Source organism: Mauremys reevesii, linkage group 11 (assembly GCF_016161935.1).
Source record: "Mauremys reevesii isolate NIE-2019 linkage group 11, ASM1616193v1, whole genome shotgun sequence".
NCBI lineage: Eukaryota > Metazoa > Chordata > Testudines > Geoemydidae > Mauremys > Mauremys reevesii.
In genome coordinates this window covers 4,846,647-4,968,542 of record NC_052633.1, presented here as the reverse complement: position 1 = coordinate 4,968,542, position 121,896 = coordinate 4,846,647, and the positions used below count along the sequence as shown (strand labels likewise).

Below are 121,896 nucleotides of genomic sequence, written 5' to 3'. Positions count from 1 at the left end.
TGGTCGGGGGGCGGGGGGGAGGTATGCAGCAGCTGGGGGAAGCCGGGCAGGCCAAGCTTCAGAGCAGAGCATGGGCCCTGCCCCTGGTGCCATGGTAACCCCGCCTAAGGTGCAGCTTTTTTGAAAATGTGCTGAGGGGAAGGAGCTGCTTCCCCTGCACCCCACTAGCTACGTTACTGCTGAAGACCCAGTCGTACAGTCCTTACACTGACAAAACTCCCCCAGACTTCAGTGGAGCTTTGAGTAATGATGTTAGGACTGGCCCAAATGGGATTATAGATATTAGCACAAGAATGATACTGAGAGTTTTTTAATGGTATGGAATATATCCTTGGGTCTGCAGCATTCCCGTTCTTCCTTTTAGAATGGCAGCAATGTGGCTATGCCATAAACCATTAGCCAACATAAATACAAGATATATTGGGGGAGGGGGGTGGCAAAATATTTTGAAATAGAACTAAATTATGTTTTGATGCAGATCAGGATTTTTCTGCAGGCACAACAATAGTTGAAAAGAAGACATGACCCCAAGGCGATGTGTTTCAGCAACTCACTAGTTATGCTAAGGATCAACCGAAATTGACATTCTGAGATCCCTCCCCCTCTGGAGTTGGGCAGCTCCTGCTACTGACATTTCCTCCTCATCTTAACTCCCTCTCCCGTGCCTTCTTCCACAGAAACTCAGGGACAGAGTAGAAAATTAGAAAAAATTCCCAACTAAGATAAAAATTCCTTGCTGCCGCTCCTGGCCTCTGTCTCCTTCAGTTTCTCCCTCCCGTCCTTTCCATAAGTAATAAATGGTAAATCTGAAACTAGCAAGATGAAGTTAGCAAACTTTTTGTTCACTTTCTTGCTTCAAGTCTGTTTCCTATGGAGCGGGGCACTGGCTCAACAGACAGAAATAGTCAACAGAGTTGAAACCTTTCAAGGTAAGAATGTCACTTTGTGGTGTATTTTCTTTTCCTTTCCTGTGCGGATAGTTTCCTAGAATGTTAAAGGCGAGATCTGCCTTCAGATCTGTATGCCTTATACTGCTGAACAGATGTCTTGAGTTGTTTATACTGTTGTAACTTGAGGTTTGCCTGAACATTTAAAAAAAGATATATTTCAAATGTCTCTTGATTCCTTACACGTGTATTGAATATCTACCTGCTCCCTTTACCCACCTACACAGTTTATCCTGAAGCAATTTTTTCCCAGTTATCTTCACCTCTGTCCCATCTCATATGCTATCATTTTTGGTTGGTATTTAGCAAAGAAAGAGACTGAACACAACTAACATAGAGGATAATATTCTGGAATACTTCACAAATATTTGATGAGAATTTTATCAAAATCTGTAAAAATAATTTCTAGTTTTTTTCCTTTATTTGCAATAATCTTGTGTTCCTGTTGCAAAGAAAATTCCTTTGTCATAGGGACTTTTTAAAATTACTAGTCTTTAAATGGAAAATGTATACAAGATAAAATGTACCACTACATCTGGACATTATTTTAAATAGTATCTGTCTGATATTTCATTGTAATGAATTAATTCATTTCTAAATAGATATAGAGCTTAGAAGCCTGGGAAAACAATCTCTCCTTTTTAAAATCACAATACATGTAAAGATAAATACCAAGGTTTTTTTTATTGAATATATGTATATTTTCAATCCAACCTAGCACAAATTCCATGCAAGTATGAGTGTGTGTATATATTTATAATTCTGACACACTGAATTATTATTTGCAAGGTGTAAACTTTAACTTAGTGTAAAAATTTAACAGTGTAATAGAGATATAGACTGCACATGTACTGTAGAAAATGCATTGGCTGTATCTCTTGAATACACATGCTTCACCATGATGCATGGAAGACCCAATCCACCATGAAATATCTTGTAGCATAACTGGAAGATGCAGTAACACAGTGTTTAAAACCTGCTGTCTCTGTTTTTGAACAGATTGCCCCGTTGATCTGTTTTTCGTTCTGGATACATCAGAAAGTGTTGCTTTAAGGGTAAAGCCATTTGGAGACTTAGTTGCACAGGTGAAAACATTTACCAACCGGTTCATTGACAAGCTAACAGACAGGTAAATGTATTGGAAGCTTTTCATTTTTTCTGCACTGCTTATTTTATTTACTTTTCCACGGGTGTTCACCAGAATAGAAAAAGTGACACCAGTAAGATTGGGACGCTGCTTGGGAATTTGTATTTGTTTTGCATTCAGGCTGTCAGCTGGTGATCACGGTGTGCATAAGAGAAATGTTATGTTTATGGCTACATAACAAATGAAAAGAAAATGTCTGTAGCAATGAAGAGTTTAATGATTTCATTCTGGGACCATTGGCTGGAGTTGCTAAATTGAGTGTTCTCCTGTCTGTAATGGGAGTTTTCTGCACTTCTCCATCCCTATCTGCAGGTGGCAGTATTCCTTCAACAATGCTTAGTGTAGCCCGGGTTTGCTGCCGGTGTGATTTGCTTTACGTTTTCCCGGGGATGGAGGCCTGTGGCGGGGACGGTCCTGTGGCTCTGCTGTCGTGTTTCACGGGCAGAATGATCATCTAGGATCATTTAAAAAAAAACCAACAACAGGGCTTAATCTGAGTGGTTGAAGTAACTGAGGCCTGTTCTTCAAATCAAAGCAGGGCCCTGGCCTATTCTCCGCCTTTGGTTTCACGCGCAGCCGCTTGCACCCTGCAGCGCCCGGTGATCGCACACCCTGCGAGGGGAGCGTGTGTGCGTGCTGGGCCCTCTCCGCAGGACGGGGGCAGCGCTGCCTCCCCAGCAGGTGCAGGGCTTCGGCACAGCACCGTGCACACGCCCAGCAAGGTGTGCAGCCCGGCTCCGCTGCAGGGAACGCCGGAGTGGGCTGGGGGTGAGCCTGGGATGGGCAGGCGCGGTCCCGCTCCCCCGACAGCATGTTGCTGGATGGGGCTGGCAGGAGCAGCTTGGTAACGGAGCCGCCTGTGGGGCCCATGGAGGAGAATCCCTATTAAACAGAGGCTTTTGCTAGCACGTTTCCTTGCAAAGCTTTTCCTCGTATCCCACAAACCAGCACAGCCCCTCGCTCTCATGGCGAGGGACACTGCAGCAAGCGGGGAGCTCCCAGGCTGCAGATCTGCTTGCCTCAGCCGTGGCCGCTGCTGCAAGCATAACTCCCATCCACCACCAGTGCGTGGAGAGCATGGCACAGCGGCCCCGCCCTGCCGCACCCTGGCAGCCTCTCCAGCACTTCTCAAGGGGGAGGAGCACAGGACGGAGGGCCCAGATGCTGCAAGTCATGTCTCTTCCCACTGGGGCGTGTCTGCCAAGCCCAAGACTAAGGTTTGAGGTGCTGGAACTGGGTGGAGGCCTGGCCTCCCACTTGGCCTCTTACTCCGGCCAGCGAGGACCTGCCTTCCTCACCCAACCCACCACGCCAGCTCGAGGAGACCTGCTGCAGTCAGGGGAAACCCTGTCACCCCAGAACCAAAGGGGATCCACTCCCGCCCCCATCCCAATAGCCCTACGTGGGAAAGGACCTGCTGCCCCCTTGCTCAGAAGCCCACAGGCCCAGGCTGCCCTGCTGGGGACAGGTCTGTGCCGGGAATTGTTAGAAACGTGTTAGCTCCCATCCCATTAAACACACATGGTACCTGGCGTGGGCGGACAGTGCTCACGAATAACACGGGCACTCCCTGGGGAGAACGGGGCCAGCATGTCCGGACACAGCACTTAGCAGTGACTCCAGGAGGGGTCGACTGGGACCGAGGCCCAGCGAGCCTCGATGAAGTGCTGGGGGTGAGGAATCTGGGTGGGGCGCGGTGGAGGGACTGACGGACTGGAGCGGGGAAGAATATGGACTGGATGGATTGTGGGGGGCGGGGAGGAGGTTTTGGGGACAGGGAATGTTACCTATGTTAGTGACTGCTGGAAAATATTCAAGGGAGCCCTTGTCTCAAAGCTGGCTCCCCAAATGGGGGCCTGAGGGCTGCCACATTGTTCGCTCCTTCCCACCTCATCCGCAGAGGTCCCCAGCACTGGGGAGAGCGGGTTCCCCTGTGTGTTCCCAGCCATCGTCCTCTGAAGGTCTGAGAGCCCCAGTTTCCATCCCCGTCTCCTTGGCAATCTCCGTACCTAAAGCCATGAGCAGGCTGGTGTCTGTAGCTGTGCTCCCACACCAGCCCACGGGCTCCGCGTTCCTCGCACTCCCTTGGGTGGCAGGAGGCCGGTGCAGCGTGGAGGGAAGAGGGCAGGAGAGGCAGTTTGGTTACAGGCTTTGCAAATGGCTGGGCTTGGATACAGGGCTGTCCCTGCAGCCTCCTTGTCCAGCTCTTTCTGGTGTAATGACTCTGCCTGATCAAAGGCTTCTCCTATTCTTGAGATGGGAGATCTCTCTCTGGGTCCTGGAAAGGGAGCCCCCAAGCTAAGGGTCCCCACTAAAACATAGGGCTGAAGGTCCCCACTAGATTAACCCTTGAGGCTCTGGTCCTGGGCGTATGGCAGTCCGATTTCCTCTCCCACAGGCCGTTCCCAGGGAGCATGAAGATGTTCAGCCAGTGCTGTGCATGACAATGCCCTGGTCGGAGAGAGTCCAGTGGAGGGCAACAAAAATGATTAGGGGGCTGGAGCACATGATTTACAAGCAGAGGCTGAGGGAACTGGGATTGTTTAGTCTGCAGAAGAGAAGAGTGAGGGGGGATTTGATAGCTGCTTTCAACTACCTGAAAGGGGGTTCCAAAGAGGATGGATCTAGACTGTTTTCAGTGGTGGCAGATGACAGAACAAGGAGCAATGGTCTCAAGTTGCAGTGGGGGAGGTCTAGGTTGGATATTAGGAAACACTATTTCACTAGTAGGGTGATGAAGCACTGGAATGGGTTACCTAGGGAGGTGGTGGAATCTCCTTCCTTAGAGGTTTTTAAGGTCAGGCTTGACAAAGCCCTGGCTGGGATGATTTAGTTGGGTTTGGTCCTGCTTTGAGCAGGGGGTTGGACTAGATGACCTCCTGAGGTCCCTTCCAGCCCTGACATTCTATGATTCTATGGTAGCTATTTGGACTCATTTCTCCCCACACCTGATTGCTCACTGCACCTCTACTGATCGCACACTGCATGGGAATAGGGTATTGTTTCTTTGCTAACCACCTCACCTCCTTTCTTATCTGCTTCCTTCACTGAGTCCTTGCAACCCCTGTAACCGCTTGGCTCCACTTACTGCTCGCTGGGTCACCTGATTCGCTGCACATCTGTTCATTAATGATGACCAGCCGTCCAGGTCTCTGGCCACACCCCTCTGCCATATCCTAGTGTCTGCTCCTCCCCCTACCCCCCTCTCCTTTATCTCTCCATGACCTCCCTCTCCTGGGTCACCACATCTGCCCCCCCACCCCTGTCCCTCCCTCTCAAACCTCACAGCAATCCCCTCCCGCCGCCCTCCACTCCAATTGGAACGCCCACTCCGGCTCCAACAGACCACTGCTGTTCACAGCTCCTTCGTCTCCTGTCTCTGCCCTGGGCCTGGACTGCCCTATGCTGCCCGTGCTGCTGCTCGTCTCCTTCCACGCACCCCTTCAGAGCATCATGGCAGGGGTGTCATGTCTTCTCCTGTCGTGCTTCTCCCACTTCCAATCTCTCCCCTGCTGCTCCTCCCCACTTCTCCTCCCCCTCCAGACTGCACTCTCCAACTCTTCTCTCCTTTCGCCCACCCAGCTCCCCAGCCTGTAGGGGAGGATGTCTGCCTGGCTGAGAGACTGGGCAGAGGTGCTCAGAGACAGACGCAGGGTGGTGCATGTGGATGCTGTGGGTGCACTAGGATGGGCTTTGTGGTGGGGCAGAGGGGCAGAGAAGGGTCCAGGAGCAGGTGGGAAGCTGGCTGGCTGATGCATGAGGGCAGGGGGGGCTGTCCGGAAGATAATGGAGCTTGGTTTAGGATTAGGAGGATCTGGCATTTAGAAGTAGCAGGGGAGGTGGTTGAGAAGTTTGTCCCTGTGGTGATGGGGGTTGATGTTCCTCTCTCTTCTCCTCCTAGACTCCCTTCCCCAGCCTTTCACCAGTGGACTGTTTTTGCCATGGCAGCTGGCCCAATGCAGCACACACTGGCAGCAGAACTGCATGGCGAGACCCTATATAAACAACGACACTCTGATTTCCAGTGACCCGGCCTTTTGCTAGTTCCTCAGCCGATCTCAGTAACAATGGCGTCTGTGTCAATGGGCCAGCACCCCCATCCCTTGTGCTCTGACATGGGCTCTCCCTGGCCACTCCATGTCAGGAGAGCTCTCACTGCATATGGAAAACCGCTTAGCCCCGCGTGCACTGCTTGACATGACAATTGTGATGGGACTTTGCCAGGAACTGCTGCCAGGATGCTGGAGAACTGGGGGTTACTTCAAGAGCCAACTTGGCTTCCAGGGTGCTGGAGGATGAGGACTCCTGCATCCTGCCGTGCATACAGCCAGCCAGTGGTGCGCACTGCCAGCCAATGCACCAAATGGCATGGTGGGCCAGGCACTGACACTCCCTGGCAGAGAGGGAGAGATTGGCCTCGTGGGGGGCAAGTAAAGATGGCCCCTGAAAGAGGGGTTTGCAATAATCAATGCCCAGATAGAGTTTTTCGGGGGAGCGGGTGGAGAGAGGGTGCTAGAGTTACAAAGAGGAAAAATGGAACAGGATGGGGAAACGGGAGAGCATTCAAACGTGACAGGCCATGTCAGCTTCCCGTCTGTGCAACCCCTTCTACTGAGACACACTCCTTGTCAGGCACAGCTGCACCTGTTGCCATAACAAGTGCCAGACGCTTTACGATCGCAGCATTCCCTCGTCCCCATATATTCACACACAACCCCCTATCTTCATACCCATGCATCTACTCTACCCTCTGTTCATACACATCTTCACACCCCTCTATCCACATACCTATGTATCTTCACAGCCATACATCCACACCCCTCTATTCACACACAGTTACATGCACCCGTAACGTCACACCCATGCATTTACGCCCATTTGCACAGAGAATTTTCTTTTCATTTAGAGTTGATACATGAGACACATTCAGCCTTAAAAACGTGCATAAGGAACTGATTCTACGCACAGGTTTATTCACAGATTATGAAGTCAAATGGTACCATTGTGACCATCTAGACATAGGACCTCCCTGAATTAGTTTCTGTTTGAACAACAGCAAATCTCCAACCCCTGATTTTAAAATCGCCAGTGATGGTGAGTGCAGCACATCTCTGAGTAAATTGCTGCAATGGTTAATTATCCTCACTGTTAAAAATTTACACCATGAAAGCCTCCACCTTCAACTTCTAGCCATTGGACCTTGTTGTACCTTTGGCTATGTCTACACTACCCGCCGGATCGGTGGGTAGCGATCTATCCAGCGGGTATGATTTATCATGTCTAGTCTAGACGAAATAAATCGACCCCCGAGCGCTCTCCCGTCAACTCCTGTACTCCAGCGCCGCGAGAGGCACAGGCAGAGTCAACGGGGGAGCGGCAGCAGTGGACTCATCATAGTGAAGACACCGCGGGGAGTAGGTCTAAGTACGTCAACTTCAGCAACGGTATTCATGTAGCTGAAGTTGCGTAACTTAGATCGATCCCCTCCCCCCGCCAGTGTAGACCAAGCCTTAGTCTGCTAGATTGAAGAGACTTCTCTTCTCAAACTTCTATTCGCCATGTTGATACTTATGGACTGTGATAAAGTCACCCTTAGTCTTCTCTTTACACTAAGCAGGTGAGCTCCTGGAGTGTCACCATAAAGCATGTTTTCTTGTCTTTTAATCTTTCATCGCCCCACATTGCACAAGACACAGACCTGAAGGAAAGACTTAGAGAGGCAGGACACTGACTAAGGCAGAGGCTGCACCATTACCAAGAATGTTGTTTGTAAGTCACTAGGATGCTGAAGTCAGGGCAATATTTAGATAGAGCTGAGAGAGCAGAAGGTCTGTACAGGGCCACTCCACTGCAAGAGAGACAAAGCCAGAGATGTGTGGGGATTGGGAGGGGGCCACGGCGGCAGTGAGGGGAGAGTACTGCAGGGGTGGGGGAAGCAGATACTGAAGGTGGGTGTCCCTGTTTGTCTCTCCAGGTATTACCGGTGTGACCGGAACTTGGTGTGGAATGCCGGAGCTCTGCATTACAGCGATGAGGTCGTGCTGATCAAAGGGCTCGACCGAATGCCGGCTGGACGAGATGACTTAAAGAGGAGAGTGTCTGGTGTGGACTACATCGGGAAAGGCACCTATACGGACTGCGCGATCAAGAGAGGGATTGAGGAGCTGCTCATCCGGTGAGTGAGAACAACGCCTCCCACACGGGGTCCAAGGAGCACAGAGGAGAGGGAAGGAGGTGGGCTGGGAGGAGCCTTCTCCTCGTTCTGGGACAGTCATTTTCTGCTGCCGGTTGGCACAGCAGAGCTTGGCAGCTCTGTGCCATGCTGGCACTTTGAAATGTTCTGGAGAGGTGCTATGGTCTGACTTCACCACCTCCACCAGGGCGCTTCCCCCTTCGCTTCTCTGGGCTTTTTGTTTGTGTTTATCTCCAAAACCACTGGTGATCCTCAGCCGGTCGAAATCTCATCAGCACTCTGACAATGGACACCCACTAAGGGTCTGCTCCCCATTACATTTAGCTGCACCTCAGCCTGGCTCCACTGCTTTGAGCATAATTTAGTAACTGCGTCCACAGTGGCCACAATCAGGTGGCTGTAGTTCTAAATGGGTGTAATTACAGGTGCAATTGATTGTGCCTGCAGTTAATTATGTGGAAAAATTGTACCTCTAATATTGACTAGAGCCTCTTTTTGCAAATGTTCATAAGAACGGCCATGCTGGGTCAGACCAATGGTCCAGCTAGCCCAGTATCCTGTCTACCGACAGTGGCCACTGCCAGGTGCTGCAGAGGGAATGAACAGAACAGGGAATCATTAAGTGATCCATCCCCTGTCGCCCGTTTCTAGCTTCTGGCAATTGGAGCTTTAGGGACACCCTGAACATGCAGTTGTGTCCCTGACCGTCTTGGCTAATAGTCTATCCTCCATCAACTTATCTAATTCTTTTTTTGGACCCAATAGTGTGACTGCCCAGATGTAGCCATAAAGGTGTGGCAAAGCTCATCACACAAGGCTCACCTCTCTGAATACTGACTAGAGAGCGAATGGGCCACTTCACCCTGAATGGAGCCTGAAATATGTGTTCACTACTGATGCTAAACAATCTGTTCCGCTTTGTATGTCGCTGTGACACTCTGAGTACCTCTCCCAGACCCTCAGGAGAGCTCTGTGTCAGCTCGAAAGCTTGTCTCTCTCACAAAGAGGAGGTGGTCCAGTAACAGGTATTGCCTCCCCCACCTTGTCTCTCTAGGGAGCTCTCAGCATTTCACACAGGGGATTCCATCTCTGTATGGGACATGCCTCCTCTTGTTATATTTCAGTAGCTCCTGGGGCCTCAGCTGGGATCCATTGCACTAGGTACCCTACAGAAAGACACAGGGTCTTCCCTAGACAGATTGCAATCCACGGCATAGAAAGGGATCTGCACAAGGTGCAAAGTTCGATTTGTACGGACTAACTTGTAGGTTTGGGGCCTAGATCAAGCAAAGACCCAAGAGAGGTAAGAAGCAGTAGGAGGGGAGGGAGGTCTGTTCTAATAAGAATATGCAGTTCTATAGTCCGACAGAGTGCACAGCCTGAGTCTACAAAATTAATCCAAGCCAACTGAATTTACATTTACCTTGCAAATGTCTATTTTTAGACATTTTAAAACTTCTCCATTTTTCTATTTAATTATTTTTATTGAAAAAAACCCTAAATTTGAAGTGAATTGAAAAGTTGAACTAAATTTCCCCAGTTCCTTTCTCCCACTTTTTGAGCTTTTTTGTAGTCCCAGGAGACACTGGTGGGACAGAGAAGGGCAGGGTCAGGGGGCATAGAACAATTACAGAGCAACTCAGTGATTAAAAAAATCCAGATTTCAATAGGTACCACAAGGAGAGCTGGGCAAATAATGGATTTTTCAGCTTGTGAGCAATCCCCCAAAAAGAATTTGCTTCCAGCTGAACCTAAAACGAAATTTTTAAAAAACGTGAAGTGAATTGAAAAGTTGAAAAAAAATGTTGGGGTGAAACAAAATGTGTCATTTCTACATACACCATTGTAGAAGATTTTTGATTGTTTTGGAAAAAAGTTATTTTAAATTGAAAAATCAAAATGTTTTGGGTTTTTTTTTTAATTAATTTCGGGAGGGAGGGGGAGTTCAACCAAAATAATTAGGTGAAATCTACACGAATTCGCTCAACCTTTTGATGTCACTGAATCTGCATTTTTGGCCAAAAATATTTCCCCCAGCACTAGTCCCAGGTCTGTGTTGATGTGTTTCTTGTTGCTGGGAAAGCAGCACAGCTCAGTGCTAAAGTTTGCAGCATAGTTGCTCTGTTGTGGAAGTAAACTGAGATGAATATCTGCTAGTTTTCTCCATTCACATACTGGATTCTTGAGCTAATGGGAGAGGATCCTTCCCTCATGTGGCTCGTGGAAGCACCAACCCCTTTAACTGTCTTACATGGGTCGTGATCAAAATTGTGACACTTGGGTCTCATTCTCTAAGGAGACTGAATCTGCACCAGTCTTAAGAGCACCTCTTAGTGACATGATCTTCAATTGTACGTAGCTTTATATAATGGGAGCAGGCCAGCCGTTCAGAAAACTGCATCTCAGAATGAGAGTGACAGAATTGCTCCAGCTACCCAGACCAGCTGCCCCACTTTGCCCAGGGCACAATCAGGACAGGTGAGGTTGAAGAAGAGTCAGTTTTTGAGACCTAGAGCTTCCTCACCCTCAGAAGAGAATTAGAAATGGGACCTTCCCATAGGAGCAGCAGGTGGGCTGAGTCTGAATGGGGGAAGATATCACTGATTGCCTGGGTAAAGACCTAGGACACTGCAAGTCTGGCAGTGTAAACCCAGAGATGACAAAAGTATATTTTGTAGCGACATTGCTGTTGAGGAAGCCAGCTCTCTGAGCCGAACCAAAGAGAGAGACGGCAGAGAGAATGTTGTCCTTGGCTCTTGGATGAAGCGATTCGCCGCCACCCACTTTCCTGTAATTGGCAGCCTTTCCACAGTGGACTTGACTTGAATCTGAATGGAGAGCAACTCAAAAGTGGCCCTCGCGTGGGATTGTTAAGAATACTGGCAGAGCTAATTGTGGGAAGTAGCTCTGTGCTGAACCCAGGCGTAATACAGGCATCTCACTGCTGATCCTTAATGGATACACCAGGCAATGCTCTGTCACAAATAGAAAGTTGAGGAGGTGTTTGGGGAGGCTCTGGCAACTGGCAAAAGCAATATGTTGTGCAGAAGTGAAGTCCACAGTGTTCTTTTTGTAAAAAAAAAAAAGTATATATGGAGATGTATCTGTTGCAAAGAACTGGAAGGAACCCTGAAAGGTCATGGAGTCCAGCCCCCTGCCTTCACTAGCAGGACCAAATACTGATTTTTGTCCCAGATCCCTAGGTGGCCCCTCTCAAGGATTGAACTTACAATGCTGGGTTGAGTAGGCCAATGCTCAAACCACTGAGCTATCCCTCCCCCTGTCCATTGGGTATGGCAACCGGATAAAAACTGTTGCGTTCAGAGAGCCCCTCCAAGCCTTATCCCACTGAGGCACTGGGGGACACTGCACATCAGTTTGATGTTCAGAAACAGTCAAATAAAATGTGGGGTCATTAGATAGCCGGGGAAGGTACTATGCTGGAGCTGGCGGTGGGTACAACAGCTCTACTAACAGTGAGGACACATGGAGGGAAGGGCTGAGTCAGATATCCTGGCTGGGGCACCCCAGCAAAAGCATAGTTTCCTAAGAGCTAGGTGGGAAGCAGAGGAGCCATTTTCCAGCAACACCCAGCAACCAGGTCTCAGGCTTCCAGTAGCAGAGTCAGTGCATCTCATGGGAATTGTTTAAGGGGAAGCCAAAGTGGACCAGGAAGCTAGTGAATCTCCCTGGTTACCAGTGAATCAGGTTTAGATTAGGATGTGCTGTTTGTAATAGGTGAAGTCAGAGCTTGTGTGTGTCCTTCCTAGTTCTGTATGCTTCTTAGCATGCCGTTTAACCCGTCTTGTCACTCAGGCCTGAGATCTTCATTCCCATAGATGATAACCAGAAGCAGCACCGCTTGTGTTGTGACGAGAAAAGCTCGGCATTATGTCACAGAACCTAATGGACACCGTTACTCCATGTGTGAGTGCACACGGCTTAATGCCCAAGTGCTTAGCTTCAGCTGGGAAGTTGCCTTTCTCCACCAGGCTGACAAAAGCCATCCTGATACTTTTGAAACTTGACTTGAAACTGCAAATGTGGGTTACTGCACTCCCCAGTAAAAGGCGTTGTGTTCTCTGCAGCGATGCGGAATTGCCAGGTGCTCTCTCCAACCCACACTCCCTTCCAGATTGCTTCAAAAGTTAGCTGATCAACTTGGCCTGGGATTGCAAGTACTCCACTCACCTTTCTGCTCTGTGTCCATTCACTGGAAGTGTTTCCTTTTGGAAGTCAAGCTGCTGTCTACACAGATGTTATCTGTGGATCTGAGTTTAGTGATACCGTACTGTGTAGTTAGATAGTCTGGGGATTAAATTATGAGCATTGTGTTTCTTTTTTAAATGCAGCGTATATACACTCTTTGTAAATAATCATTAATAATGTTTATCTTGCTGCTTCTGCTTCCTGCTGCCAAGTGACACGAAAAGGGAAAGATCTGGCTCAGTGTGTTGTTGGTTTAATAATTCGAGTTCTCTGTATAGAAATATCCTTACATGTAATATTAAACCATCGCCCAAGGAAACCTAATTTCATTCCAAATATCCTTTTATTACAATCATGTCGCAGGATAAATAAGGTTCAAGTTAAAGCCATAAAACAACCTTACAAATTACGACAAACTCTTAGCCCAACCCCCACCTCACACTTACTATTTGTACAGTACTGGAGGTTGTTGGGGAGGGGTGGGGGGTGATCCCTGTGTTACTGGAAGTTCATCACTTGGAATGCAGGACTTCACAGGAGTCCAATCTATGATCGAATTTAAAGACATCCATGTTAAATGCTGATAAATTATTATTGTCCTAAAAATGAGGCAAAAAATTTCTCAAGAAAAGAGAACTGCAGGAAAACCCTGAACCGCTCCCTCTGAGTGTCACCATCAGTGTAATCAGGCTGAGATGCCAAGGGTTTGAACTCTGCCTCTTCCAGTGCTGTATACCTGCAGACCATTAATCCTTCTGTCGCGAGTGCAGCAATGTCCCCCAAACAGACATTGCCGTAATGCTGTGCGAAGGTAGGTAGTGTCCGAATAGACGCGGGGGCACTCAGCAAAGCTACCCATTTCCAGCTAACCATTTTGAATTGTTACAGCGGCTCCCATCAGAAGGAGAACAAATACCTGATTGTGGTGACAGACGGACACCCCTTGGAAGGGTACAAAGAGCCATGTGGAGGACTGGAAGATGCTGCCAACGAAGCAAAGCATCTGGGGATCAAAGTGTTCTCCATTGCCATTTCTCCTGACCATCTGGTATGAATTGCTCAAATGTGGCCCTTGTTATAGCCTGGGTATTTCATAATTAGAGTGGAAAGGAATGAAACTAGAAACAGGATATTACTGAGTGGATTCAATTAATCCTCTCTTTGATGCAGAGGGTTCCATGACCTACAGTAATTCCAGGATGGGCAGCCAGTGAGTATAAAGTTTGAAGCTGGGGGAAAAAAATGACAATTAGAAATAAAGTACCAGCGGAGCTATGCCAGTTGACACCAGCTGAGAATCTGGTCCGATGCCTGTAATTAACACAGATGGTCCCCAAACAAATTCCTGGATCTGACACCCACATCTTAACTCTGGGGAAACTTGGATTCAACTCCATAGTTGAATGTTATGATTGATCCTATCTCTACATTCAGCTGAGCAAAAGCATCAGATCCCAGCAGGCCCAGACACTGAGATGAAATTGAGGTATGGCACTTTCTGAAACCATGCTATGCAAGATGGCAGTGTATGCCAGCTGGGCAAGAGAGATGCAGACACAGTGCCCAACCCCAGCGACTTTTAGCATGCTATGCTTGAGGCAAGCTAGTGCGAGTCTGTCTCCCCACGCTGGGAGGCTCATTCCTGGCTGCAGTGTAGATATACCCCAAAAGATTTAAAGCATGTTTGTCTGATGGGTCCTCCTAAAAATAGGAGGAGGTTCACGGCCCAGGGAAAAGTTCAGCTGGCTTCCTGAATGCCAAGAACATGGCACTGCCTCTCTAATTTCTCAGCCCCTTCCCCAAGTACTATCTCAAGCCTGGATAATACTGTCCTATTCCCAGGACAGATGATACAGTTCCTGAGACACTGATTTCTTTGCATGGGCAGGCCACTTCTAGAATGGAGCTTACAAGGCTAGCACATGCAGGGATGCCATCAAGTCATGTTAGTTGAGTTAATCATGGATGGAAGGGTACTTCAGAGGTATCAGAGCTCCTGATCTCCTTTGAGTCCAACCTTGCTGCTTTGTTGTTGTTTTACCCCAGGAACCAAGGCTGAGTGTTATTGCCACGGATAACAGCTATCGTCGCAACTTCACAGCAACCAGCCTTATACAGTCTCCGGTAGATACTGAGAGTACAATAGATACCATCATAGATATGATTGTGAGTATTCCCTTGCTCTTGCCCGCCATTGCTCCTGGCCCCACGTCTCTCCTGTCTATCCCAGCCCACTGCCGCGGGGCATTTGGCCATGCTGGTCTGAAGGAGCTCATCAAATGTTTGTACTGTGTTTGCTATTTCAGAAAAAGAATGTGGAACAAGTGGTGAGTCTTGCGTTCTCCGGGCTTTTCACTTGTACAGCAGGGGCCCACTGCCCTCTCCATCTGAACGTGTTCCCTTCCTAGCCCCCTCTCCCTCGCTGTCTGAGCCAAGCTGACCCTACTGTGAGCCACGCCGAAAGGCAGCGCTTGTTCTCACTTTCTCCTACACAGCAGTGAGCCCAGAGCCAGGGGCATTGGGCTGCCTCCATCTGTAGCCCAGAGGCAGTAAAGAGATGCAGTGTGACTCCTCCCTTCCAGGCAGTAGGGAACAAACTATACCAGGCCTGGAGAGCCACCCCTGAGCCTTTTCTGCTCTCCAGCCCCCCCAGGGGTATGCAGAGCTTTTGCAGCTGAGTGACATGCCTTGAAATCTCCTGCCTATGCACAGTTCAGCTCTGGGGGGAGAGGGTGCACATGTAGCTCCTCTTACTCCTGCTGGCAAAAAGCACAGGATGCCCTCTTAGCTAGCTGCTAGCAAGTACCCAGTGGGGTGGAGCCTGGCCACGCACCCAGATGTACGTTGCTGTGCCCTGTAGGGTCCAGCGAGTGCAGCTGAGCATAGTGAGAGGAGAGACTTTCGGGTTTCTTATTATCACATCAGAATAACCCGGCCTCCCTGTACAGGGAGAGTGGCTCGCCTGCAGACTGTGACACGCCAGGTCTCTTCTTGACCTCATAACAGCGTAAGTTGCCATCGGGTGCCGCCTGTCTGGACACCTACAGTCTGATCCAGCTCGCCCCTTCCTGGGTTTATGGCAGTTTGTGGTGGGACGGCGATAATTCAGTGTTTCAATTTCTGCCCAGGTTAACTGTGGTAGCCCAGCCCCTCCATGTCTCTAACATTGTGCTTTCTTCTTCTCTCTGGACAGTGCTGCTCCTTTGAGTGCCAGGTGAGTGGGGTGCTACCAACCCTCCGTTAGCTCGCGTTGAGTACATCTTTCTGCATGGCTGTGCACATGACCCTGCTCTAATCAGTACACGTTTTTTGCAGCCTTCTAGAGGGCCTCTGGGACCACCTGGGGATGCAGGATATGAGGTTAGTAAATGAACGCACCCAGCAACTGCCCTGCCATGGGAGTGAGGCTGAGATGGGGAGCAGAGATCCCACCGGAGCAGAGATCCCACTGGAGGGACTTGGGGAGGCCACGGGACAGGGATACTCATGGCATAATCACCATCTATCTCCATGTGGTTTGTGCTCTGGCCTGCGGCCTTCCAGAGAGAGGCTGCCTGAGTCAAGAAAATATAGATTAAGGATCGAGCAGAAGTCAGACTTACTGACCAGTCATTGCCAGGAACCCGTTCCAATGCCTGTGGGAAAGTCAGCGCCATGTTTGCTTTTCTCCAATCCCCTTCTAGGCTGGGGTGGGAGATGACAGATGAGATTGGGAAATAAGGAACTAGCCACGGGGAGAACAGCAAAATCCTTCGAGCCCATTGGCTACAATTTCCAATTTGCTCAGTGGAGCGCACTGCTCTCTCTCATTAGCTCTAGAGATGTAGTGAGCTGGCCTGCCGGAGGTGCTGCTGTTTATGAATCAGGAAGCGCCTTGTTGGTGAGCACCTTGTCACAGACCCAAAGCAAATGAAGTCATTTGGTCCTAGACAATAAGACTAGACACATATCCAGCTGATCAGAAACATTAAGCTAATGACAATGAGCATGCCTGGGGCCACTTGTTCTTGGGGGAGAGTCACTCCAGGGAGTGATGCTGGGGATGAAATTGAATCACTTGATAAAGCTACATATAAATAGAGATTGTGTCCTACATTGATAAATATTTTGTGTTTCAGGGTGAAAGAGGAAAGCCAGGTCTTCCCGGTGAGAAAGGAGTTGCTGGAGACCCGGTAAGTAGGGAAAGACTCACGGGGCTTTGATGGCGGAGATTGCACCGGAGGCTATGCTTTGACCCTTAATGGCTCGTGTGAAACACTCTAGAGCCCCTGGGACAGCACTCCTTTGTGGGTGGCTCTGCACGCTCACCTCCTTCTGGGCTAACTCCATTGTAGGATAGTGCTGCATGCTCACCTTGTTCTGGTAATGACAGGCCTTCCCACGGCCAGTGGGTCAATCAAGAAAACCCAAGATGGTGAGGAGTCTGAATCCCTGACTGGCCCGAGTCTGAGGAGAGATGAGCTCCAAAGATGAAGCAGCATTTCAGTAGTAGCTGGCCTGGAGTTTGCCTTCACTTCAGCTTCTTTTAAGGGTCGGAGGGGTTCTATAGGCAGCTCTAAGTTTGGTTCCCACACGGGAACAGTTCAGTGCAGAGGGAAAGGGTATCTGGTAGCGACATTTGATTGGTTACAACAGAATAGTAGACCGGCCAATGAGAGCTCCCTCCCTGCCCCCACTCCCAGTCAGGGCCACAGTGTTTCTGTGGGACACCCTGGCAATGGTGCTGAGAGTGATGACAATGGTCTGAGGATGACTCAGATGAAGAGCCCTTCATCTGCTCACTGCAAACTTGTAGCCACCAGGCCTCGTGCCAAACCCAAAATAACCAGTTTTCCTACAGGGTATTTCTCTGACTCACCCATCCCACGGATGCCCGCCTCACTTTGGCACCAGTGCGCCTTTCCCACTATAGACAGGGCAGTGTTACTGGGAGGTGTTTAATCTGCTAACAAGAGGAGGAAAACATCATTTTTCCTCCTCCCCTTTTTATTAGGTAGATTTATTTTTGTAGGTGCATTTCTCCCACACCCATCAGTGCACAGTCAGCTTGTGTGTTTTCAGCTTGGAAAACATGTGACTATATATTTTCTTCTTTGTAGTTTTTTTCCTAGACTTAACTTTCATCCCAAATGACACCTCTTGCAGCTCTCAGTTTCCCCAGCCCTGGATTTTCAGATATTCATATCGAGAGCTTTAAGGGGATGAATGCTTCCTTACTTCCTTCCTTCCCAAGGAGGCAATTGTTTCCTTTAACTTCCTGAGATGGTTAGATGCTTACAACATAAATGTTAATGAGCACTCTCTGTGTATTGGTATGTGAAGAGGAATCGCTCTGTATGACCCACGGGCAAAGTTTGGATTTGAAACCCAGCAGCAAAATTTGCACTGAAATACCCAGTGTAGATTTGTCAGAAATAAATCAATTTGTTTTCATGTTCCTTTGTATTTGTTGATAAGATTGGAGCCCAGGTGTAGGGAAGTGGGTGTCATGCAGATGATGAAAAGTGCAGCTCAGTTGAATGAAGTTCTGAAGTGGACAGAGATATTTCAGGAATATGATTTTTGGCATGTGGGTTTTTGTTGAATTAATTTTAAAACCTAGAAATCCATCATAAATAGAGAGAGCTTGAATACCATCTTCCCCTTATATATACATAGTATGCTGCTGAACAAGAGGGGTTGTGGTTAGTGATTTCCTGCTATAAAGATTCTAATGTGTTGCGGTTTTGTACTCTAGGGCAAGCAAGGTGACCTGGGACCCATTGGCTACCAGGGGATGAAGGTATGTATAATTTCCTTTGCAGTCTATTGGAGGGTGATTAGGATAGTAGCATCGTCATGGCATCTTAGAGCTGTGTTATGTGTTATGATGCACACTTCATTGTCTCAGTTTAATTGTTGTCTGTCTTTTGCTGTTTAGGGAGAAAAAGGCACTCGAGGAGAAAAGGTGAGTGTGGCATGCAGTGTGTAGTCAGTGGCCTTCATCAACCCTGCAGGTTTTGCTAATTTTCTCACACAGTCTCCTGTGACAACCTCCCCCTTTGGCAGCATGACTAGGCTTTCTCCTGGAGACTGTAATGTGGCCTCCTCCACTGCCACTGCCAACACTGTGTCCCGGGGGGATCCATCAACTACGTTTATCTACTTCTGTGCTCCTTTGTCAGCTTAGTGACGCTATGGTTGCTTCTCCCTCACACACAAACACACACTGCTATGGGTGATTGGTTTCCCCTCATGACACTCGCACCAGAAGAGCTTACCTCAGGGGAGTAAAGAGAAGCAGGTTTTTCCTAGGCTCATCAGGACTCTGACCCTGGCTGATTCAGCCCCAGTGGGGTCTGCATCTCCAAACATTGGCAAGTGGAGTGCGGGAGGTCCAGTACGACAACACAGCTGTGCATGTTGTCCTCACATTTCAGCAAGGCAAGGCCAGAGGGACAGGCCCTTTAGGACTCCTCACTGTGGAGTCAGGAGGGACTGGGGCTCAGAGAGCTGTAGTCCAGACTGATGATCCTTTCCATGAACTTTCAAGCCCAGCATGCTGGGCGTTCGCCCACCTGCCAGGTCTGCCCTCTTCTCCAGCGCCCTGCTAGGAGCAGCATGTGATCCAGGCAGTTGAGACAGAGACAAAGTGCTATGGATGGTCGTTGGAATATGCACCAGAGTGAAGTGTTATCTCAAAACACCAGCTACCTGCTGGTGTGAATTTGCCCGGGGCGGGGGGGGGGGGGGGAGCCCTGCCGCCTTTACTGGAGAAGAGGCAGGCCGACTTCGAAGGGGAGCTTGCGTCCCGTGTCTCCCATCCTTCCTGGCCAGCTGGGCCAAGCCGATGCACAGCCCACCCACGGCCGGGAGGTGAACGTGACCTGTCTGCTGTCACTAACCTCTCCTCTCCTTTCCGGACAGGGCTCGCGAGGATCCAAAGGAGCTAAGGTGAGCTGCTGGGACTTTCCTATGACTTGGTGGGCCCTGGTGGGGTGGGGAGCGTGCCAGAAATGGTTTCTACACTGTTCTCTTGTTTCTCTCCTCCCAGGGGGAGAAGGGCAGGCGTGGCATTGACGGCATAGATGGCATGAAGGTGAGTCTCGCGCTTAGGGGCACAGCGTGCTGGGAGTGCTGTCTCTGCACGCTGGTTTCCATAGAGACACCTGTGGGCCAGGAGCCTGATGCTGGAAGGCCAGGAGGCTCTGTTTGACTCCAGGGCATTGGGGCTCCCCATGCCCTCAGGGGTGGGGGTGGGGTCCTGGCACCGAGTGATTGGGGGCTGGGTGCAGGAACAGACACTGATCTAGGGACCTGCAGTAAAGCCATACAGCTACTGGGATGGGAGCAGCCAAGGAAGGTGAGGCAACTGCCCAGGCCTGACCTCCCCCTGGCAGCACAGGTCCCAAAGGAAGAAATCTGGCCTGAATCCAGCTGGGGATCCAACGGAGAGTTAATGCTCCGTGTGCTGAGGGCTCCTTTCTGGATTCCCACTGAGAGGCCTGTCACTAGGACAGGGCCTGGGCTGGGTGTCTCAGCTGTTCCCTGCCCCTCCGCCCCTCTCAGGAACAGAGTGCTCCCTCCCGGCTGTAGTCACTCACTGTGCAGCCCATCCCAGCAGTGTCCTGGCACACCGCATGATGTAAAGCAATTCATCAGCTCAGTGGCATGCGCCCCCTGGCTGGCCCTCAGTCCCAAACTCCCACCCCTGGCCTGGGGATGGAGCCCCTCCTGCTGCCTTCGGGGAGGCAGGAGTTCCCCCAGGACTCCCTCCAGCACCGCTACCGGTAACACCCAGCTTTATCAGCAGCCGGCACTTCCTCCTCTCCAGTGGGCAGAGGGGCTGGCTACTGGGACTCGGGCATGGGACTCCTGCCCAGTCCTCAAGCCAGCCAGCACCTCTCTGTGCGACCACTAATCTGTCAGGGCTCCTCAGGGGGGGCTGCTGAACTGTGCAGGGGGGGTCCGCAGCTAGTACTGCCTTCACATCCCCTGGGCGCTGCCTGCTCACAGCGAATGACAGTCATTGCCAGCCTTTTCCTTTCCTTCCAGGGGGAGAGTGGATTTTCTGGATTGCCAGGCTGCAAGGGATCGCCAGGATTTGATGTACGTACTTGGCTGGTTTGCTTTTCGTTACAATAACGAATGCAGCTTGATGTGGGGAGTGGTAGAGCCTAGGGCTGGAAGTCGGGCAGACTAGCAACCAGTCAAAGAGAATCTCAAAGTGGGGGGCTGCCAGGAGCAGGGCGCGATCCCGGGGAGGATGGGGGGGGCAGCGCGAGGCATGATGGCATTCCTCATCTCCTGCCTAGGCCCTGTGTGTGTTGTCTGGGGTCTTGAGAGAGCAGAAAATGGGCTTTGTTGCCCCTTTAACCTTTGAGTTGTGACTCTAATTGGCTGGGTATGGATGGGTGATTGTTAGCCATATTTGGGTGCTAGCTCTGTATGTTGCATTCAGGGCACTGGTCAAATTGGGCTCGTTTAAGATGATATTTGCTAGAGCGAGCTGAGATTTGTGGCTAGTGTGAAAGCCCAGAAATCACCCTGGTCAGACTACAAAACCTAGCTGCCTGCAATAAAACCTTCTCTAGAGAGAGCAAGGAAGTTTAGCACGGGCCTAGTCTTCAGCTCTCAGTGCAGGAGCAAGGAATGACAGGCAAACGCCTAATGTTTATTGGCACTGCAGCACCAGTCTCTGGCTTTCTCAGAGCACAAGTCAGGTGTCTGAAATTCGGGGAATAGTTTGCAAGACAGCAGAAAATACTCCCTCACCCAAGCAGCTCGGCAGTACACTTCCACTGAAGGGACAGAACCCCTCCCAAGCTTTGTAATGCAGGAAAGGGTTAATGGCCATCATTACAGCTGCTAGAGGTTTGAATTTGCAGGTAATTCACATGACTAATTCCCTCCTATCTGTGGTGTTCTGGATGGTACAGTATTAGTTGTATATGAAATTCTAGGAGTAACAAGGTTTTCTGGGGTGATTTGGCAGCTTTTCACCCAGAGGTCCTTGTTGTGTGGCTTTTGGGTTTTTAAACCATTATATATAGGCAAATCTACAAGCTGCTTTGGGTGAAATCCTGGCAGAACTTCGGTTGGTGGCAAAACTCCCATTTTTGTGAAAATGTAATTTGCTCGTGGTGAGAACCTTGTTATCACAGTGTGGCTTGAAAGAAGTAATGTGGACTGTAAGTTTGTCCGGGACTTTCTATGCCATTCATCACCACGGCGTCCAAGTGGTTGGTCAGCATTTTCAAATGTAAGCCTCAATCAAGATGGGCTGATATTCACAGCTGCTGAGCGTCTGCATCTCCCTTTGATTTTAGCTAGAGTAGTGGAGGCTCAGTGTTTTGATAGCCAGGACACTTTACTGAGATGGCCAAAGGCCTGATTCTGCAAATACCTATGCTTGTGGGTAAAGTTAGTCCCATGTGTGAGCATTCGCAAGACTAGACACTATATACTGATGGATAAAGGTCTCTAACTTTAGGGACTTAACTGAAAATTTTGACCATGGAGTTTAATCAACAGAGAACCCTGACTGCTAAACAGAAATAGCCTAGCTAATCCTTTGATTATAATGGAACCTCCAAAGGAGGCGATTCGGTCTAGCTACACTGTGTATGTGTGAGAGTTTCCTTCCTAGCTGAACACCTTGTTTCAGACAGTTTGAAATTTGCCAAGAAGAGTAATTTTATTAAAACGAAACTTTCAAAACCTAAGGCCTGAATAGTCCGATGTGCAAATCCTGTGCCTTGACTTTTCAGGTTACATCATTCATCACTCAAGGGGTTGTTATTCCACAGCCAGTGGTCTGCTTTTCTAGGAAGGGTGTTTCAGTGTGTGATACATTTTCATTTGCTGTACCTTAAATGGGAGTATTCACCCAGGAGGTGTAGTCCAAAATCAGATCAAACCACTTATTTTTATACATACTCCACTTGGTTGCAATTTATACGAACTGTGGATTGTGCAGTTTCATTGGTGTACAGGCAGATTAAGTAATTAAAGGAAATCGTAAAATCAGAGTGAATTGTTCCACTGACGAATGCTTGGGAAAGGTTCAAGCCAGAAACGGTGTAACTAGGGCAGATCTTGATTCCCTCTTGTGTTTTCAATATGGGTCACCTAAAGATAATTGATCACAAAGGAGTGGGGAGCGTATCCGTTCCATTTGATGGATTAAAGGGGGTCTGGACCCCATTTTTTCTAAAAATCGTAAAATAACCACATTAGTATAGCCTTTGCCTGTTCATTTCTGTGTGCCAAGTTATGTCAGTCTCTTAATTGTTCCATTTGCCAGAGGTTAGATGACCAGTTATTTTCCATCTGTTCATGGCACAGCACATTATGCTTTATTGGCATTAATATAACATTCAAATTTAAACATTATCACTAGAATCCACCAATGAGGCTCAAAAGTGGCTTTGCTTTAATTTATTTTTAATTTCAAAAGCAAGTCAAGATGTACAGCATTTTATAAGAAGACACGGTGTCGGAATGTGCCTCTCACAGCCCCAGAGATACCTAGCTCAAGAATACTTTACACTTCCTCAATCCCTGTGTTTCTGACTAGTTTACTTATTCACCTCTTCATTCCGAGTCCCCAGAATGTGATAGGCTATTTAGTGATGCTTGAAATGTTTGATTTTCTGCATATGTTGACAATAGCCTGGTTTTTAATAGGGATTACAAGGCCCTCCTGGACCTAATGGAGATCTTGGTCAATACGGACCCAAAGGACTGAAGGTAAGTCATGAGTCACACCTGGTATTAAATCAGCCATGATACTTCTCCAGCTTCTGTCAATGCTATGGGGGTTTCAGGGCACTCTGAGCTCTGCCCCTGCTAAATGTTAATGCCAGGAGGATGAAGTGAGAAGCCAGGAGGATACACGTACAATCCAGCACGAGAGAGTTGGAAACCATGCTCCTATTAACAGTAGATGGGCGGTACTGGCCTTGTTCTCTGCCTGCCACGTGGAAAGGGGATTTAGTTGTTTAACAGAGTGTGAGGTTGTTAAAGTTTCCTTGGCAAATCCATGTACCAACATGAATAACGATACTGCAGCTCCTACTTCATTACATTGCACTTGCAGGGCTAACTTGGGGCAAAACCCTGGCTGAAGCCAGTGGAGCTGCAGACTTGTGATACCCAGCACTTTTCTCTCTTCGTGGCTAGCGAAGTCAAATGGTCTCCGTTTTGCTATTGCCCTTCTTTCTTCCATCGATCCCTAAACGTCATTAGCATTAATGGATAAACATAAACACCCTGCCACAGCCCATTTGTATGTCCGCTCAGCGGGGTTGCCTTTGTGGAGTTCTGGAGACCAGTGAATCCAGCAGCTGAATGTTACGCCACCTGGTACTACAATGAGCCACAGCATAAGAGGCTAAGTAGTGCTAAAAAGCACCCTGGTCCTGGCAGCCCTAGGACAGCTAGCAAACAAGGCATTCCTTGGTCGAGCAGCCTTGGAAATGAGGCGTAGGAGCTGCTCAGTCGTTCATCCATCACCAGCGTCCTCATGCTGAAGTGCACAGGTCACTGGCCAATGATAATAGACTTGTGTCTAGATCAGTCATTCAGACTGGTGATGAACACAGTAAAACAGGTATCTGGAGAGCTGCAAAATGGAAAATGTTACCATGGCATTAGTTCTTGTAAGTCTAGGTAACAAAAAAGAATGCTATTGGCTGACACCGGGTGAGTTCTGAAAGGGCTTAAAATGTCAGCTGTTAAACGTAGACTCCCTGGTTCAGACTGTACTGTTTGTAACTCACTTCGGAAAGGCCCAGACTGACACGGACTACTGGGGCCACCAAAAGGTTCTTAGAAGTTTACGGGGCATCATGTTTCCTGTCAGAGGCTTAACTGGGCCACTTTCAGCTCTGTGGCTCATGGCCCTGTGATTTAAAGAACAGAAATGTTTCCCAGCAGATGAATGTGCAGCTGAAAATGTAAGGGGGATGTAATTTTGAAGCCTTGATATCATACTTGTCCCAAGGCTCTCTGTGTTTCTAGATATTTTTCACCAACTGAGCTGTTTGCTGTGCAGCTCTGAGGGTAGTCTCAGAGCTTCCTTTAATGGAATGTCTGCAGGGTGCAAAATGTGCTCGTCTGGTGTGCGGCAGTGTAATGCTGCTGTGCTTTTCGTGAAGGTTAGTCTCCAGACCTTTGTTTCTGGAAGGTTCACATCACGGGGGCCAACCTAAAAGAGAGACTGAATAGTTGTGTGAATGTGGAGTCAACTCCCAACAAGAGACAAGGCATTTTCAGAAGACTGAGATTGATAGTTTGGGGCACAGTAGTCAGAATACATAGGCCACTGTGATGCATCACTTAGAATCATAGAATCTCAGGGTTGGAAGGGACCTCAGGAGGTCATCTAGTCCAACCCCCTGCTCAAAGCAGGACCAACCCCAACTAAATCATCCCAGCCAGGGCTTTGTCAAGCCTGACCTTAAAAACCTCTAAGGAAGGAGATTCCACCACCTCCCAAGGAACCCATTCCAGTTCTTCACCACCCTACTAGTGAAAAAGTTTTTCCTAATGTCCAACCTAAACCTCCCCCACTTCCTCTGTTAGTGTTATCAGTTCCTTCACAGCTTTCCAAGCAACCCGAAATAGTAGCAGAGTGCGCAGAACAGTTCAGAATACACACAAGCAATCCCAGAACGCTTAGGGGCAGAGCAAAATGGATGCAGGGGTGCAGAAGCCTCATAGTTAAATAAAACCATCTCCTCGTCTCTAAGACGCCTTCCTCCTCTGAAACGTATAAACCCGGCCACTTCACAGCCTTGACTGCAGATGGCTCAAAGTGGCAAATTCCCTTTGAGGTCAGCGAAGTCCCTTTGGGTAAATCTGTCGGGCTTAAATCCCTGTCATTGGTGCGGAGAGTGCCCTAATGCTCTGTTACCCAGGGCTGAGCTCTCTGTGGCCAATGACAAAAATTGGTCTGACACTTGAAGGAAAAATGGCTTTTGGTAAGAGCTGGGAGCTGGGTCTGGTTGCTTAAAGTTTGACACAACTAAACTCCAGGGTTCAAGATGGACCAGTGGGAGCTGGGAGTGGTGCTTCGTATTTATAACACCCTTTATCTTTTGTCAAGGGAGAACCTGGGGAAGCTGGGAACCCTGGCAGACCTGGGTATCCAGGAAACAATGGAGACAAGGTAAACCACCTTAGCAACCAGACTGTCCTCTGTCCCTGTGCTCTATCACCTCTGCCCCTGTTACTGCTGGCTAGAGCTGCCATGTAACTTCCAAGAACCTATGCATGGCAAGGGCACTTCTCCGCCTTTGCTCTCTGGTTTCTTCTAAAAATTCAAACTGAAAGTGGGGGATGTAACAGGACGTGCTGGCAGTGCGACCAGTGGGGAAATGTTTGGTTCTTTGTACAGCTCCTCTTTGGGTCCAGTGGTTAGATGGGGTGGGGGGGTCTTATCAGTGGGGCTATATGGCCTGGCCTTCATCCCCAGAATGCTTATGTCACTGTCCTCACCCTCAGGATCCCCATTACACTTGAGTGAGGTTAAGCCCATGCATAGGTATTTACAACAGCAGGACCGTAACCGGGGTGCTGGAACAATTTGTACAGTGGGGGTGCTGAGAGCCATTGGACCAAACTGTAAACCCGGGATATGGTGGAAAGCACTTCAAACCAGGGGGTGCGACAGCACTCCTAGTTCCAGCACCTATGGCCTTAACCCTTTCAGTCTGAAAGAGGAGACTTCAGCCAGCCGTATTGCTTTCTCTGAAGACTAGATCGACTGTGTTACTAGTGCACAGCTAGTTTGTTACTCCAAACCCCTGTGGTTGATCTTGTTTGCTTGTGTCTGATTTGCCTGTCTAGGGACAAGCTGGCAGTCCTGGTGGCCCTGGAGAGAAAGGGGAGTTGGGGGATGAGGTGAGTCACGTGTGCGCCTGCATTTGGCTGATTTGATTTGCTGGCACTTTCGACTGTATTAACACTGTTTTCATGTCTGCCTAGGGAGCTCCAGGCCAAGTTGGCCCACCTGGAGAAAGGGTAAGAGCGCCCTGCTATACTGTACTTGCGGGTCACAAGCCATGGCGGGACAGGGGCCTGGGCATGTCTGGGATTGGCTACCCGTCAGAGGGGCTGAGGTGACTGAGGCGTAACCAGAGACAGGCTGGGACAGGCTGAGAACGGTTGGGGAGCCCTCCCGGCGCATCCTTTCCAGCAGCTCCCTGCACTCAGCCTGCTCCAAGCCCTGGGAGTTCTGCGGCTAAGTCAGGCCGTTCTTTGGGGGGCTCAGGGGCGACCTGGGAGTGTTTGTTTAAAACCCTGCATTCGAATGTGCCCCCAGGTAACACTGATGGAACAGGCTGGAATCTGGCCACACATTCCTCCATTGCCTCATTTAGAAACTTATTCAAACAGAGGTTAACTCTCCCCCTCTCCCTACTGGGAGAGCTGAGCAAAGGGCTGTTTCTAGTTTGTGTATTGCTGTGTTCGTGTGTTGTAATGGTACACATGTGAGTGCATTAATGCAGTTATAACCCTGTGCCCCATGATCCTCAAAGCCGAGGGAGCCTTTGCTACTGCTGTCATCCCAGCGCTGGACAGGCCGCTGTGCAAACAGCCAGGCGTTGCCCTGAGGAATTCGCAGTCTGAAGTGGGGGGTACGGTAGTTGCTCAGAGATGATAGACTAGGAACCAGGGATATATCTGCATAATAAACTGGATTATTTCTCCTGTGGGAGGAGGCTTTGGGGGAGGAAATCTGTGGAGACCCCTCCCCGCCTTGTTGTTCCATCAGAGGATGGTGATTTGGATCCATCTCCAAACCTGGTAGATATCCAGGTATGGGGGACCTTGCCATCCTCACTGGGGCCCTGTGCTCTGCCCCAGCTGTGTCGCCCCCTTGGCAGTCCCTCCAGCTCCTGCTGGCTGCGGTGGCCTCTGTGAGGTGAGGAGAGGGGGGTGTGGTGTTATTCACATGCGGTCGAGGGGCTGGGTGGTCATGGGCCCCTGTGATCACGCTGAGTGATGCAGCGTGTCCAGCGCTGACCCTCGTGCGGAGCAGATTCTGAACCGGCACTCTGTTTCTTTCTAAACAGGGAGGCAACGGAGGACGAGGGCCACTGGGCACCCCCGGTATTCGTGGGCCCAGAGGAGACAAGGTAACTACTCGCGTGCACGCAACTGTGCCTCGCTCCTGGGCTCGCCACACCTGCTTCAGCACAAAGGCACTAACCTGGACAGGAAGGGAGCTGAAATGTGCTCCCAGCCTCCAGTCCCCACCAGACGGCTGGCCCGTCCTGCCGTCCTGTCACATGCCAAGCTCCCGCTGACTCCACTGGGCGTTACGAGAGCCACGAGGCTGCATGCCTGGGGCCCTGCTGCCTGTCACCTACCCAGCTATTCCTGCCGTGACTCTGTCAGCGCCAGCATGCACTGCCATGGCCATCACTTCAGTGGGCTGCAGCGTGAGACTCCAAGGGACAGAACCTGGGTGCGGGGGAGGGAAGGGGCTGTGCAAAGCTGGCTTCATATCCCTTCATTGCTGGGGCGTTCTAGGCTCCCAGCCCTGCCCAGCACAGAGGAGCACAGCTCAGCAGTTCCAAGGGGAATGGGGCTGGGGCAGGCAGAAGAGGAAGGTAGTGATGTGGTAAAATCCCTCCAGCTGCAGAATTGCCTCTGGCTCCTCCGTGGCTACTTATGTGAAGTGAGCTACCTGCGAGCAGCTGGGGCGTAGCTAGCTGGGAGGGAAGGAGGGACACGCCTTACCTGCTAAAAGCCAGGGCTGGGCACAGCTACGCCCATGGCCTGTGGGGCACTGCTGAGGTGTCTGGGTATGTCATGGGTGGCAGCCACGCTGGCCGCTCCAGGAGGCAGGATTCATGGCGCGGGTGACAGGAAACGCTGGCCATGCTCTCTGCTCCTGCCCACCCCGTCTCCGGGAGAGGAGAGCACTGTGGGAAGCTACTGTCGCAAAGGCCCCCGCCATATGCAGAGCAGCCTTCCCTTTCCCACCCTGGGATGGCTCATCTTTGCCATGGTTTGAGGTAGGTAACGCCCAAACCTGTCTCAGGCCCAGCCAACCTGAACCTGACCTGAGAGTGTTGAGTCCTTTCCAGACCTGACCCAGCGCCTCCCCTGCAATCTGTATCAGCGCTGTGCCTCATCCTCAGGGCTTGGCCGGCTGCCGGCTCCCCACTCCCCAAGCCCAATGCCCGTGACCTGTCTCCTGCCCTGGTGGCAGCCGTGTGCCCCACTCCAGCCAGCCACCGCCCCCTGCTGTGCTGTGTGTGCTGCGCAGCGACTCATCAGCACACTCGCTCCACTGCTCCCAGTCGCTCCCACGCCGACCTCACAGACCGGGGAGGGGATCAGAGACGACCTGGGTTGCTTCCCAACATGAGCCCAGCCCAACAGGTGTAGTTGGGCCCGGCTGGGTTTCAAGGCTCTGAATTGAAATCCCTCCCAGCTTGGTAATGGTAGCCTGGGAGGAGGCCGCCGAGAAGCTGCTCTGGCGGGAGGAACTTGTGGCTAAGTGTAGAAAAGTCTCCATTCTACATTGCAGCGAGGGGCCAGGCTGGGGCAGGAATGTTACTGCAACCCACTAAGTAAACAATGACCGTGTGGGAAAGAGCTTCCCGAAAGCAAGGGAAAGGGCGAGAGAGATGAGCCCCAGCCTTGGGCTGACTCTCCATGCCCTGCCCAGGGGGCTGCGGAGCCAGCTCACCGGCTGTGCTCGTGGCAGAGGTGCTAGACAATAAATGGCTTAATGTTTTCTCGCTGTATTAGCAACAATCCGGCACCTTAGCCTCATGAGTTTGCTGCTTCGGAGCTATTTTGAGGGCGAGTCTCTCCTAGCTGTGCCAGTGTGCCGGGGCGCTGCCGTCTCCGGGTACGTGTGACTCAGGAGGCAATGGGTGGAAGGTGGGGTGGGGAGCAGGAAAATGTGTGTGTGGAGGAGAGGGGGAGCTGTCACTCGGCTCCCCTTTAATAAGGGCTTGAGCGCCTTGCGTGGGCTGGGAGCCAGTAGGAAAGTATCCGTGTGTCTGCCACAGGGTGACTCATCCAGCAGGCTCCGTTGTCCAAAACCAACATGCTGCAGACCTGGGTGCTGGCAGGTCATGCCAGGCGGGGGGGAAATGTAGCTGCTTTGAGAGGTGTGGGTGATGAGGAATAGGAACAGCACCAGCAGGACGTACTGCGCTAGCTTACCGCTGATGGATTCCCATCTGTCCAGTCACTCCCTGTTGCCCACAAGACAGCTATGCTACGGGGCAGCCAGAGCTCTAGCTGGACCGTGCTCCCCACACACGCTGAAGAAAGGCTCCAGGAAACCCCCAGCGAAGCGCCGACCCACACGGTGCACAGAGTCAGACCTGCCTTCGGTGGAACCCGCTCACTCTGCCCACGTGGCTGAGCCCCTTTAAAACCCAGGGCAAAGTAACCTGCTCAGGTTTCCCAGCTCCATGCGCACACAGGGGAGCAGTGTCCACACCAGCAAACTGGCCGCCTGTTTTGCACAGTGGATTGCTAGTGTGGTGTTAGACAGGGGAGGAGGGGGGGGGTCTTTCAATCAATCTCCTTTGTTTTGCCCTTATTCCCGATACCCCAGCTCCTTCTGCTGCCCCAAACCCGGCTCTCAACACCAATCCACTTTCAACCGCTGAAGTCACCAAGTGAGTCACTTCCCAAAGGTCCCGTCCATCACCCATAGCTCCCTGTGCTTCTCCTGCTCTGGGGCTCCTGTCCACCCCTTCCTCTCCCATGTCATCTGCCAGCGCTGCTGCGCACACCTCGGCCCTCCACCTTGCAGCAGTAGGAAGTACTCAGCAAGTGTAGGAACAGCCCCACAAAGCCACGGGGAGAGCCAAGAATTCCAATGTTAAGCTGCTGCACCTGGTCAATATGGTTTGCTATATTGGACATGGGGATCATCCATCCACGCAGCAAAGAGCTGAGCAACTCCCTATGGACTGGGCAAGCCATTGCCCATGGTTCTGGCTGGCAGAGCATCCCAGCCAGGAGAATCTCCCAAAGCCTGAGCAGATTTGCCAGCATCTTAGGGCCATCTCTTTCCCTCTGCCGTACGGCAGGGAGGACAGCACGTGTGTCCTGAGGCTGGACGGAGGAGGGAGGCCAAGGCTGCTAAAGGCTATGTGTGCCCCCACATGGAGCCACTCCCAGCCCCTCTGGGAGACTCCAGGTGATTCTGAATGTGCCCCATTTGGGAAGGTGGCCCAGCTAGAGGGTGGATAGAGGAGTTATGGGGTTGCTGCCATAAGCAGCAGGCTCCTTAGGCCAGTGTCACTCATTTCTGCATCAACTCTGTGCTCAGAGGTGGAAGCCACCTGATGAGAGAGCCAAAGGCATCACAACAAGCCAGTCTTGCTACCAGACGGAGAGGGGGCCTTGCCTGTGGGGGGCTACTGCTGGTGCATGAGTGGTCAGTGTCCATGGTGTCAGGGCTGGGATTTCCTGCTGATCCTAAGGGCCTGGGCACTTGCCATAGAATCGTACAAGGCCGGGCTGGAAGAAACCTTGAGAGGCAGGACCAAGGAAACCTAGACCATCCCTGAGAGCTGGTTGTGCAGCCTGTTCTTCAAAACCTACAGTGATGGGCACTCCACAGCCTCCCTGGGAAGCCTGGCCCAGAGCTTAGCTACCTGGAGAGTTAGAAAGTATCTCCTAATGCCTAACCTAAACCGCCCTTGCTGCAGAACAAGCCCATTACTTCTTGTCCTGCCTTAAATGGACATTGAGAACCATTGATCACCATCCTCTTTATAACAGACCTTAACACATTGGAAGATTAAAAACTTTCCTAAAGCCTGGCCCACAGACCTGGACACACTATTCCAGCTGAGGCCTCAGCGGCACAGAGAGTGGGACAGTCACCTCCCATGTCCTCCATACGACTCTCCTGTTAATATACCCCTGAATCATATTAGCTATTTTCACAACTGCATGACATTGTTAACCCATGTTCCATGGTGACCCACTATATTCCCTAGATCCTGTTCAGCAGTACAAACACCTAGCCACTCGTTCCCCATTCTGTAGTTGTGCAGGGGTTGGACTAGATGACCTCCTGAGGTCCCTTCCAACCCTGAGATTCTATGATTCTATGATTTGGTTTTTCCTTACTAAGTAAAGTGCTTTGCACTTGTCTTTATTGAATTTCATCTTGTTGATTTCAGACCAATTCTCCAATTTGTCAGGGTCATGTTGAATTCTGCTCCTGTCCTCCAAAGTGATTGCAACCCCACCCCTCCCTGTGTGGTATCCTCCGCACATTTGATAAGCATACTCTCACCTCCACTATCAAAATAATAACAAATAATGAACAGTAGTGGACCCAGGACTGACCCCGTGGGATCCTACTAGAAACAATCTCCCAGTTTGACAGCAAACCATAGATAACTGCACTCATCCAGTTGTGCACCCACCGTACAGTTAATTCCTCTGATGACATTTCCCTAGTTTGCTGATGAGAATGTCACATGGGACTGTGCCAGGCTGCTGTGCCTTGCCAGTTGCCATGATGCCTCCCATGAATAGGTCCAATGCTGGGCTTTCCCAAGAGACTTAAAGATCCATTTCTTCCTGCCCTCTGGGGCGAGCTAGGAAAGCTTTATGCAGCTCTTATCATCTCCACCAGCTAGACATGGTAGCTTATTTCTCATATCACACCTCTGGTCCTATGTGATCTAGTTACATACCAGTCTGCTGTCAGTCAGCCTATGCACCCTGCTGCAATGAGTACTGGCACTAGAAACCACTAGCACGGTAGAGATCGACCTGACGTTATGGACATGCAGGGTGGGGAGTGTACAGAACAGCACCAAGGAAACTTCTTGGGGTTCTCTAGTCCTGCTTGTTGTTGGAAAATGCCAAAATTGTAATTTCCTGTTTACATATTGTGTCCTGGGAACAGCAGCCCGCTGTCTGTTCTGTGCAAGGCAGATGTGCATTAGAATGAAGCCACAATAGTGCTTTGGAATGAAACTGTTAAGAAAGAGGCGGAGGCGAATTTCCAAGGCTCCGTTCTGGCTTGAGGGATGAGCGCATTGCCAGAAACGTCTCCATCAGTATTCAGGACCTTCATATTATGGTTTATATTTACTGCTTGGCATGGCCCTATGGAAGCGTCTAGCTAGCAAACAACGGCTTTATTGCTCCTCATTTCATAGTCCCCCGACCTCTAGCCATCAGGCAAGGTTGTAAGGAAGGTATAAAGTGATGGAAGATTTATCCGCTAGTTTTTACGGTGTGCCAGTGCTTAGTGTGGCATAGCCAGGCTGAAGGACTGCATGGCTCCAAGAAGGCTATGAAAGCAAGGAGGGAGAAGTGAAAGAGTCTAGATTCTCATCAAGTGGGCCCGATGGTGGGGCTGGCAGATCTCAGGGCGGAGGCGAGTATGCCCAGTGGCTGTTGCTGCTGAGCTCATGAAGCACACAGCTAAGGGACAATGTGCTGTGCGTGGGAGTGGAGCTAGCTTAGCGTTGCAGAGAACTGGCTATTTGCCTACATGGCTCTGAATTCACAGTGAGACCTTGGGGATGAGGCATTTCCTGACTGTTCAGAGCTACACATTGCAACCTAACCCCTGCTAAGCTCCTTTCTTGGGGTGGCATATTCAGGCACGGCCAGTGAGCGCGCAGGGATGGCACAGTTTCTGGGCTTTCTCTATAGTGTTCTCCCTTATGCAAAGCCCTGCACTGTGGTTAGTCGTGGGGGCTCTGACTTGCAGAGCCGCGGTGCGAGGTTTCCTCACTAACTGGGCAGTCTGGGACGCCCTGCCGCTGGCCCCTAGCACAGAGCGCTTTGAAAGAAGCAATGCTAGGCTCAAGGGTTCAATGCTGAACGCACATCTGCCCACGGGTTTCCATTTACAGCTGTGCTGAGCGGGGCTCTCCAAAGCAGGACAGAGAGCCGTCCAGCTCCAGCACATCATCCATTTCAGCTGTAGGAAAAGCTCTGGAAGTTTCACAGTACCAAGTTCCCAGGAGAATCCCTGCATCTGTTAGTCTATAAGGTGCCACAGGACTCTGCTGCTTTATACAGCTCCACAGCACACATCTTCCCAAAGCACAGCTGAGGTTGGGGCCCAGTTTGGAGAGAAGGACCCCAGCTCCGCTCTGTGTGCATGCAGTGCTAAAAGTATCCTGTCAGTGTGCAATGCAGGGCACCCACCGAACAGCGGGGACAGAGGTTGGGCAGATACCTTGGCTTGACTATAAGATCATTGAGGAAGGGACCACATCTTCATAGGTGTTTATACAGCCCCTAGCACGGAGGGCCCTGATCCTGACTGGGGACAAGGGCTGCCGTTGCCATACTCATTGACAATGATAAATGAAACTTCATGTGAGTCATTAAGGCAGAGATGGGCCCAAACCAAAACCCTACATACAAACATCCCTGTGCTTGGGAGAGCCTGGCTCTCAATCCATTCTGATCTTCCCAGATGAACCCCATCTGCTGATGCTCAACCCTGCATGCAAACTCCCCGGAGCACGAGCTAATTTCCCACCTGATCTGTGTGACTTGGACCCATCTGGCTAGATGGCTAACGATCCAAGGTGCTTTGCGTGTGGCTAAAGGTCTGCTTTCTGAAATGCTCCCTTTTCTGCCCACCTGTGCCACTTTGCTCTCTCTGGCTCGCTGCTACCCAGCGCCTGCAGGACTCTCAGCTTCCAGAGTGTCTCCTTGAGTTATATATTTTTTCTGCCTTTTCAGGGTGATCCTGGCCCACAAGGTGACCAAGGACGGGAAGGACCACTCGGACTGCCCGGAGACCCGGTAAGCACACGGCTGATCCTCCCCCCCTGGGGAAACGTGTTCAAATCAGACAGGGATGTGGCTAGAGATGGTGTGCACCCAGCCTGGACACATGCCCCCAAGAAGAGAGGCAGTGGGAGGGGTGCATGCCAGAGTCCAGGACCCCGGCAAGCCTAGAAAATGGAGACTTGGCTGGCTGGGACTGAGAAAATTCCACATCGTTTCCTCCTCCCAGTGGAAGGAGGTGCCAGCAAGTCAGTCCAGCGAATTTGGAAACCTACAGATCTGAACAGCAGCTAAGCCTAAGGATGAGACCTAGGTCCTCTTAGTCACCTGAGTCAGTGGGCTCCTGGCAGGGGCATGATTTGGCCCCTGCGTCTTTACATGGTCTGTTGTAAAGATGCACAGATCAAGGGCTCCGTTCCGGGGCAGCCCTGGCTTTCCAGAGTGCTCTTCCAGTAGTTCTGCTCCTCCCATCACCAAAGCTGTTTGCGAGAGGAGGGGAAGCGGCAGGGCCCAGAGCAGTTTGCTGTGGGAAGAGGGACATTTCCACGGAGACTCCCCCTCCTCCAGCAGGAAGCAGCCCTGGCTGTCTCCATGAAGGGTGGGTGGGCGCTGAAGACGAGTGCGGGTGCTGTGCTGCTAGTTGAGTTTCGCCGAATGCTGCTTTCCCTCCCCTTTGGAGCTCTCTTAGCTGGCTCCCAGGGGCCCAAACATCCCCTAAATCATCGGCAAGGAGAGCACCCCCAGGCTGATCTCCCCACCCTGCGTTTCATGCTCCCCCAGGGCATCACCTCCATCCTGCACTTGCTGCCCCATAGCTGGGAGGGAGGGGGCAGGCGAGCAGGAGGCCCCAGGGCAGGGCTTGTGGAAACTCACCTAGGCTCCACTGCACTCACCCTGCCATGTTCAGCCCTAGTGTGGCAAACTCCAATGGGAGGATTAAGGCGGGTGCTTATTTTTGTCACCATGCACACTGATCCCTGCGCTTTGTGAGTACAGCCCACCCCCGTCCTGGGCCTGCCTGCTTCAATCCACTGAACACTGAATATCAGGGGTGGAAGGGACCTCAGGAGGTATCTAGTCCAGCCCCCTGCTCAAAGCAGGACCAATCCCCAGACACATTTTTACCCCAGTTCGCTAAGTGGCCCCTTCAAGGATTGAACTCACAACCCTGGGTTTAGCAGGCCAATGCTCAAACCACTGAGCTCTCCCCCCCCCCTCCGTTGCTGTGTGCCACCCCAGCCATGCCCCGGGAGCCTCGGTCGCAGCAGAGTGCCCCAAGCCTGGTGGGAAGCACTGCTCCTCTGCTTTGCTGGTCCAGAGTGGGGAGTGCTCAGCAGGGACCCACCTCCAGCTCCTTGTCCGAGCCCTTCAGCCCTAGCAGGCTGCCAAGCTTTAATCCTCCCTCGCTCGTAACACGGAGCTGAGCTGCCATGAGCTGCAGATACACCCGAGCCCCAGATACACTCGAGCCCCCGGGCCAAATGGCAAACAGCCACTAGAACACTAGCTCATCAGGGCTTCAGCTCTGAGCGTTGGGCCAGAGGACACACTGTCCTCTGCCCAAGTTAGGGGGGAGGGTAACTCTCAGCTGGACCCCAGATACAGCTAGGCGATGTTACAGAAATTCCCAGGTGGTTGGAATACGACTCCTACATATAATTGATTCACCCCCATGGCAGGGACAGAGATAAGGCAGCACCCGAATCTGGGGCTGCCAGGGGTCAGGTAACTGGTGCAGACCAGGTCTGCACTAAACCGTGCCCTGGTTGCCATGGCCCCAGTGGCCTATTGCATCAACCCAGTCCCCAGTGGGTAGGAACGTCTGGGGCATGCCCCAGGGTGCTTGGTGGCTCTGTTGTGCTGGCATCATTCAGGCAAAAGGGCCCCGGGGAATCCGGGTTTGTGGGGCCAACCCTGCCCCTCCTCTCTGGTGTGGGGCGTGTCTTCAGGAGGTGGGGCTGTGTGGACAGGGAGCACGGCTGTTTTCACACCAGCCTCCTGGCCTCCCCCAGAGCAACGAGATCCCCCCAGAGGCACTGCAGAGCACACCTCCCCCTCAGCGCAGAGTTTAATTGAAGGCAGCCACATGGAAAGACGAATTGCGGTTGCTGGCATCGGAGCTGGTCTGTAACTTGGTGCCAGCCACAGCTTGAGTCCTGGGAGCAGGACATTTTGTGCTGATGCTGGGCACTGAATCCAGTTAGCAGTGGGATGCCACTGAGCCAGATCCTGACATCCTTAACTGAGCCAAAGCATTTAACTCTCCGAGGGCAGCAGGATCTGGCCTGCTGACGGCTCTACATTATACAGCTTTGCGCTGTCACTCGTCTGGAAAGGGGTTGGGTACAGGAGAGACTTTGGTTGTAGGAAAGCAATTTGTTTTTATGAGCATTTATGGTATTTCCCCTGTGCTGGCTGAGACTCTTTGCAAAGGCTTTTGCCAAGAGCAGCCATTTCAAAGGGCTCTGAAGTGCTTGCCTGTAGCCCCCTCCCCCATTTCCAGCCACTCTGCAGCAAGAGACCTGGCCCAGCTGGGCTTTGCCCCTTCCCCTGCCTTCATTTTATTTTTTTGAAATAAAGCAAGAACGGTTGGCCGGTTTCCCCAAATCTGCAACATGAGCCTGCCCTCGCTCAGCCCTTGCAAAACGCGGCCTGGGACCACAGATATGGGCAGGGGAAGCCAGCAGCCTGCAGTGGCTGTTCTTTAGGATCTAGGGGAAGGAGGGAAGCAGCAGCAGGGAACGGAGCCAGTGCGTCACAAGGGCCTGTTCTCCTGGTCAGAAGGGGAGGGACGGATCTCCACTGGACATGAGAGGGATGGTAATCAGAGACATACGTTGTAGGTTTTGACTCATGACTTAGAAGCACTTCAGGCCCTCGTACCATGTTGTTCTTTTAAAATGTATATTCAGACTGGTGGGGGAGGGCACAGACTGAGTCGGTGATGGAAAGGGACAGAGACGGCAGACACATGCTTATTCCAGACAGTCACCGTTTTGGAATGTGGACAAGCTATATCCACTGGCCACTAAGATGCTTCATTTGTGGCCGAGGCCTGTTCCAGATCTGAACTATGAATACGGACATGGCCTGAGCCTCAGTGCAAACCTTGAGACCAAGGTTTATAACTGGGGATCTGTTCAGGACAAGTATATTCTGCCCCCAGAAAATCCATCCGCAGTTGTTTAGTAAGAATCCCAGGCAGTGGGCCTGTCTCTGTGCTGCAATATGTGGAACACACAGTTTCCCTCCTTGCATGGAAGATATGATGGTCCAATCAATCACCTGTCAGAAGAGCAGGATATGTTCTAACCTTAGATCTGAGTTCTTCCCAGACAGGAGACTTGCTGAGTATCTTGGTCAGGTCTAGCTAAAATAGGTACAGGGTTCCAGTGAGATTTTAAAAGCAGTTGCTCTCGAAGACGTTTTTTCCATAAGCTAGGGGGAAATGCTTTTGCTCAGCCAAATAGAAAATAAATATATAATTGGTATTGGAAAGGGAAGGAGCTTGGCAAACAGTATTTGTCCAGGCTTGTTATCTGCGAGTTCTGGCTCTTAGAACGTGTTTCTCTTGGCTGAATGTAGGGGTCCTGCTAACCCTTGAGTCCCTTTCACTTTCTTTATGTCTGCGAGAGAATCTAGAGGTCAGTGTATTCTTGCTTTGATCTCTTTGGAAGCCCTGGGATTACCTTCTGTGTGTCTGTGTGTGTGTGTGTGTGTGTGATCCCCATGTTACACAGTGCACACACACACACACACACAGTAGGTGGATGGGAGTTACTGAGATCTGCTGCGTACAGAAACCTAAATGCACTCCAGGCACTGTACCAAGTCTGTAGAAATGGCATGGACAGTACAAGCCAAGAATATATTGGTCAGGGCTCCAGGCACCATAAAACAGGACAGTTTTCTGTCTCCACAACTACCATCATCCCAGCTTTCCTAGTTTTCAGGTTGATTGTAGTAGATAGGAATAAGGTAGCATCCCTTTAAATAGTCTGTGAGCCTTCTAGTGGTACTCACTGTGTTCTATGTCTTACAAGTCATCGGAGCCCAGCCAGAACAGCCACGTATACATAGCTAGGCCTTGTGTGTCTGTGTCTATTCGGTAAACACAGTTATTTGGGACCAGCTGTACTCCCGTGGTTTCTTCATGTTATTTTTGTCATGCAAAGAGCAAAAGACCAACAATCAGAGATGAAGATGGGATACCAGATGACAGCATGGAGCCTATCTCTACAACTGTTAAATTGAGAAGACAACAAATGAAATGTTGTTTGGATTCCCCTTCAAGTGGGAGGAGTAAAACTTAAAATGGAGCTGGATTCAGCACCTGTTCTTTCTAATTTCACAGCAGGATTATCAGAGACCACTTAATAGGAGGAAGTTGCAGAAAACCTCAGTTCTACTAAAATCTCACAGGGGAAATCCCTGGGCATTGTTACAGTGAAGGGAATACGTGATTGGAAACAACGCCTTGCAGACCTCTATGTTGGGAAGCAAAGAAGTCCTGTGCTACATGGTAAAGAATGGCTGGGAGAGATTCAGGTGGACTGGCAAAGCCCAACGTTTCTGCAGGTTTAAAACAAAAAAAACCTCCAGGCCCAAACTAAAATGAGCAGAGCTTTTGGACAAGGCAGCTGATGTCTTTCAGGACAGTATCAAAACCTTAAAACACATGAAAGCAAAAACTGAGCATTAGGAGGAGGAAGTTTCTGCATTTTGCAAAGCTTGACCAGTGCCTTTTGTGATCTGGCCAGAGGCAGAGACTGAACTGCAGCACTTACAGGATGCTGGGAGTATATCCAAGGTGAACTGAAGGAGAGGAGCGCCTCTGTCATGGCAGAGATGAAAAGAATGGCGCTGCCCATGTCTGTGGTGATTTCAAGGTTCCCAGTGAGGCTGGATGAGCGAGGACTTAGAGCAAACAAAATGAGAGGCCAAGAAATTGAGGAATTGAGAGAAAGAGAGAGCCAGCGATTGAGCACAAGCTGAAGTCTCTCCGATCACAGGCGTGATGCCTCCTTCCACTGTGACTTCCTTTCCAGTGATGGACACCACAGCCTCCAAACCACCTGTCACACAAGGGACAGAGATGGAGACACCCCACACAGAGTGCCAAGGCTCAGGTGAAGCCAAGAGTGACCTTACAACCTAGGGCTGTAGCCTGTGATCCTTCCTTCCTGGCATAGGAGCTCCCATCCATTGCAGGAGCAGAGATCACATTGAACACAGAAGATCACATTGCCCATCATTGACTTTGCTTACCTGGCCATGCTTTAGGCCATGCTCTTAGTCTGGGAGAAGCTCTGAGCTTAGTCTGTGGAGTTACTTCTGTTTCTTTGACTCTCCATTTCCATCTAACCCTTTTAAGCTCTTCTGCATGAAGAGCTTCAAAGGTGTCCCAGCAATGGATGATGATATTTGCTGTTGCAGTGCCAGCCACCACGTGAATGCAGACTGTGCACCATGATGCAGACTGAGCCCATGCAAGGATGCATGCTACAGGGAAGAGGGAGACGAGAGATATGGAGATACACGACAGGACAACAAATTGAACAAAGGCCACAGTAAAAACAACCATTACACACAGACCACAGATTCAGCATGGATCTATTGCAGTAGAATTGATTTCTGCAGTTTGTGTGAATTCTGTGGATTGTGAATTCATTCAGTGCAGAGATTCAGTGCAGATGCATGCAGCAGGCAGCATTCAGTGACAATGGGACCCAATTCACAACAGAAAGAGACCCATTTTTTGAAAAAGAAGGCTAGAAAAAGTGTCAAGTCAAATCAAAAAACATGTCACATCAGATAGTCAGTTCAGTTCCATCCTATATTTATTGAACAGACAGATTATTTTATATCGACGATTTATAGGCAGCTTATTTTTAAGCTGCATTTGCATGGGCAGGGGTGGGAGGCAGGGATATGAACTTCTTCTTTCTTCTTGAATGTTCTGAAATTCTCTATCTCTTCTCTTTTCTCTGAATACGGTGTGTGTCCCCCAGTCAGTGCCTCTTCAGTTCTGGGTGGGTGGTATATGGTTGGTGCATGGTTGCTGCAGACCAAAGCCCCAGTGTAAACAACAACCTCCACACACTCTCTCTCCTGGGCTCCTCCCTGGGGGAGGGAGAGAGGGGAGGGAGAGTTGGCCTTTGGCCTGCTGGGCCCCAGGAAGGGTTGTCCAATGGGCCAGGGGGGAGGAGAGGGGCAAAAAAAAAAAGTCTGCTCTCTAGAAGAAGGCAGGGCAGGGACCTTTGACCTGTCCCCTTCTTCTTCAGGAGACTGGTATATCTCCATTATTAATTTATTATTACCCCCTTACCTCTGGGTGCTGAAGAAGTTGTTGGTGAAGAGGAGAGGAGGAGGACCCTCCTCTGAAAGGAGGAAAGGAGGAGAGAAGGAGGAGCTGGAGGAGGGATTTTCAGTGGTCTGCTGGCTGGGGACAAGGAGTGAAGTGCAGACATGGGGGTCTGGCTCACTGCCCCCCAGAATGGACCCAGCCAAGAGGTCCAGTTCTCTGCACCTACAAGCTCTGTTTTAGCCCATGTTCCTGTCATCTAATAAACCTCTGTTTTACTGGCTGGCTGAGAGTCACGTCTGACTGCGAAGTGGGGATGCAGGACCCGGTGGCTTCCCCAGGACCCCGCCTGGGTGGACTCACTGTGGGAAGCGCACGGAGGGGAAGAGGATGCAAAATGCTCCAAGGAGAGACCCAGGAGGTGAAGCCGTATGAGCTTCTTGCCCTGGAGACAGGCTGCTCCAAGGGAGAGAAGGCTCCCCAAAGTCCTGCCTGGCTTTGTGGGGAGCAGTTCCAGAGCATCGCCCGGGGACTCCGTGACACTTATTCAAAGAGTTGGCGCCCTGTATGGACCAACACTATTCCTATCCATTGTGTGACAGTTTGTTTAGAGGATGTAACTTTGCTGCTATGTTAGGAATGCAGCCCACACACTACAAATCAGACACCAGCCATGTTGCTCAGGAGACATCCTTTAAGGTCTCGTAATTTTCATGTGGGAGAGAAAGGCTTAGTAAGACATGCCTCAGATAATTGGTGGGATCCAGGAGTGATTGCATCACAGACTGGTCCCTCTGGGGGCTTTCAGCTAACCCCATGTCGACTTAGGACGGGATGCAGAGATAAAATTTCTAGACACCATTAATGACAGCTTCTTGGAGCAGCAAGTCCTGGAACTCACGAGGGGAGAGGCAATTCTTGATCTAGTCCTAAGTGGAGCACAGGGTCTGGTCCAAGAGGTGAATATAGCCGAACCGCTTGGCAATAGCAACCATAATGTAATTAAATATAACATCCTTCAGCGGAGGAGGGCTACCAAAACAGCCCACCACTGCGGCATTTAACTTCAAAATGGGGAACTACACAAATGAGGAAGCTGTTTAAATGGAAATGAAAAGGAACAGTCACAAGAGTGAAATGCCTGCAAGTTGCATGGACACTTGTTAAAAACACCATAAAAAAAGCTCAAATTCAATGTGCACCCCAAATTTAAAAAAAAAAGAGTAAGAGGACCAAAAAATGCCACCATGACTAAACAACAAAGTAAAAGAGGTGGTAAGAGGCAAAAAGGCATCCTTTTTTAATCTATTTCCTCAGCTGAGTCATTACACTACTTGAATCTATTTCCTTATGATAACGATCCTTACACCTCTTGTCAACTGTCTGTAACTGACCATCTTGATTATCACTACAAAAGTTTTTTTCCTGCTGATAACAGGTCATTTTAATTAATTAGCCCCTTAGAGCTGGTATGGCATCTTCTCTGTATGCATATATATACTCTTCTTAGATGTTCCAGTCTATGCATCTGATGAAGTGGGCTGTAGCCCACGAAAGCTTATGCTCAAATAAATGTGTTAGTCTCAAAGGTGCCACGAGTGCTCCTGTTCTTTTTAGCTGAGCAATGTGACACTCCTCATCAGAGCCTGGGTGTGCTGCCTTTGCTCAGTTGGAGACTGAGCGGGTTGGGACCGCGACCTCCATCGAAGAAGTGCAAAGCAAGAGCACTCATCTACTGCACTGGCCAGCAGGCCCTGCTAGCGCCATGTGATCTAGACTGTGGAATTCCACTCAGCCCAGCAGTGCAGAGCAGCGGGACATCGAAATGGTTACTCAATTCCCTGGCAACAGCGTGTTTGTAACTTGTTCTGTTTATTGCTAAACAGCATTCTTCTTTTAAAACCTTTAAAAGCACGCTGAGAAATTTATTTCCACTGGAACCTCTCTCTTCCACCCTTTGCCTCTCGCCACCTTTGCCAATGGTGCCACGCCTGAGAGCATTAGCTGAGTCTATGTCAGGTTGGCTCAGCCCGGAGCTTGTGACTACAGTGGTTCAAGGCCAAACGCTGATCGCTGGTGGCTGTTCCCAGGATTCGTGTCAGGGATGTTCAGAAGGCATGGTCTGTGCTACAGTCCCAGCCTGCCATTTCAGCTCTTGTGCACACCGCTGGGGGCTGCCTGGTCAAATCCCTGCCCCTTTAAGTTGAGACTGCACCTCGTCCAGACCTCAGAGTGTGGGCAATGCCAACTCCTCCAAAGTCCAGCCAGTGTTTCCATTTCACCGTCTGTCCCCGGCCCTTTGCTGGCATAACTTTGTCACCCCAGCTGGCGCCATACACCAACCCCCCGAGCCCAGCAGCAAAGGAGGGGCTATGCAGTAGCCCTCTCTGTCAAGACAAAGTTCATGTCATACGCACGGTGTGACACACAACACCTGCCCAAGAGGGCTAGAGAGCTTGGTTAAATCCACAGCCCCAGCTCTTTCCCTAGCTCTTATGCCCTGGGCATCTCAGCTGGGATTCACAAATGTATTTAGGTGCATCATACCTTTGTGAGTCCCACCCCTTGTCAGGAGCGGCGCCAGGGTTTCTGGCGCCCTAGGCAGAATTCGAGGGGTGGCATTTTGTGCGTGCCCCACGGGGGGCGCAGGAGCTTCCGGTTCCACTCCTGTTGCACCGCCAAAGAAGGACCCTCCGCCGATATGCCGCAGGCAACAGCGGCAGTCATTGAGCTGCTCAGTTGCCTGCCACTGTTTCCTGCGGCACATCGGCAGAAGGTCCTTCTTCGGCGGCGCGACGGGAGCAGAACCGGAAGCTCCCGTGCGCCCCGTGGGGAGCGCACAAAATGCTGCCTCCCGAATCCTGGCGCCCTAGGCAACCGCCTAGGGTCGGCTAATGGAAGCGCCGGCCCTGCCCCTTGTGTGTCCAGCATGATGCCATTGTGCACGCCAGGCAGGGCTTTCAGGTGAGAAAGGCCACTTGTATCTCCCCAGCTCCCTTTTCATAAAACCTTTTCTCTAAGGCTTAGCTTATTCTTGTAATTGTGGGCATGGGAGCAAGGGGCATACATGGCTGAGTGTTTCTGGCCCTTCTCCTGCAGGCTGGTCATAGTGTCCCATGCACACGTTGGCGATGGTGCTGATTCACGCTGGGGAAGCTGGTCCCTTTCAATGCAGATGGGCGATTTCATACAGCAGCTGGGAAAGCAGCTCACTTTGTGCGGCGTGTTTTGGCGACGTGGTGATTTGAGCTTGGTTGTGAACAATGGAAGGGTCTTTCCACGGAAAGCAGTGACCAATCTGAACATAAAGTAGCAGAGGGGTCTAGCATCCAGTTAGCCTCTTCCACTGCATTCATCTGAGTGACGGGGGAGAGGGAGCAGGTTACTCTTGGGGGCCGCCCACAGGAAGAGAGCTGGGTGCAGTTGCTCGCGGATTTACCATAGCAGGTGGTTTACAATAGGACTGTGAGAGATGCCAGGCTGATACCTCTAGAGAATGGACGTCTCAGACAGAGCAGTGAGGATCCAGAGCAGAGTCTTACTGAGTGGGACGCTGGTTCATCCTCTCTGCTCTATGAAGTGCTTGGCCTCTCTCTGCCAGCCACAGTGCTCATTGCATTGAACCGGACTGAGACCAATGACTCAATCCAGACTTAGTGGTCACCCTCGCTTCAGCAGCGTTGTCTGACAACGACAGTATAGGGGTCGTAGAGTCACCGCATTCATCACGCTCCCTAGAACAGGACATAACGGTGAGATCAGTCGGCAATGTAGGCCTTTGAAAGACGATTCTCCTAGGGCACTATACAGCTGTGAGATGGGAACAAAGCTGTGATCACTACATATTATCTACAGACCTAGGGGCGAAAGGCTTGATTCCTCATCCCTGCTTTTACCTTACTGCGTCATTGGGGCAGCACTGATCTGCTACAACGAGGCACTTGGCTGCTGCAGTGCCAGGCGATGGAATCTGCTGCAGGTTGCTGGGCAAGGATGTGGCAGCCCAGCTGCAGAGAGGAAAGGACAGTGCATGTGCAGCAGTGCAGGAACAAACAGCTATAAACTGGCCATCAACAATTTAGGCTTGAAATTAGGTGAAGGTTTCTAACAATCAGAGGAATGAAGTTCTGGAACAGCCTCCGAAGGGGAGCAGTGGGGGCAAAAAACCTAACTGGTTTCAAGACTGGGCTTGATATGTTGATGGAGTAGATGGTGTTTTGAGACTGCCTACAATGGCATGTAGGCAATCTGCGACTGCTAGTAGCAAATATCCCCAATGGCTGGTGATGGGACACTAGACGGGGAGGGCTGGGTTACTACAGAGAATTCTTTCCCAGGTGTCTGGCTGGCAGGTTTTGCCCACATGCTCAGGGTCTAACTGATGGCCATATTTGAGGTCGGAAGGAATTTTACCCCAGGTCAGATTGGCAGAGACCCTAGGGATGGGGGGCAGGGATTTCACCTTCCTCTGCAGCATGTGGCATGGGAACACTTGTAGGTTTAAACAAGTGTAAATGGTGAATTCTCTGTAACTTAAAATCTTTAAATCATGATTTGAGGACTTCAGTGACTCAGCCAGAGGTTCGGGGTTTGTTACAGGAGTGGGTGGGTGAGGCTCTGTCGCCTGCGATGTGCCGGAGGTCAAACGAGATGCTCGTAATGGTCCCTTCTGGCCTTAAGATCTATGAGTCTGAGAGACACAACACATAATAATGTGTATTATGTATGTTATCAAAGCCTGCATGGAAGAATGGTTTTGCTGCCACACTTTATATTAAGGTTCCATGTAGAATGGGGGTATAAGCTTGTTACTGACAGGAGTAGTATGTGTTATAGATAGCTAGATTCAGAGATTCCAAGACCTGAAGGGACCATTGTGATCATCCAGTCTTACCGCCTGTATGTATAAATGGAATCCTTAAAATAAACTGTGACTGAGCTGGGCATGACCCATTAATGTGTAATGGGTTCATCAGGCACCAGCCCCCACCCTGTGGGTCATGAAATGAAGAAATATTTCCCTGCCCTGGTGAGCTAAATTTGGACATGAATTGAAGCACCATAAGGCTTTCAAGCATGAAGTTTGGGCATGAGTCTTTTGGCAGAATCTGGGCTGCCAGCCACGACATCTGTGACTGTGCAGTACTCAGCATTGCTGTCTTGCTGGATGCTCAGAATTCAAGGTGAGGTTTGTGATGTGGTGCCCAGGGTCCAGTCCCGTAGCAGGATGGGGGGAATCACATTTCTGCACACGCCATGCACACAACGCGTGGGAGACAGGTATGTGCTCCTCTGGGCAATGCCTCCAGAGGAACGTAACCAGCCAGACAGGGAAGAAATGAAACTTTCAGTTCTCTTTTTACTTTCACAGGGTGAGGGTGGTCCGATTGGACCCAAGGGGTACAGAGGAGACGAAGGACCCATGGGACCTGAGGTTAGTGTTCTTTATCATTGTCTTCAAGGAAGGAATGGCTGTGTGATATATAAACCAGAGAGCGGTGATCAAAAAAGGCTCTCTCCTGCCTCCCAGCGGACAGGGTGCCTAGCCTTGTGGATCTTGGAAAACCACGTGGCGCCCTTATAAACAGAGAAGCTGATTTTCCAAGACACACAGTAATTCACGTCCATGATGGGATGGTAGGATTTAAATGCTTCTTCTTCAGTGTGGACCCACAGATCTCTAGGGTCAGTTTTCTGAGCAGAGCTGGTAGACAGTATAGCTACTCAGGAAGTGATTCTTAGTATCAGCAGCCTGTCTACTCTCTTTGATTTCCGCAATAAGAACATTACAGAGTGTAGAGGGGGGCCCCCTTAGGACACTAGTCTAACCTGACAAGCCCAGTTTGGCTCATTCCCTACAGTGCACCTTGTGGCCTTTGTCTGGTCCTACTCGGAATGGATCACCTGATAGGCCTGCACCACTGCCCTGAGGAAAAGGGGGAACTGAAACAATGGCAAAGGGGCACAGTTTACTCCCCGTGCTGTCCACAAGTAAACAACTCCACTTGGAATATAGCAATGTTCCCATCTGTATTCTTCAGAGCATCAGGGTTCTTCTACGGTAGGAAGTGAGGGATCGAAATGCCACAGGAAAATGAATGCAGCTGGTTTGCCTTTGAAAGGATCATTTGCTGTGCGTTAAGGTCCTTTTCGATACGCGTGACCATTTCACCGTCTCCCTTCAGGGCCCCAAAGGACCCCCTGGAGCCATCGGATTGCCTGGAGACCTTGGCTTGATGGGTGAAAGGGTGAGTGGTGTTTCACAGTGGAATATGACAGATGAAAAGTGGCTTACAACTTCCCCTTGCTCAGCAGGAGGAAGCCCCCCCCGCCCCCGCCCCAGCCTCTTGGCTTACACAGCAGAACTGCAGAGTGCTGCGCAGGAGTCCCCACTGGATAGTCCCCTGTGGTCACACATGTACACAGGGCTGATCCTCAGCTGGTGAAAATCAGCAGAGTTCCATTGACTTAGCTGGAGATATGCTGAGTTACACCCCCTGGGGATCTGGGCTATTCATGCCAAGGGTGCTAGGTCTGATCGACACCCGCTGGGGCTCTGGCCCATGGAGTAGAGCCGCAGAATGGGAGACTTAGCTGACAGGTTAAACCCATTCTGGAGTCTGGCCTCCAGCTGTGCTGTATGGTATGTCGCAATGCTGGGGGAGAGGGATCCAAGCCTAACCTCTGCCAGCAGGGCTGGGCAGAGAGACTCTAGCGGACCAGTGTACACACCTGAGTTGACTTTGTTCTTAAAATCCATTCAGGCCCCAAAAGAGATCAGTCTGGAACCCATTACTCTCAAGTCATCCTCAGCTGTTTGTAATATGGATCCCTTGGTACCAAATGCACTTAGCATGATGGACCGGCTCCCCAGCGGGTGTGTGCCATTCATGTCAATGGTGTTACACTGATTTCCACCAGCTGGCGATCTCCATTCTTCCCTGCTCTGTGTTTTCATGCTCCCCTCACGCTCCGTATTCATTTTGTATTGCGAATTCATTCATTGTCCTACGAGTGGTTGGAACGGAATCCATTTTTCTCCACAGAGAAGTTCAGAATATGCTGTCAGTGAAATGCTATAAACCCATGTTATCGTTTGGGTTTGCTTCTGTGGCTTTAGTTTCTAGAGAAAAGAAATGAGCCATTACAAGCACAGCCCTGGTCCTAGAGACAGGCAGCTTTTCCCGTCAGTAGCTCAGCCACAAAACTCTCCTTTCTTCTCTGATCTCTTCTCTTCTGAACTTTTCCCATCCCACTTCTCTGGCGTACATAGAACTGAAGCCAGCACGCCTGTTACTTATTGTGTGAGCCACAGCACACTACTAGCTTGCAGCCTTCAGCTGGAGTTCCTGAAAGGATTTCTACTGCACATGTCACTGCACTGCAATGGAGGTTCATTGAGGTAACAAGACTCATCCAATCCAGAGGAGAAAAAACAATCCATCTGGCCTACACATTTTCCGGTGGAAGTAGGATTAATTGTATGTCTATCATACTGTCACTAGCCAGCCCTTTGAAAAGAGTCCTTTCACTATGGCCTCCAGCTCTGCAGGCTGGAAGAGTCATGCCTTGAATACACATTTCGGTAGAGGACCCAGAGGTCTGAAATATCAGTCTTCTTTTAAAGCTGCTGGTTCATCTATTGGGGTGTGTATATATAACGCATGTGTATTGGTGTCTTGGCGGCACCCTCTTTCCAACGGCCAAATCCCTTACGCCTGATCTCTGAAATGTCCCCATCACAGTGAAACTCCAGTGGAGGAAAAGGAGATCTTTGTGCCTTTCCCACCTGCCGCCCCCTGCTGCCGCTCTCCCTTTTACTTCTTACTTCAGAAATAAAGAGCAGGCACTCCCGCAGCACTCACCTTTTACAAAACACAAGCTGTGAACTTGGTGATTGTAATGGGTTCATTGTAGTTGTGGACAAGACTTAAGAGCTTGCAGTTAGAAGTGGCTACTGAAGCTTGTGATTCATATGCCTGATGACAATTGTTACAGGGGAGAAACCAGCAGGACGTATTGATAGTTGGCCCATCATTGAGGACTTTCACCTTATTCATCATGACTGTGCTTCTGGAGAAGACCAGGAGGAATGTTGTAGGGTTCTGGCCTGCGAGTGTCCCATCCCAGTGAGCTCTGTTGAATAGGAGAGTGTGTGGACACTATGCTGTGGGTGAATGGCTGCCTGCTAGGGAAAATGTGACATGCGGATAAGTGAATTAAGTGGCTTGGTTTTGACACCTCTTATTTTTGCTCTTCTTGCTAGGGAGCGGATGGCATTCCAGGAAATGGCACAGATGGTTTCCCAGGCTTCCCAGTGAGTTTTATTTGTTACACAGAAAATTGTTACACAATAATTAACATTATTTCTGTTCCTCTGATTTAACGTGCTGTTTTCCCTTCCCTCTCAGGGCTACCCAGGCAACAGAGGAAATCCTGGTCTTAATGTAAGTCTGCCTCCATCTCCCCTACAGGGTAATATAACACAAAACTGCCTGAGCAATGCATCCTGGTTATGGCCCCTAGCATTGTTCACAACTAGCCAGTTGGCTCTGGAGCCTGTTGGCTGACCATGCTCTGAAATGGGCTTCGCACTGCTGGCTGGCCAGCCCTGCTCATCCCAAAGTCCATGTTTCCAAAAGGTTAGGATGTCCCCTGCTGCCCCCAGACCTGTGCTGTGTGGGTATCTTTTGCTATCGATACGCTTCCTATGGATTTCCCTTTCTGGTGCAACTCATAATAACATGGGGAGGGGGTCGCAAAAGCTGATGGAACCGCTGGTACGTGTTACAAGGTTACCTCCGTATGGGCTGTATGGTAACTTATGCCAAGAAAGTGGGTATTCACTGACCAATCATCCACACCAACTCACTCATCGGTTAGCTGCATACAAGCTGTACAGTGCACACCTCAGGGTCTGGGTCGTTCAGAGACTTGGGGCTGGTTCTGCAGTGCACAGGAATCTCTCTGTAGCCAGTGAAAGCTTCCCAGACCATGTGCTCCGCCCACCGAGGACTCTGTACTGTGGGTCAGAGCAGGGATTGCTGCTACAGCTGATGAAGTGGGTATTCACCCACGAAAGCTCATGCTCCAATATGTCTGTTAGTCTATAAGGTGCCACAGGACTCTTTGTTGCTTTATGCCAAGAAAGAAGGTCTCCATCTCGATGACACATGTTTATTGTAACTCAGCATCAAGGAATAGAGACCAGCTGTGACTCTTCCAGGATGTCTGCTCTCGTAGCTTGTTCTCACGCTCACTGTAGGCTAGGGAGGATGCTTGTTATCTAATACCTGGCTTTTAATTCGCAGTGTTATTGGTGTCATTTTTCAGGGCACTAGAGGCTATCCTGGTCCCAAGGGCGATGAAGGAGAAGCAGGAGACCCTGGGGAAGATGTGAGTGCAGAATGAGCCTGATAGCTCTTTCTTTTTAAAGCTGAATCAGTATTTATATTCCAATGATTTATGTTATAATTCTATGGTAAAAGTGAGAGAGTAACAGTGCGGCTGTGACACTTCTGTATGGTTATGTCTGATTTTGTAAGCAGGTCGTTTTTAAGTGCCATGAAAGCAGGTGGTACGCAGGACAGATCAGCCTCCTGGAATGGGTACAGCCAGCTGGAAAGGTTGCGAGCCAGGGGTCAGTGTGAGGAGCTGAAGGTAGCTATCCCTTGGGCTGCTAGACTAACTATCAGCAGCCCCAGCAGAAACTGTAATTCAGCCCATCAGGAGCAAGCTGGACATGGCAGGGGTGTGTATGGATTCAGAGGCCAGTGAGAAGGTTGGTTTGTGACAAGCTCCACACGCCCAGTCAGCACAATCTGGGGCCCCTTGGGAGCTCACCTGGGAATCCCCAAGCCAGAGATTAGAAAGCACTGGAGGTGAAAGCACTAACGCTGGCTGCGTGCTGGCAGGGTGCTCAGCCCAGGAACTCAGTAACAGCCAGGCCACCCCTCTCCCAAGGGCCCCTTCGCTCCCAGCTGTGGGCAGGACAGAGAAAGCAGAGTGTGCTTCATATTCATTTGCTTTTCCCCCATGGAGCCTGTTTTCCATCTCTAAGGACAAGCTTCAGAAAGCAGCCTGGCCAGAATGAAAATGTCCAGGCTGAGAGAGCAGAACCTTCGCCCCGGCTGTGGCCACTATTTCTATGCGGGTGTTTAAGAGGAACCCCTCCAAGGCCCAGAGGACACATGCAAATCATTTCAAAATACACACACAGTTCCATCTGCTGCCTGCTGGCCGCATCGGACTTGCCAGATTTACTAGGAGACCTCCTACAGCCAGGACAGGTGTCTCCCATGGATCTACCCTCTCGTGACTTGCTTTTCACTGTGGAAGTTATCAAGTAGCTTTAAACCTACTGCCATGGGCCTTTGGTGCTACAGTTTAGTTTGGTTATAAACCTCATCTCTCATGAATCAATCTCTGCACTTTCAAATTGCACTGAGCTAAACACTGGTGAGGATTGGTGCAGCTGCTGTAAGTCAGGCTGATTTGGGGGCAATGTGCTTTTGCAAATTCGACTTGAATAGTTTGGTTGATCTAGTGTAGTCAGAGGTTATGCTGGGAGCCAGTCCTGCACCCCTTCCTCATTCAAGTAACCTCACTGCCTTCACTGGGGCTACTCACACCAGGATTACTTTTGGCACCAAAAGATGCAGGCGCTGGCCCTAATTCGTTCATGCTGCTGTTGGCATAACTTGAAGTTTGCCATGTTGGTGTTAGTCTATTCCACATTTTATAGCAGCACAGTAGTAACTGACAGGGACACAACTTGTGTCACCCATGTGCTTAAATCTACTAGTGTCAGTGCTCTCCAGTGCCAGTAAAGAAGGCGTCCTGTAGGTAACATGCTGGCCTTTGGAAATGGGCTCCAGCAGCCATAGTTTGCCATTGGTTTTAAAAAAACACTCCAGACTCAGAGCTTTTGCAGTGATCTTTTGGTGTATTTCTTAGCTGGCAACAGAAATCACATATCATGTAATTGAAATAAGAATGCTGCGTGTCTGAAAAAGGCAAGTAGTCTATAAAATGCTAAGCGCATGGGTGATGTGTGGGGCCAAAGTCAGTCATAGCTCCCGAAGTCCAGCAAACGATCCCTGTAATCCAGCAGAGCTGACAATGCCTCTGCAGTCCCGTCCCCCGGTAATGGCACGTTCTTTTCTTCCAGAATTTCTCCCGTGGTTCCGGTGGTCCTAGAGGGCCCAAGGGTTACCGAGGCCCTGAAGGCCCCCCGGTAAGAAACCCAGCTCTGTGAAAGAGTTTGTATTGAAAAGCACAGCAGACTGGTGGGGACAGAGCACCGAGGAGCTGGGGCCACTGGGAGCTTCCTGATCTGCTCCTCTGACCCGCTTGTGGTGAACTGCAGACCAGTCTGACTGAGATTGGTGTCAGCTCCTGAAGCCCTGGGCATGACAGAGCTCTATGAAGTCTATAGCAGACATTCGAATCGGCGCTGAGCGAAATTCTGAATGTCGGTCCCACAGGAAATTCCAATATTTCCACAATTGTTTGTGTCCCAAATTGTGACGAAATATTGAAATATCAAAATGTTTCACAAAACAAACTTCTGAAAAATGTTGATTCAGGACTGTCTAAACATTTCTTTCCAGCATTGTGGATCAAAACAAACCTTTGAGACATTCCCAAAATAGAAACATTTTGTTTCAGTTTGGAAACTGACTAGAAACACTTCAGTGCAGCATTAAACCAAGTTTCACCATTTTTGCGCATTGCCTCGTGGGAATTGTTGTCTGGGAGCCTGAAGCCTCCATTATCCCCTATGGGCTATTCCCCTGGTTGTACTACAGCTCCCATGATGCACCCACAGTCATGCAACTCCAATGAGATACCACACAGTCTAGTCAGTGGAGAGTCTGCATTGCCTCATAAGAGATGTCCTCCTGCAAGCCTCACCCTTAGCAAAGACTAGGGGCTCGAAATACAACTCCCAGGAGGCAATACACCACAATAAGGAATGTAGTTTAATGTTGAACAGACTCAAAATGAAATGCTTTGGGTCAGGTCAGCAAAATGAAATGTTCAATTTGGGTTGAATCTATCAGAAACAAAATAGTTTGTTACATTACTTGCAACAGAAAATCAGTGTTTTTTGGCAAAGTTGAAATTTTCTCATAGAACATTTCAGTGAAGCAGAAACTACATTTTCCCTCAGAGAAAACCATCCCAGTGGAAAATTCCCACCCAGCATTAACTGTATGTTGTGCATGAATTCTACCATGTTGTTGCACCGACAGATGACAGCTGGGCCACTGTTTTACCTCACATGTCCAAACACATCCAGTTCAGTTTTCCACTCCTCATGTGCCTATGGCAACCTCACACTGACTCTGATGGGTAAAATAAATGTCTCCTTTTCCTCTGGGCAAGCAAAGTCTCTGCTGAAGAGGAGAATTCAGATGGAGGCCAGTGAAGATGGACTATAGATCATTGCCTGAATTAGCCAATGCTATAATGCAGACCAGGCCTTCACTAGGGCATCTGAGCCCAGCTGATAAATACAGCCTGTGGGAGGGTGACGAGACCCGAGGGCCCGACTCCTCACTGCCCTGCCCTCCTGGGAAAATGAGCAAAACTCTCCCAAGCTGAATGCTGGTGTTCGTGCCCCAGCGCCCATGGAGCCCTAGCACTGATGGGGCCCAGAGATGAGTTTTTATAGTGAGATAACAAATGCCCCGAATGTCTTCTTGCTGCAAAGTCCTGAGTGGAGCCCAGGCTCTTGCAGTGCGTCCTGCGAGGTGGCATGGGGAGGTCAGCACTTTACCCCCACATGGGGCTGATCTCTACTGTGTTTGTACAACAGGAGAGCTAATTCCCACTGGTGTTCCCACAGGAGCCCAGCCCTTGGGCAGGGCAGGCTAGCCAGTGACCTGCCCCGGGGTAGCGGGAGGGGCTGCTGCTGCTCAGCGGTCAGGCTCTGGCCACTGGCAGAGTGGTCCCACCAGACTCGGAAGCATGCCCAGCCCTAGCTGGCCCCTGGCTCTGATGTCAGGGGGAGACAGAGGGTGCCATGGCTCTGATAGAGATGGAGGGGACATTCCCTCCTCCGCAGAAACGCCACTATTTTTAGCAGCGCGTTCCTGGCCTTGTCTGACGAACGTGGATAAGGCTGGTGCATGGAAGCTGGGAACTGCCACATTACGCAGCTGGAGTGGTTTGGGAAAGTGCTTCTGATGATTTACCTTATGGCTTGGCTCCATGGGCCTGCTCAGACAGGCAGATGGACCTGCTCAAAGCTCAGCTCCAGCGGCTGAGTCCTGGAAGCGACGCTACTTTTCCAGACTCTGCTCTGTGTTGCTTAACAGCAGATAGTCTGGAGATAACTGCAGAGAGCTCTGGCTCCTCTCTTACCCGTCTTTTCACTGCTTTGTTTGACAGGGACCTCCCGGAACCCCCGGGCCTCCAGGACCAGATGTGAGTGACACCGATTGTGTGCACCGCTTGCTTTCCCGCCTCTGTCTTTCAGCTGCCCTGTGCTACGGCTTGAGGGGAACCATATTCCTTTAGAAGGTTCTTAGAGAGCAGCATGTGCAGGGCAAGTCCCCAGTAGGGCTGTATAAACTCCAGGGCGTAGCCAGAAGGAGGCCAAACCCAGTTGTGTCTTCCTCCCTGCAGGCCCTTCCAGTAATTCCAATCCCTCTTTTCTACCAGTCGGAAGCCCTGTGTTTTGTTGGGACCCAGCAGTTCATGTAGCTGTAAGGGCCTGGGTTTCCTCCCACAGAGGAGGACACAGCAAGCATATACCTCACCCCCTAGTATCACTCTGGGTTCCATGAAATATGCCCATAGTAACAGAACTGGCAGCCTTTGACTGTGATTTCACAGAGATGAATGAATTTTTAGTACACTAATGAGGCCCTTCAGCATTTCTTTTCCTTTCTTTTCAGGAATGTGAAATTTTAGACATCATAATGAAAATGTGCTGTGAGTATCCCCCTCCTGGTCTGTCTGGGAAGGCAGGCAGCCTGCCAAGGCAGCTAGCCACCTGTAAGCCCTTGATCTGGGACTGGCTACTGGGTAGTGACCTGCCAGACAAGCTCACGCGACGGCCGGTGTTGCTGCAGGGAAACCCCTGCGGAAAAAGAGAAACTTTTTAAACAGATTCTTGCCTGAGATTTTTTTCACAGGTGAAACGTAAGCAAAGCCCAGGGAAGCGTGGCGCACGCCCTGCTCCTGAGGGGCTGTGCTGTACCATGAGGCCATGCTGCCCACCCCAGTGCACTGCAGAGCACAGCTCTGTTCCCCTGGGGTTGAAGGGAGCATGGGGCCAGTGTGTCTGTCTCTGGATGGACCCTGCAGTTCAGAAGCCCTCCCGAGTAGGGGCAGTGGCTGCGGAAACTCTGACAGCCTGTGTGCTGCAACAGTAGAGCTTAAAGCCCATTTACTCCATGCAGTTCAGCTTGGAACCGCTCCTATGCCCAAAGCAGACTGAGAATGACTCCAGGATGGCAGGTCAGCCATCCTGGTGTGCCAGCCAGTCCCCTGACAGCACTGGGGCGTGAGGGCCCTGCTTTCAGTCTCTCGTCCTCCACTCATTAGGGTGGAGTGAAATGGCATGGGTGGAAAACCTAGGCATCGCTACCTTGTCAAGGAGTCACCCACAGTGATACCAGCTTCTGCCACTTTTCACCCACAATGAACCATGGGACTAGTCACTGCAGAAGGGTCAGAGAGGAGAAGCAGGCACCATTCCTATCCAACATGCCAACTGACTGAGGGTTTGACAACTCAGTCCTCTGGGGGTCTAACACTATCTGCGGCTGGGAGAGCATCTGAAAATGCAGGCCCTCCGTAAGGCAAGCCCTGTGCCACCCAGACTGTCAGGGCTTGATTTGTAATGCCTCGTGTGCAAAGGCATGTGGAATTTACCACTTTTGCAACTGCATGTGCAAATCAGGTAGTTGGTGGTGGCCAGTGAGACACATGCAAATACCTGAATTGCACGTGCAAACACTGAATTTGTGCGTGCTCCTAGTAACTGCACATACAAATTATGTGCACATCTGTGCATGTATTTTTTGAATGCAGTCTTGCATCTGACTTTGAAAATCAAGCCCTTAATATTTTTCATTAAAAAATGGAATTTAACGTCTCTTACTGTGACCACCAGGGAGTATGATGCTGTTTGCCCTGCATGCAATGCTCAGTTACCTGGCCAGCAGGGGATTTGCAGTACACCTCTACCTCGATATAACGCTGTCCTTGGGAGCCAAAAAATCTTACCGCATTATAGATGAAATCGCGTTATATCCAACTTGCTTTGATCTGCCGGAGTGCACAGCCCCGCCTCCCCGGAGCACTACTTTACCACGTTATATCTGAATCCATGTTATCGGGTTGCGTTATATCAGGGTAGAGGTCGATTTGGGGAGCTGAATTTGCACTCTGCACTCTTAATCTTTCCGGGTTTATCCTTTATTTATGTTTTTTAAAGTAATAAATCACTGTATCTAGGAAAGGAACTTAGCCAAGTAAATTGTTTCAAACCTTCTAATCCCTAGTGCAGCCAAACCTGCAGAATGTGCTAAGAGATGTTTGGGAAAGTTTTCAGTGCATGGCGACTGCATGGTTTTTTTAAAATTTGAACTAACATTTCCCAGCCTGTATTTAGCACAGGCGAGCAGGATTCCTTGTACACCGTCTATTCTAAAACCTCCTCTTCTGTTTAGAAAATGATTGGCCAGTCCACTGAATTGCAAACGTGTGTTTGGGTACTCCCTGAAAGATTCTGTTTTGGTATCATCTGGTAGTAATATATTCTCCACACACATTTCCTAAGGCTCATCAATCTTTTCATTAAAACCCCTCTTGTCTCGCTGGTGCTGAGGCCTGATGCTGAATGTGCACGTTCTGAACCTAGGAGATGTTTTTAAATGTACCAGATGTGAGGGAAGCCTCCTTGAATGGAGACATTGTAATTTTGCTGTGTCCTTGTGTACATCACTCATGCTGTGATATTTCATGGCAGCTCTTGCAGTTGTGCTGCCTGAATTACTGTGTGGAAGAACATTCAGTTCACTCTGCTTTACCATTCTCTCTCTCTCCCTTTCTTCCAGCTTGCTGCGGTGAGTGTCACTTTACAAACTCTTTGGGAATGTTTCCTGGTTCTTTTGCTCGTTTCCATCCCACCTCCTTCCTGCTCCAGTACCCGAAGCCACAGTAACTAGCCAAGCAATTCAATCTGGTCGTGCTGAAAGAGCTCCGAGAACACAGCCTCAGAACCAAGCAGGAATTGTAGCAGGGAAAGCTTGAGGGCCTCCGGCACTCGCAATAAGGCGGCCAGAGTGCATCTGGTTGTATCTCTAGAAGATAACTGTCCAGATGACCCATGGCCAGCAATGCTCTGGGAGACCTTTCCCATCATTTCTGTACTGAAAGAGACAGAAGTTCGGCACATGTTGTAAATCCAGATCTGCTGCCCCCTCCTCTCCCCTCCCCTCCACTTCCCTCGCAGGGATGAGGGAGTTGCCATTTCCCTTCCCTTTACAATGTCTTGATGGAGTGGTTTAGGAACCCAAAGGCACAGAGGTGTGGGGGGTGACTGAGGAAAATTGTTTTCCAGCGGTGGAGCTTCCCCATCAAACCCAGATGGCCCAGTCAATCTGTAGCTGAGCCCGGGGCCTAGAGGAGAGCTAGCTGAATCAGACACACAACCTACACCTCTATCTCTTCTGAGCTGAGTAGTTGGAAGAAATGAGAATTGTAAGGGACCTGGTCAGTGCAGTTTGGGCTCTTTGAAATGTTGCCTATGTGTTTAATGAGCTGGGTGGAGCATTTAAAGGTCAGGAGAGGCCGTGGGGAAATCAAAAGGAATAACTAGCTAACTAAATCTCCAATCCTACGTGTGGTGATTTTTCTGCTTGCTTTTGGGCTACATCTTCTCTGATAGCAAAGCGAGCGCGTCACTATGGACTGACACCAGCTGTCACTCCACGGGCTGGTGCAAGCTGCACTATGCTGTGTCAAAGCAGCCAGGCTGTCTGACACACATCCCTCTGGGTCTGTGCTTTGCTGCAGAGTGTAAATGCGGCCCCGTCGATGTGCTTTTCGTGTTGGACAGCTCGGAGAGTATCGGCCTGCAGAACTTCCAGATTGCCAAGGATTTCATCATTAAAGTCATTGACAGGCTGAGCAAAGATGAGCGTGTGAAGGTGAGTTTTCAAGGGGACGTGTACTGTGTGCGCAGTGGCAGGTACAAATCTCCCTCCCATGCAGAATGGATGGACTGAGCCACCTCACGCAGTGCAGACACACACACCAGGCAAACACTCCTCACTTGTATGCTGACACCATAAGGCTCAGTTGGTAAATAACATGTAACTATAGGGGGCTCCTTCCCAGCTGAGCAGAGTGGCAGCGGAAGCTCCTAATACAACCTACCAATCCTGCAGTCTCCAGAACCCTTTGCCATGGGCTTGTCTTCTTTGCCTCAGAATAGCCAATTCTTAGGGGACCTTATAGACTAACAGATGTTTTAGAGCATGAGCTTTCGTGGGTGAATACTTGCATCGTCACTTGCATCCGACGAAGTAGGTATTCACCCATGAAAGCTCATGCTCTAAAACGTCTGTTAGTCTATAAGGTGCCACAGGACTCTTTGCTGCTTTTACAGATCCAGACTAACACGGCTGCCCCTCTGATTCTTAGGGGACGTGTTCTGAGGAACGCTCGCTGGGTGACTGGGTTAGATGAACGGGCAAATCCGTTCCAGCTCCCTTTGAGCCTACAAAGCTCCCTAGCTAATACACTTGTGGCTGAGATGCTCAAACATGAGTTCATGCCGTTGAGCTCCTAAGCCTGCATGTGTATGTCCCGGTAAGCACCAGGGCAGTGCCTGGGAGAGGAGCATGGGAAGAGTGCTGCTGTGCTCAGGCCACTCTCATCCACCACAGCGGCCTCTAGGTGTGGCAGCCGAGTGGATGCAAAAACACTGACCGAAGCTGCTCTAAGTTATGCTGGGGCCAGGCTAAGATTAAGGGAAGCACAAAGGTGGTTTAATGCCCTTCCCGGCCACCTCCACCTGTTCCTACACTGAATCCAGCTGGAACTAAACAGAGAAGGATAGGAGGGGAGATCCCATTGCTGAGTATAGACCTGGACTTGTAACGGCGAGCCCTCTCCTCCCCAGAAGCAGGGGATGGGCCTGGAAGTGGGACCCTCCCTCCACTCATTCTGGGTCAGTGATGATGTGTAGGGGCTTTTGTAGCAGGCCAGAGCCACAGCATCTCTGGGCACCACAGGCACAAAATAGGGTCTTTCTGAGCTGCCTGTGGGCCCCGGGATGCATTACCCTCTCGATAACATGTTGTTGATAATGTTTGTCACAGATCCACAAACTCTGGTCCATGTCCCAGTCTGTAACCTGTCCCTTGGTAGTGACCTGTTTAGTGTGCTGGGCCCTAAGGACCCTCACAGTTCCATGGAGCAGGCCCTGGCCTCCACAGCTCTGAAACTGGGCCTTTGGGTGTCGCTCTCCGTGGCTCCCTGCAGTGAGTCTGGCCACGCCACAGTCCTGCCAGAGGCTTGTTTCCCACCTCCTTTGGGCGCAGGGCTCCCAGGGCCTATTTGCAGTGACACCAGGCAGCCCTCTCAAAACCGGGACACCATCTATTGGGCACCTGGCTACAGAACCCTTCGCTTAGCAGAGAGAAGCAAAGGTTAGACAGCATCCGTACTGGCTAACGCCAGCGCTCCCTTGAGCCATGCAGCGGTTTCCTTTCTCTGTCTCTTTGTCTGTCAGTTCCAGGTGAGGCCGGTGTCTCTTGGACACCCACAGCTGGCTCTGCCCAGCGACTCAGGCTTGCGGGGCTCGGGCTGCGGCGCTGTGTCACTGCTGGGTAGACTTCCGGGCTTGACTGGAGCCCAGGCTCTAGGACCCTGCAAGGTGGGAGGGTCCCAGGGCTCGGTCTCCAGCCCAATCCTGGAAGGCTACACAGCAGTGAAACCCGCAGCCCAAGCCCCACAGGCCCGAATCAGCTGGCACAGGCCAGCCGCGGGTTTTGCTTTGCCGTGTACATGTCCCCTGAGAGCTCAGCTCTACACCTCTTTGGTCTCCGGACTCAGCTGGGCTGTGTTCCCATGTTCAGCTGCGTCTGCAGCGAGGAGTTAATCATCCGGCCTTGGGGTTCCCATTGTCTCTGTAGGGTTGTTCAGTCACAGGTGCTGATTCCAGCCAGCCAGTCCTAGTCCCTAGGCTACGGAGAACACAAATTCTTCCCCCCCCAGGTGGATGCCAAGGTAGGGGGGGCCATTCACACATCCCTGGAAAACCGGACATTCGGGGCTGTCCGGGAACAGCGTGGGCCTGCCCCTGTCCACCGGTGTGTCAGTGTGTGTACGCTCACCCTGCGGGGGGAGGGTTTTTAAGAGCCAGAGAGGATGAAGCTGTGACCCCGTCCAATACCGGCCAAACCATGTCCCAGTACTGGATGGGGGACAGACCTCTCGAGAAGAGGACTGTCCAGGTTAATATCGGCCGAGCAGCTTCCCTGGGCCCAGGTGATAGGTACAGAGTCATGCAGATGACTCATATGACAGAAAATTCCTACCTTGGTCCCTACTTCCATTCATGTCTCACCTTTGCTCAACAGTTTGAACCGGGGGATTCCCGAGTGGGTGTCGTACAGTACAGCCATGACAACACCCAGGAGCTGGTGGCGATGGGCGATGCCAACATTAACAACATCGGAGCCCTGAAGGAGTAAGTCTCTAGCCCTGGGAGCTGGGCTCCAGTCAGCCGCTCAGAGACCAGCACCAGGGCCACGAGCCGTTACTGTCCTGCACGTAGCACTGCCGGGCTCCTGCATCGCTGAGTCCTGCTGCTGTAACACGCTCGTTGCATCTTAACTGTGGGGATGTGGCAGCCCTCCCAGCCACTGCAGACATACCCAGAGTCAGCAGTGGGGCTTTGGGGGGCCTGTCCCAATGTGCTGAGACGAGTGGGAGGGGGTGATGGTCAGAGGTGGGTAGCGTGCTATTTCCTTCGCTCGTGCACAGTCCCTAGCGACTGTATTTCTCCTTAGCTCGACCTGACAACACACCCAATCAATCCCATCCTGCAGTGACGGCCTGTCTCAGCTCTGAGCAGTGTCCGTCTCCACAAGTGCTCAGCTCTTCGGCATATCACAAGCCATTTACAAGCAATTATACGCTTGGCTGGCATGGACGGACTACATAGGCCTATAAAGCCCTCTCAGTGGTGTGGATGCAAAGAGTTGTGCCAGTGGAGGCCAACCCCCCAACTTGCTCTCCCAGATTAAGTGACTGGGTGTCTAAATGCATGTAGTGGTGAGATCAGAGTGTGGGTCCCCTCCCAGGGGATGCAAGTACCTCATGTGTGCAAGTGGATTGCATCTGCCAGGTTGGCTGACTAAGTACACCGCATTTGCCGGGAGACCTGCTCACCAGCAGAACAGTCCTTTCCACCTGGGAGCAGAAGTCTTTGCTTTTGCTGGTGATTTAGCCATGAAATGTGAAGCAGCCCAGCGAACCCCACTTGTCCTGTAATACCAGCACATTAGCCACAAAGGCAGCTCATTCCCAGCTGTGAACTCATCTGACTTCTGAAATCCTGGTGGGGAGGATTGTCTAGGACCAGGGCCTGTTAGCTCTGACCTCCCTTTGCCACTTGCTCGCAGGGCCGTGAAGAATCTGAACTGGATAGCAGGTGGCACCTACACGGGGGAGGCCCTTCAGTTCACCAAGGACAGACTGCTGGCGCGGTTTGCCTCCGATAAGAGGGTGGCCATCGTCATCACCGACGGACGGTCTGACACGCTGCGGGACCTCACTCCACTCTCCTCGCTCTGTGAAATCAACACCCAGGTAGGCGAGCCCGGGCCTGAGGCTAGCTGGAGGAAGAGCGCAGCCTTGCTCTGAGCAGTAGTGACTGTCTAGGCAGACGCGGTGCAGCTGACGCCTGCGCTCCTGGTGCCAGTGCACGCTAGCTCGAACCACCAAGACAGGGAGAGTTAGTGTCAGTGCATCTGGTGAGCAATTCTCTATTAATCACGTCTATTGGTGTGTATGCGATGTGTGTGTTGGGACCAAACCCCTCTTCCCTGCCTGTCTGCTGGGCATCTTCATTAGAAACCTCTCCATGTTCATACAGTTCATGCCACAGCTGGGCCAGTGGGAGCCGGAGCCTGAATGAAGGCACCTGGGTACCACCACAATACAGAGAGAGGGAGTGACAACCAACCCGTTAAACACCAGTAACGAATCTGTGCTTGCTCTGTAGGTGGTTTCCCTGGGAATAGGTGACATCTTCCGAGCATCCCCTAACTCGGAGCAGCTCGGCGTCATTGCTTGTGAAGGCACATCCTACAGCCCGGGACTGTCTGTTCAAAGGGACAACTACGCTGAGCTGCTGGATGACACGTTCCTCCAGAACGTGACCTCATATATCTGCCGAGGTGGGTGACCATCCTCCGCTGGCCTTGCTGTGACCTGGCTGAGCCTTGCTGTGGGATGATGCCCACATGCTGCTTACCTGTCGGAAGTGTTGCTGGAGAGCCAGAAGTGATACTGGGGGCAATACACAATGGGAGCCGGGGGGCAGGAGCGTAGCTAGCAGGGTGCAGGGGAAGCAGCCGCTTCCCCTCAGCACAGTTTCTAAAAGCGGTGCCTTAGTTAGGGGTTACCGTGGTGCCAGCGGGCGGGGCCCACGCTCCGCTCTGAGGCTTGGTCTGCCGGGTGGCGCTGGGCTCCTGCAGGCAAGGGAGGGCAGCACGCCCGGAGGAGCCATGGGGAGGGGGCGGCACGGCTGGAGGAGTAAGGGGGGGTGCAGCATGGCAGCCCACAACTTCCGCCCCCCACCCCCCCCGCTGCAGACAACTTTGATGCGGACGGTTTGGCGGCCGGGCGCCTTGGAGCACTCCACGGTGCAGAGGCAGCTGTCGACAATCAGGTCCGGGCAGTTCCTGCTGGCCCCGGAGAGCCCCACCAGCGCAGCCGCAAAGCAGAGGCAGCGGCAGAGCCCGTGCATGGTGGAGGAGCAGACGCCGCGGCTCTGCGCTGCTCATGGCAAGCTCCGCGCACAGCCCGCTTCGAGGGCAGCTCGGTGCCCGCCCCGCCTCCTGCACTGACCGGGTCCCGGGGCAGGGAGGGTCTCCCCCAGCTCCTCGCGGCAGCCACACTGGGCAGACCCGCAGCCAGTCACGCCCAGCAGGAGCCTCGGCGCTGCCCTCGGCTCACTGGAATAAAACTCCCCCAAGCAGGGGAGAGCGCTTCCCCCCTCCCGCCGCGGCCTGTCAGCGCGACCCGCCCACAGCCAGGCTCCGCCAGCAGCCCCGGGAAGGGCAGTGCCCCCGGGCTGAGCGGGCGAGCCGGGCTGCAGCTCGCTCGGATCGCTGCCTTCTGCTCCCACCCCCAAGAGGTAGGGCCAGTGCTGAGCCTGGCTGGTGCTGCGTGCGGCGAGCCCCTCCGAGGCAGTGACAGCGTGAGGGGCACCGTGGGAACCCAATTTGCAGCCAACCTACTCCCCCCCCCCAGATGTGGGTTTGGAGACCGGAACTGAGTGGGGAGATGCCCCGGGGTCCCACTACGCAAGAGCCGCTTGCACAAGCGGGTGGGACGACACAAAAAGTGGCTCCCTCCTCACCCGCACGAACACCTTGATGGCTCTGTGCTCCCGGAACAGGGCTCTGAACGGGATCCTCTGCCGTCTCCGTCCACCACCAGGCGCCGGGTGGCGTCTCGCAGCTTCCCCGGCTCCTGGCCACTGAGCCGCGCGCGATCTCGGCTACTGATTCGCTGTGTGATCGAGGCTGCTGGGAGATTCGCCATGGTGGAGTTTGCTCTCTGCTGCTGGCCGGGCCCCGGGAAGAAGCAGTGGAAGGGCAGGCAGCAGATTCCCAGGCTCTCCCAGTCCCGGGGGCAGCTCCAGCCCCTCTGCACAGAGAGCCCCGGGGACCCCCGCCCACTCCCATCCCCGGTAACCCCTCCCCAAGCTCCATACCCCGTGTACCCCTCCCATGTACCCCGTGCCCCTGCCTTTCCCTCCCCTTCACCTCCCCTTGTACCCCCGTCCTCTGCCACTCTCCCTCCACATCCTCCCCTCCACCTCCCCTCAAGTCAACCCCCCGTCCCTCTCCCTCCACATCCTCCCCTTCACCTCCCCTCAACCCCCCTGTCCTCTGCCAGCCTCCCTATACAGACATGGGGGGGGGGCACAGCGTGGCCGGAGGAGCCGGGAGGCATGGCCAGAGGAGGAGCCAAGGCGGGGCGCTGCAGTTAGACCTTGAGATTCAGAAACACTTTCCAATTAGGTACCTGCCTCTTTGGGCTGTCTGATGACTGTCTCGTACATTCCTGCAGCATCTAGCACAGGGGGCCCTCAAGCTAGTCAAGGCTCTCAGCGCTACCACAGTACAAATAAGAAATCGCAGCACTGTGATTTCACCAGTAAATCCGGCAGTTACCTGCCCAAGTGCTTTCCAATGTGCCCATAGTTAACTGTAGGTTTAAAAACACAGGCACAAAACTGGAGGCTGTGATAGAGTCCTCCTGGAAATCATAGTTGAAATGCCAGGGCCTTATGGTCCTTCCATGCCCATTTGTTGATGTGGGGTGGGATTGGCCTACTCTAGACATCAGCACTGCAGTCCAGGTACCCTAATGTGGCTGTGGGGTTGGGGTGATCCTGTAATCTCTCTGCCGCCCTGCACACCCACGCTGAGCCTTGGGACACCCCAGCCCTTCCTGAGACCCATTTCTAGGTCTAGTGGAGAGCTCCCTTCTCAAGACGAGGCCCTGCCCACCATTCCCCCACCTGCTCTGGCAATGCCCACTCCCTAGTGCTAAGCTCCAGAGGGTTGTTTCATTGGCACTGCCACCTGGTACATACACAGCTAGACACACGCTCTGCTTCCTCTTGGAACCTCCCAGCGTGGCCCCTCGCTGAGTCATTCCTGGGCACCCAGCCTGTCCCTGAGGATCAGTCACTGCCACCTAGCCACAGGGACAGCCAAGCTGCACCACAGCTATGGTGTTCACTCTCCACCACTCAGACCTCCCAGATTTTACAGGGAGCAGAAGAACTGGAGCATCTAGCAGTGGTGCTGAGAGTCGCTTCCTGCATGCCCGTGAAATCCAGGATGGCACCGTGCAATCAAACATGGGGTAACTGCCCTGGTGACTCCACTACCATCACAGAGAGCCATCCTGTGGCATCTGGCAATAGCACTGTGTTATGACTAATGGGCGTTGTGTGTTGGGAGCCCCGGCCCTCTGCTGCTAAGTACTGTGTTGAGCTCTGAGGGATGGTGCCCTGCATAGACTGAATGTTCTAATCCCGGGGTGCCATGAGGACACCATCGGCCTGGTGTCTAGACAAGAAATACCCTTCCCGAGTGAGGGGAATGATTTAAGGTGGTTTGTTTTGCTTGTTTCTCTTGCAGAGAAGAAATGTCCAGACTACACCTGCGCAAGTGAGTATTTCCGACTCGTGAGAGGCAGCCCAGGGAGGAGGGCAGGTGGGGGCACAGAGGTGGGGGCGTAGCACTGTGCCGAGGAGGCGCCAGAGAATTTGAGATGCAGTTTCTGAGTGGAGAGGCCCACACGGTAGGATCTGTCTCTGAGTCCAGGAAATGAATATAGGCTTGCCGGGCTGGCCTGCTGGAGAGCACACAGCGGTGAGGAAGAGGCAGCTAAGTCAACGCTAGTAATGGAGCACTGCAACTATCCACAGACGTGCTGGACAAATGACACCGTGGAGTAAGGGCTAGAGAACACTGACCAGGGGCCCCCAGAACAGCTAGAGCTCTGACGAGAGGGGCCATTCTTGGTTCAGTCCCAAGTGATGCCCGGAAGTTGCTTCACAAGGCAGGCGTAGGTGAACCACGGAGTAACAATGACCAGGGTGGAATTAAGTTTGGAATTCTTGGGGAGGGAAAGGTACAGAAATTAGCAGAGTGACAGTAAACTTTGGAGAAGAGGATTTTTTTTAATGTGGAGTTTAATCCAGAACACCCTAAAGCTAAAGGTAAGGAAAAAATCCTTAGACTCAGCATGGAGGCTGCTAGGTCAAACAAATCAGAGCCCCAGGAGGCATTCACACTCCTAGACAGAAAAGGAAGCAGGAAGGCAAGGAAAACAGCCTAGTGTGTTTAAATGACAAGGGACTATAGGTTTTTCAAGCAACATACAGACCTGAGAATCCACCCGAGAGAAGCTGATAGAAAAGAGCAAGATAAAGTGTGAGATGAAACTCGGGGAAGCATAGATTGAAGAGCATAGAGGCAAAGACTCAAAATCCATTGAGTCTTCAGTAGCAGAAAGCCAGAGACAACCAATGAGTCCACTGGACTCTGATGAGGAAGGGGAACAATTAAGGCGGATAAGCCATGTAAATAACAAAGAACCTTTCTCTGTGCAGTCACCTTCACAAAGCCAGCTGACATCACTCTCTTGGTGGACAGCTCCACCAGCGTTGGGAGCCAGAACTTTGAGCTCACCAAGCAGTTTGTGAAGCGGCAGGCAGAGCGGTTCCTGACAGCGCACATGCCTTCGGACGACTCTGTGCGTGTCTCTGTTGTCCAGTACAGCGGCAAGAACCAGCAGAGACTAGAGGCACAGTTTTTGCAGAACTACACAGTGATCGCCAAAGTGATTGAAGACATGGAGTTCATTAATGATGCCACAGATGTCAATGCCGCCCTCCAGTACGTCACCCGCCTGTACCAACGGTCCTCCCGGGCCGGCGCCAACAAAAGGGTACTGATCTTCTCAGATGGCAACTCTCAAGGGATCACGAGAAGTGACATAGAGAGGGTAGTGCAGGAGGCTCACCGGCTGGGCATTACAATATACGTGCTGGCGATAGGCAGCCAACCCCACGAGTCCAACCTCCAGGCCCTTGTTACTGGGCAGACCACAGAGCACAAAGTGGCCTATGAGGAGAACCATCTCTTCCGAATGCCTGACTACAAGTCCCTGCTGCAAGGTGTCTTCTACCAAAAAGTCTCCAGGAGGATCGCTGCTGAGAATTGAGCGGCAGGGAGGACCTCCCCCAGCCCAATACAGACAGGCTGTGTATGCTTTGCGTCTCTTAAAAATGAAGAAGTTAGCAATATTCTTGATGAACTTGTGTTTATATATAAAGCCATAGTGCCAGAGTCTGTCTGTGCACAACCCCCTGCCCCTGCTTGGAGCTCCCTTTTCATCTCCTTGGGTCTGAGCTGCCTTCCCCACACTCTGAGTCCCCCCAGCAGACAAGCACAGAGGCAGCCTAGCTACTGGCCTTCAGAACACATACAGATCCCTGGGGCCAATTAGACTGATGAGACGAAGACCACTAAGAACTTGCCCGGTTTTACAAGATTGAGCACACACTTTACATATCGATTTTGGGTTTTCTTTATTCAATTAAAGCTCTTTGCTTGCCCCGTTCTCCAGGGGCTTCACCAATGCCATGTTTAAGATTAAACTTTAAAGTGCCAACATCTCTCTGGCCAGTAGAAAGGTAGGATCATGGTCATGGCTGGCAGGTTTGTTTTACATCTCCTGCTCCAGTGGGGGACGAATGGGCTTTAAAACCATCCTCAGCATCTCGGTGTCGGAGATGGGTCCAAAGTGCAAATGACTCTCAGTGCCATGGGGTTAGACTCTGTTCGGCACATCCATATCTCCCAGGGCAGTAGTGGAGGTGATGGAGGACAGCTCAGCACTGGCTGGCCCCCATGCACTCCCATCCATATCAATGGGATTCGACGGGGCATACATCCAATCACATTGGACCTATTGACTTTAAAATAATTGGAGAATAGCCAGAGAGGGAAACAGTGGAAGAACAAGGTAACAGTGCTCCTGTGCTAGCTAATGTCATTCCCATGTAATCCCACCAGTGATCTTATGATCTGTTATGTTCCAAAGTATCCTTTAGAAAATCTGTCAAGGCACATTGTAGTATATACTGATGCAGAATCCAGTGATGTCAATGGAAAGATTCCCATTAGCTTCAGTGGGTTTGGGATCAGCCCCTATAAGATATGGTAACAAACAAAGGTGCTACCCCTACCTAGGTGATGTCTGCCCTATATGTTTACACGGTAATTGCCAAGACCACACTAAAGATGTGGATTGGCTTGGAGAAGTTTCATTCAGTGTTCCCAGTGGTGCTCTTGCTTATGAAATCATGTGCTTTGAAAAGAAATGCCGTTGATGACGTCAATGTTGCAGTCTATTTTACTCTGTAACCAAGATCCATTTTACCAGTTAGTTTTATTTTATGCCTGTTTTACTGAAATGTCTCCACGTCAAGAGTTTGTCCCAATAAATGGTTTTCCACAGTCCTGTTGGCAGGCTGTCTTTGTGTAAATGTAACCCGGGAGATGGACTAGCTTGGTGATTTCATCATTTGTGGAAGGAGCCACTACATGGAAAGTGTGGCCAACTCTCAGTACATCACACAAGAGCCTGTGGTGTCTCTACAGAGCTGCGTGGGAACTCTGCATAGGAATACAAGGGAAGGGAACCAGTGTTTATAGCTCACAAAAATGGTCTCTTGGATTTCCTGATTTCAGAAATGGGCCCAGTTCCATGTCCCAGGGATCTATTGGTCGATGTATTTCTTGCACACACAAATATTACACTGAAAGAACATTAAGGTTGCAAAGTCGAGCACTGAGCAAATGCCAGAATTAAGGTCCATCCATGCAACTTAAATTCGGCCCCCTTTTGTGTGTGCATTCTGACACAAATGCTTGTGTATGCATTTGCTTCCAGTCACACACTATTTTTCCACAGGCTCCCTGCCTCATTCAGGGCACAGGAGGGACAGTGCTTGTTGTGTGAGCAGCTGTTCAATATTTTGTTTTCTCACTGTTCAGTGGGTGCCCCCAGATCTTATTGACTGCTCCCTATTCAAACCCTGCTGCTCCAGAGACAGGATTAATAATTACCTCCTGGGCTTTTCTCATCGCTGCAGTGTCTGAGTGCTTCACAAACAGTAAGGAATTTAGCGCACCTGTGAAGTGAGTGGGTATTAGCCCCATTTTATGGATGGAGAACTGAAGCACAGAGAGATTAAGGTCATAAATGTCCACTAATTTGCAGTGCCCAACTTGAGGTGACCTGGGCCTTGTGGAAACAGTGGGAAAGATTTGAGAGAAGAGGCTACAACACAAAAGCTTCCAAAGAGGCCTGAAGATCTGGAACCAGACTTTTTTCCTGTTTTAAAAGCCACCAATTCTCCCACCCCTGCAGAAACAAATATAATATGACCCACTTCCTCCCATGCCCACATCATCAATCAGACAGCTGTAAACAGTTATCTGCTTTCCCTGGTTAGCCCTCCCCCTTCAACCTGCACCACAGCATAGGTATTTCGAAGCAAATTCCAAGCAATGCCCCACAGCAATACAGTGATATCTTGATGCATGGGATGCTTCCCCTACCACTGCTAGAGCTGCTCTTCCATAGATGCATAGAGTCTAAGGCCAGAAGGGACCATGGTGACCATCTAGTCTGACCTCCTGTACAGCACAGACCAGAGACCTGCTCCACAATCATTGCTAGAGCAGAGCTCTTAGAAAAAAAAATCCAACCTTGATTTTAAAATTGTTAGTGATGGAGAATCCACCACAACCCTTGATAAATTGTTCCAATGGCTAATTACTCTCCCTGTTAAAAATTTACACCTTATTTCCAGACTGAATGTGTCTAGCTTCAACTTCCAGCCATGGGATCATTTTATACTTTTCTCTACTAGATTGAAGAGCGCACTTATTTATTCACGTTCAGCTGTTTCTCCACGACAACACGCCTCACCCCAAATCTTTTTCAGACACTACTTCCCAGGATACTGTCCCTCATCCTGTAAGTATGGCCAACATTCTTTGCTCCCAGAAGTATACATTTACATTTTGCCATATTAAAGCACATATTGTTTGCTTACGCCCTGTTTATCAAGCAATTCAGAGTGATTGGAATCAGCAACCCTCCATTATTTACCACTCCCCCAATTCTTGTGTCATCTGAAAACTTTGTCAGTGATGATTTTATGTTTCTTTCAGATCATTGATAAAGGTGTTAAATAGTGGAGGGCAAGAACCGATCCCTGTGGGGTCCCACTGGAAACAGACCTGCTCGATGACGATTCCCCATGTATACCGGTAGTTACATGTTGAGAGCTATCAGGCAGCCAATTTTTAATTCATTTACTGTGTGCCATGTTAATGTTACATCATTCTAGTTTTATTATCTATTTTCCATAAACCCATGTTGAATTGAGTCCCATGTCAATCATTCCATTGTCTTGCCTGTGATTGATGTCAGGCTGACAGCCTATAATTATTCATGTCATTCCAGTTACCCTTGTTAAAAATTGGCACATTAGTTTTCCTCCATTCTTCAGGAACTTTCCCAATGCTTCAAGACTTACCGAAAATCAGCACTAATGGTCCAGTGAGCTCCTCAGCCAGCTTTTTTAAAACTCTTGGAGGCAAGTTATCTGGATCTGCTGATTTGAAAATGTCTGACTTTAGTAGCTTCTGTTTAGCATTCTCCAGAGATGCTAGTGGAATTGAAGGAATGTTATCACCATATGATGAGACTATCATAGAATCATAGAATATTAGGGTTGGAAGGGACCTCAGGAGGTATCTAGTCCAATCACCTGCTCAAAGCAGGACCAATTCCCAACTAAATCATCCCAGCCAGGGCTTTGTCAAGCCGGGCCTCAAAAACCTCTAAGGAAGGAGATTCCACCACCTCCCTAGGTAACCCATTCCAGGGCTTCACCACCCTCCTAATGAAATAGTGTTTCCTAATATCCAATCTAGACCTCCCCCACTGCAACTTGAGACCATTGCTTCTTGTTCTGTCATCTGCCACCACTAAGAAGAGCCTAAATCCATCCTCTTTGGAATCCACCTTCAGGTAATTGAAGGCTGCTATCAAATTCCCCCCTCATTCTTCTCTTCTGCAGACTAAATAACCCCAGTTCCTTCAGCCTCTCCTCATAAGTCATGTGCTCCAGCCCCCTAATCATTTTCGTTGCCCTCCGCTGGACTCTCTCCAATTTTTCCACATCCCTTCTGTAGTGGGGGGACCAAAACTGGATGCAATACTCCAGGTGTGGCCTCACCAGTGCCGAATAGAGAGGAATAATCTCTAGGTGGAGCCCATCTCTCCTGTATAGGCTCCTCCCATCCCAGAAGTTTCCCCAGTTCCTAATGAACGTGAACCCCTCCTCTCTACACCATCGTCTCATCCACGCGTTGAGACTCTGAAGCTCTGCCTGCCTACCTGGTCCTGCGCGTGGAACTGGGAGCATTTCTGAGAATGCCACCATAGAGGTCCTGGATTTCAGTCTCTTCCCTAGCAGCCTAAATTTGGCTTCCAGGACATCTCTCCTACCCTTCCCTATGTTATTGGTACCTACATGTACCACGACCACCGGCTCCTCCCCAGCACTACACATAAGTCTGTCTAGATGCCTCGAGAGATCCGCAACCTTCGCACCAGGCAAGTCACCATATGGTTCTCCCGGTCATCACAAACCCAGTTATCTATGTTCCTAATAATCGAATCTCCCATTACTAACATCTGCCTTTTCCTATCAACTGGAGTTCCCTCCCCTGGAGAGGCAACCTCAGTGCGAGAGGCAACCCCAGCACCATCTGGAAGGAGGGTCCCAACTACGGGAAGGTTTCCCTCAGCTCCCATTGACTGCTCTGCTTCCCTGGGCCGTTCTTCCTCCTCAACAGCACAGGGGCTGTCTGACCGGAGGTGGGACAATTCTACAGTGTCCCGGAAAGCCTCATCGACATACCTCTCTGCCTCTCTTAGCTCCTCCAGTTCCGCCACCCTGGCCTCCAGTTCCGCCACCCCTTCCAACCCTGATCTTCTATGATTCCCCAGCCTGTAGCAGTACATGGGATTCTTCCTTCCTAAGTGCAAAACTCTGCACTTGTCCTTGTTGAACTTCATCAGATTTCTTTTGGCCCAATCCTCCCATTTGTCTAGGATACTCTGAACCCTATCCCTATCCTCCAGCATATCTACCTCTCTCCCCAGCTTAGTGTCATCTGCAAACTTGCTGAGGGTGCAATTAATCCCATCATCCAGATAATTTTTAAAGATGTTGAACAAAACCAGCCCCAGGACCAACCCCTGGGGCACTCTGCTTGATACCGGCTGCCAACTAGACATGGAGCCATTGATCACTACCCGTTGAGCCCGAAAATCTAGCCAGCTTTCTATCCACCTTATAGTCCATTCACCCAATCCATACTTTTAAAACTATATCTTCTGTGGTTTTCACCAAATACAAAACAGAAATATTTATTGAATACTTTTCTGCCTTTTCTGCATTATTATTGATAATTCTACTATTTCCATCCAGTAATGGATCAATACCATTGTTAGCATTCTTTTTGCTCCTAAATATTTTTTTTAAAAAAACTCCTTATTGTCCTTAACTCTCTGGCTATAGATTTCTCTTTGTGTCCCTGGGCTTCCCTTATCAATTTTCTATAATTCCTAATTTCTGATTTATATTCATGACTATCATCTTCCACTTTCTTCCATTTGTTATATTTCCAAGGCTGTTTTAGAGTGGGCAGCATGAGACCTCCAGCGTATGGCAGTCAAATTGAAATACCTTATGATCACACAGCTTTTTTCCTACATGTTGTAGATTGTCATCCTAGTCCCTAATGTGATTTAGAGTCTGTAGCAGACACCAGCTAGCACCCCATCCTGTGCTTTATCAGTTAGGACATTGCTCATTTTCTTCTGAGTTATCAGTGACTTGGAAGCAGGTGAAGCCATTTCTGACAGTGTCACTCCCCCTCCCCTTTTGCCCATTTGATCTTGCCTAAATAGGTCATAACCATTGATAACAACATTACAATCAGGGGTGTTGCCCCACAATGGGATAGCTCAGTGGTTTGAGCATTGACTTGCTAATCACAGGGTTGTGAATTCAATCCTTAAGGGAGCTACTTAGGGATCTGGGGAAAAATCAGTACTCGGTGAAGGCAGGGGGCTGGACTCAATGACCTTTCAAGGTCCCTTCCAATTCTAGGTGATAGATAGATCTCTTATTATTATAAGAACAGCCAGACTAGGTCAGACCAAAGGTCCATCTAGCCCAGTATCCTGTCTTCTGACAGTGGCCGATGCCAGGTGCCCCAGAGGGAGTGAACCTAACAGGCAATGATCAAGTGATCTCTCTCCTGCCATCCATCTCCACCCTCTGACAAACAGAGGCTAGGGACACCATTCCTTACCCAAGAGGAACCATTCACTAACACAAACTAGATTGAATTTATGCAACTTATCGAATGAGCAATTCCAGTTCCCAAGTTTGATCCTCACCCTCTTCCATTTAAGATGTCTGATAGTGGATCTGACTGCACTGGGAGCTGGGAGCACTCAGTCCCTCTGAAGATCAGCTCACTGCTATTTAGATGCCTAAATGTTGAGGAACTGGTTGAGAATTTGAAAGTGGAAGGCAACTTTGGGGTGGAAGTGATCATGAAATGGTAGAGTTCATGCTTCTAAGGAATGATAGGATGGAGAACAGCAAAATAAAGCCAGTGGATTTCAAGAAGGCAGACTCTAGCAAACTCAGGGAGTTGGTAGGTAAGATCCCTTGGGAAGCAAGTCTAAGGGGGAAAACAACTGAAGACAGTTGGCAGTTTTTCAAAGAGACATGAGCAAATTATTAAGGGCATGAGCAAATTATCCCACTGCGTAGGAAAGATAGGAAGTCTGACAAGAGACCACCCTGGCTTAATCAGGAGATCTTCAATGATCTAAAACTAAAAAAAGAGTCCTACAAAAAGTGAAAACTTGGTCAAATTATAAAGGATGAATATAAACAAATAACACAAGTACGCAGGGACAAAATTAGAAAAGCCAAGGCACAAAACAAGATCAAACTAGCTAGGGACATAAAAGGAAACAAGAAAACATTCTACAAATACATTAGAAGCAAGAGGAAGACCAAGGACATGGTAGGCCCGTTACTCAAGGAGCGGGGGGAATAATAACAGAAAATGTGGAAATGGCAGAGGTGCTTAATGACGTCTTTGTTTCGGTTTTCACCAAGAAGGTTGTGGCGATTGGACGTCTAACTCAGTGAATGCCAGTGAAAATGAGGGAGGATCAGAGTCTAAAATAGGGAAAGAACAAGTAAAAAATTACTTAGATAAATTAGATGTCTTCAAATCACCAGGGCCTGATGAAATACATCCTAGAATAGTCAAGGAGCTGACTGAGGAGATACCTGAGCCATCAGGGATTATCTTTGAAAAGTCATGGAAGATGAGACACATTCCAGAAGACTGGAAAAGGGCAATTATAGTGCCCATCTATAAAAAGGGAAATAAGGACAACCCGGAAAATTACAGACCAGTCAGCTTAACTTCTGTACCCAGAAAGATAATGGAACAAATAATTAAGCAATCAATTTGCAAACACCTAAAAGATAATAAGGTGATAAGTAGCAGTGAGCATGGATTTATCAAGAACAAATCATGTCAAACCAACCTGATAGCTTTCTTTGACAGGGTAACAACCTTTGTGGATGGGGGGAAGCGGTAGATGTGTTATATCTTGACTTTAGTGAGGCTTTTGATACTGTCTCGCGTGACTGTCTCATAAACAAAAAAGGGAAATACAACCTAGATGCAGCTACAATAAGGTGGGTGCATAACTGGTTGGAAAATCATTCCCAGAGAGTAGTTATCAGTGACTCTCAGTCATACTGTAAGGGCGTAATGAGAGGGTCCTGCAGGGACTGGTTCTGGGTCCGTTTCTGTTCAGTATCTTCATCACTGATTTAGATAATGGCCTGGAGAGCACACTTATAAAGTTTGTGGACAATACCAAGCTGGGAGGGGGTGCAAATGCTTTGGAGGATAAGATTAAAATTCAAAATGATCTGGACAAACTTCAGAAATGGTGTGAAGTAAATAGGGTGAAATTCAATGAGGACAAATGCAAAGTACTCCACTTAGGAAGGAACAATCAGTTGCACACATACAAAATGGGAAATGACTGCCTAGGAAGGAGCACTGTGAAAAAGGATCTGGGGGTTTTAGTGGATCACAAGCTAAATATGAGTCAACAGTGTAACTCTGTTGCAAAAAAAGCAAACATCATTCTGGGATGTATTAGCGGGAGTATAGGTTGGACATTAGGAAAAACGTGCTAACTGTCAGGGTGGTTAAGCCCTGGAATAAATTGCCCAGGGAAGTTGTGGAATCTCCATCATTGGGGATTTTTAAGAGCAGGTTGGACAAACACCTGTCAGGGATGGTCTAGATAATACTTAGTCCTGAGTGCAGGGGACTGGACTAGATGAGCTCTCGAGGTGCCTTCCAGGTCTCTGATTCTATGTAGAAGTAGGTGTCCTGAATTGGTGTCCAGACTGGCCTCCCTGGTCATGGTGGAGTTGGGGCCGGTGAGACATGCTGGGAGGCAGACCAGGACCCAGGCAAAGAATCAAAGTGCTACACTTAGCGCCTGTCCCACTGAGCCTTCTCAGTGACCCCAGGCTCAGACTCAATCCGATTAACAGGAGATTAGGAGTCACATCCACATGGCTATTTGTAATGCGCTAGCTCAGGCAGAGCTAGTGGGTGTCTAGCTGTGAGGCTCATTCCCAGCGGCAGTGCCGACATGCCCATAGGTTCTGAGACCAGAATGGACCATTTAGTCTGAGCACAGGCCAGGAAATGGCACCAATTAATTCCTGCATCAAGCCCACAATGTCTGTTTGAGCTAAAGCACTTTTTTTAGGACTTAGAACAACGCTTCCTTAGCTCTCGTCCCCTAATGCCCCTACTCTACTTGTACTACATTGATGACATCATCATCTGGACCCATGGAAAAGAAGCCCTCAAGGAATTCCACCATGATTTTAACAATTTCCATCCCACCATCAACCTAGACCAATCCACACAAGCAATCCATTTCCTAGACACTACTGTGCTAATAAGCGATGGTCACATAAATACCACCCTATACCAGAAGCCCACTGACCGCTATACTTACCTACATGCCTCCAGCTTCCATCCAGGACACACCACACGATCCATTGTCTACAGCCAAGCTCTAAGATACAACCGCATTTGCTCCAATCCCACAGACAGAGATAAACACCTACAAGATCTCTATCAAGCATTCTTAAAACTACAATACCCATCTGCTGAAGTGAAAAAACAGATTGACAGAGCCAGAAGAGTACCCAGAAGCCACCTACTACAGGACAGGCCCAACAAAGAAAACAGAATGCCACTAGCCATCACCTACAGCCCTGTAATAGTCAGCCAGGCCGCCTCACTACACGGCCCTATCAGTCTCCGGGTTCTGAAGGGTTTTTGGGGTTCTGCCCCTCAAGCAGGGGCAGAACAGAAGGCACACAGTTCCTGCTAGGAGTCCCAGCCCTCAGTCAGGGCGGGACAGCAGACACTAGGTCTAGGCTCCGGTCCTGGCAGCCGGAGCTGAGCAGTTATAGAGTCAGTAAGCCCCAAGCCCTAGGTCAGGGCGGGCAGCACACCAGAATCCAGGGAGCTCAGATCCCACTACAGGGCTGAGCAGCAGTCTACGTCTGTAAAGCCCAAGCCCTAGCTCAGGGCCGGGCAGCAACACAGCAGTTCTAGCTCAGACCCTCAGGTAGGGGCTGAGCACACAAAGTCACTAGTTTAAGCCCAAGCCCTCAGTCAGGGCGGGGCAGCAACACAGCAGTTCTAGCTCAGCTCCTCACAGCAGGGCTGAGCACACAAAGTCACTAGTTTAAGCCCAAGCCCTCAGTCAGGGCGGGGCAGCAACACAGCAGTTCTAGCTCAGCTCCTCACAGCAGGGCTGAGCACACAAAGTCACTAGTTTAAGCCCAAGCCCTCAGTCAGGGCGGGGCAGCAACACAGCAGTTCTAGCTCAGCTCCTCACAGCAGGGCTGAGCATACAACCAATAGTCCCAGGGGCTCAGGTCCTTGTCTCAGGAGCTGAGCCACCAATAAACTATAGTTCAAGGCTCAGGTCCTTGTAGCAGGAGCTAAGCAGCGGCATCAGTCTCAGGAGGCCCAGGCCCTCAGTCAGGGCAGGGCAACAAGCTCAAGGCTCAGGGCCTTGTAACGGGAACTGAGCTGTGGCAGCAGTTCAAGGAGCCCAGGTAAGTGCAGGCTTCTCTGCCTGAACGCTGGTAGGAGGAGGCTGCCACCCGTGAGTGGGGTGGCAGGGGACACAGGCCCACCCACTCCTCTGTGTCCCAGCCGGGGCCCTAACAGCGGCGTGGATCCGCTGCAGTCAGTGGGGATCCTGGCCGCACACACACATGGGGGGCGTCAGCCCCCCCAGCGGACAGGGTTCGGCTGCCGGCTGCATTCCATCTCCCCTCCTCGGGTACCTGCTCGTCGCTGGGCTCGGCAGCGGGTCCCATATCATGGGCTCCTCGGTGAGCTGAAAGCGGTCTAAGTCGGGCTGCTCCTCTGGACTCGGGTCACAGCAGGCTCGGCCAGTCCACCTCGGGTACCTGGCTCGAGGAGGCTTTCAGGAGCCTGAGCAGGAGCGTCCGTCCTCTCCGGCCGCTGGGCTCTAACTGAGGGTTGAGGCCTCCGCCCACTGAGGTGGCTGTTCTGGTTCCTCTCTGGGGCGGTCGGGAGCCATGGTGGACCGTGAAGGCGAATGGCTGGAGGGCCAGGTACCAGCGCTGCACCCGCATGTTGTGGTCCTTCATCCGCCAACCACTGAAGGGCGGAATGGTCGGTGACCAAGGTGAAAAACAGCTTCCGGCTAATGTACAGAACCGGATGCTCCTGGTTAAAGTCGCTGCAGAGGCAGGTCTTAACCTGTCGCACTCAGTAGTCCAGTTCACCTGCCGTGGGCTGTCCTTTGTTAGGAGCCGAAACTGCCGCACCTGGCGCCGTGTCGGGCGGGGGCAGTTGCGATGGCCTGTACCTTGCCGATCAGGGTTTTACCTGCCCATGCCCGATAGCATACCCGACATTTTCCTTCCTCAGGGACCTCAGGACAGCGGCGACTCTTCCAGGTGATGCTCCCACTGTGGACTGCAGCATAGTCCTGATGGGGCTGGACGGTCCATTAGGCGCTGAAAGGTGGCCGTGGAGGCCGAAGGGCATCCTGGTGAAGTGGTAGAGACCGGAGAGGCGGGCTCCAGAGGATCTGCCAATATCCCTTACTTAGGTCTAGGGTGGTGATGTAGTGGGCACTCCCAGGCGGGCCAACAGCTCATCTATCCGGGCTCTATCACCCCCAAATCCAACATTGCTCGTACCTCCTTCTCTCGACCTGCTTCGGATCACCACCCTGGCTCTGTCTGGATCCGATGGTATACCAGGGAGGTGTGTCGGTTGGTCCGTAAAGGTGCGTGAGAAGCTCGCAGGAGGCACCTGGTCTGTTGGAGCTGTTCCTCGGTTAAGGTCTCCCGAGCTGGGGTTGGGGACCTGGGTTAATCAACAGCCCTTCTCGCTCCTTCCAGGGTTTGAGGAGGTTGACGTGGTAGCGTTGGATCTTCTTCTTCCGGTCCGGTTGATTGATTTCATCGTGACCGGGCCCACCTTTCTGACCACCGGGCCAGGATTTTTGATTCACTGGACGGGAGGAGGTGTAAGTCCCGAGTCTGGGCGCCTCGGTTATAGGTCTGGGCTTGCGTGTCCTGGGCGGCTTTCAAGTTTTCCGCGCCAGATCCCCGCCTGCTTTAGGCGCTCCTGAAGTTGAAGCACATACTGTAAGAGACCCTGGGCCGGGAGGAGCCTGTTCCCAGGTTTCTCTCATGAGATCCAAGAGGCCCGGGGTCTCCGCCCGCCTGGGGACTTCTCGTATGGCGAGGAGCAGGGGCGGAAGGAGCTGGTCCCACGGCGAAGGTCCTCTTGGGGAAACCGACGCAGCATCCCCTTCAGCGTCGGTTAAACCTCTCCACTAATCCATCGGTCTGGGGATGATACCCCATGATTTCGCAAACTTGCTTGAGCAGCGGGACGTGAAATTGGTCCTTGGTCCGTGAGGAGCTCCCTTCACCAGTTCCATGGCAATGGTGCGGGCTGAGATGTTCAAGAGGAATGGCTTCGGGAACCTGGTGGCATAGTCCATCATGACTAAAATATACTGACCCCGCGCTGCTTTCGGGAGGGGCCCCACCAGGTCCACCGCCACGCTGCTCAAAGGGGTTTCGACAGGCATCGGCACCAACGGTGCCTTCTGAGTCTGGGCGGCCAACTGGCATCCTGGACACATGCAGTAGTCCTTTACTTCTTGGTACAGGATCCGGGCCAGCATTTTGCGTGCCGAGGTGCCCGCCGCTGGGACGTCATGCCGCCCGTGTGCCCCGCCGCTGGGACGCCGCGGCCAGTTCTTTCTCCACGCGTAAAGGCGCTCTTGCCGCAGCTCAAAGTGTGGCCACTGAGCCGCTCGCTGGGGGTCGAGAATAGTCCCATCCACCGAGGCCAGCTGCTCCGCGCGAGGTGGGATAGATCAGCCCGTTGGTCCCGGCAAAACTCTGTGGGTGCCGAGGATCCTCGTCCCTCTCGGGAGGGTCTTCCCGTGGGACTGGTAGGGACGGGGTTTCCCTCTCATCCTCCCGGTCTCTGGTGCCTCACCTTCCCATGCCGGCGTGGCCTGCGGGCTACCCTCGAGGTGGCGGAAAACGGTGGGTGAATCGGGCCAATCCGCCCCAGGATCACCGGGTAGGCCAGCCGGGTGCAAGCCCCACTGTCATCCGTCGGGTGACCCCATCAATAGTCAGTTGGGTCTGGGCGCTGGGGTCGTATATCCCGTGGATACACTGCAGTGGGATCTTCTCCTGGCAGACCAGCGAGGGCCACCGCCTGCGTCCCTCAATGAGGAGAAACAGGGTCCCAGGGTGGCTCGCTCCGCCGTGACTGAGCTCCCGGTCACCACCGGGGGTTTCGGCTGGGACCTGGCGTCCGTGACTGAGCTCCGGGTCACCACGGGGTTTCCGGCTGGACCTCTGACTGTGGGCATCCATCCGGCCCTGGTCTCTACTGCGCGGAGGGAGCACTTTGTTCCAATACAATTTGTTCCATCAGCTCTTCTGATGTCCGCGTCGGGCTGTTCCTGAGCCACCATCGGACAGGCTCTAAACAAACCGTCGTGGGGTCTCGGGGCTCACGTCCATGCGTCCAGAATAGCAGCCTTCACTGCGTTGTAGTCCTGGGCCGCTTCACCGACAGACCTCGCTGGGCAGTCCCGTTAAATATGGGGCCAAGATGGTGGCCCACTGTTCCTGGTTCCAGCTCTCAAAGGTGACGAAAAGCCTCCGGATCATCCTCGGGCCCCATCTTGCTGCTGAACACATGTCTGCTGGAAGTCCTGGTGTTGGGTAACCAGGTCCGCAATCAGCTGCCGTTGTTGGACCCCAGCTGCTACGAGTTGCTGCTGCTGCAGCTGGTGGGCGGCCTGGTGCTCCTGTTGGTGTCGCGCCTGGGCCGCCTGCTGTCGTTCTGGCTCTCAGTGATGAGGTCAGAGCTGGGGATAGGTCCATCTCTCTTGCGGAGATCTCTCTCCCGCGCCCCTTTTCACCGGTGTCTAGAGTTCGTGCCCACATTCTGGGCAGGTCCTCAGAGAAGGCACCACGTGTAATAGTCAGCCAGGCCGCCACTACACGGCCCTATCAGTCTCCGGGTTCTGAGCAGGGGCAGAACAGAAGGCACACAGTTCCTGCTAGGAGTCCCAGCCTCAGTCAGGGCGGGACAGCAGACACTAGGTCTAGGCTCCGGTCCTGGCAGGAGCTGAGCAGTTATAAATCCAGGAGCTCAGATCCCACTACAGGGCTGAGCAGCAGCAACACAGCAGTTCTAGCTCAGACCAGTAGGGCTCAGTAGGGGCTGAGCACACATCAGTCAGGGGGGGCAGCAACACAGCAGTTCTAGCTCAGCTCCTCACAGCAGGGCTGAGCACACAAAGTCACTAGTTTAAGCCCAAGCCCTCAGTCAGGGCGGGCAGCAACACAGCAGTTCTAGCTCAGCTCCTCACAGCAGGGCTGAGCATACAACCAATAGTCCCAGGGGCTCAGGTCCTTGTCTCAGGAACTGAGCCTTAGGTCAGGGGCAACAAACAATAGTCCCAGGGGCTCAGGTCCTTGTCTCAGGAGCTGAGCCACCAGAGCTCAAGGCTCAGGGCCTGAACTGAGCTGTGGCAGCAGTTCAAGGAGCCCAGGTAAGTGCAGGCTTCTCTGCCTGAACGCTGGTAGGAGGAGGCTGCCACCCGTGAGTGGGGTGGCAGGGGGACAGGGCCCACCCACTCCTCTGTGTCCCAGCCGGGGCCCTAACAGCGGCGTGGATCCGCTGCAGTCAGTGGGGATCCTGGCGCAACACACTGACATGGGGCACGCCAGTGCCCTCAGCCGTGGCTCGGCAGGAGCAGGAGCAGGAGAGCGAGCGTCCTCTCCCGCTGGGGCTGGGCTCTAAGGGAGAGTGAGGCTGGGCTTTAACTTCTGTCCCCGCCCCTTGACTTGTTCTGGTTCCTCTCTCTCTGGGGCGGTCGGGAGCCAGGCCGCCTCACTACAAGCCCTCAACTAAAACCTCTCCAGCGCATCATCAAAGATCTACAACCTATCCTGAAAGATAACCCCTCACTCTCACAGATCTTGGGAGACAGGCCAGTCCTCGCTTATAGACAGCCTCCCAACCTGAAGCAAATACTCACCAGCAACCGCACACCATACAACGTAAACACTAACCCAGGAATCTATCCTTGCAACAAAGCCCAATGCCAGCTCTGTTCACATATCCATTCAAGTGACACCATCTTAGGACCTAACCACATCAGCCACACCATCAGGGGCTCGTTCACCTGCACATCTATCCACGTGATATATGCCATCATGTGCCAGCAATGCCCCTCTGCCATGTACATTGGCCAAACCGGACAGTCTCTATTCAAAAGAATAAATGGACACAAATCTGACATCAGGAATCATAACATTCAAAAACCAGTGGGAGAACACTTCAACTTCTCTAACCTCTCAGTGACAGATTTGAATGTGGCAATTTTGCAACAAAAAACCTTCAAAAACAGACTCCAAAGAGAGACTGCTGAACTTGAATTAATATGCAAATTAGATACAATTAACTTGGGTTTAAACAGAGACTGGGAATGGTTGGGTCATTACACTAATTGATTCTATTTCCCTATGTTAAGTTCTCCTCACACCTTCTATGGGTCATCTCAATTATCACTTCAAAGGTTTTTTTTCTCCTGCTGAGGATAGCTCATCTCAATTGATTGGACTCTTCCAGTTGGTATGCGTACTTCCACCTTTTCATTTTCTCTGTATGTATAAATATCTCCTGTCTGTGTGTTCCATTCTATGCATCTGAAGAAGTGAGCTGTAACCCATGAAAGCTTATGCTGAAATAAATGTGTTAGTCTCTAAGGTGCCACAAGTACTCCTGTTCTTTTTTTTAGGGAGACATCCAGTCTTGAGTTAAAAAACGAAGGCCCCACAATTTTCACTTCTGGCATCAAGACCTCCGCTGAGATAAGGAGGAGTTCGTGCCCCAGGACACATTAACTTGGAACATCACTGAAGTTCAAGGGTGTCTCATTTTTATTAGAGTTGGTTGAAAAATAGAAATTTTCCCCATGAAAAATGTCACAAAAGCCACATTTGCTGACAAAAAATATTTGGTCCAGAGATATTGCCTAGCTGTAATTTTCATTCCCGGTCTCTCGGTGTAATGTATATTTTGTGCCTTTTGTTCATCCTTGGGCCATTTGTGTAACAGCCAGTGCAGAGGAAGTCTGTGCCCTGGGGCAGGGTGAACCCATAAATGCTGGGCATTTCCTGTCCCCCATTTCCGCATTCGCTAACTGCTGTCATTTCATTCTGCATTTAACGTCCCATCCAAAGAAGGTTCAAGACCCTGCAGGCCTGTTTTGCTAATTCTCAGCTGCTATGCAGATGTTCAGCGGGCTGGGGGATGGAGGTGTTATGTAACAAAGACAGACTTTGGCCCACTTCTCAGGCTTTTGCTGTAACTAAACTTTCTTTGTTTGAGGTTAATGCTGCTCCGTGTCCTCGAGCCACATCTTGCCCACAGGTGATAGGGGGTGTTGGTGTGAGCAGTGCTGAGCTCTGCTGGTTAGCCCGGGCAGGTGGCATTACTGAACACACTTTGCAAGGGAGGTTGTAGGAACATTCACTGCACAGCTGAATTCCTAAAGGGCAGATGGACGCATACAAAGCAGCTAATCACCCTCTGATGGGAAGTTCAACCCACACAAGGCCTAAAGGGGTAAATTAGGCCAATTAAGTTTTGGAGAAAGCCCAGGGAGTGCTAGGGCCTAATTGCTGATGAAGTCCAGCTGGAGAAGGGGGAAGTTGGTAGGCTGCCGGGAGGAAATCGGCAGTCATATTCCCTGATGCAGGAAGCTGTAATGACAGAATAGGAAGCGGTCCAGGGAAGTGGCAGGAAGGGCTGAGAGAGTAAAAGCCCAGAGCTGCTGGGTCAAGGGTCCCCAGACTGGAATCTGGTGTGGAGGGTGGGCCTGGGTTCCCCTGCAAGTCACTGCTGGAGTGACACACCAGGGAGAGTCCAGCTGGGGACAGCTGGAAGAATTCTGGAAGTAGACTTTGGTGATACCCCAGAAGTGGGCAGAACTTTAATGAGACTTAGCCAGAGGGCTAATCCAGGACGAGAAAAGCACTAACGTTCCTGGCTCCTGAGAGGCCATGGAGTGAGTGAGTGGAACCATGGGCTGAATAACTGCAGGACGGGGCATCAGACCAGCTGGCGGAGCTAATTCCCCAGATGAACCGCAAGGAGGCGCCACTGAGCAGTGAGTAGAGGAGACCCCGTTGCACACCTGTGCAAATGGGTAACTTGTCTGCTGGCAAAATACCCAGCAGTATTAACCCAGTAACATGCAGATGCATATATATCACTTCTCCCCTTTTCAGAACATATCCCCCGAAGGGATGAGAGACACCAATCCACAGATATGCCCGTCCGCCCTGTGAGGCTCACTTGTTCCCCAGTGTGCTAGACTGTCATACATGGGGACGAGATTGCTGTGTCAGATAATAACAGCCAAGATCTCTAGGTTTCTAAAAGTAAATTGGTTCTTTCTTAAGAGAATTATGTACAGAGGTGCTGCAGCTGTAGCTGGCATTCCAGCCATGCACACACAGACTGATATCTTGGTGCCACTCCAAACTCCCCCCTGCTGCAAGCCATGTTCCTCCTTCCGAGGCCCATGCAGGTTGCTACATCTTTCTTTTTAATACGTGTTGTTGTCGTGGGCATGACTCTTGTGCAAGCGGTTGCTGACGTGCTGGGGCCAGAGACCACTAGTACATAGCCCATTACAAGGATGAGCACTTTAGTGCCAGCCTGTTGAGGCCTATCAAGCCTCAGTCCTTCAAGTGTGCTGTCTTCGAACCAGTCTCCCACATCTTGTTGTATTATCGCTGATAGTGGGGGGACTTGCTCCCACCCTGTTGCTGCCTTCATTCTGTTGGGTGAGACTCGGCAGGAGGGTCTGGGTATGAAGGGGTCTCGATGCACGGGGGTTGGGTGGATGGGGGAGCAGGTGCCTCTACAAGGATCTTTCCTCCTTCAGCTGAAAAGCAACGGGTGCAGGAAGCACGGGGTGGAGGGACAGTTTGCAGAGCTTCCTACAGCCGGGGGAGAAATCTAGGGGTGGGTCTGACACAGCCCCAGATGCTGGGCAGGGGAAGAGGAAGTCCCACCCTCCCCAGCCCAGCCAGGACTAGCAGCTGAGCCTGGCACAGGGTAGAAGCCACCAGCCGGGTTTTCCCCAGTCTCGCCCCCTGCCCCACAGTGATTTACCTCTCTGCCGGCTGCTCTGGGCACCTGAAACATACTTCTGGGGAGGGTTGTATGACCGCTCTTGTGACTTCCCTTTGCTTCCCCATCAGGAAGTCATTTTTCTGCAGGGAAGCAAAGAAATCTGCACATGCACAGTGGCACAGAATTCCCCCAGGAGTAACCTGCGGCCAGCATCCTAGCCATGTGCCCACAGACTTCCTAGTGCTTCCTCCACAGTATTCCCTCCTGAAACCTGTGCTCATCCCTCTGAGTTCCACATTGGTTGTTACATCCAACATGCCAGAGTGTCACACACAGGGCTGGGATTGCTCTGGATGGCATGTTGATGAGTTCCAGTCACGCTACATGTATGTGCAAACAACAGCACTTTCTTCTCAGATACAGCAGCATTGGCTGCCAGTTCCCCATCCCACTCCAGACCCTTTTGGGTGCTCTGGAGATGCAAAGGGCCTAGGACGCTCGTATAACATCAGCTGGGGATTCTCTGGCATGGGAGAATCCCTGGGTGGCTGATGTACAGCTAGCCCTGGCTCTACACCACCCGTTTCCCCCGGCCTCAAGCATAGGATGAGTCCCTGGGGGCTGCAGCCATCGGGCATAGTGTAGAACAGCTCCCAGCTCCACGAGCTGCCAGTGTTTGCTATGGATCTTCTCCATCCCCAGCAGCGCCTGGCACTGTTGGTGTACAGCTGAGGCTTGTGCCCATATCTATAACACAGGTGATCTCACGGGTGGAGCCCAGCTCACAAGAACACTCCCTGAGAGCGGATCAGACTGCAGGATCGGGGCCCAGTGAGTTCCTACAGGTTCTAACCATAAGCAGTGTCTCCCTTGGACAGGAAACTTGTGACTTAGGAACAATCACATACCTTTGCGCAAAGCATACCAAGAGAGTTACACTGCATTTCCACCAGGGATCGATAAGTAAGGCTGCAATTCATTCCAGTAAACTAATACACAAGAAGCCGTAGTTCCATCTGCTTACAGTCCCAACTGGACAAAACTCCCAGTCCCATCAGTTGTTGTGGTAAATGCTTACAAGAAATGCCGTGTTTTCTCGTTCCCCATGAAATGCTTGTGTTTAGCTTCCAAGTAACTGGGACTTGTGATATGTAGGCCAGAAAAACACAGCTGGAGAAAATTTTCTGAATATTATCATTAGCAAAGAGAGAGAGAAATAATGATGGGAGATCAGGATAATTCAGCCACATCGTATCCTTCACATCATGTTTCTGGAGACTTTTTTTTCCTGGCAAAAGGACACTTTTGTCTGTTTGTTGTAACATTTAGTTCAGAATTATTCTAAGGGGCTTGGGAAATAAACTATTGATTGAAACTAAGAGATGAGCTGCCCAGTGCCTCTAGTAAGAATTTATTTCAGTGGAAGAAACTGCGACTTCCTGAGCATAGCCGGCTTCCCTAGCACCATTGTCCTTGCTTTGTCTCCTGCGCACACTGACAGACAATACCAAAATGCGTTCTGGTGGCCACCAATCTGCTTCAGACACTCTGCTTTGGCTTAATATCAGAAGGGTGCACACACTGTAGCTAATTGTTATGCAAGCCGCTATCTGCTCGTACAAAATACTCGGAAAGGCCTCTCTTCATAAGAAGTCTTTACTTAAACACTGGGGTACAGTCCTCATTGGTCCCCGCTGGCTGGACTGCTCTGCCAGCCCAGCAGAAGAGTCTGCAATTTCCAAAACATTGTGACTGTTTTTAAAGGAATTTACTAATCTCTTGTTAAGCGTTTCATTATATCCTCATTAACAAGCCTGTCTTCTGTAGCCAGCCAGCACTGTGATTTATCCAACACCCGTTCTCATTGTCATGAGGATGTCATCTCGGCTAACTCACAAATCCATAGGGAATCCTGCTCAGCTGGTGAGATGGCTTGTTTTCTACATCTCTTACTGCTGGATGTTGCACGATAAGAGCCCAGCTGGGATCATTAGGGAGAAGAGCTGATCGAAAAGCAGAATTTCCACTGCGATGACGCATAGAAACTGCCCCTCAGCACAGCAGCGGTTAAGGAGAGCCTTTGGGCCCAGCTAGCCCCACCTCACTTGGGGGATGAGTGGCAAAGAGGCAGGAGCAGCCACCTCCCGACCTGAGAGGCAGGGGCACTAGCCTGCCAGCCAAGGCAGCCACCTGGGAGTGAGCACTGTCTCCCCAGCCACGGGAGACTGCAAAGGGGACCTAGGAGCCTCCAGCTCCAGAGGTAACTGGGTGAGCAAGCCCACAAGAGGGCACTGTGGGAAGCAAGCCACCCAGCCAACTGGGCTAGGGGGGGTCGCACCCCAAACTGGACCAACACAGGTAGGAAGTAGCCCAGGACGGAGGACTGAGACTCCCTACTCATAGACTTCTAGACTTTAAGGTCAGAAGGGACCACTATGATCATCTAGTCTGACCTCCTGCACAATGCAGGCCACAGAATCTCACCCACTCACTTCTGTAACAAACCCCTAACCTATGTCTGAGTTACTGAAGTCCTCAAATTGTGGTTTGAAGACCTCAAGCTGCAGAGAATCCTCCAGCAAGTGACCCGTGCCCCATGCTGCAGAGGAAGACGAAAAAACCCCAGGGCTTCTGCCAATCTGCCCTGGAGGAAAATTCCATCCTGACCTCAAATATGGTGATCAGCTAAACCCTGAGCATGTGGGCAAGACTCACCAGCCAGCACCCAGGAAAGAATTCTCTGAAGTAACTCAGATCCCGCCCCATCTAACATCCCATCACAGACCACTGGGCATACTTACCTGCTGATAATCAAAGATCAGTTGCCAAATTAATTGCCAAAATTAGCCTATCCCATCATACATCCCCTCCATAAACTTATCAAGCTTAGTCTTGAAGCCAGATATGTCTTTTGCCCCCACTACTGCCCTTGGAAGGCTGTTCCAGAACTTCACTCCTCTAATGGTTAGAAACCTTCGTCTAATTTCAAGTCTAAACTTCCTAGTGTCCAATTTATATCCATTTGTTCTTGTGTCCACATTGGTACTAAGCTTAAATAATTCCTCTCCCTCCCTAATATTTATCCCTCTGATATATTTATAAAGAGCAATCGTATCTCCCCTAAGCCTTCTTTTGGTTAGGCTAAACAAGCCAAGCTCTTTGAGTCTCCGTTCATAAGACAGGTTTTCCATTCCTCGGATCATCCTAGTAGCCCTTCTCTGAACCTGTTCCAGTTTGAATTCATCCTTCTTGAACATGGGAGACCAGAACTGCACACAGTATTCCAGATGAGGTCTCACCAGTGCCTTTTATCACGGTACTAACACCTCCTTATCTTTGCTGGAAATACCTTACCTGATGCATCCTAAAACCGCATTAGCTTTTTTCACGGCCATATCACATTGGCGGCTCATAGTCATCCTGTGATCAACCAATACTCCGAGGTCCTTCTCCTCCTCTGTTACTTCCAACTGATGTGTCCCCAATTTATAACTAAAATTCTTGTTATTAATCCCTAAATGCATGACCTTGCACTTTTTACTATTAAAATTTCATCCTATTACTATTACTCCAGTTTACAAGGTCATCCAGCTCTTCCTGTATGATATCCCGGGAGGGCTTCCCTGTTCAGGGATTGATGCACACAGGCCCCTGGCCTCAGACTCGGTGGAGAGGGAGGGCCTGGGACCCCCACCACCCTGGCCTTAAAGACTGAGGCTCCTCAACCAAGCAGGGGCCAAAGGTCCAGCACTCCAACCACTAGGCCGCCCAGCCCTCCAAGTCAGCTGTTACAGATTGGCAGAGAGCATGAGCAGATGTCCTCCCTGTATAAGGGAACTGGAAAAAAAAAAAGAGAGCGAGAGAGAGAGAGAGAGAGAGAGAGGCGGAAACCCTTAAGCCACCAACACAAACCCTCCACCCTGCTAAATGGAGATGGAGCCGCTACTAACACAGCTGGCCAAACAAAACACCCACCACCAGCAGCAACTACAACAACTGCTTCAGCAAATGGCCAACAAGCAGTAGCATCCGATCCACAAGGTAGCAGCCCAACAGCATCAGCTGGTCCAGCAGGTGATCGCAATATTCCAGCCCCCTACTCTAGCAGAGCCAGCACACCACACCGCACCTGTGACTGACACCCTGTCCAGGCTTACCAAGATGGGGCCCGATGATGATCCTGAGGCCTCCCTTGTAACCTTTGAGTGAGTGGCCATAGTAGCTCAGTGGCCCGGAGACCAATGGGCCGTGGTGCTGGCCCCATACTTAACCAGAGTAGCACAAGCTGAGTATCATGTGTTAGACCCTGGTGAGGCCGAAGGCCATACACTGATTTCTTGGACATCTCAGAAGAGACATTCCAGCAGTACCCACCGGGGGCAGGAACCCACCTGGCCATCCAGAAGTTACGAGAAGCATGTTGGAGGTGGCTCAAACCCAAAATAAAATCGGGGGCCCAGGTAGTCAAGCTGGTCCTGCTTAAACAGTTCACCCAAATACTTCCCCTGGGGGAAAGGAGTGGGTGTTACAGCACCATCCTGGGACCATTGCTGATGCCATTTGGCTCATCAAAAATTACCTGGCTCCCAAGACCTCTGTAATGACATAGCACTAGGGGTCTGTGGGGACTAAGAGCCCCGCAACACCAAAGGAGGAAGCAACTTGTGGAAGCCAAGTGTGATGGGTTGGGTCACAGAGACCCCCTTGGGACTGCCATCTGGTGTGCTGAGACTACCTCTGAGCCCGTTTTCCCTACCAGCTTGGGACTTCAGTACCCTGCCTTGTTGATCCAAACAGACTAGCCTGCTGCAAACACAGACCCAGGTCTGAACCACGTCCCCCAAAGGCTGCAGACTTAACAGAAAAGAGCGTAGAAAGTTCTCCTGTCTCTAGCACCCAGATACTCAGTTCCCAATGGGGTCCAAACCCCAAATGAATCCATTTTACTCTATATAAGGAGTAAACTAAAAAATTGTCCACTCTCTATAACACGGATAGACAGATATTCACAGCTGTTTGCCCCCCTCCCCCCAGGTATTAGCCACTAACTCTGGGTTCAAAAGTGATTTTATTAAATATAAAAAGTAGGATTTAAGTTGTTCCAAGTCATAACAGACAGAACAAAGTAAGTTACCAAGCAAAATAAAATACCACACACAAATCTAGGCCTAATAAAGTAGGAAACTGAATACAGATGAAATCTCACCATCAGAGATGTTCCAATCAGCTTCTTTCACAGACTAGACTCCTTTCTAGTCTGGGCCCAGTCCTTTCCCCGGTACAGTCCTTGTTCCTGCTCAGGTGGTAGCTAGGGGATTTCTCATGACGGCAGCCCCTTTGTTCTATTCCATCCCCTTATATAGCTTTGGAGACAAGGCGGAAATCTTTTGTCTCTTTGGGTCCCCACCCCTCCTTCTAAATGGAAAAGCCCCAGGTTTAAGATGGATTCCAGTACCAGGTGACATGGTCACATGTCCTGTGAGACCCCCCCTCCAGCCTTCATTCTTCCTGGCCTGACTCACAGGAAGTCTTGAAAGTAAACAGAGCCATCTACAGTCATTTGTCCTGGTTAATAGGAGCCATCAAGAGTCCAAACCACCATTAATGGCCCACACTTTGCATAATTACAATAGGACCTCAGAGTTATGTTTCATAATTCTAGTTTCAGATACAAGAATGATACATTTATACAAATAGGATGATCACACTCATTATAAGCTTTTAATGATACCTTATAAGAGACCTTTTGCGTGAAGCATATTCCAGTTACATTATATTCACACTCGTTAGCATATTTTCATAAAATCATATGGAGTGAAACATCACACCAGGATCTCAAGGGACCCAAATTAACTCCCCCATCACTGGGACACCAGAGGACCTGGAGATCTAGGGACCCCAGGGTCTTCTGCCCAGAAATCTGGGGCTATCAACTTGCACCCCAGTCCAAGAAACAGCTGACCCACCAGAGATTAAGAAAGGGATGTCACTGGAGCCTGAACTCAGGGTATCCCCACTCGAATACCCAGGATCTCAGCCAAGATCAAGACAGATGTTTCTCCTTTGGCCATCCCAGACACTGGTCCCAAGATTTCCCCTACAAGGAATGCAGCTTTGTGAAGATCTGAATTCACAGGCATGAGCTCAACAAGGGAACCCAGCAAAGTTGACCACCCCTGTACGAGTCAATGGGATAGAAATGGTGGGGCTTGTTGACTCAGGGTGTGCCCCAACCCTTGTCTAGAACGCAATGATTTCTAACCCAGGGCTGCCTTGGGGCTCCATCCTGTTACAATGTGTGCCCGGCGACGTGAAATCGATTCTAACAGTGGGAGACTGCACCAAGCTGTGATGGTTGGCCTTGAACTGATGCTCGCTGACCCCATTATTATTGTCTGACACTGTAACTATTTTGGGGAGTTGCTAAAGGAGCTTGTGGGACCCCCCCTCCAGACTGCAGGACCTCCCCACTCCCAGACACAGGTCCAGCTGAGCCAGCAACCCTTGCAAGCATGGGGGAGACGCTTGATCTGGTTGAGGGGACATCCCATGCATCTGAGCCAACCCAGCAAGACAAGACCCCTTCCCAGCATCATGAGGAGGTGCCTCATTACCTGAGTCAGGGATTCTGGCCCAGTTTTCCAACTTTGTAGAGGAACAATGGGCAGACAGCACACTGAGCCGAGCATGCACCCAAGTGGCCGTGGTAAATGGGGAGACCATTGAGTGTCGTCAAGCAGCAGCGTTTCCACACTTTGGAAGTCAGGATGAACCCCTATACCACACTGAAAAAGACCAGCAGCCCAGGGAAGTTTGGAATCAACTTCTGCTCCCTCAACACTACTGGAGGAGGTGATGTGACTCACCCACCATGCCCTTCACGGGCACCTAGGGAGGGAGGCCCTCCCTGTACAGGGGTTGACACACACAGGGCCTTGGAATGGGACCTGGTGGAGCAGAAGGGCCTTGGTCCCCATATTTCCCTGGCCTTAAAGACTGAGGCTCCTTAACCAAGCAGTGAGCTAAGAGCCATGTGCTCTAACTACTAGGCTGTCTGGCCCTCCACGCCACCTGTTACATCCACCTTATAGGAAATTCAAATATTTGGACATTTGTTTTTGTCCCAAAGTGGGACAAAAAGTTGAATCTTTTATTTATTTATGTATTTATTCATTCATGGGGGATAAATTCAGAAAAAGTCAGTCTGGAAATGTCAAAATGTGGTTGGAGTCAGTTCAACATTAAACTGCATCTTCATATGGTGCTATGGCATCTCATGGGAGTTTTTCATTTGGGTGACCCTGTTCTCCCCTTTGGTCTGGACTCTCTTGCTGCACTACATCTCCCAGGATGCACTACAGCCATGTAACTCATGGCTCGGTCAGGTGGGAGACCATGATGTATCTTGGGAGATGTATTCTGGCCAGGAAGCCCACCACATGTGAGAGACTGGGGCAGGGGTGCAGTTTAATATCAGTCTGACAATAGCAAAATGTTTTGGTGCAGTTCAACAAACCATTTTAATATGGGTAAAAAAAAAACCCCAAAATGAAAAGTTGTCTTTTGATTTTCCTAATGGAAAATTGAAAAGTTTTGGCAAAACTGAAATTTTCCTGTACAAAATTTTATTTTAGCAGAAACTTCATTATCTGTTGTCAGATTATTTCCATGAAAAATTCTTGACCATTTCAATTACGTGTTCATGTAACTTGAGTGCCTTCACTGTGCATTTCCATATCTTAATGTCTTACCCTATTCCTGAAATTCCTGGGTTTAGAACACTTGGTTTTATTTAGGATAATTACACCGCTCTTGTGATGTGTGTTAGCCTGAATTTAATTATATGCATTTCAGCCTCAGCGCTATCTTAGCAATTGGATATTTTAGTTTATATTATTTTTGTACTGGGAATAGCTATAGATCTATCATTTGTTTAGTGGATGTAATAGTAAAATTTAAATTAGCTATAACTCTTATGAAGTTCAAACTTCTATTCTAACTCCCCCTCCTCCTTTCGCCTCCCCCACTTTTTCAGTTATTGATGTCATTTTCTAGCTAATCCCTTTTTGGCTGAAATTCTCCTCCCTGGATGTCAGCCCAGAGGTGAACTTTTAAAAAATGACATTCCTGCGCTAAATTGGCTGAATCATTTTTGAGTTATATCTTCAAGGAAAAAAAGTGCACTCTTTCCCATACGTTCTGATTATAACTATTGTGCAATACATGCAGAACTACAAGCGTCAATCTTGACGTGATTTTATAGATTTCAGTGAGACTGACAACATAAGGTGAGTTTGAAGAAAAGCAGTCCAGTGGTTTTAACGTGATGAACACTTAAAGCAGAGCTGTTTGTGCAAGCAGAACAGAATGTGGCAGTGCCTTCTTTCACTGCACGAACTATCACTTCCTAGATTATTCAGTGCGGGATGCATAACTGGGCAATTGCTCGAACAGTTAACAACACAGAGATGCAAACTTACATTGTGAAATACAAAGTGCCGGGTCTCGAGAGAAGACACAGGAAACAAACCATGTGGTGAATTAAACAAATCTTATATTAAGGGTAGATGTGGCATATCGTTCAGTTTTGTCATGAGCTTTTCTTTTCTTTTCTTTCTGCGAACATTCGGTGGAGCAATATTGCAGAGAACCAGTAACCATGGTAGAGGAGTATCAGAGGGGTAGCCATGTTAGTCTGGTTCTGTAGAAGCAGCAAAGAATCCTGTGGCACCTTATAGACTAACAGATGTTTTGCAGCATGAGCTTTCGTGGGTGAATACCCACTTCTTCGGATGCAAGCAGTGGAAATTTCCAGGGGCAGGTGTGTATATATAAGCAAGCAAGAAGCAAGCTAGAGATAACGAGGTTAGATCAATCAGGGAGGATGGGGCCCTGTTCCAGCAGCTGAGGTGTGAAAACCAAGGGAGGAGAAACTGGTTCTGTAATTGGCAAGCCATTCACAGTCTTTGTTTAGTCCTAAACTGATGGTGTTAAATTTGCAGATGAACTGGAGCTCAGCAGTTTCTCTTTGGAGTCTGGTCCTAAAGTTTTTTTGCTGCAGGATGGCCACCTTAAGATCTGCTATTGTGTGGCCAGGGAGGTTGAAGTGTTCTCCTACAGGTTTTTGTATATTGCCATTTCTAATGTCTGATTTGTGTCCATTTATCCTTTTCCTTAGAGACTGTCCAGTTTGGCCGATGTACATAGCAGAGGGGCATTGCTGGCATATGATGGCATATATTACATTGGTGGACGTGCAGGTGAATGAACCGGTGATGGTGTGGCTGATCTGGTTAGGTCCTGTGATGGTGTTGCTGGTGTAGATATGTGGGCAGAGTTGGCATCGAGGTTTGTTGCATGGGTTGGTTCCTGAGCTAGAGTTACTATGGTGCGGTGTGCAGTTGCTGGTGAGAATATGCTTCAGGTTGGCAGGTTGCCTGTGGGCGAGGACTGGCCTGCCACCCAAGGCCTGTGAAAGTATGGGATCATTCTCCAGGATGGGTTGTAGATCCCTGATGATGCGCTGGAGGGGTTTTAGCTGGGGACTGTATGTGATGGCCAGTGGAGTCCTGTTGGTTTCTTTCTTGGGCTTGTCTTGCAGTAGGAGGTAGAGGAGTAGAGGAGTAGATTTAAGTGTGCCTGAAACAATGCGCATGGTGGAATTAAGTTGTACATCGATCATCCTTGTGTGAGATGAGCGAGTCCAGCCCGGAGCGCAGGACTCTGCCGCTGAGTAACAGAGTGCCCAGGCTGAAGTAAGTAAGGTTTGGGCGTCAGTGTCCCATGTCATTCTGGCCAGTTTTCTGAGCAGGTTGTTGCACATTTTAACCTTAGTCGCTGTCTTGGTAAGATGGTCGCGATATGTGAGAGTTCTGGCCAATGTGGTACCTAGATGGACCAAATGTGAAGCCATGACAGGGCCTGGGATACCCAAATCCCATTGAAATCAATGGAGGGTTGGGTGCCTGGCTCCTTTCTGCCCCACTGACATTCCAAGCTAAAGCTGTTCTGCAGGTAACTTGCCCAGTCTGGGACAGCAGGCCTCTGGCCACAAGCCCGTGCAGTGCGTGAGAAGAATATGAGCTGCAGGAATAGGAATCTGGTGATTGCACCAGTGATCAGCTCATGTCCAGCTCCCTCCTCGTTACTCTGCACCATCCAAATCCTGAATATTACGCCTGAAGGCAAATTCAGCCATACTCTGTGGCTAGGGGCAGGCAGGGAGCAGTGCTGGTGCTCGCTGGTGACCACGGCGTGTCCTGCCATCAAGGAGGTGAGCACAGACTGTGGTCTGAAGACAGAGAAACTTTTGGTGGAATACTGTACTCAACTCCACAGAACAGCATCCCAAGGAGTCACAAAACCATGTGCCCTCCCTGCCCAGCACCTCTCCTCCGGCTGCTCTGATGACATCTGTCTTACCCCCAAGTACTATGCTGGTATGTATGGAGCCACAGGCACTCATCGTGGCCTGGTCCTCGTGTTTCATGACATGTTGGTTAGCTCCCCTTGTAATTTTTTTCTGATGTTTCAGACAAAACATCCCTATTCACCACCTGTCGCTGTAGTTTTACTTGTACTGTTTCAGACAAGATATCCCTATTCATCACTTTTGTCAAGCCATTTTATCGTGTGCTAGCTTGGGGTGCTCTTGTGCTGGCCTGCTGGAATGTGTTTACATAGAGGGTGACCAAGTATCTGTTTTTTGACTGGAACCGGTCGAGGGGGATCCTGGCAGATTCGGTCAGCCCTGCTGACTGGCCCGTTGACTGTTCACTTGGCGCAGTGGGGCTGGTAGGCGCCCTGCTAGCCTCTGTGCCATGCGGCTCCTGGGAAGCAGCTGGCATGTCCGGCTCCTAGACTTAGGGGCAGCCAGGGGGGCTGCGTGCTGGCCTGCAGGCACAGCTCCCATTGGCCAGGTCAGGGCAGGGGACCCTGCTCTCATCCTTGGCCTCTTTCCTTCCCCATCCTCTCTCCTCTACTCCCCCATCTTTTCCCCTCCAGCTCACCCTCCTCCCTTCCCGGCTCGGTGATTTAGGCACCCCCTAGAAGAGTGGAGTCCTCCCGGGCACCATCAGAATCAGAGAGAGAAAACCAGACAATAAAACTCAGCCAGCAGCCCGGGGCCCAGGCAGAGCAGAGCCCCCTCAGTGCCAGGCGGCCAGCCTCTGACCCCTTCACTCTGGGGCCCAACCTTCACAGCAGGCATGGCAGCACTGCAACCCCTTGGGCGAGGGGCCGGTGGGCATGGGAAATCTCCTGCAGCTAGGGTGACCAAGCGACGGAGGCAGGGGGACGGAGTGAGTGGGGGACAGGGCCTCGGGAAGAGGCGGGGCAGGGGGACGGAGTGAGTGGGGGACAGGGCCTCGGGACGAGGCGGGGCAGGGGACGGAGTGAGTGGGGACAGGGCCTCGGGAAGAGGCGGGGCAGGGGACGGAGTGAGTGGGGACAGGGCCTCGGGAAGAGGCGGGTCAGGGGACGGAGTGAGTGGGGACAGGGCCTCGGGAAGAGGCGGGCAGGGGACGGAGTGAGTGGGGACAGGGCCTCGGGAAGAGGCGGGGCAGGGGACGGAGTGAGTGGGGACAGGGCCTCGGGAAGAGGCGGGGCAGGGGACAGAGTGAGTGGGGGACAGGGCCTCGGGAAGAGGCGGGGCAGGGGACGGAGTGAGTGGGGACAGGGCCTCGGTAAGCGGCGGGGCAGGGGGACGGAGTGAGTGGGGGACAGGGCCTCGGGAAGAGGCGGGGCAGGGGGACGGAGTGAGTGGGGGACAGGGCCTCGGGAAGAGGCGGGGCAGGGGTGGGGCCTCAGGGAAGGGAAGGGGTAGGGGGCAGGGCGAAGGTGTTCAGTTTTCTGGAATTAGAAAGTTGGCGACCTCTATTTACATATTCAGTGTGTTTTAGCAACGCTAGAGTGCTGAGTGCTGGTGCTGAGTTCGGGTACCGGACACTGACTTGCAGGCAGGCATCTGCTTTTGACGGGGCCTGATTGTTGCTCACAGCTTATCTTTTGCTGACTTTGGTTCAGGCCTCGGGCCTTGCACCAGGCCCATGTGTCAGGCTCTACTACTGCTAGAGAGGCGACTGGGTTACATTTTGCTGGCAAATGACTAAGTCTCTCTGGCCTGGAAATAATTAATATAACAGAACACCAGAGCTTGAGCCACCTTCGGTGAGATGCGTTTGCATGTTAGACATTCTCCCCACCGACTGTGAGCAAACAGCCCTGGGCCAGCTTGGCACAGAGAGATGGCTGCAAAGGAGGGTTGGGTGGGTGGAGGAGAAAACCCCTTTGTACCATGACTCAGCACAGTGAAAAATGTATGTTGAACAAGCCAAAAATGGTACTTTCAGCAAGAAGGAGTGTGGGACCCCAGTGCCTGTCAGTGCTGTGCAATGGTCCTGGAGCTTAAACAGGAATTCAAGTGCAGAATATGTATATATAGGCTGCTCTGAAACAACTCTACCCCCCGCGAGCTGTCGAAAGCCGTGTCTGGGATTTGTGCAGGTCAGCAGCGCATGTGTCAGTCGGAGGGTTTCAGTATGGGGTTTAGAGTGCCCAGAAAAATGGGCCTTCTCTAAACTGAAAGCCAGAATATAGGCTGGTCACTTTTCTGGGAATGCCACAAGTTAGAACATGAGTTTCTAACAGTTGCTGAAAACTTGCATCCATTCAAGAAATTCAACTCTGTCCGATTGCCACTGGGCAGGCCCTGCCTGGCTCTTTGCCCAGCCGAGCAGCAAGTCCCTAGAGATGTACCGTTCCGATATGCAGATTTATCCAGCCACAGGAGCAGCGCAAGGGATGGATCAGATGAGGGGTTGGATTGGCAAAGGCACGTAAGTGAGTTAGGAGACAAGTCCTGGTGACTTAGGCCTGGTCTACGCTATGATTTTTGTTCGAATTTAGCAGCATTACCTTGATTTAAGCCTGGACCCATCCACACGACAAAGCCCTTTTTTTCCACTTAAAGGGCTCTTTAAATCAATTTCTTTACTCCACCTCCGACGAGGGGATTAGCACTGAAATCGGCCTTGCCTGGTCGAATTTGGGGTAGTGTGGACGCAATTCGACGGTATTGGCCTCCGGGAGCTATCCCAGAGTGCTCCATTGTGACCACTCTGGACACCGCTCTCAACTCAGATGCACTGGCCAGGTAGACAGGAAAAGGCCCACGAACTTTTGAATCTCATTTCCTGTTTGGCCAGCGTGGCAAGGTGCAGGTGAGTGCAGATCTCATCAGCAGAGGTGACCATGATGGAGTCCCAGGATCGCAAAAGAGCTCCAGCATGGATCGAACGGGAGGTACGGGATCTGCTTGCCGTATGTGGAGACGAATCCGTGCTAGCTGAACTCCGTTCCAGTAAACGAAATGCCAAAACATTAGAAAAAGTCTCAAAGGGCATGAAGAACAGAGGCCATAACAGGGACGCACAGCAGTGCCGTGTGAAAATTAAGGAGCTAAGGCAAGCCTACATAAAAATCAGAGAGGCAAATGGCTGCCCCGGATCAGAGCCCCGAACATGCTGCTTCTATGATGAGCCGCATGCCATGCTAGGGGGTGCAGCCACCACTACCCCAGCCCTGTGCTTTGACTCCGTCAATGGAGAATCACGCAACACGGAAGCAGGTTTGGGGGATGAGGAAGATGATGATGAAGAGATTGAAAATAGCTCACAGCAAGGAAGCGGAGAAACCGGTTTCCCCAACAGCCAAGTTATGTTTCTCACCCTGGACCTGGAGCCAGTACCCCTGAACCCACCCAAGGCGGGCTCCCGGACCCGCCAGGCGGAGAAGGGACCTCTGGTGAATGTACCTTTGTAAATATTACACACAGTTTAAAAGCAAGTGTGTTTAATTATTAATTTGCCCTGACATTCGCAGCCAGTACAGCTACTGGAAAAGTCTGTTAATGTGTATGGGGATGGAGTGGAAATCCTCCAGAGACATCTCCGTAAAGCTCTCCTGGTTGTACTCCCAAAGCCTTCGCAAAAGGTTTCTGGGGAGGCCGGCCTTATTCCGTCCTCCATGGTAGGACACTTTACCACGCCAGGCCAGTAGCACGTAGTCAGGAATCACTGCATAACAAAGCATGGCAGCGTATGGTCCTGGTGTTTGCTGGCATTCAAACAACATCCGTTCTTTATCTCGCTGTCACTCAGGAGAGTGATCTCATTCATGGTCACCTGGTTGAAATAGGGTGCTTTTATTAAGGGGACATTCAGAGGTGCCTGTTCTTGCTCAGCTGTTTGGCTGTGGCTGAACAGAAATGTTCCCCACTGTTAGCCACGCGGTGGGGGGGGAGAGGGGTGAAGCGTGAGTGATCTCTCACGCCAAACTGGCAGGCCTTCAATACAACAGGCAAGATGCGACGTAACGAAAGCGCATGTGCTGTGTAATGTGAACAGCAAAGTTTAACATGAAAGAATGTACCCATTGTTCTCTAAAATGTGTCTTTTTAACTCTCCCTTTTCCTCCACCAGCTACAAATGTTTCTCCTTCGCAGAGGCTAGCGAAGATTAGAAGGTGAAAAAAATGCCCTCAGGATGAAATGTTCTCTGAGCTCCTGCTGTCCTCCTACACTGACAGAGCACAGCAGACTGAGTGGAGGCAGACAATGTCAGAGTGCAGGAAAGCACAATATAAACGCTAGGAGAGGTGCTGGGCTGAAGAGAATAAGTGGTAGGCTGAAGATGATAGGTGGCGTCAGCTTGCTGACAGAAGGTAAGAGTCAATGCTCAGGCTGCTGGGGCATCAAACTCATATGCTCCAGCGTATGGTTGAGCTGCAGGAAAGGCAGCAGGAGCACAGATCGCCGCTACAGCCCCTGTGTAACCAACCGCCCTCCTCCCCAGGTTCCATAGCCTCCTCACCCAGACGCCCAAGAACGCGGAGCGGGGGCCTCTGGCCACCCAGCCACTCCACCCCAGAGGATTGCCCAAGCAACAGAAGGCTGGCCTTCAATAAGTTTTAAAGTTTTAAAGTTTTAAAGTGCAGTGTGGCCTTGTCCTTCCCTCCTCCCCCACCCCACCTGGTGCTTCCCTCCTCCCCGACCCCTCCCAGGCTACCTTGGCAGTTATCCCCCTATTTGTGTGATGAATTAATAAAGAATGCATGAATGTGAAGCAACAATGACTTTATTGCCTCTGCAAGTGGTGATCAAAGGGGGGAGGGGAGGGTGGCTAGCTTACAGGGAAGTACAGTGAACCAAGGGGGGGCATTCATCAAAGAGAAACAAACAGAACATTCACACCGTAGCCTGGCCAGTCATGAAAGGGGTTTTCAAAGCTTCTCTGATGTGCACCGCGCCCTCCTGTACTCTTCTAACCGCCCTGGTGTCTGGTTGCATGTAATCAGCAGCCAGGTGATTTGCCTCAACCTCCCACCCCACCATAAACATCTCCCCCTTACTCTCACTGATATGGTGGTGCGCACAGCAAGCAGTAATAACAATGGGAATATTAGTTTCACTGAGGTCTATCCGAGTCTGTAAACTGTGCCAGCGAGCTTTTAAACATCCAGATGCACATTCTACCACCATTCTGCACTTGCTCAGCCTATAGTTGAACAGCCCCTGATTACTGTCCAGGCTGCCTGTGTATGGCTCCATGAGCCATGACATTAAGGGGTAGGCTGGGTCCCCAATGATAACTATAGGCATTTCAACATCCCCAATGGTTATTTTCTGGTCTGGGAAGAAAATCTCTTCCTGCAGCTTTTGAAACAGACCAGAGTTCCTGAAGACGTGAGTGTCATGTACCTTTCCCGGCCATCCCATGTTGATGTTGGTGAAACGTTCCTTGTGATCCACCAGTACTTGCAGCAGCATTGAAAAGTACCCCTTTCGGTTTAGGTACTTGCTGGCTTGGTGCTCCGGTGCCAAGATAGGGATATGGGTTCCATCTATCGCCCCACCACAGTTAGGGAATCCCATTGCAGCAAAGCCATCCACTATGACCTGCACATTTCCCAGAGTCACTACCCTTGATATCAGCAGCTCTTTGCGTTGGCTACTTGGATCACAGCAGCCCCCACAGTAGATTTGCCCACTCTAAACTGATGCCCGACTGACTGGTAGCTGTCTGGCGTTGCAAGCTTCCACAGGGCTATCACCACTCCCTTCTCAACTGTGAGGGCTGCTCTCATCTTGGTATTCTGGCGTTTCAGGGCAGGGGAAAGCAAGTCACAAAGTTCCATGAAAGTGCCCTTATGCATGCGAAAGTTTTGCACCCACTGGGAATTGTCCCAGACCTGCAACACTATGCGGTCCCACCAGTCTCTGTTTGTTTCCTGGGCCCAGAATCATTATTCCACAGCATGAACCTGCCCCATTAACACCATGATGTGCACATTGCCGGGGCCCGTACTTTATGAGAAGTCTATGTCCATGTCTATGTCCTCATCACTCTCATCACCGTGCTATAAATTTGACCTAATTTCATAGTGTAGACATACCCTTAGATGTTCCAGTCTATGCATCCAATGAAGTGGGCTGTAGCCCACGAAAGCTTATGCTCAAATATATGTGTTAGTCTCTAAGGTGCCACAAGTGTGATCTAGGCAAAACAACAAACACCTGAATGCAATCTCCCCCCCCCCACACACACATCATCCTCATTCCAGATAGGCCTTGGGGTTGGGCAGAGACCTCAAGGGAAGGTAAAGCCCCTCCAGCCCCCACTCCTCCAGCTGTCTCTTCGCTCTCTGGCAATGGCCTGGCCCCCTTGCTTAGAGAGCATGTCAGTTTTAAGAGTAGGCTCGGACACGTTCTCCTGGGGATGTCCCATGCTCAGAACCCCCTCTGGGTTGCTGGGCACAGAGATGTTAAAAATCAGTGGCTCTGCCAGCAGCAACCCCACTGTTCCACCGGCACTGGGCTAGTCCGTGCTGCTGGCCCTGTTTCAGTTTCCCCAACATAGTCTGTTCCTGCGACAGAGGAAGGTGTTAGTCCACACTGACAGCCACAGCCATAAACGCGATTCATACACAACAAGGGATTCAGAAGCTGACACTGACGTATCTGGGGGACTGTCACAGTCGTGTCCTGGGACTTAGAGCTACCTAAACTGCAATGAAAGAGGAATCGAACCGGGGGTTACAAGATACTAACTCACTTGGTGCCAGAAACACCTGCTAGACTTCGTCTGTGACATTGCACTCTGTATGTTTATGGAATTATGCTTATAAGTGTAAATATAAGATAACTGCGACATATCTTTGCAAAGGTTATGCTCTACTGAATATATGCATCCTATCTGTATGGATGTACCATCTTTATATCTGCATTGGTTCCATGCTTGTATTTAAGGGTTTGCTGTAGGAAACACATAAGGGAGGTTTGGCCAATATATTATGAAGGGGCCATTCAACTAACAATGGACTTTAGAAGACGCCAGTCCACATCTGAGCTTTCCTGAGAACGTTCAAACTAACGTAAACAATGACATCAGCCTGCAAAAAGCTGAATCATCCACAGACATGTGACTTGCCCAGGTGGCGACAGACTCCATCTTGTTGCTGTGATCTTGCACAGGAGAACAAAGGGGTTTCCGCCCACAAGAGAGAGAATATAAAAAGTCCTGGAAGCCCCTCCATTTTGTCTTAGCTGGCTCAAGAGATGGCTTCTCCACCCCAAAGAGATGCCTGAAAGAAACTGGAACAAAGCACTGAAACTATAGGGGCTGTGAGTGATTGCTGGACTTGGTCCTTAATCTACAAGGTTTGTCTGAAAAGGATTGTACCTGAGATAACATCTAGGGTGAGAAGTTAGTATTTGTAACTAGATCCTTAGTGTATTAAGTTAGCCTTGCGTGTTTTGTTTTATCTTGCTTGGTAACTTACTTTGTTCTGTCTGTTATTACGTGATACCACTTAAATCCTACTTTTTATACTTAATAAAATCACGTTTGTTTATTAATTAACCCAGAGTAAGTGATTAATACCTGGGGTAGCAAACAGCTGTGCATATCTCTCTATCAGTGTTATAGAGAGCGAACAATATATGAGTTTACCCTGTATAAGCTTTATAGAGAGTAAAATGGATTTTGGGGGGTTGGATCCCACTGGGAGCTGGATGTCTGGGTGCTGGAGACAGGAGACCTTCTTAAACTGTTTTCAGTTAAGTCTGCAGCTTTGGGGGGGTGGTTTAGACCTGGGTCTGTGTTGCAGCAGGCTGGCGTGTCTGGCTCGACAAGGCCGGGTCCTGAAGGCCCAAACTGGCAGAGAAAAGGGGCTCAGAGGTAGTCTCAGCACAGCAGGTGACAGTCCCAAGGGGGTCTCTGTGACCAAACCTGTCACATCTTCAAACTGTGACCAAATGAAGACGAGACCCCTCTCTGGACAGGAAGGAAACGGTTGGTTTCGTTGTGGTCAGGAGATAACACACAGCAGGCAGCAAATGGCCCTTGGCAAGCCACCCCCAGAGACCTCTTCTGGGGAAGCTGCTGCTCACAGGAGGGGAGGGTTTTAGAGCTTGTGACGGTGGCCCCGTTGGGCTGGCCATGCAGGAGGGCTCAGCGCTCTGTCCGTCAGCCCCCAGGAGAGCTCTGCAGCACCTGCTCTGTGGGGATCACAGCTGTCTGCCCTAGCCCAGCTCCCCTTTTCCTGTGCACTCTGCTGGGTGACTGAGGCCGGCATTAACTGACATGTGCCCATGGAGAGAAGCAGCTCCGCAGGTTCAGGACTCACTAGGGACTGAGTCTCACCAGCACGTGCTGGCCCAGTGACTTCTCTGAGCTTGTAAATTAAAGAGCAAACACCAGCCCCCACAACCTGCTGCTGCTTCCCCTCGAGCCAGCCCTGCAGTTGCCATGTCCGCCCCCGGTCGGGAACGGGGCTCGGGCAGGGGTCACAAGCCTCCCAAGGCTCCTTTTGGTTCAGAGAGGCGACCGGGGGTTGGGATGTCCTTCACCCAGGCCACCTAAGACTCACAGGGGGGCAGTGCTGAGGTGGAGTGCCGAGGACAGCACCCCTACCCCCACATACCGTGTGCCAGGGCTCTGCTCTGGCCTTGCATAGTCTGGTGGGGCAGGGTGGGGGCTGCGGCAACAGATTCACCCCCTGAGGATGCCGCACCCTGTGTTGTTAGCCAGAGGGGAATGGGCCCCATCCCAGCCTAGGAGCTAGCACGGCAGCTGGGCTGCAGCGGCCTGGCCCTGGGCTGGCTGCAGGATGTCAGCGCCCCAGCAGCCTCAGCACCTCCTCTGGTGGGGTCACTATAGAGGGACGCTGCCCCCAGACCAGCCCAGGGGTGGGTGCTGGGACCCCATCTCCAGGTGGCCCACAGACCCCTCCTCTGCCGCCTCATGACAGCTAGTGGGCCCACGGCCCATAGGGCAAACTGCAGGCCCCAGGACACACCACAGCCTCCCCCCGCAGCCAGCTTTCCTGCAGCCAGGCCCCCTGGGGGACTAACCCGTGGTCGCCTGTCTGAACCTGCCAGCACAGTGTGAAGAATCAGAGTTGGTGGGGGTGGGGGTGGGGGGCTCCAGGCTCAGCAGTGGGACCTTGCTTTAGCCACTGCACGGCCTCCTGGTGCTCATCTCACACCTGCTCCTGAGGGGCTTGAAGAACCTGAGAGCCCAGAATGGCCCTCTCCCCGCATCCCAGGTCGCTGTGTGATCTGCTGCCTGTGCTACCACGCCTCAGAGCAAAGTTTCCGGGTCCAAACACAAAGTGCGTGGGCACGAGAAGGGGTGTGTTGGGGTGGGGAGGGGCAGGCGTTACTGCACTTTCTCAGCCATGATTCAAACGATTGCTTTCCAAGGGTGACTTCTTTTACATTCTAGATACACGGAAGCTTGGGCTAAGCAAGACTCAAGATTGCTGGTCACTACTGCATAACCCGGCCGCTCAGACTTTCCTGAACATGCAGTAACTCAATGCTGTGCACTAGCTTCTGCAAGCATCCAAATCTTTCTCCCCTGCGTGCGACGGAATCCACACCCATGAGCACAGCACCAACATTAAGTTGTTGCGCTTCCTCTTCAAATGTTCCTGCTTCCATCCCCAATGGAGAGGCTGGGCCCAGAGCGCCCCCGGATTTCTGACCTCTCTCCCCAGCTGTTAAAGGAACTCTTTAGACCTGTATCTAACATGGAAACTGAGCAGACGTGTCATGTATGTGGTGTTTTCCTCATGCACTCCAAGAGCAGCTTGGAAAAGCAACATGTTGCTTTTCTGACCTCACATGGTCAGGGCTGATGGAGTGTTGGACACCACCCTGTCTCAGCAAAGGCCTGGGACATAACGAGGAGCTGTAGTTCCCTTGCTCTGACAGCCTCCCAGGGGAGAGCCAGACGTGTTGTTAACAGGATGCAGCTGCTGGCGCCTCTGGCTGAGTCACCCCAATGGAGTCCCAGCTGCTCTGAAGAGGATGTGTTAAAGGAGGGATAATGGGGGGGAGAGGGATGAGAACAGATGCAACAGGTTAAGTCTGATAATGCCCAGCTCTTATCTAGAGCATTTCATCCACAGCCTCCATAAGGCTTTTCAGGCTTTCATGTATTTATCCGCGCACCCCCGTGGGAAGGAGGCAAGTAGCATTATCCCCAGTTTTACAGATCCTGCTCCATGCTCAGAACTAGCGTCAATGTCAGCAGTGAGATAGCAAAACCCAACCTTGTCTCCTGGATTTTGCAGAGAGCTGTGATGGGGTGTGTGCCCCACACAGGCCCTGAAGGGGTTAATGTGGGCCGGCGGGGCCAATGAGGGCACCTGGAGGGAGAGCCAGGCCTCACTGAACAAAAAGCCCAGCGGGGCAGGAGTGGGCTGGATTAAAAAGCCAGGCAGTTTGCAGCAGAAGGGGGCTGCGGGCAGGCAGGCTGGGGTCACTCTCTGGGAACAGAGAGAAGGACGGGGGAGAACCCAAGGGGGAATAAGCCCTGGGGTTCTAGCCCTGGCAGAAGGGTCAGCCCCAGCAGAGCTGTGGGGAAAGGAAGCCTGAGCAGGCTAGGTAGAAAGAGGCCCATGGAAACAGCAGCAAGGGGCAGAGCTGTGCAGACTATGGCTGCTTGTTATAGGGGCCCTGGGTTGGACTCCAGTGTAGATGGCAGGCCTGGGTTCCCCTGCCAGTCACTGGGGAGTGGCACAGGAGCTCCCAAAGGGGAGGACAATAGTGACCTGGCTGGGGGGCCGAGTCGTGAAGAGAGAGAGGGTCACAGCTTGGGTAACCAGCAGAAGCACCAGAGCTGATCTCCAGAGCAGCCACAAGGAGGTGCCGCTTGCAGTGACTGAACCTGTTCACTAAGGTATCAGCCTGAGATACCTTGTTTGTTATAGGTCCTACTCTAATTATTATCTACTGTACGAACTGATGCACCAAACTAAGCATTGAGCTCGATTGAGGAGCATCCATCCCTGGCGTGGAGTGCGTCTCATTACTGACACAGGAGCTAAGACACGCTATCCCCATTCAACAGAATCTTCCTCCTCTGTTAACAATGGGCCAGGCTGCTCCCCCGCAGGCAATCACACTGACTCTACTGACCTGATGCAGCAAGGGCAGTTTGCACGAGCTAACGATTTGGCTCAGTGACTTTGATATTCCTGAAAAGCAGGGCCCAGAGCCCTCCCCAAAGCCAGGCACGCTGCCGGCAGGCTGCACGGGGCTGCCTCAGACGGCGCCTGGCCAGCCAGTATCCTACTGCATACCTTCCAGGGCTCAGTACAGCTCCTCCCACAGTCCCCTTGGCTCTGGGGACAATGTGTCTCCTTAGAACTCAGGGAAGTACCTGATTCCTGTGCACTGGGCTCACACCTGGAGCCCGGCCTCAGGACTTGCTTTGAAACACTCTCCTTGTAGCTGGAGGTCCCCTAGGTTCACCCACAGGGGACTTGTGGCAAGGAATATGCTGCAGCCCTTGTGCCGTCCTGTCAGCCAGAGCAGCACAACCCTCCCCCCGGCCACAAACTGTTTGGGGCTCCCCTGCAGCCATGGATCCCAGAGGTTGGCCTGGGCAGGGAGGGCAGTGCAGAGCTGCCTGAGGACAGAGCACAGTGACAAACGTCTGGCCATGGCAGCTGGCCCTTGGCAAGGTGCTGGGACTGGCTCTGGTGTCTGGGTCCCATTGGGGGGCAGGGGAGGGACGGCAGCAGCCATGGGCTCTGCAGGCCTCCATAGCCAACATGGGTGGAGCTCCACTGACTCAATGACACTACAGCAGGACACAGGGTTTCTCTGCTTCGCCCATGGCAGGATTCAGTGCCTGGATGCCCTGCGTGTGCGAGCCGTAGCTGTTCCCAGCAGCATGGTCAGCAAACGAGCCGATGCCTGTACAGGAGCTGAACCAACAGCGTCCCCCAGTTTAGTTGTTTCTCTGATGCTCTTTCAGGCTGATTTGCCAATTAACAGCAGGCTGATTCCGTGCTTATTCTTGATACAAAATCAGACGCCTTGTCCCAGCAAAGAGAGAGACCGTCACTGGGTGATACGCAGATGTAGTGAGCGAGGGGCAGGATGTCCTCTGTGTACACTACGGAGAGAACACGCTGTCCATGGGGTGGCTGACTGCTAGATGGGTGGTCTGGCAAGGTGGAGATGGCTGATAAACAGGTTGCACCTGGTCAATTGCCCAGGGGCTCAGGCAAGAATGTTTGCTACATCTTGGAAAGAATAAGAAAGGTCAATGGCATGAGAATCCACCGCCACCTGTACGGCGTGCCACCCAGAGGGGACAGAGGGAGAGCTCCCTCTAGTACATAACAGGCATTAGGCACTTTGAGATGCAAGACTTTAAGCCAACTCTTGCCTCTGTTACATGGTTTATGGCTCAAAACCCCACCAGGGCAGGGCACTTTCACTGAGTGAACTCCATGATCAGTGACTTACTATGAACATGTCAAGCTGTGCGAACAGCTGATTTTTCAGACAGGGAGCTCAGCTGAACAATTCAAAATGGATTATTTCAAGTCACTCCCAATGGAGCATTTTCCAGTGATTTTTGGTGAAAAGAGAAAGCTGAGAAAATTCCATGTTGGGTGGAAGGAATCATGCCAGAGGCTCTGAGATGCCAGCTGGTGGGACTGGCACAGGAGATGTCGATGGCGCCGGGCCCCTGCCCTGCTTGGGTGTTCTGGCAATCCCGCCACATGCCTGTCTGCATCTGGAGGTGCTGGAGCCCTTGGTGGCGCTGGCTCTCGGGAGCTCGTGTCCTGTTGACTTTCAGCAGGACTCCAGCTTCTCAATGCCACAGGGTACGTCTACACTGGGTTTCAAAACCCACGCCAGCGAGTCTCGGCGCCCAGGGCGGCCGACTCTAAAGCAGCACAAGAAAGAGCAGTGTAGACACCGCAGCTTGGGCAGGAGCCTGGGTGGGGGCTTCAGAGCCCCAGCTCCAGCTGAGCCCCAGCGTTTACACTGCTGTAGTGCGAACCCGAGTCTGTACACCCAGGCTCTGAGACTTGCTGGAGCAGGTTTTAAACCCCGGGTAGCCGTGCCCAAGGTCACTTGTGTAAATGGCGCTCTGGCGCCGCAGGAACTTTGTAAACATTACTTGGTATTTTCTGGGTGGATTAGCAGGAACTTGACCGGTTGTGTCTTGTCTGTGAGAACTTTGCCCCAACTTCCTGTTCTCCTTGGCTCGTGGCAGGCCGTGTTCTCTATAGAGCTGTGACACTGGGAACCACTGCCCTCAACTGTCCTGAAATCCCAGTCAGCCCTTGAGCACTGGTTTTTCAGCTTATTTTTAGCAAACAATTGTTTATTAGCCACTGGAACGCTATGGGAACATCTGTGCTGCATTAGTGCAAATAGATTTGGTACACTGCACATCTTTTCCAGGAAGCAGACATTTCCATTAAGCCACTTGACAAGAAATTTGCTTTATGATGTTTTTCAAAATGGACATTTACTGCCATCCGTATAAGATATTCAATGAGTAACAGGAATAACTCTTTTAAAATAACTCAGAGGTAGGGTTGCCAGGTGTCCGGTTTTTGATCGGAACACTCGGTCATCAAGGGACCCTGGCGGCTTCGGGCAGCACCTCCGACCAGGCCGTTAAAAGTCCGGCCGGCAGCACAGCCGTGCTAAGGCAGGCGATTCCCTACCTGTCCTGGCACCACACTGCACCCCAGAAGTGGCCAGCAGGTCTGGCTTCTAGGTGGGGGTGGGGGGCAATGGGGCTCCACATGCTGCCCCTGTCCCAAGCACCAGCCCTGAGCCCCCCCAAATCCTTGGCCCCATCCCCCAGCCTGGAGCCCCCTCCTGCACCCAACCCCTCATCCCTGGTCCCAGCCCAGAGCCCGCAGCCCCAGCCAGAGCGCGCGCCCCCCCCTACACACACTTCAACTCCCTGCCCAGTGAAAGCCAGCCACCAAGGGAGGGGGAATGTAATGAGCGGGGGTGGGGCCTCGGGGAAGGGGTGGGGCAGGGGGCGTGGCCTCAGGAAGGGGCAGGGCTAGTGTGTTCAATTTTGTGTGATTGGAAAGCTGGGAACCCTACTCAGAGGTGTGATCCGAGTTCTGTCCGGAACTGTGCGCTGATTTGCAAATGATGGTCTCCGCTGCATAGTCCTGTTCCTATTCAGTCCCAGTCTGGCGTAGTCACTAGCAGAGCTGGGCCTAAGCCCAAGTTCAGACCTGGATCCAAACTTCCCTGCACCCATTCAAGGCCCAAGCCATGCTTGTCTGCCTTGTACCAAGGAGAGGGGCTGGTGAATAGCGCAGGGCTGGGCTGCAGGCCGCCTACCTCCCCCCACCCCAGGGAAGCGTTAAGCCTCTGCTCTGAGATGTCACAGAGAAGCATCTGGGGGTGGGGGGATGAGGGAGGTCAGTGCGGAAAAGGGAAGAATGGGGGTGCCCTCTGCCACCCCCGCTTTGGCTTAGGCTGAGTCCCGGAGATGGGGAGCGCTGTTTATGCTCCCTGAGGCGATTTCTCCTCCCTCACTCTCCAGCCTTATCCCGGATTCAAACCATTTTAAAGCAGGCCAGGTCTGAGGCCTGTGCTCCAGCCGGGCTGCTTTGGCAGGGTTTGGGGGGTGAGCCTCCCCCTGAGGCCGAATGACATGTTCCCGAAGTGCAGGATGGAGCGTCCTATAGCCACTGGGTAGCGTGTGTGCCTGGTAGGGAGGAGCAGCAGCACTCCCGCCGAGGGGGCCGTATCTTGTTTTAATTGCGCTGTTCAGTCATTGCTCCGGGAACTTGGCAGCTCCGTGTGCCCCTTCCAAATGTTTCCATTTATGGCCGGGATCTTGACTTCTCTTTCCCTCAAACCAACACACAGATGGAAAAGCTTAACTGGACAGGCAGAAGCATTCAGAGTGTCTCCAGCAGCCAAGGGAGGAGGCTGCAGGAAACACACACTGCATACGCCAGACTGTACGCTTCCAACGCCGGCCTAGGAAGCACACAGCGCCACCCCAACCTGGCCGTGCTGGGCTTCACAGCCCATCCTGAGGGTCCTTCTGGCACAAAGCGAGTGACTCAGCTGAGTCCGGGCCCACGGGCATCCAGAGACAGAAGCATGATGCTAACGTGAGCGTGTCCTTCGGGCTGCCAGCACAAAATGTGCCTATGGCTTGTTCCATGTGCAGTGTGGGTATGAAGGAAAACAGGGCTGCAGCAAACATGTGGGTGTGGCTATAATGTACTTGGACTTTCAGAAAGCCTCTGATAAGGTCCCTCACCAATGGTACGTAAGCAAAGTAGAGACAAGGTGGGGGAGGTAATAGCTTTTATTGGACCAACATCTGTTGGTGAGAGAGACAATATCCTGGGACCAATATGGCTGACTTACGCAAAGTAAGCTGTCATGGGATAAGAGGGAAGGTCCTCTCCTGGATCAACTGGCTAAAAGACAGGAAACACAGGGTAGGAATAAATGGTCAGTTTTCACAATGGAGAGAGCTAAATAGCAGCTTTCCCCCAGGGTCTATCCTTGGCCCACTGCTGTTCAACATATTCCTAAACGATCTAGAAAAAGGGGTAAACAGTGAGGTGGCAAAATTTGCAGATGATACACAACTACTCAAGACAGTTAAGTCCAAAGCAGACTGCGAAGAGCTACAAAGGGATCTCACAAAACTGGGTGACTGGGCAACAAAACTAGGTGGTCAGCCATCCTGATATTTTCAGGACCGTCTTGATATGAGGGGCTTTCTGTTATATATGCAACTGCATGGAATGGCTTCCATATGAGGAGAGATTAAAAAGACTGGGACTGTTCAGCTTGGAAGAGACGACTAAGGTGGGATATGATTCAGGTCTATAAAATCATGACTCATGTGGAGAAAATGAATAGGAGAGTGTTAGTTACTCCTTCTCATAACACAAGAACTAGGAGTCACCCAATGAAATTAACAGGCAGCAGGTTTTAAACAAATAAAAGGAAGTATTTCCTCACACAACGCACAGGCAACCTGTGGCGCTCGTTGCCAAGGGATGTTGTGAAGGCTAATAGTATAACTGGGTTCCAAAAATAATTAGATAAGTTGATGGAGGGTAGGTCCATCAATGGCTGTTAGCCAGGATGGGCAGGGATGTGACTCCATGCTCTGGGTGTCCCTAAACCTCTTTCTGCCAGAAGCTGGGAATGAGTGATAGGGGGTGGATCACTTGATGATTCCCTGTTCTGTTCATTCCCTCTGGGGCACCTGGCATTGGCCACTGTCGGTAGACAGGATACTGGGCTAGATGGACCATTGGTCTGACCCAGTAGGGCCATTCGTATGTTCTTATTTCCTCAGCTGGTGTAAATCAGCATAACTCACTGGAGCTACAGCAACATACACCCGCTGAGGGGCTGGTCCAGGATCTCCGGAGTGCAGTGGAGGAGAGAAGAGAAGAGTTACCAGGTTGCACTGCTAGCGCATGTTGCCAGGACAGACTGGAGGCTGCAGTGGGGGCTTTGTTATGCTACAAAACCATTGTGCTGCTCATTAGAGTTATTGGGTGGGTACTGGAAATGGCACAAAGTGGCTACTGAGTAAGCCCAGCCCCAGCCAAATGAGAGAGAGAGAGAGAGAGAGAGAGCGCTCTGTGCCATGGGAGTCCTGGCATTGTAACCACAGAACAATGCAGTGGGGAGCAGGGGGAACGAAATGCTCTGTACCCAGGGCCAGCACAACCCATTGGGCAACCTAGGTGTTCGCCTAGGGCGCTAACATTTGGGGGGCAGCGACTGTGGCGGCTGGATGTTCGGCCGCCATGGTCATCGGCGGTATTTCGAGGGCAGGACCTTCTGCTGCCTAGGGCGCCAAAAAGGCTGCCGGCGCTCCTGTCTGTACCATTGGTGTAGCTTCAGCAAAGAAGGATTTGGGTGCAAAGATGCATGACATTTTGGGATTCATACGTTCTATATGCTACACGTGTGCCTATTACAAAAGCCGGCCAGTGCTTCTTTGGAAGAAAACCTACATGGCTCATGAACGTCTGAAGGACAGAGTCCAAACTCCTGTTGCTCCAGGTACTAGGAAGGGGTATGTTCAATATTGTGTAGCACGAGATTATCGAAAGCACCTCATCAGCCATTCCTCTTCCCATCTCCCTCACACACGCTGGCGGGCACTGCAGCGCAGCTCATCCAGCCTGTGCTGCTACATGGCTAACCTGGAGCAACGTTTGTGCTTGGGGTGGCCGAGCCTAAGTGATTTTAATGAACAACGTGTATGTCACCGCTCCGCTAGAGAGCTGGGCTTGGAAGGAGGATGGATTCTGTCCTCTTAGGTCTTGATTCAGCGAAGCACTTGAGTGGGTGCTTCAGACCCACTGACGTCAATGGAACTGAGGCACATGCTTAGTGCTAAGCGCATCCTTCAGTGCCTGGCTGAATGCGGCTCTTGCCCAGGAGAAAGAGCATTCTGCAGAGCGGCTGCAGTCTCCTGCTCCCTGGAGGAGGTCCCGCCCAGAAAGGCAGGAGGGAGGTGGTGGGGTGATGAGAGAGAGATTGCTCGGCTTTGACTCACAACGTATGTACCTATTCTCCATGGGGAAGCCATCAAAACAGGGCTTTAAACAAGGCACAGGCCTCATGCTGGCTCTGCACAGAGCCAAACTTCATCCTGTGACACCCAATCCTGAGCCTTCCCCTCACTTCCCACGCCATGAAACCGCCATCGAAGCCAGCTGGAGTCCTGGCAGAGCTGTATTATTATTTTATTTTATTGGTGTGTGTTCTGAGGAAGTGCCTGGGAGCCCTAGCCCTGGGTGCCAGGCCCTGTACAAACAGAGAACCGCAGACCCGATGTTCTAAGTACAAGACAAGAGACATGATGCAAAGGACCAATGAGACCCTATTGCTCAGCCTGATGGGCAGTGCTCCCACCCTCGTTGTGTTCTTCACAGGCACTGCAGCAAAGGGGGCAGTGAGGTAACTTTGTGGCGGGAGCTGGGTGGCCTTTTCCCACCAAAACGTTGGGTTTCACCAAATTGTTTCATATTAAAACACACACTGGAAAAGTCAAAACAGTTTCCACATTTTCCAAATGAAATGTTTTGACTTTTCAGTTCAAAATTTCCTTCAATTTTGTTTCATTTATTTTAATGTTAAAAGAACTGGTCAAAATCTAAACATTTTTTTTTATTTTGGGTCAAACAAAATGTTTCATTGGGCCCAAAATGAAGTGTTTGAGTCACCAGAAATTTCAAAAGGTTCAGTTTTGGGTTCACCTGAAATGAATGGGGGTTTTCCAAGTGTTGTGAACTGCCAGTGAAGTGGAAAACTGCACAGCTGTATTTGTGGCTATTCGAGGAACACCTCCCAAGTGTGAGGGGCAGCACGGGGAAAGCAGAAGCTGCTTGTATGAAAATGTAGCCGCTGGGCGATGGAGACTCATGTCCCAGGCTGCTGGGAGGCAGGAGCCTGGAAAATGAAGACCAGCAGCTTATGTTTGACAGGACTGAGAAGCCGAGTTGGTGGGGGGAAGCGGGAGCAAAGGGCACTGAGTTAGGACTGCAGGGTTAGGATGCTGCCCTGGCTCCTTTCACTTCCACACAGACTGGAGATAAACTATTCAACTTTTAAAAAAAAAGTTGCTTAAAATATTTGGCCTGTTTCTGTGCAGAGTCTTGTGACTTCTGCAGAAGCCTTGGAAAACAGGGCCTCGATTTTCCAGCCAAAATTGACAACACTTGGCAGATCTGATTTCTGTTGAATCTTGTCGAGCAGGAGATGCCCCACATTCCATTCCCGCAAACTCAGCCCTGGGGGTGGATCAAGCCGTCCCTGAACAGATGAATGCCTTAACAAATGCTGTAGCTGCTAATGAAATGGTGTGTGCTTTGCTGTGGGCCTCTGGCACAGCCGGTGCTCCCTAAAGGAAAGGAGATCCAAGAAGAATCTCTTATTACATTGCATCCTTCACCCTCCTGTCTCAGGTCACTGGGAGAGGACCCCAGTGCAGAGACCAGTTCCGAGGAATAGGAAGCACACCAAGTCTGATCCGATTCCCACTGATGTCAACGGGCGTCTTTCCATTAGCTGCAGGGGGCGCTGGATCAGGCCAGCCAGCACTGGGCCAGCGATGCGCCTCTAATGGCAGCCGGCAGTAAATTCCTTAGCTGAGGCACATCACTACAAAACACCTTGAATACCCCTGACTTGCGTGTATGCGCGGAGCACACCAACCTCGGCAGCCGACTGACTAAGGCTAAGCTGGAAAGGGGCAAATTGCCCCCCTACCCCATGCAGAGGTCAGCAGCAGCCAAAGCAGCAAGAAGCAGCCTCCCCCCCCCCCCCGCCCCCAAGTCAGGCCTAACAGGGAAATCAGTCACATGATGATTACAGTAGGACCTCGCTAATTCACAGCCCTGCTGGCAGAGCCCTTGTCCCTAAGCTACTGTTTGCCAGAAGCTGGGAATGAGCGACAGGGGATGGGTCACTTGATGATTGCCTGTTCTGTTCATTCCCTGTGGCATACCTGGCACTGGCCACTGTCGGCAGAAAGGATACTGGGCTGGATGGACCTTTGGTCTGAGCCAGTCTGGCCGTCCTTATGACCTAGCACGTTTTGGTAACGAATGACAACACAGAAAAGTGAGGCTAATACCTCTCCAGATGCGCTTTTCCCTTTCCTGGCAATTATGGCTCTGCTCTGCTGAGCTGTGATGCTGCATGATACCCAGGCTTTCCTTCCTCTATCTCCCACTGCCTCCGCTTACCCATGTGGCCCCAAAAGCCGAACCCTGAACCAGGGGCAGGTTTGCCATTTGCTTCAAACATAAACCACGACTGAGGTTTTCTCAGAACCGAACGCCGCCTCCTCCTGCCCCAGGGCATCTCCTCTCGCCAGGCAGTTCTCCCTGAGAGAGAACGACATTCCAGCTCCACCAACGCAGTGGGCTGGCAATGGCACTCAGACGCTCATGTGCAAGGCTTGAGTAATTTAACCATGCGTGGTCGGGACTTTTCCATGGGCTGCTCTCACAGTCTTAGTGAGCGGGATCCCCTAACAGGAACGTGCACCTCCCCCTCCCCCGCAACGTCTTACCAACTCCTCCTTCCCCACTCCCCGTTGCAGCCTCGTTTTCTCGCCCACCTGCTGCCCCCCCCCCAGCTTGCTCTTCCTCCTGGCTCCCGGTCAAATGCCACAGCACCACACTCCCCCTCATTGTCGGTTTAGGGTTTGGATTACGGTAGTGCCCAGCCCCCTCCAGCAAGCTCAGGGCCCCGTTGTGTGAGGTGCTGAGACACAGAGTCAGTGATTCACCCAAGGTCCCACAGGGCAAAGACACAAATGAACCTGGGTCCCCCTGAGCCCCACTCCAGTCTTACCGCAAGTGCATCCTTCCTCCTGGGGAGTCAGGAACTCTGACCTGTCCTCTGAGCCTTACGGAGCGCAGCGCCCGGGGGCCTGGCCATAGCGAGCTGGACACCTGCACAGCCGCGTGCTGCCCTGCTCGCTGAGGCAGAGTTGAGAGCCGGTGATTGACATACGTCTTTGTGGGGGCACCACTACGGGCTCACACCAGAACTGGCCCCTCTCGCCCGGGAAAGCCCCCTCACTTGGTCCTCATGGGAGGGCTTAGGCTGCGGTTGACACGCTGTGCCCCAGACCAGGAGCTGTCTGCAGGCAGGGCTGTAGCTGTGTGGCTGACGTATGCCAAAGGAGAAGTGCGTCCCTGGTATCGCAGGTACTCTATAGCCATAGCTACAGCCACCCCTCAACCCACCCCACCACCCTACAGGGGCTGGGAGTAGGATGCTAGTTCTCTGCTGGGCAAGGCAGCATTCTCCGAAGGCACATCCCACCCACTTCCAGGCCCCTCTCGGCTGCCAGAGCAGTACAAAGGCGCCATAGTGTAACTGAGAGTTGGGCCCGTTGTGTCTCAGCCAATTCGTTTGTAATGAAACAATGTAAATAGGTTTCTGTGTTCATTTCTCGTGCGTGTTCTTTCCTGCATGGCAGCAGCTGCTGCTGCTGAGCTGCGGGGGGAGAGGGCGAGAGGGGTGCTGGAGGTGCAAGGCCATTTGTTCATCCATGGGTGAATGATCATTTAACTTTTCACCTTCGAAGACCCTGTTGTCTGGTCGTCATGTGCTAAAGATGAAAACCCAACAGCCACTGGCCTGCAGACGGCATCCTGCCAGGAGAAAAATCTAACTGACCATTCTGTACCACCTACCCGTGGAAGGGTTATGCAGTGTTAATAGCAATGGCTAGATTCCTGCCGAGAAGGTGCTGGAGATGGACTGGCCATGTGCTTCAGATGGAAATTGATTCCATCACCAGAGTAGCAATAAGATGGACACCTGAAGGCAAGTGAAAATGAGGCCACCCGAAAGGGCTGTGGAGGCCGAGCTGAAAAACCTGGGCAATTCTTGAAAGACTTGCCAGAAACGGACAGCAGTGGAGTAGCTGCCATTAATGCCAGAGACATAATGGGTACTAACTAACTAACTAAAGGTGGGGCTTTCCAGGGACCCTCCAATACACCTACAGGCAATGCACCTCCAGCATAGCTGTCAATGGGTCTCGTCTGCCTGGCACTGCTGGGGCTTTGCGGCTTGAAGAGCCAGGGCTGCGTTCCACTCAGGTGGAGTGCAGTGATCAGGCACAGCAGAGTCCTTTCTCACACCAAGACCCAGGAAAGGCAGTTACGTGCTGGAGGTGAAGCCAACGTTTGCCCACACTGCAGTCCTCTCCCTAGCCCCAGAGGACAAGGCGGAGATCTCTCCGTTATTTTTATTATTTAATGTTTTACTGGCAGGATCAGAGCCCCTTTGTGCTACGTGCTGTGCACGGACAGACAGAAGCAGCCTGTGCCTCGAAGAGCCCACAGCTCACCTCTCAACAGGCATTGTCTCAGGAGAGCTTTCTCCTCTGAGCCGCCCAGCCTGACGTGTCATTGTGCCAGGCAGTGTCTTAGATCCTTTTCTCTGGGCCCAGGCTGGGCTCCGTTCCCGGCTGCTGGTCCTTCACCCTTCAGGATTCGGTGTCTGATCTGGTGTCTCTCACAAAGGTATTTGCACAGAGGTCCCAGCCTCGTATCACATCCGACAAACCCCACCAACATGGGGTGCCAACCTGTGTTCAGGATTGTAGTCAGTTCCCATTGGACAGCTCCACTTTCACACCCCAAAGCTGGGGACTGCCAGTCCCTTTTCCAAGTGTGTGTGGGGGGGAGGGGGCGGGGACATGTACCTTTTGCTAATTAACTCCCTTGCTAAGGCTGAGTGGCTCTGATCACAGGCATAACCTTGACCTCCGCTCCCTATCTGTCTTTGAGGGCTTGACCCACAGCTCAGTGAAGTCAATGGAAAGGCTCCCACTGGCTTCACCAGATTTGGGATCAGCTCCTTCCCGTTGTATGATTCCCTTTTTCCAGTGCCATGTGAAATGTGCATTCCCCACACAACATGAATTAGTGTCCCAAGCATCCCGGTCACTCAGGAGCCGGCACGGGGGGAACGTTCCTTTAAGAAGCAGAACAGCAGGGCAGTGCACGGACTCTAACACAACCCTGGGATTAAAGACAAGCAAAGCGACTCCAATGGAGATTTCAGTCTCTCATCCCTAGCACTTCCTTGCCAGCCCAGTGACCTCCCCGGGGAATGGACACAGGAAAGCCACACTCACTCCAGCTGGGAATGATTTATTCCCAGTTCCAGAGCTCATAAGGTCACTTGGTCACATCTACAAAGCCAGAGGAAAGTCTTGTTTTCTGCCTGACTCCTTTAAGCTGCAGCCCCCTCCTTTCCCAGACTGCTGAGCCTCTTTTGATGGCTAATGCAACAATTAAACCCTTTCCTCTCTATTTATAACCACTTAGTCACTGCGGCAGAGTGGCTTTCTGGTTTGAGTTAACCAGTGTGTCCTGGGGGGATATTATTCATTCAATCAGCTACAGGCTAACAGAGGAGAGACTGTATGGGATCTGCAACCTTAGCCTGAGGCATTACTTCATGGGGCGTTGCTGCCTTCTGGTTCAGACAGTTAAAGGCAAATGTTTCACTAGAAATGAGGTAGAAAAAGGGAATTCAGATCTGTTTTCTTAGGCGTGTGTATGCGGTGGGGGTGGTGGAGAGGGAGGGAATACAGAAATGTACGTGGGTTGGACCATCACTGGGACTGGCAGGGAGAAGGGAGCGGGCTTTTCTCCATAAAAAATACATATGTGAGTTGTTAAGATTGCATGGAAAGATTAGGGTTTCCCCCCTCGTTCCTCTGGTGACAAGAAAACAAAACACAAGCAGCTGGGTCACTCGGGTCTAACTGTATTTCACCATGAGACGGCCAAGGCAGAGGAAAAAGTGATCCCGTGCACCCCGCCGTGGAAACCGACGGTGCTAACCCTTGCACTGCCCTGGCCGAGGAAAGAGGAACTTCTCTGCGCTGTCCTATGGGAACTGCTTTGCAAATCAGTGAGGCACCACCAGCCCCGCATAGAAGCCCAGGGTTAGTGGGACTCAAGTCAGCTGACCCGTGTGAGGGAACTCTGGGCTTGAGTGGTCACATAAGAATTTTCTGACCTATGCTCAAACGTAGGACTCTGGGGTCCACACTGCAGTGTTGGGGGGGATGCGATGATGCCCACACTGCTCTGGCTTCACTGCTATTGGTACTCGACTTAGACCAAAGCTAGCTTGGGAGTGTCCACACTCCCTGCAGTCCCTCCCCTGCCCTGCAATGCAGCCACACTCAGGGTATGTCTACACAGCACCTAGACACCGGGGCTGCCAGCCCCCTCGGGCTTGCGGGGCTCAGGCTGGAGGCTGTTTATCTGCTGTGCAGATGTCTGGGCTGTAGGACACTGCAAGGTGGGAGCGTCCCCGAGCCCAGAAGTCTGTGCAGCAATGAACCAGCCCTGCAGCTGGAGTCGGCTGGCCCAGGCTGGCCGCAGGTTTTCTTTGCTGGGTGGACAGACCCAGAGAAATCTGCTCCGGCCCAGCCAGCAGTGATGGGTGGGATGCAGGAATCACGCACCGAGGGTCTCTGGCCTGTGCAATGCAGGAGGTCAGTCTAGACGGTCACAGTGCTTCCTTCTGGCCTTGACATCAATGACTCCGTGAAGCCTGTCGTTACTGCAGGGCAAATTACGTTGCTGGCCATGGGGAGGGAGGAACACGGGGCAGTGAGACCTTCCCACTCCGCGGCTGCGCTGAAGGGGAAGGACTCTGCAGGGGACCCTGCACGCAGCCAGCCGAGGGCTCTTCCACCCCCAGGTGCAGGGCAAGGCCTGGGAGCTGGGCAGAACTTGGCGTTCCGACAGGAAATGGGCTGAACCGTGCCGCTGCGGGCGGCTGTGCACAGCTCGGAATTTGGGTCAAGCTCACTGAATAGCTTCGGCCACATAAAAATTAGGAGAAAATTTTCAGAAAAGTTGAACTGGTTCATTTGACCAGAAGGCAGCTTCAGTTCAACCCACAGGGCCGGCACAACTTGGGGCAGCACACGTTCAGGGGCGGCATTCTGGACGCCCTTTTCTTTGCTTCCACAGTTGTGCTCCCGGAGGTTTTTTTTTGTTTTTGTTTTTGCTTGGGGCAGCAAAAACCCTGGAGCCGGCCCTGTCAGCCCAGCCCGACCAATCCACTTTCTGAGCTGGGAGAGGCAGTGAGTGCCTGCGGGCGGGGGCTGGGCTAGCGTGGGAGCTGGATGTGAGCAGGAGCTGCCCGCTGGAGGTGGCCGCGTGAGGGAAGGCTGAGCAGACAGCTCCCTAGGAGAGCTGGGTAGGGCTGCAGCAGCAGGAGGAGGACAGGGCAGCCTGCAAGTGGGGCACGTGGGAGCTGCAGCAGGACACAGGTGCCTAGGTACCCCCTTCGTGGCTGGGAGCTGCTGGCTCGCTCGGTGCTGTCACAGTCAGCGTGCCAGTGCCCAGGGGATCGCGTCTTTCATTTCTAGTGTCCTAGTAAAAGAATCTTGTGTTCCTGGCTGGGCATGAGCAGTGAGGGGACCAGCCCCCGTTTCCCATTGCCCCCCTTGCACCCGATCATCTCTGCCCAGCCCCAGGCCCCAACTCCCCCCCCCACTCCCTTGCCCAGCCTGGTGCCCAGACCCACCCCACACTCTGTCCTCCAGGGGGCATGGCCAGAGCATGCTGCTCTCCATCTGGCCCCAGGAGCCTGCAGAGTTTAGAGCGACTCCCAGGCTGCTGTAGGCCTTGCAGGAGCATGCAGGGTGCAGCACCAGCCGGCGGATATATGATCTCTCTGCCCATTTCCATGACAGCCCCACCACTCCATCCAGGGCAGACCTGGTGCAGCAGGGAAGCTGGGCTATTATCCACAAACAGCCTGTGTCTGAGCCTGAGTTCACGGACCAGGACTGGGCAGCCCAGATAGCGTGGGGGGTTGAAAAACCCTTAAGCCATGTTTAAATACAGTCCTAGCCATGTCCAAACAGTGCGCTTTCATGTCTTAACAACTCTTTGTATCTGGAAATACACCCAGGTGCTGAACAGATGAAGCACAACTGTAGGAGCGCATGGGATTTTCATGTTAAAGCCAAAGGAGCATACAAAGCCTCCGACTGCACTTGGAGGTTTGTGTTAACTTTCTAAACATCCTGGAGCCTTTGGCCGAGTGGCTGAACTCCCAGGGAACACAGCCAAAGCGGGAGCTGGCAGTGAGTGTTTGCGTGGCTGTTACAGAGACTGTCGGGGCTGTCACCGCCTACCAAGATTCAGGCATAAGGGGGTCTCTGGCTCATCGATTCACAGCTTGCATACCTTCCATTGCTGCTGTGGGCATAGCGCTGCTATTCCCAAGGAGAGGGAAGCGCCAGCTCCTCTCTCTAGCTGGCACTTATGCAGCCCCATTGCTAGAGGAAGTGACCAGATCCAACCAGCCCCCTCCTACCCCCAGGACACCAGCCAGTGCTAGTATCTCCATTGTAACAGATGGGGAAACTGAGTCACAAAAAGGCTAAGTGACTTGACCATGGTGACGCCAGGATGCTGGAGCTGAATAATACCAAGTCTCAGGCTAGCCCCTTAATCCCTAGACAATCTTTCTGCTCTTTCATCTCAGCCTCAAATCCCAGTCTCCCTGCACCCACAGGGTTATTCCACCAGCCATAACAATTCAAAGGCACTTGGGTTCAGTTCTGCTCTTTCATAGCACCGAGCCCGGCCCCCTGCCCCCAGCTAATGCTTCTGAAACTGAGCTTCTACGGCCTTTTCTTGCCGCTGCAAGAACCCATTCAACACTGCAGCCTTCACCTCCTCCCTCTTGTCAGGTCCAGCGCTAAAATGACCCAGGCTAGACCAGTGAAACACTTGCTTTTTGTGGCTGCTTCATGTTTATTTCCTGGCCTGAGCGAGGGGTGGAAAAACCTCTCCCAGCCCTGGGTGGCAATAAATGAGCATTTTCCAGGTGGACTTGCAGGGAGCCGGTGCCGCTCTGGAAAGGCTGGGCCATGTGTATTTCAGAGCTGTGCAGAGGTTGTGTGCCAGTCCCTGACCGCATGAGCTGTCGGTCCGGTGTGCACGCCCAGCCCAGACCCTACGTACGGTGGCAGTCCCACTCCCATTCTAACCTTGTTCTAAGAAATTCCTTTGGGGAGGAACTGTTTCCATGCTGGGGCCCAGCCCAAAGTCCAACCATCGGCTGGACAGGCCAAGCAAGATTGGTTCAGTGTTCTGAAGTTATTCACATGCACCTAAACGTGTATCACACCCTGTGTCACTAAGGCGGCTCTAGAGAAAATGTGGGTAGACTCTGGAAAGAGCATCCAAGACCAAATGTGTGACAACTTCTTCCAGAATTATCCAGCGCCTTCCATGAGACTTTCCTTACAGAATCACCAAGTGCATAACTTCCTAAGAGGCAGTGAGGGCATCCAGTGATGTACTGCCAGCCAAGGGCATTCGATTGCGAGGCGAAGGCAGAGATCCTGGGTATTAATCTGGTTCCATCTTTTGGGCAATAGATGCAAATTTCTGGATCCAGAGCAGATTTTGCTTCTCTCCTCCCACTGTTGAACTCCACTGGCCTCCAGCCCTGGTCTTCCCAGTTAGGAAGGTAAGGAGAGAAGATTTTGAGAATTTAAATCCCTTCTGTGTCTCTTAGGTGCTTATCTGGCCCCCATCACCATGGTACCTGAGCAGCTCACAGTCTTTCCCGGATTTACCCTCACCGCCCTGTGCGGCAGAGAAGGGCTGTTATCCCCATTGGACAGAGGGGAACTGAGGCACAGAGAGGCCAAGTG

At 51.3% G+C, this 121,896-nt stretch overlaps 1 protein-coding gene across 1 annotated transcript; it reads left to right on the top strand.

The window, feature by feature from the left end:
- The first annotated feature begins 454 nt into the window (after positions 1-454).
- On the top strand, positions 455-67,858 carry COL6A1 (collagen type VI alpha 1 chain). Its single transcript, XM_039495052.1, has 35 exons — positions 455-929; positions 1,947-2,076; positions 8,069-8,269; positions 13,385-13,544; positions 14,543-14,662; positions 14,803-14,823; positions 15,690-15,710; positions 15,812-15,856; positions 16,615-16,668; positions 18,234-18,278; positions 18,417-18,443; positions 19,403-19,429; positions 19,530-19,574; positions 20,531-20,584; positions 23,165-23,227; positions 25,587-25,649; positions 26,330-26,383; positions 26,468-26,503; positions 27,559-27,621; positions 34,199-34,261; positions 45,922-45,984; positions 46,736-46,798; positions 48,817-48,867; positions 48,962-48,997; positions 49,884-49,946; positions 51,721-51,786; positions 53,949-53,984; positions 54,458-54,494; positions 56,627-56,635; positions 57,588-57,721; positions 60,161-60,270; positions 61,208-61,394; positions 61,810-61,984; positions 64,970-64,999; positions 65,947-67,858. Exons 1-35 carry the CDS (start codon positions 821-823, stop codon positions 66,558-66,560), a joined length of 3,075 nt encoding a protein of 1,024 aa, XP_039350986.1. The 5' UTR covers positions 455-820; the 3' UTR covers positions 66,561-67,858.
- Positions 67,859-121,896: the final 54,038 nt, after the last annotated feature.

Excerpts from the sequence above, each read along its gene's own strand:
- COL6A1 (XM_039495052.1), top strand. The coding sequence starts at position 821 with ATGAAGTTAGCAAACTTTTTGTTCACTTTCTTGCTTCAAGTCTGTTTC. Across the intron at positions 45,985-46,735 it reads AAGGACCCATGGGACCTGAG|GGCCCCAAAGGACCCCCTGG; the intron begins GTTAGTGTTCTT and ends GTCTCCCTTCAG. Across the intron at positions 48,868-48,961 it reads ATGGTTTCCCAGGCTTCCCA|GGCTACCCAGGCAACAGAGG; the intron begins GTGAGTTTTATT and ends CTTCCCTCTCAG.